The sequence below is a fragment of the Schistocerca gregaria genome, chromosome 4 (genome assembly GCF_023897955.1).
Source record: "Schistocerca gregaria isolate iqSchGreg1 chromosome 4, iqSchGreg1.2, whole genome shotgun sequence".
Classification (NCBI taxonomy): domain Eukaryota; kingdom Metazoa; phylum Arthropoda; class Insecta; order Orthoptera; family Acrididae; genus Schistocerca; species Schistocerca gregaria.
In genome coordinates this window covers 178,764,865-178,909,043 of record NC_064923.1, presented here as the reverse complement: position 1 = coordinate 178,909,043, position 144,179 = coordinate 178,764,865, and positions in this window count along the sequence as shown.

Genomic DNA, 144,179 nt, shown 5'->3' with positions numbered 1-144,179 from the left:
AGTGTGAAGTTATCCAACTGTGTAATTACGTAAACATCTGTCACTGATGAAGTAAAAAAAAAGTTTGTCTCTCTCAGTTAAATGATCAGATAGCTGTGTAATTTATATGTTATAGAAACATTGTACCGATGTGTAAAGTTGTATAAGTAAATACCATATTAGCTAGGGCTTCTTATGCTTGCCAAACACATGGTACACAAAGTAGGCGTGTACTTCCCTGAGGATTAATGTAATTATACCCTCAGGTGTTAAAGATTACAGCAATGGAAAGAAATCTATCACAGAAAATCTTTGTATCATTGTAATTCAAAAATCTTTAAAAATAAGTGTTTTATGTACAAAATTAATCACTCAAATACATGTACTGTAGCGCTAAACTGTGCGTCTTGTAACATAATCTCTGTCATTACTTAAGGGTAAAAAATGTGCTACGTGTAGTAATTATCGTTGTCCGTAAGCAGAGATTTGTAGAAGTCAATGTACTTACCTCGTAATAACCAAAAGTGAAATGCTATGCGTATAGATATCATAGTTATTACGTACCTGACCGTGATCAAGAATGTACTATACTATAACGTATTGTTGTGCTACGGAAAAGGCTGTGTCATTGTAGCAATACCACAAAGTTACTACTAAAACATATTTTACTTTCCAGAATAATACAGAAAAACTGTGCAGATATAAAATAGATACACCGCAAAAGTAACAAAGTAAATTGTCACTAATTAGTAGCGTCGTGATATAATCGTGTAGCTGTCACATAAACAAACCACTGTGTCATCTGGTATCTCTCAGAAAGTACTTTAAATCCAGAAAGTATTTTCAAGTAAACCAAAATGTTGCATTAAAATCTCATTAGCAGTACCGGTACATGTTCTAAGTAAGTAACCCTTATAGTCTTTACGTAATCGTGCAACTAACAAGCTCTTTGTACACACACAATAACACTGTGTCCTCTGTTCACTATAACAATGCATTTCTAATTACTTGTGTAAATACGTTCCCTAGGCTCTTGACTGGATAGTTAACATTAAAACATAGTTGCATGTTAATAGTTTCTAAGTATGACAAAGCGCACTAGTAACGTGAAATGAAAAATTTTATATCAAAGACTAAGTTAAAGAGCAGATTATCTCTCAATAAACGGTTTTCCATGTGAAATGTGGTGCAAAACTTTGCTGTTCATAGTACTTAGAGTTTCAACTTGGACGCAATTCTCATGCGTCGGTAAAGAATACTGCAATTTTTCTCAAGGTTAGCGTCTATGTTATTTTTCTCTGAGCCAGCTGTCGCACGTGGCTGCCTGTGGTGCGAGTCATTGTCTGTCTCTTTGTTGGCTGACGTCGTTATTAGGATTAGGAGACCTACAAATTCACCTTCACGAGAAGGCCCTGCCCTGTTTGAATCTCGCCAGTTCTGATGAAAGTCAGGTCAGTCGTTGTGGTTATATCGTCTGTCGTCATGTCGATAATTTCTGTAATTAATTTCTTGTCGGTCACGTGGTGGAAAACTTCTCCCTGAGTCGTAAGTGCGTGGAGGACCGTTGTGTCTGAAGTTATTCTGTCTCCCTATTTAATAATTGTTTTGGTTCCTATATTGTCTGTTTCTATGGTTGTCTCTGTCACATTCATTACTATGGAAATGCGATCTTTATCTGTAATTACTACTACTCTGCCAACAGTTGTCATACAGGTGGTGTCTGTTTTTCTCACGATTTGCGTTGTAAGAATAGCCTTGTCGTGTCCAGTTATTATTTCTTTCATCACGGAATTGTGACGCATGTGACCTGTAATTGTTGTGTTCCTGTTTTCGCGTCCCGCGATTGTCAGTGTCAATTTCCAATTCTTGTAATAGTCCCTGAAAAGCTTCAATGTCGTCCTTGCAACGTCCTGCCAAAATAATATGTTGTAAATGTTCAGGCAATTTGATTAAGCAAATGGGGATGCGTTCTGAGGGTTGTATGGGTTTGACAGGTACTGATCTTGTGCAACATGTCTTCAACATATTTCACAAGACAAAAATTCAGATTGTTCGAAATGTTTCATCATTATGATGCTATGTTTTACTCGGTCTTGTGTAGCTTGAGACCAATATGATGATAGGAAGGCATGATAAAAATCTCCTTCACTGTGACGATCGTGAATGACCGATCGCATTCTTAGAGCTGGTTCATTCTCTAAATAGTCACACATAAATTCTAATCTGTGCTCTAATGGCTAGTTGCGAGGAAAACAATGAGAGAATTGATGAAGCCACCCTTGTGGATTAATGTCATTGCCGGATTTCTTAAATGTTTTGAATTTACAAATAGTAATAAACAGTTTACAGTCAAAATCATCATGTCTGCGAGTCGCATGTCGGTCATTGTTACGTCGTTTCGGCGGTTCCATCTCAAAATTCGGTGTACGTTGCCAATTTCTTTCATAATTTCCGAAGTGTACGGTGTTATTATTTTGTGTCTGTTCCGTATTTCTATGTCCGTCTTCCAGCATTGGAGCGCGGGGTTCCTGTGAAATATGTAATTCTTGTATTACCTGTGTCAGCTGAACTTGTACTTCCCGGATTTCTCTTCGGTGTTGCGTATTAATTTGATTCTGATTTTTTTTTGATTTTCCTAATTTGTTCGTAGTCTTCTGTATCATTAAAGAATACTGGTCTTGTGTCATTCAGATTATCATCTACCTTCGTAGATAAATTATTTAACTGATCCGAAAGATCTACTACTTTCTCTGATAATGAACTAATTTCCACCATGTGTCATTCTGAAGCAATTTTCAGAGTATCTGCTCTGTCCTTTAAGTTTTCCCGAGTTTTTAAAAGTAGCGTAACCAAATCGGTAGATGCAACTGAGTCAATTTTAGCCCACAATGGCTCATGAATTTCATGAACAACAGTTTGCAGTTCTTTTATGACTGTTACGTGATTCCGTATTGCATTTTCATGCCGCAAAAAAAAGGTTGAAAATTTTTGTATTTTTATGTCATTAAAGACGTTTTGACATTTCGATTGGATGACATGTAACTCAGTAGTTAAATCATCACGTGTTTGGTCAAGCGTGGTATGTAACTTTTGAAGATTTTGTTCCATTGTGTCTAACTTTTGAAGATTTTACTGTGTTTGTCTCTGATTTTGTTCCAGCGTGTCTAACATTCGAAGATTTTCTTCCATTATGTCTAATTTTTTAAGCTTTTGTCCCATTTGTTGTATTAATTGTAATAACAATGCACTGGTGTCTGAAACATGTTACTCAGTGTTTTTCAGCAGTGAATTTGCACCTGCAACATTCCCATTTTCACAAGCCCAAATATGTCTTGATTTATTTTAGAAAACGGTGTGGCCCCAAAACCTGAGTCTACAGTATTTGCGAGATTGTGTCCTGTCATTTCCGATTATTCAGGCGAGCTGTTGCCGTCCGATCGATCAATAATGCTTTCCTGTTCGCTAATTGTTTCACTGTCCACACCATTGTTTGCAGCCCGCTTCATTTCCCTAAGAACAATTACCAAATTACTACTTTGAACATTAGTTAATTAATTACACGGTGGCAATAACACACTGCTTTGGTCTTCACTGTCGTTTCTCAGTTTACTTTGGAGCTTTGTATTAAGTTTTTCAAACGCCATTATTGTCACAATATTTCACATGATAACACAGAAAAACACAATTTGAAGAGCAAAATAAGAAAACACATTAACATAGCATTGAAAATAATGTATCGTTAATTGCAAGTGCAGCTGCGAAATATTGGTGCAAATCTACATGCATGCCACAACTGTTTTACTGTACAACAATGAAAAACAACAACTACAAAGGAAATCCTCTCTATAATTACGAGCTAGCAATAAACAATAGCTACACTAGTTACACAAACTACAAGAAAAAAATACAAGATTCCAGTGAGGTATCCTGGCAGCGTCGCCATATGGAACATCCCCTTAGAACAATTAATTAATTACTGTGCTGATAAACCCCTTACATTATTTGATTTTCAAACAGCTGAGCAGAACTGAATATACTCAGACATTTCGCTCTTTGCCTATTCTGATCAACACTAAACTGACACACAATATTTTTAATGCAACACAATCTGACTTTCAATAATCCCTACAAAAGAATGGCCCTGTCTAACATTAACCTATACCTTTCACAAATCACTTACCCCACAAAAATCTTCGTTACTCGAACTACTGCAATACAGCGAGTGCCACTACTGCCAGCTAAATAAAAGATTCAAACTACTGAAGGCACTAACTACTGATAAGCATAGTTAGAAAATGAAAGATTTTGATAGAGAACAAACAATGTATTTACCTTAATAGCGATCAAAAGTCATAATATATATAGCAGTTCATGACATCCAGTCTTACAAATTTACTGTCTCTGATGGACACACGCCCAGATCATCCACTCTCAAAACTACGCCATCTCTCTCCCCACATCCACCACTGCCGGTGGGTCACCTCCAACGGCGCAACGCTATTTGGTGTTAACAGCCAACTGCCCAACATGACAATAGTAAATTCCAACAATGCAAATCAGCCACAGATTACACACAGCACAGTCAGTGATTTTCATATAGAGCGCTATGTGACGTTACCAACATAAAAACCTAAACAGCCTACTTACACTATAAATAAACAAAATTTCTACCAACGGGCAGCCGAAAATAATCAGTAACTTCACTAACGACCTCTTCACAGCCATCTCCGACAGTTTGGTGTGTTGTTGAAACTTTTGTGAATGAGGTCCGTATGTTTTCGAAGAAGATAACATAACTATAGGATTTAATTCAAATCGTTGCTGTAGAGTTCTTCCTCCAACCTAAGTAAAATCAGTTTTTTTTGGGACCATGAAGAGGGAGAAGTCTAGCTCCAACAAGACGGAGTCACAGCTCAAACTTCTTGGCATTCTCCAGAAATTTTGTGACACATGTTTCGTGGACATCTTCTCTCTTAGAGAAATCGCCTGGTCCATGGTCGCCCGATTTATCACCTTGTGATATTTTGCTTTAAGGACACTAAAAGGCTCAGGTATGCAAACATAGCCCCAAAACCCTGGAAGTACTTAAGAGTAAATCACCCAAGAAGTGGCTGCCATGGACAACCACCGGGAATGGCTTCGTCAACGTGCCAACACTGGAGGACGCGATTTACAGGATATAAATTTAAAACCAACTAATCTAAAATGGGATGAATTTTTTGTTCACAAATGAAATTATTTTATCCATATCTGTTTTTCATTCTAACTTCTTATTGAAATACAAATGTCTTTTCTCCGGACCCTGCATCTTGATTCGAATGGTTTCTACTTGGTGGTCGAGAAATTACTGCTCAGGCTCTCACTCCCTTGTATGGCAACCCTGAGGTTATCCAGAGTGTAGATTACGGAGTGTGGCCCTGTAAGTGTCAACATCTACTCGGCATTCAACCAGCCAACAGGTACCGCTGGTAATTCCATTCGGTTTATTCCTGCCTCCTGGGCGAAGGTCCTCACGAGGTAGGCGTTGTTGCTCCTGCCTTATCGTCGCAATGTGAGTCAATGGTCCACATTTTCAATATCCAGAAACATTAAAGCCTTTCAAACTACCCTCAATAGGAATGAGAGACTTCGACAACTGGACAATACACCATCCCAAGAATAACCCAACTTGTTGCCGAAAGCGTGGGATTCTATGCCTGATACTTTACACTAGTCACATACACATTCATTTATGACGAGCATCTGGCGTTAGACTATTCCTAAACTCTTCGTTGATCCATTATGGATCGTGGGACAACGGTTGGTATGAACTTCTTGATGCAATAATTTACCAACAGCCGTATGTATTGTAGAAGTTTATAAAGAAGTTCATAAAATAAAATAAATTTCTACAATACATACGGCTGTTGCTAAATTATTGCATCAAGGAATTCCTAAAGTCGTCCTTGAAGGGCAACCGTTCACAATAATTCTGCTTAATTCCATGTGATTCCTTGCCCCACTTCTTCAAGTATCAGTGGCCTGTAATTATTTTAATAGATGCACAGAGGACACAGTGACCGTTTTCTGAATTGTTAATGCTTAGTTCGCTGCCATCATTAGTTAACGCTATTACTTTGGAATTAGTCGTTCGTAAAATAATGTCGACAAAAATCCGCTTGCGCTGCGGGTCTTTGGTCGCGCTTACAATGCTTATCGACCTTTGTATTCGAATGTCATGGTCAAGAAATAAATGTCATTTACATTCCTTAAGATTATTTTCCACGTTTCATAAGTCAGGATACTCTAGTGGCTGAAAGAATAATTATTGCTTGTTTGATTGTTTTCATTTTTTAACTCTTAATACAAGCGGAGGACTGGCTACCCGACGTTTAATTGTAATTGTGGGCTATTTGATATTGAAAAGTTTTTTTAGATAATCAGTAAATAATTATTCTACTGATTTTCTGATCATCTGTTAGGCTTTTCTGGCCTTTCCCCTGTCCCTTAACCTCTTCTGTTGACATCACCTGTAGGGTCCGTCTCCTATGTCAGGCTTTTCTGGCCTTTCCCCTGTCACTTGACCTCTTCTGGTGGCATCACCAGTAGGATCCGTCTCCGGTGCTGCCCCATCAGGAGACGAAAGATCTACCAGTAAGATATCTTTTATCTGCGACTAGGGACTTAGTAACAGGTAGGTACGTCAATTCTCTGTAATTCTCCTCCGTTTCTACATCGCCAATTTCCTTCACGCTACACGCTGATATTTGATAATTTTTTAATTTTATGTTCAGTACATCACAGGTTCTATGACGGTTACGTAGGACACACGTACGGTTACCAGGCTGTGTTCTTGAAAATAACTGGGACTCTGAAAATTACTAACATCTTATACGATGCAGTATGTAACACTACACTGTCACCATTTTTATAGCATTTCAACTTGAAGCTTTGATGAGATCAATAAAACTTGTATTCTCATACACTTAAAATACACAAAAAGCTTGGATACACAAATATGGTCACAAATATTTACAATCTGATTTGCATTCACAAAGAAACTTAAGATAATACTTCAGTATTTGAAAGTTTCTTTACATGTTAAACTTGAATTTGTTGCAATTTGCAGTTCAGCTTTAATGAGTTCAACAGAAATTCTGTTTCTCGCAATAGTGCACTTATTACTTAAAACTGAAACACTCCTTTGAAATTGGCATTAGTTGCTGGGATATTCATAAAAAGAAAAAGGGATAAAACTTCCTGGCAGATTAAAACTGTTTGCCGAACCTAGAATCGAACTCCGTGCCTTTGCTTTCGCAGGCAAGTACTCTACCGAGTGGGCTATCCAAACACGACTCAGCACCCCTCCCCACAGCTTCAATTCTGCCAGTACCTCGTCTCCTACCTTCCACAGTTCACAGAAGCTCTCCTGCGAACCTTGCAGAACTTTCTGGAAGGATGGATATTGCGGAGACATGGCTTAGTCACAGTCTGGGGAAGTTTCCAGAATTAAATTTTCACTCTTCAGCGAAGTGTCTGCTGATACGAAACTTTCTGGATTGCCCTCGAAAGGCCAAGGTCCCGAGTCAGAGTCTCGGTCCGACACACAGTAATAATCTACCACGAAGTTTCATGTCAGCGCACACTCCGCTGCAGAGTGAAAATTTCATTCTGGAAACATCCTCCAGGCTGTGGCTAAGCCACATCTCCGCAGTAGCCTTTCTGCCAGGAGTGGTGGTTCTGCAGGCTTCGCAGGAGAGCTTCCGTGAAGTCTGAAAAGTATGAGACAAGGTACCGGCAGAATTCAAGCTGTGAGGACGGGTCGTGAGTCGTGCTTGGATAACTCACGTCAGCCTTCATCGACGCAGCACTTCTGACGGTGGTTAGTCCCTGCTTCACGTGTGCCCGAGAAGTTTTTGCGTTAAGTGTGTAGCAGTGTGCCGCGGTAATGCGTAGAACGCATCATGGCGTTGTCGTTCCACAAATAGACACTGAAATGTAGTTTTGTTAACGAGTATGCTCGACGAAACGCTTACGAGATAGAATGTTAGTTACGGAACTAGATAAAAATGAAACCTGACGTTCTATCGGGAATACATTTATCTATAGTCAACAGCACGGTCTATGTCAACCTCACTAATGAAGATGGATGGGACTTCGTTTCTGTCATTTAGACGGAAATATCGGAGCGGTTACAGCGGAACACGCCGGCATGGGATTACGAACGATCCGCGTCCTTGAGCTTCCATTCGAAGTGCCACAACAATTGGTAAAAGCCTTGCGTCCTTACAGAACGGTTTGAAACTTATTTGTTATTTTTCTTACTGAAACTGCAGTAACTGAGATGGTGAAACTTTTGAATAAAGATTTTACTTAAACTGCTGAATTTTTTGCTTACACAATTTTTGTAAACTGCTGAGTGAAACTGAACGTACTTTCTCTTTGCTTGTCTTTATCGTTTCAACACTGACCTACAGAATTTACCCTGACAAATAGAACTCAAACTTTTCCTATTCATTAATTGCTCACAATAGTCAAGGATAACGCGATCTGGCTGTTTTAAAATTGATAACCTGACTTCAAATAATTAATACAAAATAATGGCCCTGAATTAGTAGAAATCCTAATAATAACCTAGACATTCCATAAGTCACTTAGCTCACAAATATCTTCATTACCCGAACTACAGCAATGCCTCAAGCACCAATACTGCCAGCTAAATAAAAGGTTCTAACTACTGAAGGCTCTGATAGGCAAAGGAAAGATTTTGTTGCAAAGCAAACATTGTATTTTTACCTTAATAATATGACATCCAGATCAAAACAAATACACTCCTGGAAATTGAAATAGGAACACCGTGAATTCATTGTGCCAGGAAGGGGAAACTTTATTGACACATTCCTGGGGCCAGATACATCACATGATCACATTGACAGCACCACAGGCACATAGACACAGGCAACAGAGCACTCACAATGTCGGCACTAGTACAGTGTATATCCACCTTTCGCAGCAATGCAGGCTGCTATTCTCCCATGGAGACGATTGTAGAGATGCTGGATGTAGTCCTGTGGAACGGCTTGTCATGCCATTTTCACCTGGCGCCTCAGTTGGACCAGCGTTCGTGCTCGACGTGCAGACCGCGTGAGACGACGCTTCATCCAGTCCCAAACATGCTCAATGGGGGACAGATCCGGAGATCTTGCTGGCCAGTGTAGTTGACCTACACCTTCTAGAGCACGTTGGGTGGCACGGGATACATGCGGATGTGAATTTTCCTGTTGGAACTGCAAGTTCCCTTGCCGGTCTAAGAATGGTAGAACGATGGGTTCGATGACGGTTTGGATGTACAGTACACTATTCAGTGTCCCCTCGACGATCACCAGAGGTGTACGGCCAGTGTAGGAGATCGCCCCCCACACCATGATGCCGGGTGTTGGCCTTTGTGCCTCGGTCGTATGCAGTCCTGATAGTGGCGCTCACCTGCATGGCGCCAAACACGCATACGACCATCATTGGCACCAAGGCAGAAGCGACTCTCATCGCTGAAGACGACACGTCTCCATTCGTCCCTCCATTCACGCCTGTCGCGACACCACTGGAGGCGGGCTGCACGATGTTGGGACGTGAGTGGAAGACGGCCTAACGGTGTGAGGGACCGTAGCCCAGCTTCATGGAGACGGTTGCGAATGGTCCTCGCCGATACCCCAGGAGCAACAGTGTCCCTACTTTGCTGGGAAGTGGCGGTGCGGTCCCCTACGGCACTGCGTAGGATCCTACGGTCTTGGCGTGCATCCGTGCGTCACTGCGGTCCGGTCCCAGGTCGACAGGCACGTGCACCTTCCGTCGACCACTGGTGACAACATCGATGTACTGTGGAGACCTCACGCCCCATGTGTTGAGCAATTCGGCGGTACGTCCACCCGGCCTCCCGCATGCCCACTATACGCCCTCGCTCAAAGTCCGGTAACTGCACATACCGTTCACGTCCACGCTGTCGCGGCATGCTACCAGTGTTAAAGACTGCGATGGAGCTCCGTATGCCACGGCAAACTGGCTGATACTGACAGCGGCGGTGCACAAATGCTGCGCAGCTAGCGCCATTCGACGGCCAACACCGCGGTTCCTGGTGTGTCCGCTGTGCCGTGCGTGTGATCATTGCTTATACAGCCCTCTCGCAGTGTCCGGAGCAAGTATGGTGGGTCTGACACACCGGTGTCATTGTGTTCTTTTTTCCAATTCCAGGAGTGTATATAATCGTTCGTAACACCCATTCCCAAAAATTTTAAATCATGAATAATATTCAATCTGCAAGTCGGACACGTCCAGATCGTCAGCTTTAACTAACACTTTAATAAACCTCTAACCTCCGTCAATGCTAACTACTCACTTCCAACCTCCATCCGTGCTGGCTGATCACTCCAGCTGCAATCACCGTGGAGCGATAACTACCAACTGCAAGTTCGACCAGCTACAGAGTCTCTTTCAGAGTGCACACAGTGCTGTCAGAGTTATTAATGCAGAGCGCTACATAGCCTACGTACAGGTTCTATCCCATGCAGCTGAAAAATGGAATGCTTTCAAAACGTATCGTGCCACCCTGACGTCAGATAAATAGGGATCGAACTACGAAACCAGGTTCTGTGATACCTGTACATTCGCAAGTTGTACGACAACCACGATCGTAGGGGGAAGGAGGGATACGTATGTTCTTAGTGTACCCAACGAAGGCTGATAACAGCTGCCGCGAGATGATCCACCATTAGCACCGCATCCTCGTGGAGAACCACGGAAGGGAAACATTGCGCCGTATCGCCTACAACACCACAGGTTACGCTAGAGGCCCCTTAGGATGTGCCACTTACGGACGTCAATAATTCGACGGCGCAGAATTCCAAAGTTTCCAACGAACACCAAGAGGCCATACTGACCTCTGACTCCGAGGCTTCTGCAACGGAAACAGCGATCAACAAAACGCCGGAAGAAGGTTCTCTTCACGGGGGAGAACGACCAACCAGATCCGGCAGGAGATGCTGATGCGTTTCTGGGCACAGAGCAGGCGACTATAGAGACAGAAGAACAGCCTAGCGCGGACGCAGGGGTGACCAAAGGGACTTTGACACGACCTTCTCATGACGACGCTCCAGAGACACTGGAGGAGTCCCATCGACCGCAACTGGATAATGGGGAGGCTACGGCGGCTACAAAGCACAACGATGTGACACTGGGGGACTGGTCACAAGACCCACCCCCGTGGGGAACAGATGACGCTGCAGGAGCTGCGCCCACACACTCTTCCGGTGTAAAACCGGAAGAGTGCACGCAATAACGGCAGACCACATGAGGAACAGGGGGGACGGTCAAAGAAAGCAGCCTGTGTACGGAAATCTTAGCGACTGCAATGTACCTGTCTTGGTTGATAGCCATGCAACAGGTATATGGGTTAGGGTCTGTTAACATAAGGAGCATTGAAACGCCTGCTCGGTGGCATGATTTAGACATAGCGGTATTGCAGAAAGTTCTGGTGCTTCCCCCCTCGGACGTTTACGATTACGATATTTACTGTCCCCCGTGTGACGAGAGAGGCGTTCGCACTGCGATAGTGTTGAAGAAAGGGATTCGTGCAGACGAAGCAGAGTATTTGCCTTCGCCCCGTGGTACGGCGATTACTATAGGTGGAATACATTTGATCACTATAGACGTACCGTTAGGCTCTGATAAAAGAAGGGATCGAGCAGATATTTACGCCCCTTAGGTTATATCATTGTTCTGGGGACGATATGATGTTTGCATTTTCGGCGGGGAAGGACCAACATCTTGACTACACTCCTAGCTAAGAACTTCGGTAGCTAGTCAGAGGGATGGATTTAGATATATGGGACCTGAAGCATCGCAACCAACTGGGACATACATTTTATACGAACCAATCCACAAGCCGTGCAGATTTATGTTTCAAGGGAGCTAGCGATGTCGACAGTGGACACAGACCATGAGGCACCGGAGATAAGCGCCGTCGGGCTGATCTAGCACTCGGATGGCTGGCCATGTAGTCTGCCGAGCGCTGTTGCCAGGCGGGATGCACTCGGCCCTTGTGAGGCAAACTGATGAGCTACTTCATTGAGGAATAGAAGATTCGGTCTGGTGAACTGACATGCGGCCGGGAGAGCGGTGTGCTGACCACGTGCCCATCCATATCTTCATCCAGTGATGCCCGTGTGGTGAGGATGACACGGCTGCCGATCGGTACCGTTGAGCCTTCATCGCCTGATGGGTCTTAGTTTTTTACCCTTGCTAGGCAGCAGGTATAAAGAGGGAGGAGTAACTGGAAGATGTAGATGTACGTCTCCGAACTGCTTGATGCAGAATGCGACGTATGATGGAGAACATACGGCGCGGTTGCCACCGTCGATAAAATACTTACGGTTCTGTCTTACAGGACGAGTGCGCGAAGCCAGCTTCACGGACGACGTAAATAGTTTATGGAAACGAGGTTTCTCGACTGCAGCGCACGACCTCCGACTTTTACTTTACCGCACTCGGAGGAACTGCCCTCTCAACCAGCTTCACCAAAACGTCAGGCAGGTGTCCACCGTGTCAAGGCGAAGTTAATAGAAGTTGTGACTCTAAGGGTGAGGGCTATGATGACAAGCGTGAGGTAGCAGGACTACCTGCCCAATGAACTTCCCTCGATGCATTATGTGATAAAAGGAAGAAGGAGACGAAGGACGTTGATTCATGAGATCAATCTCGACGATGGCCATCGTTTTTAAAAACTAAGGGACATATCACAGGCGTTCTCGGATCGTCTTAGCAGATTCTATGCGAACGGCGGAGAGGGCCAGAGGGAGCTGGGAACCGTCGTGGACGAGGCCCAAGACGCGCCGCGTGTGAACGGGGAAGCGGACGTGTTATCTGAAACTACGTGCGATGAGCTGGAGGAAGAGATTACACGAGGTCCCTCTAAGAAGTCACCAGGTCCTGATGGAACCAGTTGGAATTTTATCGTGCCTTTGTGACCAATATGACACCGATGTTATTATACATGTTTAATGAGCTTCTGCGGCAAGAAGTTGCAGTTCCCGTAGAAGTTGTGAAAGGGCTAATGATCCAGGTATCCCAGCCTCGTGGCGGAACACGACCTTGTGACTATGGCCCCCTGACCCTCCTTAATAGTGACTACAAGATTTTTGTGCGCATACTGGACAGTCGTATCAGAAAGTCGTTGCCGGATCGAATACATACCCATTAGACATGTGTTGTCTCCGTCAGTATTACCCACACAGCCTTGGGAGACTATTCTAACTCCGTCGCCCTCGTGGCTGCATGCTACCTCCCGGGGGCGCTGGTTGCTACTGATTTCGATCATGCCTTTGATCGGGTGCACCATGTGTACATCGCAGCGGTGATGAACAAAATGGGTGTCTCGTCTTTATTGACCACTGTAGTGATGTGGCTGCTGCACGGCGCCACATCAACGACGCTGATCAACAGAGGGGAGGACAGAGTATTTTAAGATTTTAAGACTTATCCTACATTCGACAACCTTACGTCGCAGGCTTTCGCTGCCAACTTACCCGGATCTTCTTGTTTCAAATGTCATTAAGATGTAGAGCATACGCATATGACATGGTGTTCCACGTCCGGAAAGAGTCGATCAGCACTGGTCTGGCTACAGACATATGGGATGGCAGCTGCCAGCGAGGTCAACTTCCGACAGTCACAATTCATGCATGTGGGGCGTGGACTATAAGGTAACGGAAGGACCGTTACCTGTGGTGCAATCCCTCCAATGTTCGGGTATCATTTTTCATAAGGAGACGGAAGGAACGGCTGCAGACAACTACCGGTGGCTGTTGCTCAGAGTTCGCACGTCGGTACGACCAAACGCCCTACCGTCATTCGAAATCCTGGACCGAGTGTTATGCGTCAACCATTATCTCGCTCCCATGATGTGCCACCTGAGACACTGTCTCCCCTTGACGCGCACGATGGCTATGGGGATTCAGGCGGCTTTTGGGTGTTATTTAAGCCTGGGACAGCACTTTAAGGGAGAGTACAACACTCTTATCCTTCCAGCGCGAGAAGGGGGCGTTGGTTTCATCAACGTACCCAGAAGGCGGGTGTCATGGTAAAACGGTGGCACAACAGGAATCACTTTCTTACGGGAACAATCATCGAAGAACTTGTACCAACATCGCATCTCCTCCCGATCAGTGTCGGCCATGCATGTTAGGACGTCAATGAAGTGCCTTGTCGGACACATGCAATTTTATAAGAACATACTACGGTTTTATGAATAATAATTTTTTTCTGTTTCTCCTACCTTTCTAAAAAAAAAGGAGGTACGGTTCCACTCCCTCTCAAAGCTTCATATTTGTAGCACCTAAAAAAAAGGAAAAGATCCCGAGTTCGGATCTCAGTCTGGTACACAGTTAGAATCTACCAGGAAGTTACACATCAGAGCACATCCGCTGCAGAGTGACAATCTCATTGTAAATAGAAGGCAGTTTTCCAAATTCCTTACACTAATTCCTTGGCATTTAGAATCACTATAACAGGTACCCACTTGTTACAAGTATTATCAACAAGACTAACTTTATCATTTAAATTTCTTTGATCCTACAGATCTCTGTATTGCATCAAATTCAAAATCTTTAAAACACAGAATTTAAGTTCTTTGGTCTGGCTAAGAGGAAGAAGATAATTAATCCTCTTATTCTTTGAAATGTTGACATGCTTTAGTAATTACGAATGTAATGTGCAATAGAAATCAGTGAAATTACTTTCTGTTGATTTTTTAACATTTATGTGTAACAAATTCAAAACACTCTCTGTCGCACACCTAAAAAGGTTATCATCCTTTCTCTGGCATATTTTCCCAAGAAGTGTGGTTACAGCAGTGTAAGTTTCTGTAATACTTAAATATGCAATTTTCTATGTACTTTGAACTCTTGAGAAGAATACTACCAATGTGGTAAGAAAAGTTAAAGTAGACCTTTCCAGTTTCATCATGTCCCATATCTTCAACTCCCAGTCGTTAGCTTAACCAACTTCATAATTTTTCGTTCCATGCTGCAGTTCTAGAACCAGATACCAACATAAATTAACATACATGCACATTTCAGTATATGTCTGTAAAACTAATTTAACGTCGGGAGTGACGCTAATGTGCTGCATAGTAGGTGCAGTAGTGCTTCGGCTCAAAGCTATGAAGCCAATGAACAATGAACAAAGATCAAAGATCTAACAGATCATTCGCTCAGAATACTTCAGTAATTGAAGTTGAATCAAAAAAATATTGTACTTCAACGACAAAATAAGGGATTAGAATAAAATACGTGAGAAATGCCGTTAATTATGTAATATGGTCAAAATATTAGAAAACCCATGAAATACTGGAGATCTCGCAACCTTACACGCATCTGATATTAATTTAGTTTTTGTGGAACATTCCCTGTTCGCTATAACGCTCTCATTTCTATTAGTCAAGTATTCATCGAACCAGTCAGTTATTTGCTGCGATAGTCCGTATGATAGTATTCTTGGTCGGTGGTCGGGATGCGGAGCAGTGTCAATAGCCTGTCAGTAACCCAGGTAGAGGGAGTCTTAACTGTTCTCCTGCATCTGCTGCTTGGATCTAGTTGTGTATCGAACAAAGTAAGCCACGTTTTACGTGAGTGACCTTTCTCTGAAACCATGGTGGTACTCTGAGGTAAGCTTTTCTTCCTCAAGGAAAGTCATAATGATTGAACTTAGAGTATGCTCTAGCATTCTCGAGAAGACGGATGCCAGCAATACTGGTAGCACTTCTGAACACACAAAAAATAAACAGGAGTGAATTGTGCTCTTGACCAGGAACGCAGACCTTTTTTCTTCGCAAGAGATAATCGATAAGCATGGTATAAGAAAGGGGCTAGCTCCATAGGGAAAGGTGACTGAAATTTCATCATAGACTGGTGCGTTGTTTGTTTTATGTAGTGTTAACTGTCTATCAATGAACGGGTGCTAAAATCGATATCATTCAACTGTTAAGCTGCGTGGTATTATCATTTCAATTTAAATTTTGTTGTTTCTATACTCTGTCTTCAGTTTTGACACCAGAGGAGTGTCTGATCGATCTTTCGCCAGAATATCACTGAGGCAATTGTTAGAGGCAACACGTAACATAATGTTCAGCAAAGTGTAATTCGAAATATATGTACTTTATGTCGCATTGTATTCAGTCGTCAGCTCTGCCACAGATCGTCACCTATCCTGTTATACAGCGCGCTCAATCCACCGACCTGCATGTTCTGTGATAAGGCGTGGACGTCCAACAACCAGTAACACACTCCTGGATCTATCGCCCTTCAACCTCTTTCCTTAGATACTGTCGACAGTGGCACGCGGAAAGCGAAAAACCATAGCCTTTCCGAGATGTTCGTTTCCAGGCTCTAGGCCGTAACAATCTGCCATTTTTCTGCTTACGTCGGTGGACATACCAATTTATGGGCCATTGCGTCGCTATACAGAGAGATTGTAAAAGTCATGTATCGTGTCAGAACTCCCTTTGCCCAGCATAGAACGAACGATTGCCGTGGCAATAGTCCGTAACTGCACATGTGTTGCAAGCGTAGGATTTTGCGCACGAACTGAAATCTCAATTATGTCCCATAAATGTTCGATGTGATTCATATTTAGTGATCTGCGTGGCCAAACCATCTGCTCGAATTGTCCATAGTGTTCCTCAAACCAATCCCAAACAACTGGGGCCCCGTGACATGGCGCCTTGTCATCCACAAAAATTCCATCGTCTTTTGGAAACATGGAGTTTAAGAAGAAATTGCCCCCAAATGGCCGAACACAAACGTTTCCTCTCAATTATCAGTTACGTTGAACCAGAGCATCCATTACATTCCACGTAAAGACAGCCCACACAATTATTGAGCCACCACCACCACCTTGGACTGTGCCTTGTTGACGGTTGCATGACTTCGTGGGATCTGCGATACACTCAAACCCTTCCATCAGCTCTTACCATCTGAATCACTGGCCACGTCACGGTTTATCAGTCGTCCAAGATCAAATCGATATCGTCGTGAGCCAAGGGAGGTGCTGCAGGCGATTTCGTGCTGTTAAGGGGACACGACCCTGAACGGTCGGCATTTTTAGCATTATCTTCACCGTCATAGTGCAACTGATCTATAAATTAGAGATAGCTCAAAATTCTTACACACAATTAGGGTCATTAGTCAAAACATTTCTCAAAAAATCATTGAGATAATTATCGAATTTTGGTACTACCAACAATATTTATAATAGTAGAAAAAACGGCACACTATTTCACTACGGTAACATTTTCTTTGGAAGCACCACAGCTTTGAAACAGAGTCAGAGTACAGACAACATTCCCATAAGCGTTCTATGCCTCCAGTTTTCTTCCCTGATGCTGATCTGTGAAAAAGACAATTAATTTATTTTACTGCAACAAAAATATTTAAAACTACAGCTCAAATATACTAACATCATCATCGTGTTATAGATTTTTGAGGAAATAGTGGGCAAGGGACGTAGAGAAAGTCATTGTAAGTATCTGCACCAGTTTATGTGAATCTGACTTCAGTCATTTAGGAGATTAGTGTACCTGAATGATGAAAATTCAGGTTTTCGGTAAATCGCAAAAGAAGGTTTACAGATCTATTAACATACCACTATGCTTGTTTAGAACATTCCAGCTGCATACTCCAGATTTCCGCCTGTTTCCTTATCCTCCATACTCTTTCTCCTCATTCTTATCATTACCCTTGACTCCTTGGTAGCAGCTGCTGCAGCTGTCTCTGCTTCGGTTACCCGCCGCTTATCAATTACAGCTACAGCTGAACCCATATTCCTTCCCATCTGGATGTTCAATGTCTTCATAACATTGATCCTTAAATTTGCACCATCATTGAATGTTATTATTGCATCCGTTACACCAATCTTCAGCACTGCCAGCCCAACAAGTACAGTTTTGGGTATTCTCTCCCATGTACAGTTGTTGAAGCTTTCATTCGCATTCAGAGAGAGACCATTTCCAAAGTTGATTTTTATTGGCCAGATCTCTATATTTGGGCTTAATTGCCTCCATTACAGTAAGTGGTAAGAATGCTTGTGGGTATATTGTGTGCCTGTAGCATTGCTCAACCAGTACTTGTACCACTAATCTTCCCCTCTAAGACACAAACCATGCTGTGGGCTTTCATCTGTTGACACTCTGTTTAACTATGTTGCCCAAACAGCTCGTCTCATGTTCTCCTAGGTTTCTCCTTATTGCTACTTCATAATATTGAGCCAAAGAATCAATTTTACGTTTTGTAAGACGGCCTGGACCACCTATGTGTTTCCCGTCTGACAGTTTTGTTTACACTGAAGTCTTTATAATTTTCTCAACCGAGCTCCCATTCTTTTTTGTACATGCCCAACACATTCAAACTTTTCTATCAGAGTGTCCACATACGGTCTGTCATTAACAACAGTAGTGTGTCCATTACAGTGTCCATCCACAAGGTAGCCTACACACCACACCACGCATGACCTCTAATCTTCTAAAAATGTTTAGAACTCTCTTCTGCCAAGAACCATCAAATGCTGCTACAATGTCTGTATTCTCAGACAAGGCTACTGCTTCTTCTGCTGCTCTTTTTATTGTATGTTCACTTTCATCACATAAAGCATTATTAATTAATTTATTGTATCTGTCAAGCCTCACTGGAGGTGAAGAAAATTCCATCACTGCACAAAAAGCCTGGGCAGCTCTTCTTCCCCTTCCAATATATCGCATTGTTTTAGCAAGCTGAATATTTACACTGTAATGTCGACTGTCAGTTACTGGCAATGTCATAGTATCACTGTGCATCTTACTCGATTACAGGCAATCACTAACCGACTTGAAAGACCCTTCCTTGCTGAAATGTCATCAGAAACGTCAATACTATCTTCACAATTGCAGTACTTACATTGTAAGGCGCTCTTCAAAAGTCTTGACAGCATATTTAGGTTCACAATAACATTTTCGTCGTTATTGCTGCTCACAATACTACTAGGCTTGTTCTTATTACACTCAGAAAGCGAAAGTTTATGCCTAGAAGCACTGTCTGATGACACAGTTTCTGCAAGCTGCTTTTGGAGCAACTAATGTGTATTATTCGGTTGTGTTTGGAACTGGTTGTCCCGAAATTTTCGATTGGGGCTAAATTTCTTTACTCTCTGCATTTGTAGCACAGGAAACACACACAGAAACAAAAGAACACACAACAGCTACAAAACCACACGCGTATGAAATTCGGAAATATTATTTTCTCAGACCTTTGTTTACATTTGAACCATAGATTTCTAGACATGCATGTACTTTGGTTCTTGGAGTCAGTGCCTTCTAGAATGCACCTGTGTTAACGATCCGTAACTAACGGCGGAAAAAACGATAGAACAAAATAAGACGTCACGTAATCTACAAATTGACAGGTGGCCGTGGCCCCTGTGAAACTTTAAGTTCAACCTCAGTTTTATAACGAACGGAAAATGATAATGCCTATCAACTAGACATTTTTTAAATCAGCATGAAATATCGTTTCTACAGACCAAGAAAATTTTTTGAATGTTTTGGCCATTTCCATGTCCCCTTAACAAAGGCTCTGACATCGGTCGTCTCCTGGTATAGCCCATTAACGCCTATGTCACCGTACTGTCCTAAAGGATATGTTCGCCGTACGTTCCACACTGATTTCTGTGATTGTTTCACACAGTACTGCTTGTCTGTCACCATTGATAACTCCACGCAAACGTCACCACTCTCGGTCGTTAAGCGAAGGCCGTCGGACACTGCATTGCGGTGAGAGATAATGCACGAAATTAGGTGTTCTCGGCACACTGTTGACTCTGTTTACCACGGAATATTTTATTCCCTAACGATTTCCGAACTACAATGTCCCATGAATGTAGCTCCATCTGCAATCCGCTTTCAAAATTTACTAATTCACGTCTTGCGGCCAGAATCACGTGGTAAAACATTTCACATGAATCACCTGAGTACGAATGAAAAGTTCGCCAATGCACTGCCCTTATATATCTTGTGTACGCGATACTACCGCCATCTGCATATGTGCAGATCGTTATCCCATGATTTTTGTCACGTCGGTGTAATGAATCTCCGTTCATACATGCGACGGATCTTCACGGTGTTGTGCTTAATTTTCGGCTTTTTTTGAGTTTATAACAGAACAGCGATTATTTACATTCACGTAGTGAGTTGTCAAAATCTGAACTGACTGATTAATACTTATATAACGCTAATAGTATAGAAAGAAATGTGAACAAACATTATAAAATTGCAGTTGGATTAGGAACTGCACATTTATTTTATGTCTGTATAATTAAGAATATAAAACAAACCATTTTATGAATAATATGCTCTTCCTTAGGGTATTATAGCCTATGATTACACAAAGTATAGAATTTTCTCAAAGAAATGAAGAAACCATTAGGCCCGACGGTGGCCAAGTTTGGCCTTGCGTTCCGTTTTGTGAACACCTTTATTACGAAGGAAAGTGCACAGTAGGCAGACCCAGTGGAGGGCGTCAGGACAGTATTGATAGGGGTGCATGTTGTTTTTGTGCGTGTGTAATTTTCACCCTATACAGGGGTGAAAATTATTTAAACTGACAAATTCTGGGAGTCTGCACAGGTCGCCAAAACAAACATTTTTCTCTTAGTTCATAAGGACCATGAGTAGCTTTTATTCCGGTTGTGGGCGTAGTCGCCCTTAGGACTCGCTTAATCGTCGAATCAAATTAATGTAACAAACGTCCTTCATGAGAAATTGTTAATCCATGTCACAGCGTGTGCACGGCCTGGGGCCGGGGGATTATCCACTCAGAGCACCGTTTTCGCAGTGGTACCTCGAACAGTGTCAAATTAAACCTACATTTACAGCCTTCGTGCTTACTACAGATGAACAACGTTCTGGAGTGACTGGGTCTCACCATCCACATTTCATATGTTGTGAATGAGATTCATCAACATGTCACATTTACTCTCGTTCATCAATTGCGGTTCTTCGTGAATATGTGGAAAGATGCCCTTTGTTTAATTACACCATACTCCTACCTGTGCCAGTAACTGACAGACATTATTGAAGTTTCCTCGATACATCTTTCCAAAGTTATTCGATGCCATGCGACTCGACACAAGACAGCGCGTGTTATTCCAACATGAATTGGTGAGTCGATGCTTCAACCAATGGTTTTCAGAAAAGTGATTTGGCAGTGTTGGTCCTCTACCATGGCCTACTCGATTTCCTTGTTTGACCCCTCCTGACCTTTTTGTGTGACGAGAGATGTGCAACTATGTTTATAAAACACCTGTACGATAGAAGAGGATCTGGTTGGCCCGATATTAGTGAGCCGTGCGCGGCTCATGTTCATGACGTTTGTTGCTTTTCAAAATTGTTCAAATGGCTCTCAGCACCATGGGAATTAACATCTCAGATCATCAGTCCCCTAGAACTTAGAACTACTTAAACCTAACTAACCTAAGGACATCACACACATCCATGCCCGAGGCAGGATTCGAACCTGCGACTGTAGCGGTCGCGCGGTTCCAGACTGAAGCGCCTAGAACCGCTCGGTCACCAGCGGCCGGCTGTTGCTTGTCATCTCGTGTTTACGGGACTGACGCCTCGTCCCTTATTCGATTTACTGGCGTCATTAAGTCGCTGGCTTGCCTGCCCGTGGGTGACAGAAGCAGCACTTATCGGTAAGAGCACTCTTGTATTATGTCTGGAGCGACGGCTAGTGTTTCCAGGTCGTCCGGTGTCGGCAGTTGAGTTGGGACGCAGCACCAGTGGGGTCCGGACAGTCATGACTCGCCCAATCGTTGCCGACATACATGACTTGAGTGGGGACGACCTTGGCTGGTCGTTCGGTCGGTCGTCTCATCGGACGACATGTATGTGGTCGTCGACCACTTCCGGGTTCTCTGTGTGTGTCGCCTTGTGATTCGTCCTTGTTGTTCCGAGTTGTCTGTGGAAGTGTTTCTGTGGAACCATGTGTAGCTTTTGGGTTTGACTAACCAGTTATTGTAACGCTGTCTGCGTGTTGGATGCAGTGGGTCTGTTGGGACAGAGCAGCGAGGGAGCCTCTGTGACGCGTGGTAAGGCCGAGACCGCTGGCGGCGGTCACACGAGGTGGGATTGTGAGGCGCTAGCTGCAAGAGCTACAAAATTTGTTGCCCACGGTCGTCCGGTGTGACCGAGCGGTTCTAGGCGCTTCTGTCTGGAACCGTGCGACCGATAAGGTCGCAGGTTCGAATCCTGCCTCGGGCATGGATGTGTGTGCTGTCCTTATGTTGGGTAGATTTAAGTAATTCTAAGTTCTATGGACTCAGCCTCGTAATGTCAGTTTAGGACCTATTTGACCGAATAGTAGCGGCTTCGGTCAAGAATACCATCATAACGACCGGGAGAGCGGTGTGCTGACCCCACGCCCCTCCTATCCGCATCCTCCACTGAGGATGACACGGGGTCGGATGGTCCCGGTAGGCCACTCCTGGCCTGAATACGGAGTGCTTTAAGTTCTAGGGGACTGATGACCTCAGATATTAAGTCATATAGTGCTCAGAGCCATTTTAACCATTCTTTGCCCACCGAATCTGGACACTGAAGTTGAGTGATCAGTTGACCTGTTATGAAACCTCAACTGCTGTGATGTCTCTTCGTTCATTGCCAGTTGTTGCTTTATGGGCCGTTCCGGTTAGCAGCAACATACAATGTGTTGGAGTCGGTGAACTTTTTTAGCTCTCTTTCTGTGTGATCTTTAACTATTCAGTTGGTTGTTACTTATCAGTGCAATGCACCAGCGGTATTTTCTGCCTTGTGGCCGTTAACCCCCAGTTACCTTCCCTGGTCGTTAGCTTGGTTTTCTGGCAGTGCGTTTTTCCTTGCCATGTTGACGCGGCCCAGCACTGCGCGTAGTTCGACAGCATTTCAGTTGTTTGTTTATATTTTTTCTTAAGAGTGGTTATTGTGCCTTGGCTGTTCCTAGACGACAATTTGGAAGACGTAGTGCTGCTGGTATCTTCGTCCTCAGCTGATACCTTCCAGTGTCGTGCTGCTGATTAGGCGGAAGCGAATTGATTTGTTTGTTGGTCGGTCCTTCAGCCCTCCCTTGGTCGGGTTGCCATCCGATTATTTAACCTTACTCTTGGCTGCCTGTCTCACCCCACCTTACGTTAGAGCTACCTCCTCAGGCTGGCCCTCAGAACACATTGTGATTTTCATTTTGGTCTGATGTACTCTGCAAGGCCTTCAGTCATTTATTAATTTAGTTTTTTTACATTTTAAATAAGGCCTTCAGATGACTTAAAATAAAAATTTGAAGAATGATTTGTTTAGTAACTAAAATATTGAAAGTTGTTCTATCTGAAATTCTTGTTATCCAGGGCCTAGGTCCTGCGTTGATCAATGTCCAGTGTGTGGCCGAGTTTTCACGTGAAATGTTTTTAAGATAAGGCCTGCAGCAGACTTAAATTAAAGTTTGAAAATTGATTTGTTTAGAACTATTTTCTAAAAAAGATTTGCTCTATCTGAAATTCTTGTTATCCAGGCCCTAAGCCCTGAGTTGTTCAATGTCTCGTGTGTGGCCTTCAGCCGACTATTTACGTGAAATATTTTTTTTAACTAAGGCCTTCAGCCGTGTGTATTCTTTAAAGAAATGTTTTATAACTTGTGTTCAGGCCTTCAGCCAGTCTTGTTTTTGGTGTGGTTTGGGGCCTTCAGTCAAGGAGGTATCGCATGTTTTCTTAACTAGGCCTTCAGCTGTATTGTTTTAATTTGATCCTTGTAAGTCAGTGTGTAATTAAGTGGTTCTTAGGAAAATAAAAGTTTGTGTGTTTTGTGCAACTAACAGAAACCTAACCTGATCCACTCTATCCTGCGAAACCATATTTCCATTAGCAACACCAGTAGGAATCAAGGACACTCCTGCCATCTTTGACCTTGTTAGACAGAACATGAACCACCAGCGGAATCTCTGTTTACAGTTCAATGGAGGTATTTTTGAACCCCTACTGTAACTGAAGTAATTGTGTTGTATTAATGTCCATGACTCTTGTTGATAAAATATTAAAACTCTTTTGTGTTACCTCTAATCCTCACAGGAAAACACAATAGAAAAGTTCTTTTCATCGTACCATGCAACCTCCTAGAGTTTCTTAGATTAATTAATTTTCATACAAAAAAGGTCCCGGCTTAAAACTCCTCACGGGATAATACTACATTAGATAAAAATATTAGTTTCGGTGTCCCGTGCAACCTCCCGGAGTTTATCGTTTTAATTAATTTTCATCCTGTATGGAACGAGGTATACGGTAAACAGATGAACCTTCAAGAGAAGCCTGCCAGCAGTATTCGAGTGAGGTCATGTTTTAGTGCACTCTGCTAGGCATTAAATATTTGTGCTAACATTGGCACAAATTATGGAAGGAGTCAATAATTGGAACATCTGCTTTAATGAGTCGTCTGAGGCAAATTGTAGCTGACGATGCGAGGCATTTCCGGGCTACAACATGGTGTTGCAAGAATTAAACCACTTCACTGCAACAATGTTTCTCAAAGGTACAAATTATGGAGTGTGGGCTATCTAATTAATATCGGAGACGTTAAGAATCTGTGGAGGAACTTTTCCAGCTTATTCGGAAGCACTGCTTTTGATAGGGCAGTTTTATTTCATTATTCATGTACAGGAAAACTGTGTTAAAATAAATCCTATTAAAAGTTCTTGTGGTTCAATATATCGATGGTAAATTTAAATCAGTTAACCATTTTGTTTAAAGCACCTCTTATTACTTTACGTAAAACTTATTTGAGTATCAGTATTCATTTTGTGGAAGGGTAAAAACTATGAATGCCATGTTTATGTGGTTTATTAAAGTAAGATAGTGGAGACACATAACTATGATGGGTCGTATTCTCAGTGTACTTGATTAAATTTCATTTGGTTAAATTAATTTAGTAAAAGATTCAAGATTAAACTAACTATAGTCTAAAGTTTATTGTTAACTTCCTTTTGCCTTTTCAAATTTTGTAAAGCACTCTTTGAAAAGGAAGTCGTTTAACATCTTGTTACTTTCATTCTGGTACAGTGCTGAATGCTGTCAGTGTATTTTACTGAGAAACATGAATTAGGAGTGAAGTGAAGTGTGTTCCTTTTCTTGTTACAACGACCCACTAGTTTGCCGACTAAACACTCCGGAAGGAATGCGTTGGCGTAATTAATATTCAGGCTGTCCCAAACACTGTTAACATTCAGTGATAATTCAGTCTTTTCCAAAATAAAAACTGTTAACATTATCGTGTTTAGTAGGAAGTAAGACTTTATAAGGTACGATAAATAGCCAAGGTTCTAGCAAGGTCACGCAGCTTAATAGTTGCGACCTCACTATATATAACATTACTTTATAACCCCAAACTAGATTTTGTCACAGAATTATTTGGAAGGAGAGGCACATAGCAAACAGTCGCAGTCCCATTAGTTTTTATTATTCTTATATATCTACATTTTGGCCATAAGTAGCCATCATAAATGCATTTGAGCGACAATCCAACAACCTCAAGGCGGTTAGTGTCACCACACGATCTCACTGGTATATAGGTATAATGAAACGGAGACTCATCACTTAGAGATAAGCAAGAGTAAAAAAAAACTAATGGGATTGTAACTGTTTCCTGCGTGCCTCTCCTTCCTTATAGTCTACAGTCACTGTGCACAACTGTCCCTTATGGAATCAAGTTTGGTTAACATATTTTTTTTTCATGGACGGTATCTAAAATCAAAAGAATAAAACATTATTCACTTGATGTCTGAATACAAACGTTTATTACTTAATAAGGCCAGCCTTATAGGCTTTATTTCGTTTTTGTCAAGGCTATGTATTAACTACCCATGACACTTCTGTATCTACCTCGATTTACACTCAACCCCTATACCATACTCAGTAGACAGCTCATTCCATTCAGCAGATCCTGTAGTTATTCTTCACTTCCACTGAATATAACAACGTCATCAGCAAATATTACCATTGATACCCTTTCACCTTGAAATTTTAATCCCATTCATGAAACTTTCTTTTATTTTCACCGTTGTTCCTTCGATGTTAAGATTGAACAATAGGGACGAAAGATTACATGTCTGTCTTTCACCATTTTTAAACCGAGCAAATCGTGCTTTGTCTTCCACTGTTATTGTCCCTCTTGGGTCATGTACATACTTTCTCTATAGGTTACAACTATTTTTCTTAGAATTTTTAAGAGGCTACCCGAATTTACCTTTTCGAATACTTCTTCAATGTCGACAAATTCTATGAACGTGACTTGAATTTTCTTCAGCCTTGCTTCCTTTATCAAACACAATGTCAGAAATGCCTCTCTGATGCCTTTCCCTTTCCTAAAGCCAAATGATCGTCATCTAACAGATTCTCAGTTTTCTCTTCCATTTAGATCATGTTTTTCAGGAAGTTTAATGGTATATCGCCTGTCTCCCACATCCTAGACCCTAACGTGTATATCCGTTTGTTGCCAATTCACCCCCCCCCCCCCCCCCACACCCATGATTTTAGAAATTCCGATGGGATATTATCAATACCTATTGTCGTATTTAATTTCAAGTATTCCAAAGCCTTTTTAAATTATATTTCTAATACTGTATCCCCTATATTTTCCCTGCCCACTCTTGTTTTTTCCTCTGTCACGTCATCAGTTATGTCAGCCCTATCATAGAGGCCTTTAGTGTATTACTTCCAACTATTCACTCTCTCCTCTGTATTTAACAGTGGAATTCCCATGGCACTCTTAATGTTGCTGCCTTGCTTTTATTTTCACTGGTAATTGTTCTGACTGTTCTCTAAGCTGAAGCAGTCCTTAGACTTTCAATCCTTTTTCGATTTCTTCACATTTTTCACGTAGCCATTTCAATTTAGGTTTGCAATTATTATTCCTATTTATTTCATTCCTAAGAGACTTGTATTTCTGTATTTCTTGACTTGCCGAACATTCTTGTACCTCCTTCATCGTCTGTCACCTGAAGTATTTCTTGTCTTATCCATGGATTCTGCGCAGTTACCATCACAGTACCTTCGTATCTTTTTAAAAATTCTGTCATTGCCCTTTACATTTGTCCATTCGTCTGCAACTGATGTGTCTACTGAGATATTAACTATCTCAGTATCTGTAACGTCAGAGAATTTCAAACGTATCTTTTTGTTTCTTAGTGCTTTCTTAACCTATTTATTTTGCAGTGATTCTACCTGACTAGTCTCTTAACCTTCAGCCTACTCTCAGTCATTACTACACTCCTGGAAACTGAAATAAGAACACCGTGAATTCATTGTCCCAGGAAGGGGAAACCTTATTGACACATTCCTGGGGTCAGATACATCACATGATCACACTGACAGAACCACAGGCACATAGACACAGGCAACAGAGCATGCACAATGTCGGCACTAGTACAGTGTATATCCACCTTTCGCAGCAATGCAGGCTGCTATTCCCCCATGGAGACGATCGTAGAGATGCTGGATGTAGTCCTGTGGAACGGCTTGCCATGCCATTTCCACCTGGCGCCTCAGTTGGACCAGCGTTCGTGCTGGACGTGCAGACCGCGTGAGACGACGCTTCATCCAGTCCCAAACATGCTCAATGGGGGACAGATCGGGACATCTTGCTGGCCAGGGTAGTTGACTTACACCTTCTAGAGCACGTTGGGTGGCACGGGATACATGCGGACGTGCATTGTCCTGTTGGAACAGCAAGTTCCCTTGCCGATCTAGGAATGGTAGAACGATGGGTTCGATGACAGTTTGTATGTACCGTGCACTATTCAGTGTCCCCTCGACGATCACCAGAGGTGTACGGCCAGTGTAGGAGATCGCTCCCCACACCATGATGCCGGGTGTTGGCCCTGTGTGCCTCGGTCGTATGCAGTCCTGATTGTGGCGCTCACCTGCACGGCGCCAAACACGCATACGACCATAATTGGCACCAAGGCAGAAGCGACTCTCATCGCTGAAGACGACACGTCTCCATTCGTCCCTCCATTCACGCCTGTCGCGACACCACTGGAGGCGGGCTCCACGATGTTGGGACGTGAGCGGAAGACGGCCTAACGGTGTGAGGGACCGTAGCCCAGCTTCATGGAGACGGTTGCGAATGGTCCTCGCCGATACCCCAGGAGCAACAGTGTCCCTACTTTGCTGGGAAGTGGCGGTGCGGTCCCCTACGGCACTGCGTAGGATCCTACGGTCTTGGCGTGCATCCGTGCGTCACTGCGGTCCGGTCCCAGGTCGACAGGCACGTGCACCTTCCGCCGACCACTGGTGACAACATCGATGTACTGTGGAGACCTCACGCCCCATGTGTTGAGCAATTCGGCGGTACGTCCACCCGGCCTCCCGCATGCCCACTATACGCCCTCGCTCAAAGTCCGGTAACTGCACATACGGTTCACGTCCACGCTGTCGCGGCATGCTACCAGTGTTAAAGACTGCGATGGAGCTCCGTATGCCACGGCAAACTGGCTGATACTGACAGCGGCGGTGCACAAATGCTGCGCAGCTAGCGCCATTCGACGGCCAACACTGCGGTTCCTGGTGTGTCCGCTGTGCCGTGCGTGTGATCATTGCTTGTACAGCCCTCTCGCAGTGTCCGGAGCAAGTATGGTGGGTCTGACACACCGGTGTCCATGTGTTCTTTTTTCCATTTCCAGGAGTGTATGTTGTGATCTGAATCTCTATTCACTCGTGGGTGCGCCTTACAATATAATATCTGATTTCGGGATCTGTCTGTCCACAGACACCATAAAAGAATGGAATCAGCATACAAAAGTGAGGAAGAATATCACAATGGATGTAGCAATGTCTATTCCGTATAAACTGAATCTTAATCTCAGTAGCAACCCACAGCTAGAGCATCGCGAACGACTGAAGTCTCATACCTATGTCCTGAATTACTCGATAAAGTTAAATCATAGATAAATGTTTCAGATTATAAGACCAAGAGCAATCTGCGAAAGATTATACTAATTTCAAACTATTAGCATAGGAACCATCTGCTCAAATAAAGAATCATTTTAAAAGTATTTCAACCGAACTTTCGGAAGATAAATAGTCTAGCAAAAATATACTGGAGGCAATTACACAATTCTTGTCTGATATACAGTCGCTTGAGATGACTCAGGCTGTATTTGAGCATGTTATTAAGCAATTTTCTTAAACAACAATTCGACAACTGATAAAGAAAAAAGTTGCAGGAACTGTTCAGCCCTCAGGGAAAGAAATGTTCTGCCAGTTAATCACAGTGGATGATTGATAAAGGTGCAGAGATTACCAAAAGCTTAGAAACTGAAAAAAGTGGCAGTACAACTGGCTAGTGCACTAGTAGGTTCTCCGCAAGGTGCTACCAAAGACGAATTTAATCACGACTTTAATGGAATAGAAACTGTCCTAACCAAGAACCTCTTTGAGTGGCTGGCTAGTGTCACTGCACAAACGAATTGTCAGCAGTGAAGTGCATAGTACAACGCCGTCAATTCCTAGAACAGATGACATGTAAACTGCCACAATTCAGTACAACAGGGCACACGGGACAACACAGAACAATTAAGTACATCCCTCCAGCATCCAGTTTGCACCATGGTGGCGGAAACTAACTTGTCATCAATCTTAATGGAAGAAATACCGTTGAAGCACAAAACATTTCATAGATCACATAACCCATCTTATTTATTAAAGCTTTTATAGGATTTATGCCAAAGACATTGACAGACTGGTAGGAAATTCACTTCATTACCACCGACATTCAGGGCAAAGGTGCACTCTCATCAACGGACATTATGGAAAGCTGCACTATTTATGAGCAATGTGGACAGGTATTCATGACAAAAGGTATGTGTAATTGCGTCCATGAATTACTCCAAAAGGAGGTCTTCAATCCTGAACAATACACAACAACCTAGATAGCTTGCGAAAGTATCTGGTCGATATCTAAAGAAAACGCGATTTTGGGCCAAAGTGATTTCAAATGAGGATGTCGTTAGAACATTCAAAGCAAAATTACCGCCCAGTATTCTTGAAAAGCTTTTTAATAATCCAGAAACCAATCTCGAAAGCTTTATGTCACTGTCAGACTGTATGTATTTAACACAGAAAGATTCTAATAGTTTAGGTGACAACGGTGGCGTGGTCATGCCAACGATCGCGGCCGAAACACCAACAGTTGTGGCAACGGCTCAGCGCTACAGACCTCTAAATGAAAACAGACTGCAAAATGCTCAGAATTTTTAGTATTTCCATAGGAGGCAGGAAACAACAGGTTTAGCTCAGGGACAACAATGGTCTTCAAAGAGAGCAACGTAAAAATCCATTCAGGATCCATTATGTATTATAAATAACTCAGGAACCCAGACAATAGAAAAACCTAGTACCACAGACCGGCTCTGAACTGGCAGCATCAGCAAAAGGAATCATGCGGTACATATTATGGAAGTGATGGAAGAAAGCCCCTCCATCCCAAATAGTTCGCCAAACTGAGCGTGACCTTATCATACTGCCTGATGCTGGTCACAGAAAGGAGTGTGGGCACCAACCCGAACTAATGAGATTATGTGTCTCATTGTAGTGATGGCGTTGATGTCAGAGATGTCCTATGCTATGACAATGAATTGTGTAAAGATCAGGGTGAAGAAATTGTTGAGGTGTTTGTTAGAGCAATAGTTGGTGGAATCCCTAGTACTATAGTAACTGAGACTGGTGTAATATTAATGTGGTGGCAAATAAGTTTTAAGATGATGCTTGAGACAACTAAAGTACCCACCCTGCATGTACAGAACTGTGCTAATTCTAACATTATTGGTGCTGGATCTCAAAGTATAAAACTACAGGCACAGATCAGAGCCGTGAGATGCATGCTTCTTATTGAAGCTTATACTGAACTACACTCCTGGAAATGGAAAAAAGAACACATTGACATCGGTGTGTCAGACCCACCATACTTGCTCCGGACACTGCGAGAGGGCTGTACAAGCAATGATCACACGCACGGCACAGCGGACACACAAGGAACCGCGGTGTTGGCCGTAGAATGGCGCTAGCTGCGCAGCATTTATGCACCGCCGCCGTCAGTGTCAGCCAGTTTGCCGTGGCATACGGAGCTCCATCGCAGTCTTTAACACTCGTAGCATGCCGCGACAGCGTGGACGTGAACCGTATGTGCAGTTGACGGACTTTGAGCGAGGGCGTATAGTGGGCATGCGGGTGGCCGGGTGGACGTACCGCCGAATTGCTCAACACGTGGGGCGTGAGGTCTCCACAGTACATCGATGTTGTCGCCAGTGGTCGGCGGAAGGTGCACGTGACCGTCGACCTGGGACCGGACCGCAGCGACGCACGGATGCACGTCAACACCGTAGGATACTACGCAGTGCCGTAGGGACCGCACCGCCACTTCCCAGCAAATTAGGGACACTGTTGCTCCTGGGGTACCGACGAGGACCATTCGCAACCGCCTCCATGAAGCTGGGCTACGGTCCCGCACACCTCTAGGCCGTCTTCCGCTCACGCCCCAACATCGTGCAGCCCGCCTCCAGTGGTGTCGCGACTGGCGTGAATGGAGGGACGAATGGAGACGTGTCGTCTTCAGCGATGAGAGTCGCTTCTGCCTTGGTGCCAATCATGGTCGTATGCGTGTTTGGCGCCATGCAGGTGAGCGCCACAATCAGGACTGCATACGACCGAGGCACATAGGGCCAACACCCGGCATCATGGTGTGGGGAGCGATCTCCTACACTGGCCGTACACCTCTGGTGATCGTTGAGGGGACACTGAATAGTGTACTGTACATCCAAACCGTCATCGAACCCATCGTTCTACCATTCCTAGACCGGCAAGAGAACTTGCTGTTCCAACAGGACAATGCACGTCCGCATGTATCCCGTGCCACCCAACGTGCTCTAGAAGGTGTAAGTCAACTACCCTGGCCAGCAAGATCTCCGGATCTGTCCCCCATTGAGCATGTTTGGGACTGGATGAAGCGTCGTCTCACGCGGTCTGCACGTCCAGCACGAACGCTGGTCCAACTGAGGTGCCAGGTGGAAATGGCATGGCAAGCCGTTCCACAGGACTACATCCAGCATCTCTACGATCGTCTCCATGGGAGAATAGCAGCCTGCATTGCTGCGAAAGGTGGATATACACTGTACTAGTGCCGACATTGTGCATGCTCTGTTGCCTGTGTCTATGTGCCTGTGGTTCTGTCAGTGTGATCATGTGACGTATCTGACCCCAGGAATGTGTCAATAAAGTTTCCCCTTCCTGGGACAATGAATTCACGGTGTTCTTATTTCAATTTCCAGGAGTGTATATCACGGGCATGGATATCTTGCGAGAGGTAACGCAAGAATAATTCTCCCAAGTGGAAAGTGTTACTTGATGGTTAAAATATTGTCTCACATTTATTGAACACTAAGGCCCGGCATTGCAGATTTGGTCAAGGTCTGAAAGTTAAAATGGTTAGAGCGAAGTAACTGCACATCCACAAAAACAAGTCTCATGCCTCATGTTCCTACGTCACTCTACCCTGCCGAAGTGAAAAACGACTGTGCGATTATTTATAGGAAAACCATGGAACGTGATTGTCTGAACGACGAACAATGAGCGAAACTGATCAAATATTGTTAAAATACGTACAGATTTCTCTGGCAAACAAGGAATAATAAACGGTTATCAGTACCAAATGGAAAACCATACATACCATCGATGTGCAAAGAGGGAGATGGTTAAACGAGTTATTCAAAAACTTTTGCGACAGGGAATTATTGAAACATTTTTGTCACCATACAGCAGCCCACTCTTAGCGATACCTGAACCAGGAGGACACGTCCGTTTAGTTCCAGATACTGGAGTTCCAAACAAAATCATTGTTACAGTAAGGATCAGGCCTAAGTTACTAGAAGAGGAAATTCCATGGTGTGCAGTACTTAATAAGTAAAAATTTCCGATATACCTATCGACATGTGCCACTTTCATGAAGCTCACCTGCACTAGGAAAGAGCATTCAAAATTATTAGAAAGGGCACTGACAAAATTTTGGGATCCAGCGGTAACTTTTATTTTTGAGAAATCTAAATTAAGGAAGGATAATAACAAATTTTTAGCAGACCTCATTTCACCAGTGGTCATGGTATCTGATCTGGAAAATATTAAGGTAATCGTAAGTTTCGTCCTATCACCAAGAAACACTGAAAGGCACTTTTAGAGATAGCTCCGACATTTAGGCATTTTGTTTCTAATCAGCTATTAAATACCAGTGCAGTACTAAATTTATTGTGTAAGACTACAGCTATGTCAGCTACCCTGTGATCATATTAAACATCTTTTAGTTTAATCAAAAATTCTGTACCAACCATACATAATCAAAGACTTCCGTGTTAATACCGATTCATCCTATTCTGGCATTGGTGCACTTTTGTTTCAGGTTGAAAACAACCATAATATCGCAATTAATATTTTTTTTAAGATTTATGTGCAGAGTGTGGAACTGGAAGCTGTAGGCATAGTGTGGGCATTCAAAAAATTCCATTATGTCTTTGGGTAACATGTAAACGCATACAGTTTCTTACTAGGTTGTAAACTACCTCATCCAACATGCACAATAGTTACTGTCTCTATAGGAACACGATTTTCAGAACTTACACGCAAATGGCATAGGTAATATGATTGTGTATGCGCTATTACTTCACCACAGTTCTCAGAGCAACTTGACCGAGGTAGGTAGGTGGTTAGTGTTTAACGTCCCGTCGACAACGAGGTCATTACAGACGGAGCGCAAGCTCGGGTTAGGAAAGGATTGGGAAGGAAATCGGCCGTGCCCTTTCAAAGGAACCGTCCCGGTATTTGCCTGAAACGATTTTAGAGAAATCACGGAAAACCTAAATCAGGATGGTTGGAGACGGGATTGAACCGTCGTCCTTCTGAATGCGAGTCCAGTGTGCTAACCACCGCGCCACCTCTCTCGGTACTTGACCGAGAGTCAGACTGCATTATTAGTGACGGGACCAACATATAGACAGTTTCATTTAAAGATGTGTCACAGGGTGGAGGTATTTGCAAGATGCAGAGCCAAAATGGAAAAAGGTGAATTAGCTTCTGTCCCTGCAAGTACCTCATAAATTACCACAATAATATAAGATTCAGAGTAATGTCTTGCTTCATATGGGTACTGCAGATTCTAGTACGTGGTACGTGTGCATGCCATCTACATATCGACATGTACTCATCTGGTATATGCATTATTCGTGGGGACACTGAGCGTCGAGGAATGCAAAGTCAGTTACTACTGCATTGGTAGGTGCCAGAATTATTACAAGCCTGTGTTAGATTGCAAAATGCCCAAGCTTTGAATTAATATAATAAAATAAAATTACACCCCATTTTACCCACAAAATCACGTGACAATTTATCAGTTGTCATATGAGAACCATTGTTCCAAGCTAGAAGGCACATGAATGTTGTTGCTCTTTGTGATTTTGTCGCAACTTTGCTTGGTTATATGCCACTAAAACTGGAACAGTCACTCCGGTAATAAAAAGGATAGTGAGTAATATGCGATTTGAGGCTTTCCCGGCGTAAATGATGCTTCCAAGATTCTCCGGTGTACTGCGGGACGCAATCGTCAAAGGTCCACGATATTTCGGCGAACAACTGTTCCGCCATCGTCAGGGGTCTGTGGTGCGCTCCCTGTATACATACCTGCGGATCCAGAGTTCTGGCGTCGCACGTTCCGCGCCGTGAGAGGGTGTGCGGCTGCGGGTGTCGGATGGGGACCCTTAGTTGTCTGCCGGCCGCGGTCCGCGTCGCATGTCGCGTGACTGGTTCCCATGTCTTACATAGTTGGAAATCTGTGCCCGTGTTTATTAAATTATCCGTCATACGTATTTCAATACCTTCTTTACAAAAGGGGTCCCAAAATTTCATCGTGTTGGTCGAGACTCTCGTTTGCTGATAATTCATTGAATGTCCATTCTCAATCCAGTGTTCTGCTATTGTAGACTCAATGGGCTGCAGTAAGTGGTTGTGGCACTGGCGCTTCATTTCAGCGATCATCAATACTGTGGACTGTATGAGCAATACAGATTTTTCCGCATTTTTGAGATCCAGATCGTCTTTGACTGACCCTAATTATGCTCGGTTTTTGGCTGCAGTGCAAAATACTGGCGTTATTTTATGTTTTCGTAGTAGTCTGCTAATTTTGCATGATACACTCCTGGAAATTGAAATAAGAACACCGTGAATTCATTGTCCCAGGAAGGGGAAATTTTATTGACACATTCCTGGGGTCAGATACATCACATGATCACACTGACAGAACCACAGGCACATAGACACAGGCAACAGAGCATACACATTGTCGGCACTAGTACAGTGTATATCCACCTTTCGCAGCAATGCAGGCTGCTACTCTCCCATGGAGACGATCGTAGAGATGCTGGATGTAGTCCTGTGGAACGGCTTGCGATGCCATTTCCTCCTGGCGCCTCAGTTGGACCAGCGTTCGTGCTGGACGTGCAGACCACATGAGGCGACGCTTCATCCAGTCCAAAACATGCTCAATGGGGGACAGATCCGGAGATCTTGCTGGCCAGGGTAGTTGACTTACACCTTCTAGAGCACGTTGTGTGGCACGGGATACATGCGGACGTGCATTGTCCTGTTGGAACAGCAAGTTCCCTTGCCGGTCTAGGAATGGTAGAACGATGGGTTCGATGACGGTTTGGATGTACCGTGCACTGTTCAGTGTCCCCTCGACGATCACCAGAGGTGTACGGCCAGTGTAGGAGATCGCTCCCCACACCATGATGCCGGGTGTTGGCCCTGTGTGCCTCGGTCGTATGCAGTCCTGATTGTGGCGCTCACCTGCACGGCGCCAAACATGCATACGACCATCATTGGCACCAAGGCAGAAGCGACTCTCATGGCTGAAGACGACACGTCTCCATTCGTCCCTCCATCCACGCCTGACGCGACACCACTGGAGGCGGGCTGCACGATGTTGGGGCGTGAGCGGAAAACGGCCTAACGGTGTGCATGACCGTAGCCCAGCTTCATGGAGACGGTTGCGAATGGTCCTCGCCGATACCCCAGGAGCAACAGTGTCCCTAATTTGCTGGGAAGTGGCAGTGCGGTCCCCTACGGCACTGCGTAAGATCCTACGGTGTTGGCGTACATCCATGCGTCGCTGCGGTCCGGTCCCAGGTCGACGTGCACGTGCACCTTCCGCCGACCACTCGCGACAACATCGATGTACTGTGGAGACCTCACGCCCCACGTGTTGAGCAATTCGGCGGTACGTCCACCCGGACTCCCGCATACCCACTATACGCCCTCGCTCAAAGTCCGTCAACTGCACATACGGTTCACGTCCACGCTGTCGCGGCATGCTACCAGTGTTACAGACTGCGATGGAGCTACGTATGCCACGGCAAACTGCCTGACACTGACGGCGGCGGTGCACAAATGCTGAATGCTGCGCAGCTAGCGCCATTCGACGGCCAACACCACGGTTCCTGGTGTGTCCGCTGTGCCGTGCGTGTGATCATTGCTTGTACAGCCCTCTCGCAGTGTCTGGAGCAAGTATGGTGGGTCTGACACACCGGTGTCAATGTGTTCTTTTTTCCATTTCCAGGAGTGTATTAGCGCTGTGCTGGAATATGGATTCACTTTCATTGCCCGCGACTTTACTCTAATTAATCATTCCGTTCATGTTAGCGGAATCACTTACTATTTGCTTTATATCGGATATAATGCTAATGATAGCCATTTTTCGAAAGATATAACACTATGTTTATCATTCTACATTTCACAAAAATTGTAATCTAAAGGCCGAATACTGAAACATAAGTGCCAAGCAATAAGTTCTCAACATTACAAACGCGCACCATACAACGTTCTGGCAACGAATCGTTGTGCCATTACTGAATCCTAAGCAAACGAGAGAAAACTTTTTACTGATGTCAGCTGCACAGCAAAAGACGTCTACAACTGTTTGATGGATCCACAACTGCTTTCTCTTAGTAATGTTGTGAGAGAAGTAAAAAGTTCAGAGTCATTTATAATACCTCATTTGGTTGGTTTGTGGCTACTTTCATGTTCCTGACCTTTCCATCACTATTAATTTTTAAGAGTGTGTCTTTGTTACGTCCGTTTTGTTATATGATTTTACATATCAGTATAGCTTTTTACATCACATACGAAAAAAAGAAAACAATTATCAATCATGACTGCGTTTTCATAACTAATTAAACTATCGCAGTTGCGGCACCCGTGTCAATGGTCGCCATTTGTAGTGCAGCAGCGATTTATGTGTGGAAAAAGATAAACGCAGAATTGTTTCTGGAATGTTCCACTACCGAATAACAGCACAAGTGACGGGTGGTAGGAAATTTCTCTAGGTGTTTACGACAAATATTTAGTTCCATGCCAGGTATAAAGAACTTTTGTTGCTGAGCAAGCCAGCGTAATATTTTGTCATAAATACTTTGCGACTAGGTTAAGATAAACACCTACAGATACTTCTTTTAATTATAGTTTTCTGTTCTTATATCGGAATTCGCCTTCAAGTAGTACATTTCGTAGAATTGGAAAATGCATTGAAATAAATATCCTTTTGAACGTTGTTTCATGTATCTCACAAGTTACTCTCGACTCTGAAGGAATAAGTCTTAGCCTGCCGCTGGTGGCCGAGCGGTTCTAGGCGCTTCAGTCTGGAACCGCGCGACCGCTACGGTCGCAGGTTCGAATCCTGCCTCGGGCATGGATGTGTGTGATGTCCTTAGGTTAGTTAGGTTTAAGTAGTTGTATGTTGTAGGGGATTGATGACCTGAGATGTTAAGTCCCATAGTGCTCAGAGCCATTTGAACCATTTGAATAAGTCTTACTTGAACCACAGAAGTAGGAAAAGGTGCTACAGAAAAATTAAAATCATCCAACTCGACTATTTCCACAGATGTTGCCCCCTTTGCATTCGGAGGTGTACATGCGAATTATATGATGAAAAGGCAAATGTATTGCTTGACTTTTAGTGTACCAAGAAGAATTCTCAACTATTACTCTTCTAATATGCAAGATGCAGTACATACATATAGCTCAGCCAAAGTGGAAGTGTGGTGTTGTTGTGATGTTAATCCACAGACAGCCACTGCGTCGTGAAAATTACGAACCAATTGTGGAGGGCTGACACTCCTAAACACTTTAGCGAGGATGTGATTACTGAAGTTACAACCCAGCCACTTGTATCGGTAAGCAATAACGATAACTACAGAATATGTAACTGTCGTCTCGTGTAATCCTATTTGCGTAACTAGTTTCAAAGTTTCATCTGACGACTGTGTAGCAGCATGATAACAATGCCGTACAGAGACGCTTATTCCGTGCTTGTAGTGAACCCTTATGTAAACAGAATCATATCAGTGGATTGTGCAGTAGCTTACGATCTGAGAGAGGCAGTTAAAGATTTGCAATAATGCAATAGGTCTTTGCCCGTAAGCAGGCTCAAGAACTAAAGAAAAAAACAAAAGGTCCCTATGCACATGAGTGAACCACATTAATATTTTGTAAATAACTAGTCATTGTCATGATATGGTTGTGTTAATAAGAACTTTATTTCAAGGCAGCCAAGAATAATTTTACTTTTATATGACACTGGAACTGCCCACAAGATGTTTAATGTTCACTCTTGATGAGGTCTCTATCAACTCCCTGAGAAGATACGCAATTCCGATCTGATGTTTCCGACTGTCGGCTGCCCCACCTGTTTCGATGGTAGCGTTCCTGTCGATTCATCGAGGGTCTTGAAGTCGACGACCGACCTGATTTTTCATCGTCAGTCCATCGAACTTCAGGACACGACATGGCACACATTCGTGTCAACGATAGTCTCTTTGTTAAAGACATTAAATGAAATTGCGACTAAATTTTCTTTGCTAAACGAGAAAGACAATACTGAATTCATTCTTTAATTCATATTTAAAACTGAATATAACGTAAGAACATAAATTTTCAAACACATAAACTTCGTGAGTGGCAGTACCCTGTACAGTATGGTACCAAGCAGCAACGGTACTGAAGGTAATAAATTCTGCAGAGGGTACAAACTGCTGATCCGGCCATCGGCTTCGCTCTTGACGTCTCTGATGCTAGACGGAAGTATAGTGTGACACCAAGATACACTACTGGCCATTAAAATTGCTACACCACGAAGATGACGTGGTACAGACGCGAAATTTAACCGACAGGAAGAAGATGCTGTGATATGCAAATGATTAGCTTTTCAGAACATTCACACAAAGTTGGAGCCGGTGGAGACACCTACAACGTGCTGACATGAGGAACGTTTCTAACCAATTTCTCTTACACAAACAGCTTTTGACAGGCGTTGCCTGGTGAAACGTTGTTGTGATCCCTCGTGTAAGGAGGAGAAATGTGTACCATCACGTTCTGGACTTTGATAAGGTCGGATTGTAGCCTATGGCAATTGCAATTTATTGTATCGCGACAATGCTGCTCGCGTTGCTCGAGATCCCATGACTGTTAGGAGAATATGGAATCGGTGGGTTTAGGAGGGTAATATGAAACGCCATGCTGGATCCCAATGGCCTCGTATCACTAGCACTCGAGATGACAGGCATCTTATCCGAATGGCTGTAACGGATCGAGCACCCACGTCTGAGCAACGGATGGGGACGTTTGCGAGACAACAACCATCTGCACGAACAGTTCGACGACGTTTGCATTAGCATGGACTATCAGCTCGGAGACCATGGCTGCGGTTACCCTTGACGGTTAATCAAAGACACGAGCGCCTGCAATGGTGTACTCAACGACGAACCTGTGTGCACGAATGGCAAAACGTAATTTTTTCGGATGAATCCAGGTTGTGTTTCCAGCATCATTATGGTCGCATCCGTGTTTGGCGACATCACGGTGAACGCACATTGGAAGCGTGTATTCGTCATCGCCATACTGGCGTATCACCCGGCGTGATGGTATGGGGTACCATTGGGTACAGGTCTCGGTGACCTCTTGTTCGCATTTACGGCACTTTGAACAATGGACGTTACATTTCTGATGTGTTACGACCCGTGGCTCTACACTTCGTTCGATCCCTGCGAAATCTTAATTTCAGCAGGATAATGCACGACCGCATGATGCAGGTCCTGTACAGGCCATTCTGGATACATCAAATTTTCGAATGCTGCCTTGGTCAGCACATTCTCCAGATCCCTCACCAACTGAAAACGTCTGGTCAATGGTCGCTGAGCAACTGGCTCGTCACAATACGCCAGCCACTACTCTTGACCAACTGTGGTATCGCGTTGAGGCTGCATGGGCGGCTGTACCAGTACACACCATCCGAGCTCTGTTTGACTCAATGCCCAGGCATATTAAGGCCGTTATTACGGCCAGAGGTGGTGGTTCTGGGTACTGATTTCTCAGGATCTATGCCCCCAAATTGCGTGAAAATGTAATCACATGTCAGTTCTAGTATAATATATTTGCCCAGTGAATAACCGTTTATGATCTGGATTTATTCTTGGTGTATCAGTTTTAATGTCCAGTAGTGAATCTCTCCGTGTCGCTACTTGAAAGATTGCTATCTGCGATTTTGGTGGGTGGCAGTGCACTGGCAACTGTGCGACGAGTAACAGCCGAGAACGTCTTGCTAGCGTGGAATATAAGGCGCCGCTTGACGTCCCATGTGTGGAATTTGTCACATGCGAGAACTTGTTGACGTTGAATGACGCTGGCATTCACGGTGGGGCCGAAGACCGCTTATCAGCGTATAGCGCGAGCAGTACGCGGTTACTCTTGAAAGGGAAACTTCCCATTGCAACACTCTCGAATTTAGAGGTAAGATAGCTCAGTGGATAGTCCGTCAAAAACTACACACAGATCAAGCATGAAAACAGGAAGAAGGTGTACTGACTAGCTCTGTGGCACGTCGTCTCACACATAGAATGCCATGTAGGCGAGATAGGCGGGAATAAAGCGGACATGTGACACTGGCGCTCCATGCTAAAGTAATCTGACAAGAAGATTCCACGACAAACACTGTCGGATGATCTCTTCCAGAAGTTAACATGATAAGAATTGCTTGCGTTCGGGGCCTGGGTTCACCTTGTACTCTAATGACAACAAGCGACCTCCTGTTCCCATCGTCTGTCGACATTGCGAACTAGCGCAGCATCACTCCACGAGATGTGTGTGGATAGCGTAAGGTTAGTTAGTATCATCATTTTGTATGATAAACCATAATCATGTGGAATGAATCGTTTTACATCAACATCGCACATTAATTTGTAAACATGGCTCAGTGCTCAACATTTATATGTTCTTTATAAAACCATATAAATGTGTAAGTTAGTAATCCCTACCCACTACCTTTTGAACATTACAATAACAGAAATTCCTTTACACAACAAAAGCAGTTGTCAACAAGAAACTTTTTGAGTTTATATTAAATTTCTACTTTGCTGTCTGTCACACATCTTATATCCCTGGGTAAGTGATCAGACATTTTACTTGCTGCATTGGGCACCCCTTTTTGTGCAAAAGATGTTGTTAATGTAAGGTAGTGAATGTCATTTTCATTCCAGTATTGTAAATATGTACATCATTGTTCCTTTTGAATTGAAGTGGATTATTCACAGCAAACTTCATGAGAAAATAAATATACCATGAAGCATTACTCAGAATGCCCAAGTCATGAAACAGACGTTTGGAAGATGATTATGGGTGAGCATCACATATTATCGGAACAGTGCGTTTTTGAGCTATGAAGACTTTCTTTCTTAAAGATGAGTTACACAAGAACATTAGTCCATATGAAAATATTGAATGAAATTACGCAAAATAGGTCAATTTACTGATTTGTCTCTCCCAAGGTCAGCAGTGTTCTAAGTGCAAACGTGGCAGAACTAGGTTCTTTAAACAGTTTCACAATGACTTTTCTCCAGTTTAAATTTTCATCAATATCGAAACCTAAAAATTTTGATGTTTTGACCCTGTTCACCATTTCCCCTCCATGTGTTACACTTATAATTGGTGTAGTAACCCTAGACGTCCAGAAATGAATATACAGTGTCTCTCTAAAATTGAGAGTGAGACAACTCACAAAACACCTGACAATGATACTTTTAACAACTTTGTTTACTATTTCTTTAGTCTCTGCGTGTATGCTTGGACTGATTACAATATTAGTATAATCTGCAAAGTGAACTATTCTGCATGTCGTATATTAGACAAAAAAATGTTTACATATATGAGGAACAACAGTGGACTTCAGACTGAATCTTGGAGAACCTAGACAGAAATACGTTCTCAGATTGTATTGGCTGAATTACGAAATATAAATTAGTTGTGTTTAGGTGTGCTGAAGATAGCAGCTGAAGTAGGTGGCCCTGTGCGGTGTATATATCTACAATACCAACGTGTGTAGTGAACATGCAATGACTGTTTAGTGCATTGGGAATGACCACAGACAGACTGAATCGTTGGCAACCACAACTGAACGCACTCATCGATGACGTGAGGGAGCACAATGCATTGGATGAGGAGTGAATAGACAAATATCTAAGTGTAGCCGGCCGAGGTGGCCGACCAGTCGTAGGCGCTACAGTCACAGGTTCGCATCCTGCCTCGGGCATAGGTGTGTGTGACGTGTGGCTTATGAGCAACCCCTCGACCATGGGATCCAAGTTTTCTCACCTCCCGCCTATCTGTCGTAGTACTTGGAGTGGATACTTATGCAGTTAGGAATTCCTGTGTGATGGTCTGGATAGACGTCTGCCTATTACACATTACGACCCTCTTCAACTGTCGGCGGCCTCTGTCAGTCAACTGACGGGGTCGGCCTGTATGCTTTTTTGCTGTGCGTGTCCCTTCAAGTTTCATATCAGCGTACACTCCGCTGCAGAGAGAAATTACGCTTTTGAGTTAGTGTTACGTTTGAATGACTGTGCATGCAGATTGAAGGGCACTAAGAGCAAGATGAGTTGGATGACGTGGTAACAGAAGAAACAGGAGTCGATAGAGAAGGGATAGGAGATCCAGTATTAAAATCAGAATTTAAGAGAGCTTTCGAAGTCTTAAGATTAAATAAAATTTGAGGAACAGACGACATTCTAACAGAATTTCTAAAAATGTTGGGAGCAATGGCAACAAACCTGATGATTCACGTTGGTGTGTAGAATGTATGAGTCTGGCGCCATACCATTTCACTTTTGGAAAAACTGACTTTCGGAAGACTGTAAGAGCTGACAAATGCGAGAACTATCGTGCAATCAGCTTAACAGCTCATACGTCCAAGTTGCTCACAAGGATAACATACAGAAGAATGGGGAAGAAAACTGAAGTGATTAGATGACAATCAATTTGGCTTTAGAAAAAGTAAAGGCGCCAGAGAGGCACTTCTGACGTTCCGGTTGATAATGGAAACAAGACTAAAGAAAAATGGAGTCACGTTCATAGGATTTGTAGATTTTTATGTCAAATAATGCAAGATGTTGAAATTCTGAGAAAAAATGAGTAGGCTTTTGGGGAGGACGGTGATACACGCATAATACACACATGCGCCAAGGCGGGGCAGTAAAAGTCGAAGATTAATAACGAAGTACTCTGATTAAAAAGGGTTGTAAGACAGGGATGTAGTCTTTCACTTATTCTGTTCAATCTGTACATCGAAGAAGTAATGATGGAAATAAAATAATAGTTCAAGAGTGGAATTAAAATTCAAGGCGGAAGGATATCAGTGAAAGGATTCGATGATGACACTGCTATCCTCAGCGTAAGTGAAGAGGAATTTCAGGATCTGCTGAATGGAATAAACAGTCTAATGGGAGCAGAATATGGATTCAGAGTAAATCGACGGGAGACGAAAGTAATGAGAAGTAGAAGAGATGCGAACTGCGAGATATTTAACATTAGGATTGGTCATCGCGAAGTAGATGAAGTCAAGGAATTCCACCATCTCAGCAGTAAAGTAAATGATGATGGACAGAGCAGGGACGACACAAAAAGCAGACTAACCCTATCAAAAAGGGTATTCCTTATGTGTGGGTGCGTGCGTTTGCGCATGCATACATGCCATGATATTCACAGTGTATACGTCACACCAGGAGGAGAAGATTAGTATTTAATGTCTCATCGGCAATGAGGTCATTGGAGAAGAAGCAGAAACTCGGATTAGGGAAGGATGGGGAAAGAAATCAGTAGTGCCCTGCGAAACGAACCTTCCTGGCATTTGTCTGAGGGATTTAGGAAAATCACAGAAAACCTAAACCGGAGACTAGACGTGGGTTCGAACCGTCATCTTCCTGAATGTGAGTCCAGTATGTTAACCACTGCGCCAGCTTGCTCACTTTCAACGCAGGGAATAGTGCTAGGGTGATAGTGTTGTGATCCTGTAGTACTCGGTCATCGTCATGAGATGACGGGATGATCTTTTGCTGCGACGCAGTATGTACCACATATGCTCACGATTCAAAATTAATGTGGCACCCCAGATTTGGAGCATCATGTGCACCAGCACGGAGACATATTTAGTAATCTTCAGCTGTGACTGCATGTTACACACCAACAGCTCACATCAGAGTGGAGAAATGTAAAGTCCACAGCTGGCAACCCTACCTCGTCCTTCATCAAACTGGTAACTTCTTTGTTTTTACGTGTTATACACTACAGTTTATTGGCTTTGTGTACGGATGTGTCAAATGGATTGTGATGGCATCTTATCACGTCACATAGATCACAATACTTTAACAAATAAATGAAACTGTGAGTGTCCTTATAAAACAACTTTGGATTTTCAATATGAGTTTTGCAGTCTCTTAATGGAAATGGTACATGTGCAATTTTGATAGGTCCAATAGACCCATTCCAAAATAAATCGTTTCAGCAGTTCTATGTCAACCTTTCCCATCTTTGAAGATGGTAGCATGTTGCACACCAGTAAACCACCTCAGAGTATGCATACATTTCAGAGCGGAGACTTGCAAACTACACAACTGGCAACCTCTTTCCCTCGTCCTTCTTTAAACTGATAACTGAAATCTGACTTTGAAATCCATAGTCACCCCCCACCCCACCCCCCACCACCCACCACCTTAGAACGCTTATCCCCATGGATGAGCAATTTAATACCACGACGGCTTCTAATGTTTTCCGCAATCGTACCGCAAACTGAGTTCTTCATTAATTTGTAGAATTCATGCTCAAACTGGCACATGACGGAAGCCCTATGTTCCGTATTCCTGTCAGTATACTTCTTCAACCAGGGACTGGTCGAAGGCAATAACACGGTGAACATGACCCAGTTTCAACTCTAACTTGAGATACTGATTGAGGCTTCTGTAAGTTATGATATACCATTTTTATCCTCCTGTGATGTCATCAGGTCGATGTCCCTATGTATATGGCTTAGAATCAGAGTCCAGAGATGAGAAATAATTTCGTTATCTGTCGACGTTTGTATGAGGCAGCCATTGTAAATACAGCAATACGTAATGATTATGGTCATGCAAAGTGTTTTGGTTGGCAGGAGAGCCAACCGTATGGTTAAAGGAGGCCGAAATGCACGCGTCACAGCTCACGCAGGCTGGCGTGAGGTCTGGAACATGACAAGGGAATTAGAATTGAGAAAAACGGACGTAGCTGCTGGAATACTTAACTTTAATCCATTCATGGAGAACTTCGCTCTTTATGGTACATGATTCACGATATCAATAGTATGGATACTGGCGCCTTGCTAGGTCGTAGCAAATAACGTAGCTCAAGGCTATGCTAAATATCGTCTCGGCAAATGAGACCGTAGAAGTCAGTGAACCGTCGCTAGCAAAGTCGGCTGTACAACTGGGGCGAGTGCTAGGAAGTCTCTCTAGACCTGCCGTGTGGCGGCGCTCGGTCTGCAATCACTGATAGTGGTGACACGCGGGTCCGACGTATACTACCGGACCGCGGCCGATTTAAAGGCTACCACATAGCAAGTGTGGTGTCTGGCGGTGACACCACACAAAGACTCCTTGATTAATCAAACGGATCGAAAACTAGACAAACATCAGTCCCCTTGTACACCTTAATGTAGTTCTTTAAGATGGAGTTATTAAATCCTGCCAAACACGTATTGTGTGCTCGCATTATGTACTCGTTATGGAGTCGCCTGTAAGTATAATGTTCAACGTAAATACTATTTCGGATAATATGGTTTCATAGAGTTTCCCAGTGGAATACAGATATTAATATTCGCGCCGACGCATGACGCTGAACTGAGTCAGTTCAGCGTCGTGGGTCGGCGCACCTTGCTCCATGGAAGTCCACCTGCCCTTCTGGAGTCTGAATGTGACCACTTTCATGTTTATCGGTTAGTGCTGTATTAATAGTACTATGCCATGAGCTTCATTTCTGACCATTGGCTTTCTTAGTTACATTCAGCATTCACCATACACATTATTTCTGTGCGCATTTTCAATACTTTCGGTAAATATTTGCTACATTTAGATGGTTTTAGGAATATTAGATCCAATAAGCCAATTGTTTCTGCAAATTCTCTTTCTTCAATTCTTTTGTGTGCTTGGTTAAATTGATAGTTTTATAACCCAACACATATGGGTTTCCTATACTGATTCCATATTTCCTATCATTGATGATTAATTAAATCGTCAATTGTATATTCTTCTCTGTAAACGCCACGTCTCATATTGGTTGTTTGGGTGAGCTGATCAAGAGATCCTGCAGCAGGCCAAAACAATTTTCTGAGTGACTAATCTCAGTCCAACTGTCCTGCTGTTAGCAATCGTAATTTTTGTCGAAGATCATTATGTATCTCAATAACTTCGTGTTTTTCAACATATTGTTATACATTAAACAGACTTCGTGGTAGTATAAACTTATAAATGCTCATGGTAGTTCCTTTTTCATTGTGTGGCATGCATGTTCCAGTGCCCAGTCCTTCTCAATTCCCCTTTCAGTGACTTCACAATGTTCTCGCACTTTGTGTTCACTCTTGTAGTATGGTTTTGAGGCTTTTTTGATTGCTGTTCTTTACACTGTGGTATTTGAGGCCCTCATTGATGGCTAAAATTTCCATGGTATAGTTGCTGAGATTCCTATTAATCATTACTAATCATATCAGTTTGTGCATCCAAGTATGGGCAAATATAGTCACATCATCATCAAGTTTTATATTTTTGCAAAACAAATTGCTTTACACCATAGTTAAAGAGTTTCATCTTGATCAACCTCATGACGTCGGTGGGTACTCAGTACAAAATGCATCAGGGAATAATAGCAAGTACCAATGTCCTTACCAAATACTTTACCAAAACTGAAAGTACAGTAGGCAATGTCTATCACAGCCATTAAAACTTCCAAGGCCTCCAATAGTCTCTATATCTTCACAGGCAGCAGTAGCAACAGCAAGGCCTCCATCACCATGATTATATTTACGATATTGAAAAGCGCAAAGTTCAGAATAATGCCAATAAAAACCCAAGGACCATCGTAAACAGCATGGGAACCAATAAATTTTACCTTCACTTTATTCTACATCTTGGCTCCGGTAGTGATACACAGTTCTGTGTTGTTCACAGTCGAGCTACGATTCACAGAGATGTACAGCGTTGCCTCACACAGAGTGCTTCCCAGAATACCCCTAAGAGCCACAACACCCAGAAGCACTTCTCAGCATTTGTGCAAGATAATACTAGCTGTTACCCGCTGCTTCGCTCACATATAAGTAGTTTTATTATGATGAGTAATGGTACGTAACTAGACATTTTACTAGATGTCTGTGTTGTAGAGATGTATGCATGAAATATGTATGTAGTGCCGGTAGGTAAGTACTTAATCAATGTGTTTCTATTATTTTGCCGTATGTGTATTTCTGAAAAATACTTCTCTTTATTACACTTGTGCAGGAGCAGAGCATTTACGGACTTCTCTGATTCATTTTCAACGGACGTGGGATTTTGCCACCAGGGAAACACATACCAACAGTTTCTCCCTCCCTTTTTAACGCGTTAAGATACCTAGTTTTTATTCATCCACCTACGATGAGACAGGCGAAATTCTCTCAGACTACAAGAAGAATATAATAATTCCCAACCCAAAGCAAGCAGGTGTTGACAGATGTGAAAATTACCGAACTATCAGTTTAATAAGTCACAGCTGCAAAATACTAACGCGAATTCTTTACAGACGAATGGAAAAACTGGTAGAAGCCGACCTCGGGGAAGATCAGTTTGGATTCCGTAGAAAAGTTGGAACACGTGAGGCAATACTGACCCTACGACTTATCTTAGAAGAAAGATTAAGGAAAGACAAACCTACGTTTCTAGCATTTGTAGACTTGGAGAAAACTTTTGACAATGTTGACTGGGATACTCTCTTTCAAATTCTCAAGGTGGCAGGGGTAAAATACAGGAAGCGAAAGGCTATATATACAATTGGTACAGAGACCAGATGGCAGTTATTAGGGAAGCAGTGGTTGGGAAGGTAGTGAGACAAGGTTGTAGCCTCCCCCGATGCTATTCAATCTGTGTATTGAGCAAGCAGGAAAGGAAATAAAAGAAAAGTTCGGAGTAGGCATTAAAATCCATGGAGAAGAAATAAAAACTTGGAGGTTCACCAGTGACATTCTAATTCTGTCAGAGACAGCAAAGGACTGGGAAGAGCAGTTGAACGGAATGGACAGTGTCTTGAAAGAAGGGTATAAGATCAACATCAACAAAAGCAAAACGAGGATAATGGAATGTAGTCGAATTATGTCTGGTGATGCTGAGGGTATTAGATTAGGAAATGAGACGCTTAAAGTACTAAATGAGTTTTCCTATTAGGGGCGCAAGATAACTGATGATGGTCGAAGTAGAAAGGATATAAATTGTAGAATGGCAATGGCAAGGAAAGCGTTTCTGGAGAAAAGAAATTTGTTAACATCAAATGTAGATTTAAGTGTCAGGAAGTCTTTTCTGAAAGTATTTTTATGGAGTGTAGCCATGTATGGACGTGAAACGTGGACGATAGATAGTTTAGACAAAAAGAGAATATCAGCTATCGAAATGTGGTGCTACAGAAGAATGATGAAGATTAGATGGGTAGGTCACATAACTGTTGAGGAGGTATTGAATAGAATTGGGGAGAAGAAGAGTTTGTGGCACAACTTGACTAGAAGGAGGGATCGGTTGGTAGGACATGTTCTGAGGCATCGAGGGATCACCAATTTAGTACTGGAGGGCAGCGTGGAGGGTATAAATCGTAGAGGGAGACCAAGAGATGAATACACTAAGCAGATTCAGAAGGTTGTAGGCTGCAGTAGGTACTGGGAGACGAAGAACCTTGCACAGGATAGGGTAGCATGGAGAGCTGCATCAAACCAGTCTCAGGCCTAAAGACCACAACAACAACAACGATGACTAATCTATGATTAACATAGTTAACAGGCCATAATCAAATGCGGCCTCACCAAAAGCCCCCCACGTTCCATATGTGAACGCAGAACATTGTTTATCGGGCAGCATTTAAATGACGCCGTCACCGTGAGCCTTAAAGCGCCTGGAAAGCTGTAAGAGACGCCCTAAGCTCAGCATCTAAAATGTGAGCGGGTTGTGAATGCTATAATGTGTCTGTAGCTCTTAACGCCACCTAACGTTCGGCATCCAAGTTCCGGAGGGCATGACACTGCTTTGAGGCTGATCGGATTCGAATACCTTTCACAGCTCGAGCTCTGTTGCAACTACAACACTAAATCAAATGGTTCAAATGGCTCTGAGCACTATAGGACTTGACTGCTGTGGTCAACAGTGCCTTAGAACTTAGAACTACTTAAACCTAACTAACCTAAGGACATCACACACATCCATGCCTGAGGCAGGATTCGAAACTGCGACCGTAACGGTGGCGCGGTTCCAGACTGTAGCGCCTAGAACCGCTCAGCCACTAAGGCCGGCAACACTACATCAGGCCGGTTTACTAAATCGGGTCTGCGAGGCTTACAGTAAGAGTTTTAAATATGATTCTTGATTTTATGGTCAGATTTCATTGTTGTACTTCACCAAAAGTGTCCTGCTAGGCCAGGTAGTGCATGAACTCAGTATCGTAAGCCACGCGCACAGTCACACGGAATTTACATTGTCTCGGAATAACCTATAGACACTAAGAGTCTACGGCCATCGCCTCAGCGTCGTCTCCATACCATATTTAAAACTGTTAATAATACTCAAAAGGATACAACTTTCTAAGGTGGCCTATGGGCTTCCTCAGGGTTCAAGATATTTCTGTATCATACCATAGGGATCGGATCAGCAGTAAAGTCATGAAAACTTAACAGATTCAGTTAGTTTCGCAAATAATAATACGGGTATTAGTACAGAAGTAGGGATTAAATACGATGAGAATTGAATAAGCGTTGAGTTGATTACGTTAAATCATATTCCGTAGAACATATCAACGGATAAAAGGCTTCTCACTTATACGATATGTGGAAGAGTAAATAGCTTTTTCAAAGAGTAAATATTTTTAATTAAATTTAATTAATATCCTTCAAACCAATAAATATCATTAACTACTCTCTTCATCAGCCAATCGGTTGAGCGGTTTAGTCATGAAAACGTAACAGACAGAGTTACTTTCGCATTTATTATATAATTACCGAAGTACGGACTGGCATGAACTAAATCAGTTAAGGATTGTATAAGCATTGTATTCTATCTGTCGCCCACGGCTGCGCCTGTGAAACAGTAAAATGAAAAGTAGCGTGCTTGCCTGGCAGACCCCGGTTCGAATTTTCGTTAGCTTGGTGCAATAACACTACTGGCCATTAAAACTGCTACACCAAGACGAAATGCAGATGATAAACGAGTATTCATTGGACAAATATACTAGAACCGACATGTTATTACATTTTCACACAGTTTGAGTGCATAGATCCTGAGAAATCAGTATCCAGAACAACCACCTCTGGCCGTAATAATGCCCTTGATACGCCTGGGCATTGAGTCAAACAGAGTTTGGATGGCGTGTACAGGTACAGCTGCCCATGCAGCTTCAACACGATACCACAGTTCATCAAGAGTAGTGACTGGCGTATAGTGACGAGCCAGTTGCTCGGCCACCATTGACCAGACGTTTTCAGTTGGTGAGAGATCTGGAGAATGTGCTGGCCAGAGCAGCAGCAGAACATTTTCTATATCCAGAAAGGCCCGTACAGGACCTGCAACATGCCGTCGTGCTTTACTCTGCTGAAATGTAGAGTTTCGCAGGGATCGAATGAAGGGTAGAGCCACGGGTCATAACACATTTGAAATGTAACGTCCACTGTTCAAAGTGCGGTAAATGCGAACAAGAGGAGATCGAGACGTGTAACCAATGGCACCCCTTACCATGACGCCGGGTGATACGCCAGTATGGGGATGACAAATACACGCTTCCAATGTGCGTTCACCGCGATGTCGACAAACACGGATGCGACCATCATGATGCTGTAAACAGAACATGGATTCATCCGAAAAAATGACTGCTTGCCATTCGTGCACCCAGGTTCGTCGTTGAGTACACCATCACAGGCGCTCCTGTCTGTGATGCATCGTCAAGGGTAACGGCAGCCATGGTCTCCGAGCTGATAGTCCATGCTGCTGCAAACGTCGTCGAACTGTTCGTGCAGATGGTTGCTGTCTTGCGAACGTCCCCGTCTGTTGACTCAGGGATCGAGCCGTGGCTGCATGATCCGTTACAGCCATGCGGGTAAGATGCCTGTCATCTCGACTGCTAGTGATACGAGGCCGTTGGGATCCAGCACGGCGTTGCGTATTATCCTCCTGAACCCACCGATCCCATGTTCTGCTAACAGTCATTGGATCTCTACCAACGTGAGCAGCAATGTCGCCATACGATAAACCGCAATCGCGATAGGCTACATTCCGACGTATATCAAAGTCTGAAATGTGATCGTACACAATTTTCTCCTCCTTACATGAGGCATCACAACAACGTTTCACCAGGCAACGCCAGTCAACTGCTGTTTGTGTATGAGAAATCGGTTGGAAACTTTCCTTATGTCAGCACGTTGTAGGTGTCGCCACCGGCGCTAAACTTGTGTGAATGCTCTGAAAAGCTAAACATTTGCATATGACAGCATCTTCTTCCTGTCGGTTAAATTTCGCGTCTGTACCACGTCATCTTCGTGGTGTAGCAATTTTAATGGCCAGTAGTGTATTTCTCGGTGAGTTGCATGTTTATGATGATAAAATCATAACGATGGCAACCCACAAATACAGAAGCAAGCAGGGAGAAAATACGACATATGTGACAACTGAACCACGGAACCCTTGATCTTCAATCTGTTCACATATATTTAAAATGAACAGAGAAGTTGTAAAAGATGCATGGTCTCATATGCTAAAATGTGGCGGGTTGGTGATTGATATTAGTGTGAAAGTATGCATGAAACACGTAGAAGATTGTGTAAACACTGTATTCATTATGTTGTATCGTATTATATAGAACAAAGCAATCAATAAAAGATTTTTGACAAATATGGTAAATTAGCGTTCAAGGTATCTCCATACCAGATATTTTCGAAGTAGGTTCAGTGGCTTCTCATCGTCCGTACGGCTCTTCCCGCCGGAGGTTCGAGTCCTCCCTCGGGCATGGGTGTGTGTGTTGTTCAAACATAAGTTAGTTTAAGTTAGATTAAGTAGTGTGTAGGCTTAGGGACCGATAACCCCAGTAGTTTGGTCCCATAAGACCTTACCACAAATTTCCCCCATTTTCAGTGATTTTGTCGTGTAATCCTAAGAGAGTTACTTTCCCACTTATAATATTAGCATGGATAAAGTCAACTCACGAAGAAGATTCACATTTTCACTAACACCAGACCTTTTACACCACACATAAATAGCTTCACCTTTATACATCTTACGACGAGCACGGGTCCTCAACTCAAAAGGCATCGTAGAATAAGAACAAAAAGTACCAATGCCCTTACTACGTAGTTCACTGACACTGAAAGTACGTTAGGCACTTGACGTCAGGGTTATTAAAATTTTCAAGGCCAGCAGTAGTCTCAATACCTCAACGGCGAGCAATAACTACAAGCCACCCATTACCATGACTGTATTTATCATCGTCGAAAAGCGCAAAGTTTAGAATACCACAAATAAAAGCACAAGAACCGTTATTGACAGCATGGGGACCAATTCCCTTTTTCCTTCGCTTTATTGTTCTCCTTGCCCCAGTAGCGATTTTAGTGTTATCAATGACCTTTTAAACAGTGCCGCGTGAGTGGCGACTCCCCCTGAAACGACTCATCCCATGTGTAAAATGAGTATCTGCTAGAAGACGTATATTTTCTCTGGTGTTTCAGTAGATACTAGGAGTTTCGTTTCTGCAGTATGTAACTGGAGTCAGCACCGACAAATAATGGTCATCACGTTTTTCATGTGACGCCCTTCGTCGATGGAAAGTAGCACTTTGTATCCCATTACAAGCGCGACTTCGATAGGGCGTTCTCAAATCAGTCTAGTGCAGCATTAGTTTCCTCGGTTTATATTAACAGGGACAGCATAACGTTAAGAATAGCCAGCAGTCCAGGAACTACCTAGCAGATCAGCTGCATGACAGTAGCAGTCAACATAGGCCGGAGCACGGCCGTAACTGCCTGAGTACTGGTTCATCGTGTTCTACTGGCCCTGTTAACACACACCGATGAACCAAATATCGCACTAGACTGATTTTGGACCACTATATCGAATGGACACGTAAAATTCTACTTTCTTCATCATGTTGTTTGTAACGGGGATCAAACTGACGTTTCCCGTCACCGCTGGGCATCGGCTTAAAGATGTGATGAGCAGGTTTCATTTATTTATTTTTTTTTTTTTTTTTTGACGTACTCTATATGTTCAGAGACAGCGGAGAAAATGCGCCTGGCGACACACGCTGTATATGTGTTGATTTCGTTTTCCATATCCAAAACACCATCGGTCAACTTCTCAAGTTCCTCTACGTTGTTCCGTATATTCCCGACACTCTTTTCATGCACGTATTTCACATATTTACCCCGTTTGTATACATCTGCCGGTACGCTCATTATTTCAGCACTGAGGGCTTCACACATTCGTACGTGTTCCTATCTCATATGATCATATTTGTCTATGATGTGCACCGTACTGACACACTCACTGGTACACAATGTTTTAAAAGATTAATGTGTTTTACAATCGTCTAATCTTGTTTGAAAGCAATAATAAGGTCTGTATTCTCCCTCACCAATTGCTTTGGAATACCAGAATACAGTTATCTCAAATACGTCAATCTCGTATGCTGGCGAAAGATGAAATATTGTAGCATTTCATTAGCATTTTGGTGGTGACATCACCAATAGTGTATACTGTTTTTGGCTCACTGTCACAGGTAACGGAAAATCGCTGCTTTTGCTGAGTGTTCCATCTATAACATCATCCACACCCAAAAGTATCACCTGCAGTAGGTATTATGCAGGCAGAAATAATATTTTCGAAAATATGTAGACGCTAGTAATGTCTAACAGTTTCAGAGAAGGGGAAAGCGATCGTATATAATTTGATAAAATGTAAGAAATCAATCTCCAGACACCTTTTAATTACCTAAATTACATACATACATAAAAATTAAAAGTTTCAGTTCTCAATGCAACTATCCTGAGACTTAATATAAACATTCTGTGAGGATGGCTGCACTGACAACTGAAATTAGTCGAGTCATCATAGCTTAATATTTATATGTCATGACCCAGGCAATTAAAAAGTGTTTGCTAAAAGATTTTTTTACATGTTAGCAAGTAAAGGAGACATTTTCAAAGGGAATGCCATCTGGATGCATTAATGATCACGTAGTAACAATTATCATGCAACAGTCTCATTGCCTGTCTATTTTCCAGCATATAGATTCTGGGAATAGTGTTCCCTTCTTCTTTTGATTTTCTGAACTACTGCAAGACAAATTTGTTACTATGAAATCCTTGTGACTGGGGTGTTTCATTCATCAGCCATTATATTCTCTATATGTTTATATTAGCAGACATGGGTTTTCTAGCGAAAGAAAGAGAACCCACCTTTTAATTGCCTAAATCATGTACATATACGAAAATTAAAAGTTTCAGTTCTCAGTACAACTATCCTAATATGAACTTAAACTTTTTAATGATAAATTATTACCTAACACTGGGTATATAAACCTCCTTATATGTTAATGGAGCTCTGTGCGTACATCAGCCAAGGTCGTTTCATACTTAGTACCGTGTTTTGGTGCACAACATTCTTCAAAAAGCTGAGTAATAATTTCTCCTGTAGACTGAATATTCTGGAGTGCAACGTCAATCAGATCCTTCGACAGCTTCTGGTAGAAGCTATTTACGTATGTGGGCTAGCTACTGCGAACATTCAGTACTTGTTGCATGGTGTAACTAGCATAATTAGATTCTTAAATGAATGTTCCTGTATGTGGGTGCATTCCATCTTATATGTCTTTAAAGTTCTTGGAAAATCACCACTGTAAGTTGTACGATCATCCAGTATCAATGAGATCGTTTCAGAATTTCTGATAAATTTGCTACTGTTTGCACAGATTTTGTGCATAAATCGAACCACTCTTTCACAGATAACGTCACTTCCGTAGCACTATATCGAGGTTTTTCGAAAAACACAACTCCATGAAACAGATGAATCAAAATCATCCTCACAATAACTTTTTAGTATCACTGATGTTCAAGTTAATATTTGCTTCAAACAGTATTATTTTAACTTTCGATGATCGATCATCTCGTGGCTTTGTCAGTGGATGTTCACTTACGTCACTTGCGATAACCAATATACACACACATTCGAGCATTAACATCCTATTCCTATGACCAATACTTAAATGTCATCTTTTTGTATAGTTGCAGTGAAGGGTGTGAAACTGAAGTTCATATCACGTACCCCTTTCAAGAGCTCTTATGTAACTGGCAATGGTTCTTGGTAATAACTCACACATATACAGTTTGATTGCTGTAGTCTATGCCTTGGCAAAATATGTTCTTAATAGAGCTTCATCAGTTCGGTGGGGCCAAGCTTTTTTTTATAAATCTTTTCTTTTGGCTGCATTACTATATTGTTTCAGCTGTGTTGGGCACACGTCTACATTTACCTCCTTGTCCTGTCATTACAGTTTCCATTAGATACGTTCAAAAAGTCGACTATTTCCTTATCAAAATTTGATAGTACTGTTTCAGAAATTTTTGTTTCCTTAACTTCTTCGCCGTCACATATTCAACAGCTCAAATGTCATTTGGGTTCTTGCGTGCATTGCACAACAGTATTTTTTCGGTTTATGATAGTAATTTCTCTAACAGTGGGCAGTCGTCGTTAATATTGACATCATTCGCCTCATGGAATATCTTCTGTTCGATATAGTTCGCTTTCTGTTGTCCTTCGACAAGTCACAATACCTGCCAGAACGTAGTACTCAAGGCCCCTCTGGTTCCACGCTAAGCCGTAATAGCTGCTTGACAACGACAATACTATGTTTCTTGATGGATGTGTTTGCATATTTGAGATAGACAGCCTTGGTGAAATGATTGTTTTGAATGAACAAATATTGTTGCCGTCTTGATTTGACACTGTTAAGAAAATTTTTTGATAATAATGTATGTGGTTTCAGTGTAAAACCCTTGAATATCTATCATGACGTTGTTAGTCATGTTTTAATTGCATTTAGATCTTTGAATATCTTCCTTGTGTGTTACCACGTGCAGTAATATTTCGCATCCTTGTAGTTCCGTTAACTAGATTTAAAATGCTGTTTACGCGACCGAAGACCAAGTTCTTCCTACCATGCGCGACTATAGTAGTGGGAAACTCTCCGTAACTACCGCACTGATACGGAGGTGTACAGCGGCTGCTAGATTGTGTTATCGTCAAAGGCTGTTAAAACGTTTGTTGCACTTCCTCTACCGCGTAGGTGCTTGGTGACGTTTTTCTTCCAACTGTGCACGGCTACAGTAACGAGAAATTCTCTCCATAATTACCGCACCGATACAGATGCCCGTAGGGCCTCTAGAATGCCACAGTCAAAGGCGAATGCATCTGTGCTCTATGCCCTATGTAACAGACGAAGAGTTTATTTCTCTCTCTCACTCTGTCTCGCTGGTACAGGAGCACACTTCTGGTGACTGACATGTGTCGAGGGTCACGAAGAATGTTGTGGCACACGTATGAGGCGAGGCAGCAGCACACTGTCTGCAGGTGTCCGGTGTGTCCAGTGCGGCGTCAGTGCCCTTGCTTAACTCAACAGCGAATTTGTCTATACTTTTATAGAGAAGGAGATATGGCTGAATAAAACTAGGCAGTAACCTTGTTCAGGGTGTTTTGCAGATACGTGAGGAGTGAATGCAACACTGCAGTACATATTATTTTGGCATTCTGGAGAAAGTCAGCCTTTATAACAGAGTGGTCAGCATGGATGGCTACAATTTGGAGGACCCATATTCGATTCCCCTTACTTCCAAGAATTTTTCCTTAGTGGGAGGACTGGTAGAGATTCAGCCTCGTGATGCCAGGGCAGGAGCCACTTAAACGAGCATTAAAGGCTCCACGGTCTGGAAAGTCTGTAAAAGTGGCTGGGACAGCGGTGTGCTATCCACATGCCCCTCCTTACGATATCCGCATGATGCTGCAAGGCAGACTATCACAGAACAACTAATAGATACCCCTTGGGCCTTCACTGTATGGGTGTAGTGCTGACATTTCAGAGAAAACTGGCGGATAGTAATTAAGAGAAGTCTGAGAAGTAGATGGAAGAGTGGTGTGTTGACTACATGCTCCTCCATACCACATCTGGATGACAGCACAAGGCAGAGGATGACACAGCACTTGGTAGACATCCCTTGGGCCTTTACAACCTGCGTGAGGAATTCATAATTTGAGACTAGTGGGGGACAGTAATGCGCTGTAGTACATTTCATTACACATTCAGTTTTGCACAGAAGGGGGAGAAGGACTGGGACATACATTTCATTACCCTCTTTCACGGTAACAACTACTATTCCCACTCCTGCTCCTGAAGATGGAAATGCCAGAAACCTCAGCATATAATTACTGAAAGTTCTTGGAGGCTTCTGAAGACCATGGTGTTATTTTAGTTCGTCACAGTACTCTCAGAAATATTACTAAAATGACTGCTTTGCTTGTTGACGAGTAAATTTACACTGGTATTCCTTAAATTATTGTGACATCGGTGGCTTCATATTGCCCTCTGATGCGGAGTATGATGGGGATCGTTATGCCACCCTCCCAGCTATGCCACCGGATTTACACGTCGTTTGCCAGTAAGTTTTGTGTGCCACGAAACATGCTTGGCGTTCCGAACGCCTGCAATGCAAATCCTTGCGTGTACGATCAGGTAGGCTTCAAAATCATTGGAACTCGGATAAAAGGAATCCATCCCACTAATGTATAGCAAACGATACGTGCAGCCTTCATCGTTGTCACTGGCAGGAGCTAAACTGTATAGTGGCGGATGCTGTTTCACATGTATAAGGCCTGTCCTTGGGGAAACGGTATTACTTTGGCTCATTAATACGTACTCCAGGCTTAAGATGTATTCCTTAACACCAGACAAATGTTGATAAAATCGTCTCAGAGAAATTGGAAGTTCAGTAGCTTGGGAGTGAGCGCTTCTGCTAACCATAATCTGCTGTGACAGCCCGACGATTCTGGAAGCCTGACAGAAAACATGGACCTAGACGACTCCAGGTACGCGGCGCTGCTGAAAGCTGCGAGCGATGTTATAGCAGCCTCGGCGCTATGCTTGGGCCGCGCCCTCCCCGAGAGCCTAACGGCGCCCGTGGCCGCGGTATAAAGCTAGCAGCGCAGGACTTTTGATCTCAGTCTTGTCCTGACTACACTCTCGTATTGTTCGTTACACTCATTGCCGATTGGTACCTGATACTGCTACGTCTAGTCTCTCGATTTGGTTCAGCCTACGAACTTTTCAGTCTGCCCTGTTATCTCCATTGTGTGTTCATCACTATTGTTGTCTTTCCGTGTCTTTAGTCAACTCGCCTTCGACGCTCTCGGCTGATCATCCAGTATCTCCTGATCGTATCCCACTCCTGCTACTATTTATAACGTGGCTGTAGTGGTTCAGATTCAGTGGCTACTGTTACGGTGCTCGCTTATTTCCAAGTCCGTATCGATCGTAATGCTGAGTTTTGACTCAGATGGTGCTTTGGCGTTAGGCGATTGTTTCCGTGTGTCATCGCTGGCCGAGGTTTAGCTGGAGGCGTGTGAGGAGGGAGGAGGTGGCTGCCTTGGCGTGTAGACAGTTCGGCTCGGCTGGGGTTCTTTGCGTCTGGACGCCGAGTGGGGCCCGATGGGAAGACGGGCCGTTGTTTTACGGTTAATAGTGTGGATAGCGGCGTGGTGTGCCGTTTAACTTGATTCGCAAGGGGAGCAAAATTTCGCCTGTTGTAGTTTGTCGAGCCTGAGTTTGAAATACCTTTCACGTGGAGCGGGATGTCATTTCGTCCTCCTGTCTCTCCGTCGCTGGGATTGCTATCTTCGTTTACCGTCCCATGGATGTATATCGATGGGCTACACTGCTCTCCGTATTCTAATAGACGCTGGTGATGGAAGTGTTTCGTTCAGCGGCACGTTAGTCTGGGTGCTTTATGTTTGATCTTCAGGTGCATAGTCTTCGAGTGGCACTCCTTAGAGTTTGCCTTGCGCAGTTAGATTGGAGTTTATTTTGTCTTGTGGTGCTTCCTCTTTCCGTCAGCGAAGGTTAAGCTTAATTCGGCACTCCGTACGCCGCTTGGCACCTCAGCAGGCGGGTCGGAGCCACCTTCGGGACTAAACGGAAGCCTTTGGACTGAGAGGTCTTGTGTTTTGCGTAGTGTTCATAAATTTTTGTTTTGGTATTAAGTTGGCTGAGGTTTCTTATGGATTTTCCGGGATCTGGTCTGTTGTCCGGCCCGGACTAGGTCTCGTTATTTTAAAAGTCAGTTCTTGTTTTGGCTTAGAACGATTTAGGTTTATGCCTGGTGGTTCCGCCGGGTCGCTGTGGTTGTGATGCATTTTGTATGGGGCTGTGTGCTCGGAGCCGTGGAGTACCATTTGTGTGAACGGTTTTACTGGGGAGTACTCATAGGGCCATTCTTGGTCCTCTGCTGTATATTATTTTAAAGTTACATTATCACTTAAATGATTTAATTCTTTTTGAGTTAATTGCAACTTGGGTACTGAGAAATTATACTGTTAATTACCGGAATACACTAAGCTCATAGTCTATGATGTGATTTTCTTAAATTATTGTATTTTTATGTCACGTTATTGGTTTTGTTAATTTGCTGATTACTGGTGTACTGTTACAAGTAATAAAATGTTTCAGGTAGCTATTACTTGGGTGGAACGCGCGGAACCGCTACAGAGAGACTAGTTGCGTGCTTTACGTGTCCGTTGTCGGCGCGGCCTGATGTCCGTTGTTTGTTTTGGTGCACCTGATGTAAGTGTTGTGTTGCCTGCTCCCTTGCGGACCCGTCGTGTTCTTCTCATAAATATTTCCTTCAAGGCATTTCAGTTAATTTTATGCTAGTTTTTTTATTCCTTACATTGGTAAAATTGTTCGGCCTTCACTATGCACACTATTTGTCATAGTGGAGTTGATGTGCCGTTGTAATTTATTAAACTCCATTGTGTGCCCTTTGTGATACATATTGATTATTGACTGAGTATGGCAATTATAATGTCTCATATATCATGATGTGCATGTGTAATGGTGCAATAAATGGATGATTGGTATTTCTGTTTTGGCACCCTTCATGCCTCCTTTCTTGTCCCTATTGGTACACTATCCTTGTGTTGGCAGACCATATCAGTTACTTGCATAGCAATTTTATGCTACGGAGTTAGCTCTATCAGCAACGTTAGGCTTTTTGCGAGAGCAGAGACATGCACAGTTAAGCTGTTAAGCATCTGTTACGAAACTGGTGCAATTTCCAGTTTAATCGACTGTCTCAGTGGCGGTGCCCATGGAAGTGCGAACTTCCCTTGAGGTTAGCTTCTGGTATTCAACGTTAATGTCGAAAGTAAAGTGCTCCAGTATTTTGCATGGCTGCTACGAAGAGATGGATAGCACCTTAAGGCGTCTGTGGCCTCATCTGCGTGACTGTGGCGGTGTTTTCCTTCAGTGCTTGGATGTTTCTGAGGCGAGTTCAGCAGAGGATGGTGGCGTCGACGTAGCAATTGCGGCGTAGAAAAAATCCAGGGTGTTAGTGACGCCTTGTTCTGCTCCCACTGTGTGCAGTCCATAAGGACATTCCCATGATGTATCATTGTGAAGTAACGTATCTCGATAAAACTCGGATTATACATGGAAAGAACTGCTAGCGTTTAGTACATAAGAATTACCCTATGAAGTAAACAGGTATGACACTTTCATTCAAAGACATTAATTACACTAAAGTCGCCGCTATTTGTGGTTGCTTCCTGGACATTACGAAATAGAGGACATAGGTCTTAATAGGGCGTGCGATCACAACGGATGACAATGCATGCTCTTTAACGTGCTTCCTTGCTGGCCACAAGGTTGCTAAGGAGCCGTTGTGGTAGGATGTTCCATTCCTCCACAACTGTTTGATGGTCGTCGACGCACGTTTACGTGTTGCAGGACGTTTCCCAAGTGCATCCCACACACGCTCGATTAGCCACGCCCTAACACTTGGACTACCGAAACGATCATGTCCGACACTGTTCATGGATGCATTGCGTCATCGAATTACTCGCTGTATAAACATACATCCAAGATCTATACTGAGACTAAATCGGTTTTCATCTGAGAAGAACACGTTGCCCCTACACCGCGATGGTCCAGTTCCTGTTCTCTAGGCACCATCGCAAACGGTGCCACCTATGTGCGGACGTCAGCAGAACACAATGTGTTGGTCGTCGAACAAAGAGACCTCCCTGATGTAGTATCTGTTCTATTGTACAGTGTGAGACTTTGTGCCTTGTTGTCTTATTAAAAGTGTGTGCAGTAGCACTCGCTATTTGGCGTGGGTTCATCCTTGCCTGTTACACATTAGAGTGGTCATCCACTATTGTATTTGACCATTGTCTCTCATTTGCGCAGCTGTGGTTGGGAACGCTCCCCATCCACGAAGAGATAATTTGTGAGAAATACCGAACTCCTGTCTACACTAGTCACACTTCGCCGTCCTTCCAGTTCCCCGGTGATTCTAACGTGAGTGAGGGCTCCAGCTCATGTTTCAAAAAATGGTTCAAATGGCTCTGAGCACTATGGGACTTAACCTCCGGGGTCATCAGTCCCCTAGAACTTAGAACTACTTAAACCTATCTAACCTAAGGACATCACACACATCCATGCCCAAGGCAGGATTAGAAACTGCGACCGTAGCAGTCGCGCGGTTCCAGACTGTAGCGCCTAGAACCGTTCGGCCATTCCGGCCGGCGGTCCATGTTTCAAATTATGAACACAACCACAGTGCGCCGTAACTGCCGCTCGATTGACAGACATTGTCTGTTCCGGTCCTTCAGCTGTTTCGTGTTGTGGGTCCAGGCCCAATGGCGCTGCACTTACGTTGACCTCAGCGCATGTGTCGTCTAGCTTTCTGGGCACAGCTGGGAGACCTCTGGCAATATTCTCCCGCACTTTCAATCATTTACACTGAGTTGTTAATATATTATGTTACTTTATCTATCTGGTCCTTGAGTTTTGGCGAACAGTCCATGCAGGCGAGGTACACGACAATTTCATAAGGAGCAACCACCTCGTTAGCTTAACCACGCGTCCTTCCTCGCCGCAGAGTGCGCTTGTCGACTTCGAACCAAATGCGAGAGGGTAATCACAACTTGCGTAGTTGATAACACCCTTGACATTCACTGTGTGATCAAAAGTATCTAGATTCCCCAAAAACATACGTTTTTCACACCACGTGCACACTAGGTGCTGCTACCTACTGCCAGGTACTCCATATCAGCGATGTTAGTAGTCATTAGACATCGTAAGAGAGCAGAATGGGGCGCACCGCGGAACTCACGGACTTCGAACTGGCACAGGTGATTGGGTGTCACTTGTCTTATACGTCTGTACACGAGATATTGACACTTCGAACTGGCACAGGTGATTGGGTGTCACTTGTCTTATACGTCTGTACACGAGATATTGACACTCCTAAATATCCCTAGGTCCGCTGTTTCTGATGTGACAGTGAAGTGGAAACGTGAAGGGACACGTACAGCACAAAAGTGTACAGGCCGACCTCGTCTGTTGTCTGACAGAGACCGCCGACAGTTGAAGAGGGTCGTAATGTGCAATAGGCAGACGTCTATCCAGACCACCACACAGGAATTCCAAACTGCATAAGGATCCTCTGCAAATACTATGACAGTTAGGTGGAAGGTGAGAAAACTTGGATTTCATCGTCGCAGGGTGCGGGTATGGCGAATGCCCGGTGAACGTCCTCTGGCAGCGTGTGTAGTGCCAACTGTAAAATTCGGAGGAAGTGGTGTTATGGTGTGGTAGCATTTTTCATGGAGGGGAGCGTTCACCCCGTATTGTTTTGTGTGGCACTATCACAGCACCGGCCTACATTGATGTTTTAAGCACGTTCTTGCTTTCCACTGTTGAAGAATAATTCGTGAATGGCGATTGTATCTTTCAACACGATCGAGCACCTGTTCAACCTGTTCACATTGCACGGCCTGTGGCGGAGTGTTTACTGTAGAATAACGTCTCTATAATGGCCTGGATGGAGCCCTGACCTGAATCCTATAGAACACCTTTGCAATAATTTTGGAACACCGACTTCGTGCCGGACCTCACCGACCGACAACGATACCATTCGAAAGAAATTTTCCAGCAACTGATTGAACGTATGCCTGCGAGAGTGGAAGCTGTTATCAAGGTTAAGGGTGGGCCAACACCACATTGAATTCCAGCATTGTCGATGGAGAGAGCCACGAACTTGTAAGTCATTCTCAGCCAGGTGTGCGGATACTTTTGATCACATAGTGTACTTGTATGACACGGAACAGTACGGTGCTACCAGAATGATGTCCTGCAACTTGTAGCGTTTTGCTGAAGCAACTTCAGCTCTTCAGTTTTTCTGAGAGCACTTTGTGAACTGCGAGACCTGTCAGGTGGAGAAGCTTTCTGTTTTCCGAATTGTTAGTTGCAATAGCCAGGAATAGTGGAATCTCCTGCGTGGTCCTCCGCGATTTGAGATCTTTGCGACCGTCCTTACAGAGAAGTCCAGAGTTTAAAGTTAGTCCATTATGTGACCAGTGTACTAGTGAAGCGTACTCGTCGGGAAACAAGTTATTATAGTAAGATGGTTTTGTTTCCGACGCTTTCTGTGTCACTTACCGATAATGATCCACGGTGATATCTTCAGAAGCTATCTGACGGCCGTTTTTACCTTGAACACAACGGGCGTACAGCATCGGAGAAGTTGATGAAACTGCCTGCAGTTATCGTAAAATTTAAGAACTAGCTGTGGAGGTGGTGGACCAGATTTTGGCGCTGCGGAAGTGCGTCGTGAGCCTTCTTGGAGAAATGCTTTAGCAGCTTCTGCTCGGGAGTTATTGATAACTGTGATCGTCAAACACTTCGTATGCACGGGATAAAGCCGTCGGCGTAGAGTGTTCGTGTCTTCCTTGCTGTTTATCCCTCGGCGAGTTTTATATGTTTCCGGGGGTAGCCGAGGCTCTTCTTTTGTTTCTCTATGACCACTGCAGTGTCCCTTTCCAGAGCTCGGTTCGATTTTAGTGGAGTGGCCGACATCAGGCCGCACCACCGGCGATCCTAACTACCCCGTGCTTGCGCTAGCCTCTGCACATTCAGTATCCCTATTCGAATGATGCTTATGATTCTCCATCCCACTTGTATACTTGCCATGCTGCGTTACGGGCCCGTAGCGCCACCAGGCGACTTTCAGTCTCACTGTAGGCAGTGGCCAAATGTTTCCACTCGTCATTGTTAGCTGTAAACGACTACTAATTGGGTCAAACACATTTATTCCTTTATAACCTGTTTGTCTTTGGAGATAATTTGTCTTGAAACAGCTTATGTGTGCGAGTCCATCTCTCATGGTGGTACTTTCGAAATGATCGCGTCTGTTGGAAGTAGGTTGAAAACATTCCGTCCATATGTTTTTGGGAAGACTAATTGTTTGAGGCGTTTGCTAGTCACTTTTTTCCACGTTACTGCCAGTAGGGTTTTCATAGTTTTACCAGTCGGCACTAGTGAGGTTAATGGCACCACATATTTCACTCACATGTTCCGATATTTTTATAATCATGGGTTTGCGTTACAACTGAGGTACCCATTCAAGACTCACGAGCCGTCCTCACAGCTTTACTTCAGCAAGTATCTGATCTCTTACCTTCCAAAGTTAGAGAAGTTCTCCTACGAAATTTTGGGAGATTATCACTCTTGGAATGAAGAAAATTTCGTTGTGTACGCACCCCCAGGGCTGTGGCTAAGTCATGTCTCCGCATTATCCTTTCTTTCAGAAATGCTAGTCCCGTAAGTTTCACAGTAGAACTTCTGTGAAGTTTAGAAGATAGGAGATGAAGTGGAAGATAGGTAATGAGTTACTGCCGGAAGTAAAACTGTGAAGACGGGGCTCGAGTCGTACTTGGTTAGCTCATTTGCGGTGTATCCGACATTCGATGTGACTGGCACCTCGCGACACTTCCCGGCAAGTCAGCGGAAGACGCGTTTGATGTAGTGTGCGCTTCACGTTCCACCTACATGTCTTTCTTTGTTTCTCTTTTATTTCTGCTCTTTCTTTCCAATGATTGTGGGCCTTGGCCCGTTAGGACTTTTGCGACCCAAGCCAACTTTACCCCCCTACCTCCTGACATTCGTTGAGCCACTTACTTATTAAAAAAAATAAAAATTGATAGAATTCTTGATTGCGAAAGGCAAAACCCTCAGTTCGAGTCTCGGTCTGGCACAGTTTTAATCTGATAGGAAGTCTTATATCAGTGTACACTCATCTGCAGAGAGAAAATTGCGTTCTTGAGTTTGTGTTACGTTTGAATGACTGTAGTACCGGTTTACATTGAAGGCCGCTGAGAGAAGAATGAGTTGCATGACGTGGTAGAAGAAGAAACGTGAGTCGACAGAAAGAGATAGGGGATCCAGTATTAAAATCAGAATTTTAAAGAGCTTTGGAAGACTTAAGATGAAATAAAATAGAAGGGACAGACGACACTCTAAACGAATTTCTAAAATTGTTGGGAGAAGTGGCAACAGACCGGCTATTCACGTTGGCGCGTAGAATGTATGCGTGTTGCGATATATGATTTCACTTTTGGAAAAATTGAGATTCGGAAGACTGTAAGAGCTGACAAGTGCGATAATTATCGTGCAGTCAGCTTAACAGTTCATACGTCCAAGCTGCTGACAAGAATAATATACAGAAGAATGTGAAATGAAACCGAACTGTTAACTGACGATCTACTTGGCTTTAGAAAAGGAAAGGCAAGAGAGGCACTTCTGACGTTCCGGTTGATAATGGAAACAAGACTAAAGAAAAATGGAGTCACGTTCATAGGATTTGTAGATATTTATTTCAAATAATGCAAGATGTTGAAATTCTGAGAAAAAATGGGTAGGCTTTTGGGGAGGACGGTGATACACGCATAATACACACATGCGCCAAGGCGGGGCAGTAAAAGTCGAAGATTAATAACGAAGTACTCTGATTAAAAAGGGTTGTAAGACAGGGATGTAGTCTTCCTCTCATTCTGTTCAATCTGTACATCGAAGAAGCAATGATGGAAATGAAAGAAAAGTTCAAGAGTGCAATTAAAATTCAAGGTGGAATGGTATCAGTGAAAGGATTCTATGATGAGACTGCTATCCTCAGCGTAAGTGAAGAGGAATTTCAGGATCTGCTGAATGGAATAAACAGTCTAATGGGAGCAGAATATGGATTGAGAGTAAATCGAAGGAAGGCGAAAGTAATGAGAAGTAGAAGAGATTCAAACTTCGAGATACTTAACATTAGGATTGGTCATCGCGTAGCAGATGAAGTCAAGGAATTCTGCTATCTCAGCAGCAAAGTAACTGTTGACAGACAGAGCCGGGAGGGGACCAATGTCTTCAGATGTTAAGTCCCATACTGCTCAGAACCATTTGAATAGAGCAGGGACGACATAAAAAGCAGACTAGCATTATCAGAAAGGGATTCCTGGCCAAAACGAGTCTGCTGGTATCAAACATAGGCCTTAAGTTGAGGAAGAAATATCAGGAAATGTACGTGTGGGACACAGCATTGAATGACAGTGAAACATGGACTGTGAGAAAACCGGAACGGGAGAGAATCGAAGCACCTGATATGTGGTGCTTAAATGAATGTAAAAATGGGACTGATCAGGTAAATATCGGGGAGGTTCTGCGCAGAATCATTGATTAAAGAAATATATTTAAAAAGGACGATAGGCCGCCTGTAAGACATCATGAATATTAGTTGGAGCTATTGAAGACAGAAACTGTAAAAATACGGCAAATAACGGATGACGTAGGTAACAACTGCTAATCTGAGATGAAGAGATTAGCACAGGAGAGGAATTCGTCGCGGACAGCATCAAAGCAGTCGGAAGACTAACGACTTGAATAAAAAAAAAAAAAGATCTACCTCTGTGCCTGAAAGTAATGTCTGGTAAAAATACCAGAATATTAAGTAAGTCCACAGGGTGCTGCTACTCTTGCCCGTAGTAGTTCACAGTCGGATACATTTTTGGGCCCAGATAGACCCATCTCTATGTTGCTGCAAACTTTTCTCGTGCTGGAGAGTCTATCATCCCGATGAATATTCCACGTATTGGCGAAAATGTCCCTACTCTCTACTTAGGGTTTCAGGCACCTGTTAGTTCCTAGTATGAAGTGGGGATATATCTATTTGCTGCACCTAGTCAGATACCCGAATGGCTGTTTTAGGTGTTTGGTGCAAACCTGAACTATCATGACTTTACCTATTTTAACTCACAACTTTCACTATTTGCTTCTCCCTCTCTTCTCTCTGTCTCTGTCTCCCTCTCTCTCTCTCTCTCTCTCTCTCTCTCTCTCTCTCTCTCTCTCTCTCTCTCTCTCTCTCCGTCTCTCTCTCTCTCTCTCTCTCTCTCTCTCTCTCTCTCTCTCACACACACACACACGAACGAGCAAATAATCAAGTAATTTATACCGTCAAGTGAAAAATACAAGAGTCTATATGTAAAAATAATACAGCAGAAATACGTAGATGCGTGAAAACTAGACTAATGAGCAGCTTTGAAATCCATAAAAACCTCTAAATAAAAGCTTAGGGTTGTGTCTGGATATTACACATGGAAATATACGTATTATCTAACTCGCTCGAACAGCCTCTTAATTTCTTCCCACATGAGCTACTTCTGACCTCTTATCAAAACCTTCTTGTGTCACTCTATCAGTAAAGAGACAGAAGCCATTTCGTAGGTGAGTCGTGGTGGGCTGACTGATATGCGGTGTGCTGTTGGTGATTAGTCACGCATCACCTACTGTATTTGAAAGCTGCTCGTCACTAACCATGCATGTTTACAAAGTTGCACAGGTCTCTGTCTCACTAGAGAGATGACATCTCGCAGGGGAATGATATGCGTCCTCTGATGCTATGTTCTGTTCATTTACATAAAGTCTCATTTGACTTTGTAGCCATCACAGTGAAAAGAACCTCGCGTTTTTATAAGAAAATCCGAGGGAGATGTGGCAGTGGTTAGCACAATGAACTCGCTATCGGCCGAATGACGGTTCAAACTCACGTGTTGCCAACCAGATTTGGTTTTTTTGTGATTCCCCTAAATCGCTTCAGGCAAATGCAGGGATGGCTCCCGTAAATGAGCACGGCAAATTTCATTCTCAGTCCTTCCCTACACCGAGCTTGTGCTCCGTCCTAATGATCTCGTTGTCGATGGGACGTTAAACACTAATCTCCTCCTCCTCCTCCTGTTGTAAGAAAATAGAGTACTCCATATTATATAACTTATTACTATCTTCACTGGGCAGATTTATTGTATTATTATTAAGAAACTAGGTGAATTGTAGAAGATAAAAAACGTCTTAGAGTGACGCTGCCTCAATTTGTACACAGCGTGTAGGTTTGCATCCAACTTCCCTAAAATTTCTTGTGCGAAAACGGAAGGAGGAAACCCACGTAGAATCTGAGAAACTGGCAGAATAACCTGCCATTGCTTTGAAACTCCGTCGTATACTGTTCTGTGTTGTCATTAAATTAATGCGAAATACTTTTCAAATTACATTACATTAATTTTTAAATTTTGTCAAAATTATCAACTTCCATTTGAAGTTAGATCATACTCACAGCACAAGGTAAAGCAAGATACAAACTGCTGCAGTTCACATGTAAATTCACCTGAAAAACATCCAAAGAAAAGTGAGAAAGGCGATTACAGGTACCCCTTCGGTGGTGCAAGAGAAGCTCAAGCTGATACTTGATTCATATTGTAGGGATGTCGAGTAGAGACACATCTATGTTGTCCGAATGGTATTGTGGAACCTGTAGAGCATAGCGAAAAATTGCTTGCCCTTTACTCACATAATGGGCAAGTTCTGATGGTCACGTTTTTGAAAGAGGAATCGGTTACGAAGCTTCATGGGTAGTAGCAGATTGTCCGTCATTCGCCCATTATTTGCAGGGCAAATAGACGAAGTAGATTCATAACGCACACGGAAATTCTGGACATACCCGACTGCAAGAACTATTCCGAAACTTCACGTCGTCTATGGTGAAGAGACAAACAGTCTTGGAAATATGTAGAAGCTGACAATCGTTAAAAACGGATACTTTCAAACTTTCTCCCCGTAACAATGCAAAAAAGCAATTCCATCGAAGATGAAACGTTGAATTCTAAAGAAGAGATACATATTAATCTCACTATTAAATTACACAAAGGAAAGAGAATAGCGATGATTTCAAAAACTAAAATTCTGGGCATCAAATATGATAAACATACATTCACCATCCAGGATAGTATTTTCTAGTAAATACCTTTAAGAGACAATGTTATCGAAAATGATGTTGTCCGTATGTGTTATCAGTATTTCGACATCTACTGGGAAAAAACCACACTGTCCAGCTGCCAACGCAAAAAAATGTATTTTTTACGCCTTTTGCGACTTGTCTTCCCAATTACAACTGCCTATAAATTATCCGGGATGTTTATAGCCTATATTCATACATTAAAAGTCGTATTTTATAGAGGACGTAGCTTTTATAAGTTTTCTGGCCGATACAGCCCTCGACTCCAAACACGTGACGCACCACATACACTCCTGGAAATTGAAATAAGAACACCGTGAATTCATTGTCCCAGGAAGGGGAAACTTTATTGACACATTCCTGGGGTCAGATACATTACATGATCACACTGACAGATCCACAGGCACATAGACACAGGCGACAGAGCATGCACAATGTCGGCACTAGTACAGTGTATATCCACCTTTCGCAGCAATGCAGGCTGCTATTCTCCCATGGAGACGATCGTAGAGATGCTGGATGTAGTCCTGTGGAACAGCTTGCCATGCCATTTCCACCTGGCGCCTCAGTTGGACCAGCTTTCGTGTTGGACGTGCAAACGGCGTGAGACGACGCTTCACGCAGTCCCAAACATGCTCAATGGGGGACAGATCCGGAGATCTTGCTGGCCAGGGTAGTTGACTTACACCTTCTAGAGCACGTTGGGTGGCACGGGATACATGCGGACGTGCATTGTCCTGTTGGAATAGCAAGTTCCCTTGCCGGTCTAGGAATGGTAGAACGATGGGTTCGATGACGGTTTGGATGTACCGTGCACTACTCAGTGTCCCCTCGACGATCACCAGAGGTGTACGGCCAGTGTAGGAGATCGCTCCCCACACCATGATGCCGGGTGTTGGCCCTGTGTGCCTCGGTCGTATGCAGTCCTGATTGTGGCGCTCACCTGCACGGCGCCAAACACGCATACGACCATCATTGGCACCAAGGCAGAAGCGACTCTCATCGCTGAAGACGACACGTCTCCATTCGTCCCTCCATTCACGCCTGTCGCGACACCACTGGAGGCGAGCTGCACGATGTTGGGGCGTGAGCGGAAGACGGCCTAACGGTGTGCGGGACCGTAGCCCAGCTTCATGGAGACGGTTTCGAATGGTCCTCGCCGATACCCCAGGAGCAACAGTGTCCCTAATTTGCTGGGAAGTGGCGGTGCGGTCCCATACGGCACTGCGTAGGATCCTACGGTCTTGGCGTGCATCCGTGGGTCGCTGCGGTCCGGTCCCAGGTCGACGGGCACGTGCACCTTCCGCCGACCACTGGCGACAACATCGATGTACTGTGGAGACCTCACGCCCCACTAGTTGAGCAATTCGGCGGTACGTCCACCCGGCCTCCTGCATGCCCACTATACGCCCTCGCTCAAAGTCCATCAACTGCACATACGGTTCACGTCCACGCTGTCGCGGCATGCTACCAGTGTTAAAGACTGCGATGGAGCTCCGTATGCCACTGCGAACTGGCTGACACTGACGGCGGCGGTGCACAAATGCTGCGCAGCTAGCGCCATTCGACGGCCAACACCGCGGTTCCTGGTGTGTCCGCTGTGCCGTGCGTGTGATCATTGCTTGTACAGCCCTCTGGCAGTGTCCGGAGCAAGTATGGTGGGTCTGACACACCGCTGTCAATGTGTTCTTTTTTCCATTTCCAAGAGTGTATATCGGCCATCTTAAATCTTCTTACCCGCAGGCGTGTTGTGTATTGCGTAATGGTGGAATGTTACATAGATAGCTGAGAGGGCAACCTCTCACATGACAAGGGGGTGGTGTCACGTGTTAATGGAAGTTGATGTCCTTTCTGGGAAGTAAAACGCAGGTCATGCGGTGACGCTGCTGGTAAAACGATCGGTGAACCGAGTACCTAGTCGACAGCCAGTGTGCACCAGAGAACTGGGCCGTAATACGGTAGCAGCCAGCGAGTCCATAGCCTCGCTATTGCAGATTGAGATTGTGCTAAATGAGCAATAGAAGGTTTTGTTCCGATCTGTACGAAACTTTGTAGCAATCTATAGCTATTTTTAAAATGTAACGATCGACAGTAAAGGCTAGATATTGTGTATGTATTACGAGAAAAACTGGCCGCGGTGGCCGTGCGGCTTTAGGCGCTCCAGTCCGGAGCCGCGCTGTTGCTACGGTCGCAGGTTCGAATCCTGCTTCGGGCATGGGTGTGTGTGATGTACTTAGGTTAGTTAGGTTTAAGTAGTTCTAAGTTCTAGGGGACTGATGACCACAGCAGTTGAGTCCCATAGTGCTCAGAGCCATTTTTTATTACGAGAAAAGACGATGGTTTTGATGTTAATGTCCGCTGTAAGTGATTTGCTGTTTGATATTTTACTCTGTTGAACTCCAGGATCCTAAGACTGGATTGGAAAGTTCGTTTACTCTGTGCAAAGCAGTCACTTTTAAAAAGTGATGACTTTTACTCAGCAGTTGTAATACTCCTGTTTTCACTCCACAGGTTATGAGTAGTGAGACAAAGTTATTAATTTTGCGCCGGATGACTGTAGTGAGATAACAGTTATTAGGGGAAATTATTCAGTTGCCATCATGTTCATGTGGCATCTATGATGGCCAATAAATTGTACTCAGTGTTCCTAGCTAGTTCTCTTTGGGTAACTGTTCGAAAGACCACATTCTACCAAGAACAGTACGCGCGTAAAGGATATAAGACGTGCTCCACACTGGTGACCCTACAGGCCATAATACGACTTGCTATAACCTGATGGTTCAAATGGCTCCGAGAACTATGGGACTTAACATCTTAGGTCATCAGTCCCATAGAACTTAGACCCACTTAAACCTAACTAACCTAAGGACATCACAGACATCCATGCCAGAGGTAGGAATCGAATCTGCGGCCGTAGCAGTCGCGCGGTTCCTGACTGAAGCGCCTAGAACCGCTCGTTCACCGCTGTGGGCCCTCCACACCCCGGTGCGCGTTTGCAGCTCCTGTTCGGGGTCCACGACTGCTGGCGGCGAGGGGCAGTCTGACTTGAGGTACTTCCAACAGCCGCAACAGCAGCATAAGCGAGTCGTAGTCGGCGCCGTAACGCTGCAGGCGAGAGAGATCATCAGAGTTCCCTCGCAGGTTGTCTCATTTTGTACCGTCTCGTAACAGTCCCAGACGCTGGCGGGCTTTGCGTCCTGCGACGGTAAACTGCATGGCTCGGCAGAACGCGGTCTGCCGGTAGGGCTTCTGGCCTTGAGCCACAAAACACAGGCCCCACTGTTAAAATCCTCGTTATCGTACCGTGGCGATCGTAGAGAGCGCGGCTTTGACGCAGCGGCAACTGGACTGAGGGTCCTGCCTGCACCGAGTTGCCTCAGAGCACAAGATCCGCCGCCAGTAAGAGCTGCCTTGCACACCTGCTGGCGCATTCGACAGCCGTGTATTGGCAGCTGCGGGGAGGCACGTCTTACCGCACTACACGCGCAAGCTGCTAATGAGTTTTCGGTCGCTTTCACCTCTGCGGCCAGCAGCTCCTACTTGGGTGGCGTCCCAGCTATCCGCTACGGACTGAGCAGCACGGGCAGGCCGCAATCAAGTCAGGTCAGGCTTCAAAGGCATCTTTTCGGTCAACTGGAATAGGCAGCCACCGAGAGGCGCAGGTCGTGTGACAGTTCGCCCCTCTAAGGCTACGGACAGCCCTGGATCTACGATATTTGCGAACCGGGACAAGAACTTGATAGTGGCGCCCCAGTCCCATTCAAGCGTTTGATATAGGACGTCAAAAATGTAAAAAAGAATCGATTTTTCAAAAATATTTTCATTTTGTAGTGCACATCTTTCTGAAGGGTTTGATATATAAAACATACGAGGTGTTCAAAAAGTCTCCCCGCAGTGCCGTATGGTTGTTAGCCGCGCGTGCCGTATGATTGTTCGCTTGCTTGGGTTACTTCCCTTCAAGTGCACTTTCGAACATCCCACTGTTTCATTTATCTCATCAAGCCTCAGTAGTATCGATGGTGTGTGTCGTTACGTTTTAACGTGAACGTTTAAATTTAGTTCCTTTCTTCGTTTCTTTCGTTTTTGTTACTGTTAAAATGCTAACCATTGAAGAATGTGTGTTTTTAGTCGAACAAGTGTTCAAAACTGGCGGCAAATAGACAGTTTCAGTTCGTCAAGATTTAACTCAGTTTTCCAGGAGACAACACTCCCGCATCGTGATACTGTACGAGATTTGATTAACAAATTTCGAAGTACGGCTTCAGTGACAGATGCACCGAGAAGTGGTCGTCTTTAGAACTTTTCCCGTACAAAGGGACAGTTGTGCAACAACTGAAAATCACTGATCATAGCAATAACTGCATTATTGTCTATTGTTCATAAATTTCGTTCAACAAAATGCAATGGATACTCTTAATGAAACATTTTGCACTCATGAGGCGTGGTTTGATTTACCCGGGTACATGAGTTCGCAAAGTTCTCGTATGTGCAGTTCTGCAAATCCATTGTGTATTCTTAAGGAACCACGTTATTCTGTGAAAATAGAAGTTTGGATTGCAATTTCTAGAAGTCGGATTGTGGGTCCCATATTTTTCAACTAAACAATAAGAGAACTTGTGTTAAGTGAAATACTGAAAGGTTATTTTCAACAAGATGGTGCAACCGCGCATACAGCTCGCGATTCAATGTCACTGCTAGCTGATATTTTTGGTGATCGCATAATTTCACACGGACTTTGGCGTCTACGATCGCTTGATCTAACTCCGCCTGACTCTCTCTTCTGGGGTGCAGCGAAAGCAACTATCTTTAAAAACCGTCCAAAACTCGTCGACGAATTGGAAACTACAGTATCCACTTTCACTGCTTCTGTTACAGAGGAAATGTTACACCTTGTGTTTGTAAACATGATCATACCAATTGAACTGTGTAGTCAACAACAGGGCGGACACGTTCAACATTTAATGTGATAATTTATAAGTAAAAATAAATGTCGAATAAATTAATAACTTGTATTTCACTGTGTTCATTTTCGTATATTCACTGCTGCAAACGACACGAGAGGCTAACAATCATACGTCACTGTAGAGAGACTTTTTAAACACCCCGTATATGTTCGAGGAAATGTAAGACAAGTTATTTGGATTAAAGTGTGCCAAAGTACAGCGCCACGCCTCTTCACAACGTCGCACGTCACTGTATTTGGCTCTGTGGAATTCAAACGAGTATGTTTTGTAATGGAAACCGTCAAGCCAATATTCGGGGTAGTGAAAACAGGAATGTCCTGAGGTGCCTCTCCTACTCCCAATTAGCTGGTTTAACACCATGACCCATTTGAAAAAAACTCACATTTAATACTGGGTAGGATTATTTCCGACCGGGAGAATAAGAACGCTTCAGAAAATTTGCACTCTTTATTGCCTTTTAAGCTGATAACTTTCTCTTTTTTGTGACATAAAATTAAATATAGGAAACATAAAACCAGTACAGACAAGAAACAACCAAGACAGTACACATTCCTTCAAATCTTAGGTCCCAGCATTTTCTTATCTCTAATTCTGCTACAGTTTTACACAGAGTGTTTTCTCTTATGCTATTGCCTCATCGAAGTTCGTCAAACGTTTTCCTACATGAAAACTAAATATGTCACTGTCTAATACTGAAAAATCTGTTAATATGTGCAGTACCCAACATGGGTGTGGTTTATCGGTTTGCTAGATAAAACGAAAAGGGACTTTCTAATATCGTAGCAGCTGTAAAACACGCCAAATGAGTGAGACTGTTTTGGCCCAAATGGTTATTATTATCTACCTCATTTACATACAGAATATAATTCACAAAGTTCCAAAATCAAGTGCCCATTAGGCCTATTACAAGCAAAAAGATTTATGTACTTTTAATACATCGTGGGAGCAGACAATGATCAACGTTATTACCGACAGTTACTATTAAAATCAGTCTTGATCACAAATGTATTTATTCTGGTAACCGGTTTCGCCAACGCCTGTGGTCATGTTCAGACCAAAATGCTGTATGAGTAGGAAATTTCATTCACATGCAAGAATCACCAGTTCAGTTATCCCCCGTTTATTCACCGGTTAGGCGTTATTACGTGTTCGTACAACGACTTTTCCACGCTATTCCGAGAAAGAACTTAAGTGGCTGCTAATCGGGGACTGTACAACTGGCCTACAGTAGTGTGGCGATCTGGCAAAAATTTTCTATCAAACTTTCGTTTTCTTGGATACACCGAGAAGATAATACCTAATCTTTCTTACCTGTTAGCTTTATTTCCACTTTGGTAGTGTGAATCCATGGATTTCGCTAATAATTATAGCAACGATTATCACTCGAATACCTAAACAACCACATAAACAAACAGTTATGGGTATTCACTCTTTCGGGTTTATTCAGGTCATTCTTGTCCGCGGGATAGATTTTTATTGCTTGATGTGATGGCGATTCCTCTGGCGGACACATCACGCATTCAAAAAACAACTTATGATTCGTTCAGAAATAAACTTTGAAAGTTTTGAAAAATGTTCAAAAGCCACCAGGGATGCGTTTTCGAAATCATACGAATAATTGAAAGACCAACGTGCGCTGGTACATTGTGAAACAAGGTTTTTTTTTCTTCAAGAATTTGAATTTGGCACTCACTGAAATTGGTGCCCGGGACAGCCTGGGCAGATATTGCGGTTTCTCTCTCCCCCCCCCCCCCCCCCCTCGGCCACCTGCAGCCCCAAGATCCAGGCCTGGCTACGCACACACTTGCGTTTTTTGAAGCTCAACGCTGAGCGTCGAAAGGGACCAGAGTTACAGGCAGGCTGGAGGGGATCCGTAGTGGCCACACACAGAGTTTTTCTCTGCCATCTTCAGACGAGAAGATGTATCCTCTAGGTCAGATTCTGGTCAGAGAGAACGATGCCCATTTCCCAGCGTCAACTGACGCTGCCCACATTGCGTTCCCACGCAAACTCAATGGAATCCATGCAGTGTGTACAACACATAGAGTACAATGTGTGTAGTGAAGTGTTAAGTTGCAGTTGTTTCGGTGTGCGCGACGGATAAAATGAAACTTAATTACTACTGATGTTCAAGCTCGACGTTTTTTACACGACATTCAAACGCGAACTATCAGAACAGACAGAAAAGAAGACATGATTAGATAGTTGTGACATCCAATGTTACTTGTGAAGACGAGCTGGGTAAAGAAGAGAAAGAAGCCTTAGGTAAGTGTGTTAAAAGCACTTAACAATGGTAATGTAAAAAGATAAAAATACTGGAACTTAATATTTAAATTTTGTCAAGGATATCAGGTAAATTACATCTGTTACGCTACGTAAATACAATAAGAATGCTTTATCAACTTATCGAATATTAGAGGTGTCTTGATAAGCCAGCAGTCTTCTTTTATTCAGCAATGTTTGTATCTCGGTTGTGGCAGGGTTCAGAACCTGCAGTAGAACAGAAATATTCAGCAAACTCATTTCTTATGTGTGTCCCTTTCACGATCCCCTAGGTCGCGATGCTGGCCGTAGGACACGATACCGAATCCTCAGAGTTGTATCCACTGATTTCCCTCACAAAGTTGTGCAGTACACAAGTGACCTTAAGAATCGCACTAAATGCATTATTTGGAACGAAAATTATTGTAAGAAAGAATAATTTAAATCATCGATACATATAGCTAATCCAGTAAGAATCTTTATTGAAAAACCTAGTTAAAAAGATAGTAGGCTGTTTTCTTAGTGGCTAAGATCGAGAGATCAAAATAATGGGGGGTTGAGGGTTCAACAATCCCCCCCCCCTTCTCGAAATGTTAAAAAAAAGGAGACGAAGTGATCTTATAGGCTGTTTCCGTGGTTTCCTATTCATTCTACGCGAATGCCAGGATGGCATAATACTGACGTTTCGTACTCTATTACTAGCCTACTTCATTACAAAGTCCATGTGTTGAAAATATATGTATATCGCAAAGCAGATTAAAAATTTTACTCTGGAAAATTACAGTTTTCCCTTTCTACCACAGGACATCTGGGAATATGGCTTTTGATCTAACAGAAAGCACGCAAGATGCCGGCAACCGCACTGAATAACAGTATGTAAACACGCCGATACCTGCAATACAACATACTACATCCAAAGCCTGCTCGCAAAACACAAAGGGAGAAAGAAAATCCGTTTCCGATATGTAAACATGCGAGTATGAAATAAGTTTCTCGGGGGTTCTGCAAACGAATTTGCAACAACCACAGTCAAAGGAACCTAGAACTGATGATCCAGATTGAATGTTCTTATTTAAGAACTTCAGCCCAGGTGAAGAGATGAATTTTCAATTGAAAAATTTAGTAGTCCTATACACACGCATAGATATAGATATCCATAATTACGTCTGTATGTGGCCGACGACTATTATACACAGATTTGTCAAAAGTAAAACTACATACAGATAAAAAGCATCTTACCGATATAGGTGTGAACATGACCATCTGCGCAAGGTTCTTCCATGTTTTCTTTAAACAAACCTGTGTATAATGTACTATACAGTCTTCATCATAAAGGCGACATGGCACGAGTGATAGACTCATAATGGAACACGATTTATAACCAAGAATTGTTTGAAGTTCAGGAGATAACAGTTTCATCTCTATCTTGAACACGATGGTGAAAATTTAAGAACTATACTTACTGTATGTAGAAGAATAGTGAGTCTATATGGTGATAATAATGAGTATTGCGGAGTTAAGTCTTATTATAGTAAGTATGTGAGTATCAAAGAATCTCTGAGAGAAAACTTATGTTGCTTTTGTGGTTGTTGTGGTATTCAGTTCAGAGATTGTTTTGATGCAGTTCTCCATGCTACTCTATCCTGTGTAAGCTTCTTCATTCCGAGTAACGTCACAAACCTACATCCTTCTCAGTTTACTTATTGTATTCATCTCTTGGTCTCCCTCCACGCGTCCCCCTAATACTAAATTTGTGATCCCTTGGTGCCTCCCTTCTTCCAGTCAACTGAGCCACAAATTCCTTCCCAGTTCTATTTAGTGCCTCATTAGTTACGTGATCTATCCAACTAATGTTAAGTATTCTTCTGTGGCACCACACATCGAAAGCTTCTACTGTCATCTTGTCTAAACAGTTTATCGTCCGTGTTTCACTTCTATTCATTGCTTCACACCATACAAATATTTCCAGACAAGACTTCCTGACATTTAAATCTATACTGATGTTAACAGATTTCTCTTCATCAGCCACACTTTCCTTGCCACAACCAGTCTACATTTCATACTCTCTCTACTTCGACCATCATCAGTTATTTTGCTCCTCAAGCAGTAAAACTCATCTACTACTTTAAGTGTCTCATTTCATAATGTAATTGCCTTGGCGTCACCTGATTTAACTCGACAACATTCCATTACCCTCGTGTTGCTTTTGTTTATGTTGATCTAATGCCCACGTTTCAAGACGCTGACCATTCCGTTCAACTGTTCTTCCAGGTCTTTTGCAGTCTGTGACAGAATTACAATGTCATCGGCATACCTCAAAGTGTTTATATCTTCTCCATTGATTTTCATTCCTACCCATAAATTTTCTTTTTCTTCCCTTACTGCTTGCTAAGTATACAGATTGAACAACATCTGGAATAGACTACAATCCTGTCTCACTTCCTTTTCAACCACTTCTTCCGTTTCATGCCCCTTGACTCATAACTGCCATCTGGTTTCTGTTTAATTTTTAAATACCCTTTAGCTTCGTGTATTTTACCACAGTCACCTTCAGAATTTAAAAGAGAATATCCCAGTTAGCATTGTCAAAACCATTCTCTAAATCTACATATGAAGACAGTAACTGTTCTCGAAAGAATAGAATACTGTTGATGACCGTGAAGCTTTTTCCCTAGAATAAATGATGTTATAGACATTTTCCCATCCACTCATTATTCGCGCACGCTTTGGCGATTCCCGTAAGAGTTTGGGTAACTTGTGCTTATTCGCACCTTCGTCTGTGCGAATGCCCACAGGTTGCCCAAACTCTTACGGGAATCGCCAAAGCGTGCGCGAGTAATGAGTGGATGGGCAAATGTCTATAAAGTACATTACATACGTAGAATTGTGGACAGTTGGGAATGTGAGTCTCACGGGAAGCGTGTCAGGGATAAGTCCGTGTAGTCGGGCTGTTCATCTGTGTCCTCGGTGGCTCAGATGGTTAGAGGGTCTACCATATAAGCAGGAGATCCCGGGTTCGACTCCCGGTCGGGGCACAAATTTTCAGCTGTCCACATTGAGGTATATCAACAACACCTGTCGGCAGCTGAGGGTTTCAGTTAGTTATCTTTCTCCAAGTCTACAAATGCTAGAAATATAGGTTTACCTTTCCTTAACCAGTCTTCTAAGATACGTCGTAGGTTCAGTATTGCCTCGCGTGTTGCAACATTTATACGGAATCCAAATTGATCTTCGCCGAGGTTGACTTCTACCTGTTTTTCCGCTCTTCTATAATGCATTTGTGTTAGTATTTCGGAGCCGTGACTTATTAAACTGATAGTTCGGTAATTATCACACCTGTCAACACGTGCTTTTTTGTAATTGGAATTATTATATTCTACTTGAAATCTGAGGGTATTTCGCCTGTTTCATACATCTTGCTCACTGATGGTAGACTTTTGTCATGGCTGGCTCTCCCCAGGCTATCAGTAGTTCTAGTGGAATGTTGGCTATTCCTCGGGACTTGTTTCGACTTGGGTCTTTCAGTGCTCTGTCAAATCCTCCACCCACTATGGTATCTCCGATTTCATCTTCAGCTGCGTCCTCTTCCATAATATTGCCCTCGAGTATATCGCCCTTGTATAGACTCTCTACCACCTTCCTGCTTCCCCTTCCTTGTTTGGGACAGGTTTTCTATCTGACCTCTTCATATTTCTCCAAAGGTGTCTTTAATTTTTCTGTAGGCAGTATCTATCTTACACCTCTATATGCCTCTACATCCTTACATTTAGCCATCCCTGCTTAGCGATATTGCACTTTCTGTTGATCTCATTTTTGAGACATTTGTATTCATTTTGGCTCCTTCATGTACTGTATTTTTATATTTTATCCTTTCATCAATTACATTCAGTATCTCTTCTGTTATCAAAGGCTATTTACTACCCCTCGTCTTTTTTGCCTACTTGATGTGCTGCCCTCACTATTTCATCTCTCAAATCTACCCATTTTTGTTCTACTGGATTTCTTTCCCCTATTCTTGTCAATCGTTCCCTAATGTTCTCTCTGAAACTATCAACAACCTCTATTTTTTTTCATTTTATCCAAGTCCCATCTTCTAAGTTTCTTACCATTTTTGCCGTTTCTTCAGTTTCTACAGTTAATAACCAATAAACTGTGGCAGAGTCCACATCTACCCCTGGAAATATCTTACAATTTAAAACCTGGTTCCTAAATCTGTGTCTTAACGTTATATAGTCTACCTGAAATCTTCCAGTGTCTCCAGTCCTCTCCCACGTATACAACCTTCTTTCATGATTCTTAAACCACGTTTTAGCTCTGATTAAGTTATCCTTTGTGCAGAATTCTACCAGGCAGTTTCCTCTTTCATTCCTTACATCCAGCCCCTATTCACCTTCTAATTTTCCTTCTCTACCTTTCCCTATTTTGTAATTCCTGTCCCCATTACTATTAAATTTTCGTCTACCTTAGCTATCTGAATAATTTCTTTTATCATTTCCTTTATTATTTCTTCAATCCCTTCATCATCTGCAGAGTTAGGTGGCACGTGAACTTTTACTACTGTGCTACGCATGGGTTTCGTGTCTATTTTAGCTACAGTAATGCGCTCAGTATGCTGTTCGTAGTGGCTTATCCGCGTTCCTATTTCTTTACTCATTAATGAACCTACTCCTACATTACCCCTGTTTGATTTTGTACATGTAATCCTGTATTCAGCTGGTGATACGTCTTGTTCCACCTACCAACGAACTTCATTAGTTGCCACTACATGTCACTTTAACCCACGCATTTCCCTTTTAAATTTTCTAACCTACCTGCCCTTGTTCTGACATTCCACGCTCCGATCCGTAGAGCACCAGTTTTCTTTCTTCTGCTAACGACGGCCTCCTGAATAGTTCCCGACCGGAGATCCTAATGAGGCACTATTATTTTACCTTCGTAATATTTTACCCAAGAGGATGCCATCATCATTTAACCATTCAGTACAACTTAGTTTCCTCGGGAAAAATTACGGCGTTAGTTTACCTTGTTTTCACCTGATCACAGTACCAGGACATCATGGCCGTTTTAGTTGATGTTAGAAGGCCAGATCAGTCAATCATCCAGACTGTTGCCAGTGCAAGTATTGAAAAGCCTGCTGCCCTCTTCAAGAACAACATGTTTGTCTGGCCTTTCAACAGATACCCCTCCGTTCTGGCTGCACTTACAGGACAGCTAGTATCGCTGAGGCATGCAAGCCTCCCCACCAACGACAAGGTCCATGGTACACGGGAGAGAGGGTGGGGGGGGGGAGGGAGAACCTTATCTGATGAGTGTGTATTAGATATGTTATTAGCCTCATTTCTGTCTGGGAGGAGAATTAAGTCTGTTTGGAGTGGACTGAAGAGTGTATAGACACACATTCTGAGCCGTGTATGTTCTGTGTATTCACTTGTTAGGAAAAGAACGGGCAACAGAGAAGATGAAAGAGTCCTAGTGCATAAATTCTCTTGGCGCTGGAGGAAATTATGGTGTATTGTATTGAGGGTAACAAAAAATCATTATCGATACAATGTGCCTCAAATTAACACTTCTTCGAACTTGATAAAGGCACATAATTCATTTAATGCTATAGGTGGAATTTTGATGGTTATACTTATTTTTATTAATTAACTACGCGCCTAAGTCTTATAGCGTATTTATTTAGTGGTTGTTTAAACCTGAAGGAGACGTTTTGAACTACACGACGAAAGGAATGAGAAGTTCCTTCCGCTGTCAAGAATCACATGTTATGATTAATAACGATTGCTGGAGTTACAACTGTACTGGGTTAGGAGAAACACTATGAGGGTACTGTTAGTACGGTAAGGTTAAATGTTTAATAACTCAGTGGGACTGTTGTGGGAGGGAATAATTATCTAGTTAAACATGCAGTACGAGTTACTCTTAACCTGCATCAATATTGATCAGTATGTAAAAGCACTAATGAATACTGATTGAACCATACAATTAACTTCCTATAGCAAAGTAAGTAAACTAACAGGTAAGTGGGATGACGTTTTCTCTGGCGATTATACCTAATAGGACTTGATTCAAATTTTATAAAACCCAATACACAGAGAACTACGTTCTTAATTACTTCATATTATTTTTCTATTGAATGGAAATATTAATAGAAGCATCGGACAATCAAGGTTGACTCATAGCGTGTAAGGAAGCAGTTCCCAAACTCTTACATTGGCAATGAATTAACTCAAGGACCCGAAATATCGTAATTATTCAGAAATAAGTTACTAATTATTAAGATAAGAAGGTAGCGAGAATAACTCTCATGTAAAATCATGAATCAATTACTTAAGCTAATGAAAATCATTGCGCAGAGCCCCTGATAAAATTACTGATGGTGATCCCTTTTCCATTGTTATGTGGATCTAACTCATGGTGGTCCATATTGAGTTAAATGTGCAAGGGCCATTTTTTTTTTTTACTGTGGCGTAATGTTACGAATCATTTGATTAAGCTAATGCTATTGTGGAGAGACTTGAAAATGTTACTTGTGGTTGTGCCTTTACCATTTTTATGTGTATCTAATTGATAGTGGTCTCTGTGATTGTTAAATCTGGGAATGCCAATTTCCAACTGTGTCATAAGTAGTGACGCTTACAAGTATGTAGCTATGACAGTGTATTTGACTAGAGTTATGTGGATTAAATCAGTAAAATGAATACGAAAGGGAAGATGGATAAACTAGCCAAAATAATTAAGTTTTGTTACTGTGATGTAAACATACCTCTATGTAGTAAACTAATAACTTACAATGTAAGAAATTGTGAATGTTGCAAAAAGTATACTATGACCTGTAAGGCACGTGTTTCTGGACACTTACATCGAATAAACGAGCAAAGTTATATAAGTAAACTAAATGGTACTCTGTTTTTCATGTAATAAGGTTTGGACTAGTATGTAAGGGACGTATTAGGCCATACCTACACCGTGATTTAGTTATAATAAAGTCTCGTGTGATTCATGAGTTAAAAAAGACTAATCGTGGTTCCATGGATGGAATCAGAGAAGAAGACAGTGATTTACGATTTATTATTTCTAACGTAATTTATTAGTATTCTGATGAACAGGTCAGTATTGTTGATCCATATAGATGGAGGCAGTAACGACACATTTTCACCGAGGTGTCACCTCGTCTAGTTTCCGAGGTGTGTGACGGACTGCTAATGCTGGCGGTCTTAAATTATCTAATTGGGATATCGCGCTGTGTAGGCACGTTACACAGACAATTGAGAAGATAACCGCCCTCTAGAGAATGGACATTTTCCATGTGTTAATAGAAGCTCCTGTATGTTGCAGAAAGTATAATGTAAGCTATAGGGCGCAGCTGCTGGTGAAATGACCAGCAAACAGAAGCGCGCAGCCGATAGCCAGGAGAGAATGAGGTATTCGCTGGAGAGTCCGGAACATCTCCTGATTGAAATTACGAAAAAGGTTAAAAGGGAAGTACTGTACGATTTGTACGTGAATTTGTAATGATCTGTATCGCACCAAGCAAAATACAGTAGTTAATCTTGAACGCAACAGTTGACTATGAAACTAGTCAGACATTGCGAGGAATTACGGTAGTGTTGATATTAATTTCTGCTAAAATTGAATTGTTATTCGATTCTTCATGTTTTGCTCTGATGAACAGTAGTGATGTTCTACAACTGATTTTGAAATTTCGCTTGATTACAGTCAGTCTGGGTAGATGACAAATTATTTTTTCGCAAATTATAGTTCACTTCTTTTGTGTGTGGGGTTATGACTGAGCCTTCGACATACCCATGTGGATGTCTGAAAGATCTTACCGACAGTCAGACTGTTCCCCATTGAAAATGTGAGTTTAAATACAGATGTCATTCAATGGATAATGTAATGAATTTACTTTATGAAACATGAGTGGCTTTAGACTATGTGAAACATGTGTATTATAACTCAAAATGTGAAGTTTAATCACAGTACGGAATTAAACTATGGTCACTGTAAATCCATATTGATTACAGTTTGTTGTGGACGTAAAAGTTAAAATACAATTTCAGAGTGAAGTGTATATGGTAGAGTCTAGTCACCATTTGTGGGGAATTAATAAGTTCTTGATTGTCACACAGTGATTGCTGATTGATAGTCAGAGAGGAAGAAAGAACCATGTATGTATCCACTACCTAGATTGAGCATTTGTTGAGTTCAAGATTGTTAATAAACATACTTCACTTCCAAATATAAAATGCCATAATGTCAATCTGAAATCTCCTCGTACATCCTGTCATTCGATTTGCTTACGATCCAGTTGCTCATCATCGTTAGAGTTATTGGTACCTACAAGTGTCAGCTGAAAATTCTAAGACATCTGGTCTGGACCAAACGCTGCTGTCCCTCAGAGCCCGCAGAGGTCCCTGAATTTTGTAATCTTTCTTTTTGTTTGTGAGCCTTGGGCACGATTTTGAGAAGCAATCACAATTATCTTTCCGAATGCTAAACAATTAGGTACGTTCTACTAATGCAAAAATCTCCCTTCTGTAGATGACATAATGAATTAGCCGTGTAGGTTTTGAGTGCTGGAGTTCAGAAAGTAGCAGCTCCAGACAGCCAACATCCTTCCAGACTTTATTTATGATATCCAATGGTAGCTGTTCTTACTGTTTCTAAACAGCGTCGACAATAAGGCAATAAACTTGATGCCTAAATGACGGCTGCTTGTCCCACTGAAAAAGGCCAGATGGCCTACCATCTCATTCCACTTCAGGCACCATATCTTTGCACTACATCGGGTCTATTTTTTCCCAGAATACTGGCTTCCTGTGGAGGCCAGGACCTAGTATTGTCCGGCACCGCCACTGTCTACTCTTGGCACATCTCTCTGGTGCTAGAAGGCTGCCCACATTAAAAACATGATACAGTGACGTGACTCTGTCATTTAGGACCCAAAACAGACGGCCCTTCTTTGGTGGAGTTTATCCCACATGCAATACACCCGAACCATATGTCACGTCTCCTCTTTCCCCAGACGGTGTTGGTCCTTTGAAGAAGCAATCGGCGCCTCTCATTGACCAGGCACCGATTATCTCCTCTGGTCCGCGGGTCTCTGCATACCTTGCCCTCAGTGAAGGTCCCGACTACATTCAAACAGACGTCCATAAATTGAATTTAATATGGAAACACAATAATTCAATGCAGGTGGCACTCAAGTTTAAATCATGCTTGTACTTTAATTTCTAACTTGCGCTTAATTTAGATGGTCTGGATTTCTTAGATTATTGGAGTTTAATAGTGCAACATGACAGTTTTTTCCAAATCTGTCATGCAAGTGAGTCATTCTTAGAAAGTGGTGATTTTTTTTACTCAATAATTGCAGTAAACGCTTTCGTCCTCGCGTTTCTGAGAGGTCTGGCAAAGTTATGAGTTAATTCAGGGCTGGATGTCTATAGTGAGATGGCAGTTATTATGTGGATAACTATTCAGTATTCACATTCGATTGGCATTTCCCTAGGTCGGCAACTTGTACTCAGTGGGCCAACTGGTCGAAAAACCACATTCTCACAAGAACAGTAATGGCCAGGATTATGTAAGAAGTCCGCCGCCAACACTACAGCTATAGCGTGTGCACCCAAAAGTTCGCAAATATTTTGTTGAATACACTCCAATCCTGCTGTGATCCCGATATACATGTTCAGAAATGTCTTTCTCAAATTAAGTATTATGTTTGGTAGTAACACTTGGCTTTTGATGGGGAATTCTCTTTTAGCATCCATTTAAAACTAAGCATGCACTAGCCATAACTGAAAATCGAGTGCTCTTACAGGCACTAGCCGTAACATAAAGTTTTCTTCAGTTCAAATTGGGGACCTAATCCATTTAAAACTAGCTGCGTAATATGTCATCCTTGCTGCGACTGCCTTATCCTGTTTTATTTCCTGGGTTGTAGAATTCCTTCACTTCTCCTATTGACGGTTTGCAGTTTTTATTTATGGCTAATCTCATATCCGCTACTACTTATTCCTTTCGCATTTCTTTTGTTGATATTATTTTCTCAATCAGTACTTCGTTCAGTTAATATTTCTTGAACACACCCCTAAACCTTTTTTATGTGTCCTTTATTGCTTTTTAGAAATACAAATTGAAAAGTGAAATGCCTTCATTGCTTTTTAGAAAAATAGATTGGAAAATGGAGGAGAAAGACTGCTTCCATTCCATATGACCTTCGTAGGTAAGGGTTTTTGTGTGTATTTTCTCATCTACATCCTTAGTTGGACAGAACTGATAACAGATATAGATGTTTAATGAATCATTATGCAATTACCCCTTTTCTATCACTCCATGGCATATGTGTTACAGGGCAAATCAGAATGTAGCCTCAAAAGGTTGGTGCGGGAATAAAATACGGATTACTGGTAACACGAAAATGTTAGAATTTTCCTGTCAACGATAAAATCTAACAAGGATTCTCAGATAAAGAACCCATTGTAAAGAAATGGCTGATGTCACATATTTAAAGTATCTATATGCCATACAAAATGGTGCAATCCTTGTGAAATTAGCAAGAACAAACTGTTTAGTAAATGAATGTTGCTTGGCTACGCACTAGTGTGTACGAAAACATAAAGAAGCATTTGTATAATATGGTATTGCATATAAAATGATTTAGAATGACCAGTAATCTTATTTGCAGGAAGGGTATTGGAAGAGCTCAGAAAACAAATAATGTTTTTTTCTGTTAAGTGCATTTCTATTTTAATGTAGGTGTACTGAACACTGTGACTGTAATGAAAGCAGACTTGGAGACTATTAGAATTCAGATGTAGTTTGCTATTGGAAAATATCTCAAGCACATGTTATGCCTATTCTCATCCAAATATATTATACAATATATGTTCCAAGCCAACACATGTCATGTTCATTGAACTTGTGGTTCAATATATAGTACGAATACATACAAGTCAAACATCTGTCTGGCATATTAAAGTTCAATGCCCTATACGTATCGATCGAGCTTATATAGGGCATATTAATTTCACAAATAATTGGTACAACCGTGGTCTAGGGGTAGCGTGTTTGTTTGAGTCCCTGGTCAAGGGAACGAACGTAGCCACTGCTTAATTTTTTATTACAAATAAATCAGTAATGGTGGCCGAAGTGTTCTGGCGTAAGAAGTCACCCTCGCTCTTCCAACGGTCTCATCAAGAGAAGCAGACAAACGTTCAGGACACTCTCTTGCTCTTGGGATGGGGAACTGCCCCTAACAGGAAGAAGAATCAGCCATGTTAAGCGCCATAAGGATGCAGAAAGCAAAGGAGACCAATGCATTAAAGGCACAAGCCGTATATCTGCAGGACGCTTTGCTTGTAATTGAAAAAGTGTCAGGATGGTCTCACCACTGCCAGCAGATTACGTCAGGTTCCACATTCGAATCTCCCACATGGAACTGCCAAGGGTGAGGTGACCAAGAGAAAAAAATGGGACGAAACAACGAAATGGTAACACCATGCAGCGATGTCTTACTTTATCCAAAACTTCTTCTGTCTTTATTTGTAGGCAACTTTTTTTTATTCCAGTCTTTGATTACAATATCAATTCTTTAACGATGACCGGCTTCAGTCAGTAATGACCATCCTCAGATCTTTTATACACCATGTCCTAAAGTGATAAGGCCGTAATGGCAATGTCGAAACATATAAATGTACTCAGTACAGCATCGTCACATAGATCTAAAATGTAGAATAGGCCACATCGTCGATACAGTCATTTTTGCAACTGGCTTGAATAGCCAGCAAACAGACGTAGTGTACATGACTTAATTCATAGTACGGGCGTAATGTGAAGACTTCGTGCAGCACAGCAGCGGATTAACTGTGCTGCACACATACCACCAGTACTTTTTTTCTGAAAAATGTTGGAGGGTACTCTGACAAAGGATATAATGCAGCGAAAATTACTTATTACTGAAGCATAGGATATCACCATACCACCCGTCTGCTGTTAGCCATGAGGACATCAACGTGCCGAACAAAAAAAAAAAAAAAGTTATCGGACTCTTTAGTTGGCTCCAGCTCAAATGAAGCAGGCGATACCAAGAAACACTAAAACATACAAGAGAATATGGTATCGAACGCTCCAGTTTACATCACCTAAAATCAAGTATGCGATTCCCGTCAACTACTGAACAATAAAAGAAAATGTTATCGTACACTTCAATTGACCTTTAATACACCTCAGATGAAACATGTGAGTCCAATCAACCCTCCAGTCAATGACATCACTTTTACCACCAAAAACTGTACTGGTATAATTCGTATTGCAATTACCAATACCAAAAAATGAAATAAAAAATTTACGCCCGTGAATTAAATCTTTTGCACTCTTCCAAGTTCTCAACATCTTAAAAAATTACTTTGTCGATGAAAAAGTTTAAGGGTACGCATCCCCCAGAAAGACAGCACTGCACACCACTATCCTTTGTGTCGCTTGTCTATCGTATAAGATAGCTTGTGATGTGTCCATGCTGAGGTGTCTTACTGAGCACAGTGGATAAAATCAGAGATGGAACGTTACTCGTCTCGAGAGCTGGCAGACATGCATTTAATGTACGAGTTTAGTGCGCGCACAGCAGCACAGATAACTTTTTCTCAACAGCCGTCGGCCTAATTAGAAGAAGTTTATCTCCGTGGATACCATCTTACGGAAGACCAGGTCGTTCAAGCCTCAGTGAGCCGGCGAAAGTTCCCGCCAAAGGCAAGTACGAACGTCAGACTTTAAGGAAATGGTTTTGGATGGTGCGGCCACTACCGAGCAATAAGCACCCGTCAACGTGCCTAGAAACGCACTCTTCGACGGATGCAGTGTGGAGAGTGCTGTTGGAACAGATAATTACTATCATATCATAACGAACACGTGCAAACAGTGGGACCAACGGATTTTGAAGCCTGTGTTCACTTCTGTCAATGGATTATCGACCACAGTGCTGTAGTGCCGAACGTTGTACAGTTTGTACTGTTCACAGGTGAGGCCTCATTCAGCTGTGATGGTGTTTTCAACAGCCACAACAGCCATGTTTTGAGTGAGGACAATCCCCAGGTCGTTGGTCCCCTGTCATCGTAGGGGCGGGAATTGTTCTGCATCACCTAATAAGACCTTATTTCGCGCCTCCTGGTTTGACTGGTCAACATTACTTTCTGTTTCTGTGAGATATGGCGCTACAGTTGTTGGAGACTGTACTCCTTGTTGTCCGCTGAAGAATGTTGCTACAACAGCATGGAGCACATGCCCACTTGTCGATATCCACGAGCACGTAACCAACAGGCACTTTAATTGCTGGAGTGGAAGGTGAGGTGCTGTCCCAAGGAGAGCACGATCGCCGGATCTCATACATCTGTAGTGTTTCCTCTAGGTTTATGTCAAGATGTTGGTGTATGAAACCCCAAAGAAATGGATGAAGGCCTGCTTGCTAGAGTCCAAGCTGTCTGATTCCTGCTACAACAGAGATCAGGAGTCTTTGAGAGAGTGCGGCAGAACTACCTGTGCCGCTGCCCAATGCACTAAACCGTTACACGCGCTACGTTGTTATGCGGTGTATGCTGTGCATGTCCTTAAGACAACAGATACGCATTTCCGACCATTGGCCCCGCATCTCAATATAATCGGTTGTGGATCACCTATGACCTGCTTCAGTGTGACCTAAAATGTCTGAGACACTCTTTATAATGAACACGAAGATACCTGGTATATGGACGACCATGGGGCAAATTCAGGAGGTCTTTTTTTTCTTCGATTCATGAGTCTTTGGACTGGTTTGATGCGGCCCGCCACAATTTCCGCTCCTGCGCCGACCTCTTCAACTCGGAATAGCGCTTGCAGCCTGCCGGCCGTAGTAGCCGAGCGGTTCTACGCGCTACAGTCTGGAACCGCGCGACCGCTACGTTCGTAGGTTCGAATCCTGCCTCGGGCATGGATGTGTGTGATGTCCTTAGGTTAGTTAGGTTCAAGTAGTTCTACGTTCTAGGGGACTGATGACCGCAGAAGTTGAGTCCCATAGCGCTCAGAGCCATTTGAACTATTGAACTTGCAGCCTGCGACCTCAATTGTTTGCTGAATGTATTCCAGCCTCTGTTTTCCTCAACAGCTTTTATCCTCTACAGCTCTCTCTACCACCATGAAAATTTTTCCTTGACGTCTTAACAGATTACCTGTTATTCTGTCCCTTTTCCTTGTCAGTATTTTTCATATAATCCTAGCCTCACAGATTCTCCGCGAAACCTCCTTATTCCTGATCATGTAAGTCCACCTAATATACAAAATTCTTCTGTAGCCCCACATGTCAAATGTTTCGACTTTCGTCTCTTCCAGTTTCCCCACAGTCCGTGTTTCACTACCGTACAATGCTATGTTCCAAACGTACCTTCTCAGAAATTTGTTCCTGAAATTAAGTAATAGGCTTCTCTTGGGCAGAAACACCCTTTTAGCAGTAATAGCCTGGTTTTTATACCCCCCCCCCCCCCCCTTGCCCCGTCCGTCACGGTTTATTTTGCTCCTTACGCAGCAGAATATCTTAACTTCATGTACATCGTGCTAACTAGTACTGGTGATCGGTTTCTCTCTGTCCTTTCACCTTTTTTCGATTTACTCTAAGTCCATATTCCGTACTCTTCATTCCTGTGACGGTCGATTCCGGCGCCAGCGGCCTCCGCAATGACTGAGAGCGTGCTTCGGGATCGGTCGCGTTCGTGTTGCTGGCAGCGTGCGTGCAGAACGACCCGAAGAGGGGACGAAGCATTCTCGCTGCGACAGAGACGGTGATGAAGAGTGCCTGCAGTCTTTGCCTTCGTGGTCTATTGGACTGGTCGGGGCACATGGTCGGTCAACCGGAGGTTCTAAGGCTTTCTTATATCGAGTGGGCATTCGGAACTTTATGAAGGGGACGGTAGAACTGATGCATACCGGCATTCGCCGAATTGTGGGCTCTGAGCGACGTTAAACAGCCACATAAAAAAGGTGAAGTGGGTCGAGATGGGCGTTTGCAAACTGTTCTCCTATGTGGACTCATGCTGCCGTTACAGCTTGTGAAAGCGCATTATAACGTACGTGAGCTTTGTTGTAATACGACGTCTGTCTGTGAGAGTGGAAGTAGTAGTGTTGGTTGAGAGCTCGGAGACAGAAGATGTGTCGCGCTGCCCTCACTTTGGTGATGGCACATCTTACCACATTCAAGGCATGATTTCTTTTATATAGCCAGGGGACCTTTAGTTGGCTGAACTACTCTATATTGTTTCCAGTGTAATGGAGAGTTCTGACACACTCCTTACAACATTTACCGCTCACCCGACTGACTGACTAGGTTGTAGTGAATGACTGAATGACGCTACTTTTATTGAGTCCTCGTCGTTTTGGATGCACATGCTTGTCTTCACAAGAACCATATTACATTACGTCGAATACCGTGTATCCTGTTATTCATTTGATATTGCTGAAAAAGGCGCCATTCGCATTTTGTAAGGAGGGCGGTATATGTTAACATATGATCTATCTCTTTAAAGTAGCAATGGAAAACCTGTGGTCATGTTAATATGATTCATTCTGAAATGCAGGACGGTAAACTCAGCGCGTAAAGTTAAAACTTTCTTGTTAATTGCTGGCGACATCTGTGCGATTACCGTCTGCCATGTTAGTTAATGTGATTTGTTTATTATGCAAAGATTATCTGTGGTCTCTTTAAAATTGTTTAGTCTAAACGCAGGGAGGTGAACCGAGCACATAATGTGAAAGTTGTTTTGGTTGATTCCAAGTTTGTTTATGTAATGCTGGTTCATTAGCTGCTGTCTTAATATTAGTTGTTTCTTAAAGGTAAAAGGGTTAGTTTGAGTTCGGTTGTTTCGTGGAGGAGACCAGACAGCGAGGTCATAGATCTCATCGGATTAGGGAAGGACAGGGAAGGAAGTCGGCCGTGAACTTTCAAAGGAACCATCCCGGCATTTGCCTGGAGCGATTTAGGGAAATCAAGGAAAACCTAAATCAGGATGGCCGGACGCGGGATTAAAAAGGTAAAAGGGGAATGGAAGTTTAAATTCGAATTTTCCCTGCTCATTGATCTTAAAACTTGTAACTAAAAAAGCATTGTGTGGTGAAATTCTTCTACCGACCCTCTTGTAAGGCTAACTGCCGGTTCATCTACAGAATTTCCTTTTTGAAATATTTGTGTGTAACAAAAGCATGAAACTTGGCTGACTGGAATTTCGTTATGTATGCCTGTAAGCCCCATCATCACCACTCCTTTACTACGTCGCATTTCCGTACAGCAGATCCTGTAGTTCTTGACCTTCACTGAGGATGGCAATGTCGTCACCGTATCTTATCATAGATATCCTTTCATCTTTACTTTTGATCCCAGTTCGGAATCTTTCTTTTATTTCCAGTACTGCCTCTTCGATACAAATATTGAACAGTAGGAACAAAAGACTACATCCCTGCCTTACACCCTTTTTAATCCAAGCACATCGTTCTTGGTCTCCGACTCTTATTTTTGTCTCATAGTTCGTGTATGTCTTGTATGTTACTCGTCTATCCTTTTAGCTTACCCCAATTTTTTTCTCAAAATTTCGAACTTCTTGCACTATTTGACAGTGTCAAACTTTTTTTCCTATGTTGACGAATCCTACGAATTTGTCTTGATTTTTCTTTAGTCTTGCTTCAGTTATCATACGCAATGTCATAATTGCCTATTTGTTGCCTTTAGTTTTCCAAAACACCAAACTGTTTCATTTCCATTCATTTGCTTAGGGAAGTATAAATATCTGGGAAACCGCTCTAGCAGTAAAAGCTGAAATGGGGGCAGGATAAAACAAGAATGAATTTAGCTTACACACTACGAACATCCACAATAAGAAGAATCTTTCGAGCATTGCAAATTGGATCCATCAGCAGTCAGTGGACCGTGTGAAGCCTTATGCATAGCTGAACGACTGAAACCGGATAGATGGTAATGACTAAAATAAACGAATTGACTTGGTCCTCTGGTACCCAAAACGAACAAAAGAGCAGGTAAGTGAGGATGCAGAGTGCACCCACTCTTCCACCGTTGGATGGCTCCCGCCTCCAACCCACGCAACCCCACCGCACACGATCGCAACGTCGCGTCGGCTGTGGCTGCGGCTGCAGCGGCAGGTCGGTGCGCGGCGGATGCGATTTCCTTTTATGACGTGTGCGATCAATCCCCGCCCACAGGCCGGTCGCGGCCGACCGCTGATTACAAACGCCCGATCGCCGCCCGCCGCCCGGGGGGCCCTCGCCGGCGAATGGCGCTGCGGTTTGTTTGATTTTCAGTGTCAGCGCCACTCGTTCCACAAATTTTCAATTTTCGGCTAATGGGCTGTAAACATCAAGCAACCTCATTACCCAAACAATAAATTGCTTTCACTTTTGTGACCGTTAATACGTCGTCGCAACAAATCGCTGCAATGACAAACAACAATTAAGCGGGACAATGCTGGAACGTAAGTACCTGCGGACGTCACGCTCGCAGCTGCCTGCTGTCTTTCACGAAGACAACCACAGCCTTCGATAAAGGGTGTTATTCACTCTGCGTAATATGTCTCCGTAAACTCACAAGTAGTCTTTACAAAATATTGATAGCCTACAGCAAAATGTCATTGGTAAAATAACACAGTCACTTTTGAGTCTTCATCAGTCATTTTTCTGCGGCATCAAACCACGTTAATTCTACATTATTTCTATATTGGATTGCCCCTCATATTCTGTGGAAAACGGTTATGATATAGTGAACAATTTATTTAGTGTATTTATCCGTTGATTACATCGATCAAAACTTTACGATGCAGGTTGTGTCTATTGGTCCATTTTGCTCAGAGCTCTCTATAATATTTATTTACGTTTATAAATTTATGGCATTTACAGTTTCTGACTAATGCACTCATTCGCTCCAGCCGTTCAAATTGTACAGCGAAGAAGCAATCATAGAAACAAAAGAAAAGTTCAAGGGTGGGAATAAAATTCAGTCTAAAATGACATCAATGATAAGGTGCGCTGATAACACTGCTGTCCTCGGTGAAAGTTAAGAAAATTACAGGATCTGTGAATGTAGTGGACTGTGTCATTAGTACAGAGTAAAGAAAGAGGAGAGTAATGAGTAGCAGAAATAAGATTAACCAGGAAGTAGACGAAATGAAGGAAATATGCAAGATTGAAAGCAAAAAACACATGGCGGACGAAGCGATGGAGGCATGAAAAGCAGATAAGCAAAGCAAAGAGGGCATTCCTAGCCAAGAAAAGTCTGGTAGTGTCAAACATCGGTCTCAGTCTGAGGAAGAAATTTCTAAGAATGTATGTCTGTAGCACAGCGTTGTGTGGTTGCCTATCAGGGACTGTGAAAACACCTGAACAGAAGAGAATCCAAGGTTTCTAGAGCTGGTGTTATAGACGGGCGTTGAAAATTGCATGGACTGATATGATAAGGAACGAGGTTTTGTGCAGTATCGGTGAAGAGAGCAACGTATGGAAGAAACTGACAAACCTTGGAAGAGGATTATACGATATGTGCTAAGACATCATGGAATAATTTGTATGGTTGTACAAGAAGCTACAGAGAGCAAAATCTGTGTGGGAGACTGGAATACAACCAACGGATAACTGAGGGTGTTGGGTGTTAAGCGTTACACTCGCATGAAGGTGTTGGTGCAAGAAGAATTCGTGGTTTGCCACAACACACAAGCCAGAAAACCGATGACAGGAATACTGGATAGTTATAATCTTTCAAAATTGTTTCAATTTTATAGATTGTGCGACGAAGTGGAAAGGTCAGTAAAATGTTTTCCCAGATATTTTACAACTAGTTTGACATTTAATAAATGTGATTCGGAGTTTTAAAATCCATTTACGTGACAAAGTACGTTTCACTGGTAGAGTGAAGAGATCAAAATGAACTACGCTCTTGGGAAGAAATTGTAACGGTGATCAAATGCCTTGTTGTACTGGGAAATATGTTCCACATACAGTAGCGAAGTCGGAAGTGACAACCCTGTAACCTCAGTGTCGGAATCGGGTGTTTCCACAGTGAGGTATATACTGAGAATCTCACGCATCAAAACACCCAGCAGGAAAAAGTAAAAATATTCCTAGCTCATGAGTACGAAAGTTTATTTAAAGAACATCGACAATCAAAAACCGTCATTTAGAGTAAAAAACACACGTGTAGCTGTTACTTTATTTAAAAAGCGCGACCTGTTTAGTAACGTTAGCTACATCATCCCGCCCCCATGAACCAAGGACCTTGCCGTTGATGGGGAGGCTTGCGTGCCTCAGCGATACAGATGGCCGTACCGTGGGTGCAACCACAACGGAGGGGTATCTGTCGAGAGGCCAGACAAACGTGTGGTTCCTGAAGAGGGGCAGCAGCCTTTTCAGTAGGTGCAGGGGCAACAGTCTGGATGATTGACTGATCTGGCCTTGTAACAATAACCAAAACAGCCTTGCTGTGCTGGTACTGCGAACGGCTGAAAGCAAGGGGAAACTACAGCCGTAATTTTTCCCGAGGGCATGCAGCTTTACTGTATGGTTAAATGATGATGGCATCCTCTTGGATAAAATAGTCCCCCATTCGGGTCTCCGGGCGGGGACTACTCAAGAGGACGTCGTTATCAGGAGAGAGAAAACAGGCGTTCTATGTATCGGAGCGTGGAATGTCAGATCCCTTAATCGAGCAGGTAGGTTAGAAAATTTAAAAAGGGAAATGGATAGGTTAAAGTTAGATATAGTGGGAATTAGTGAAGTTCGGTGGCAGGAGGAACAAGACTTTTCGTCAGGTGAATACAGGGTTATAAACACAAAATCAAGTAGGGGTAAGGCAGGAGTCGGTTTAATAATGAATAAAAAATAGGAGTGCGTTTAAGCTACAACAAACAGCATAGTGTACGCATTATTGTGGCCAAGATAGACACGAAGCCCATGCCTACTACAGTAGTACAAGTTTATATGCCAACTGGCTCTGCAGATGATGAAGAAATTGAAGAAATGTGTGATGAGATAGAAGAAATTATTCAGGTAGTAAAGGAAGACGAAAATTTAATAGTCATGGGTGACTGGAATTCGAGAGTAGGAAAAGGAAGAGAAGGAAACATAGTGGGTGAATATGGATTGGAGGAGAGAAATGAAAGAGGAAGCCGTCTGGTAGAATTTTGCACAGAGCATCACTTAATCACAGCTAACACTTTGTTCAAGAAACATAAAAGAAGGTTGTATACATGGAAGAATCCTGGAGATACTAGAAGGCATCAGATAGATTATATAATTGTAAGAGAGAGATTTAGGAACCAGGTTTTAAATTGTAAGACATTTCCAGGGGCAGATGTGGTCTCTGACTACAATCTATTGGTTACGAACTCTAGATTAAAACTGAAGAAAGTGCAAAAAGGTGGGAATTTAAGAAGATGGGACCTGGATAAACTGAAAGATCCAGAAGTTGTACAGAGTTTCAGGGAGAGCATAAGGGAACAATTGACAGGAATGGGGGAAATAAATACAGTAGAGAGGAATGGGTAGCTCTGAGGGATGAAGTAGTGAAGTCGGCAGAGGATCAAGTAGCTAAAAAGACAAGGGCTAGTAGCAATCCTTGGGTAACAGAAGAAATATTGAATTTAGTTGATGAAAGGAGAAAGTATAAAAACGCAGTAAATGAAATAGGCAAAAAGGAATACAAACGTCTCAAAAATGAGATTTACAGCAAGTGCAAAATGGGTAAGCAGGGATGGCTAGAGGACAAATGTAAGGATGTAGAGGCTTATCTCACTAGGGGTAAGATAGATACTGCCTGCACGAAAATTAAAGAGACCTTTGGAGAAAAGAGAACCGCTTGTATGAACACCAAGAGCTCAGATGGAAACTCAGTTCTAAGCAAAGAATGGAAAGCAGAAAGGAGTATGTAGAGGGTCTATACAAGGGGGATGTAATTGAGGACAATATTATGGGAATTGAAGAGGATGTAGATGAGGATGAAATGGGAGACACGATACTGCGTGAAGAGATTGACAGAACACTGAAAGACTTGAGTCGAAACAAGGCCACAGGAGTAGACAACATTCCATTACAACTACTAACAGCCTTGGGAGAGCCAGTCCTGACACAACTCTACCATCTGGTGAGAAATATGTTTGAGACAGGTGAAATGCCCTCAGACTTCAAGATGAATATAACAATTCTAATCCCAAACAAAGCTGATGTTGACAGATGTGAAAATTACCGAACTATCAGTTTAATAAGTCACTGCTGCAAAATACTAACGCCAATTCTTTACAGACGAATGGAAAAACTGGTAGAAGCCGACCTCGGGGAAGATCAGTTTGGATTCCGCAGAGATGTTGGAACACGCGAGGCAGTACTGACCCTACGACTTATCAGAAGCTATATTAAGGAAAGGCAAACCTAAGTTTCTAGCATTTGTAGACTTAGAGAAAGCTTTTGACAATGTTGACTGGAATACTCTCTTTCAAATTCTAAAGATGGCATTGGTAAAATACAGGGAGTGAAAGGCTATTTACAATTTGTACAGAAACCAGATGGCAGTCATAAGAGTCGAGGGGCATGAAAGCGAACAGTGGTTGGTAAGGGAGTGAGACCGGGTTGTAGCCTGTCCCCAATGTTATTCAATCTGTATATTGAGCAAGCAGTAAAGGAAACAAAAGAAAAATTCGGAGTAGGTATTAAAATCCATGGAGAAGAAATAAAAATGTTGAGGTTCGCCGATGACATTGTAATTCTGTCAGAGACAGCAAAGGACTTGCAACAGCAGTTGAACGAAATGGACAGTGTCTTGAAAAGAGGATATAAGATTAACATCACCAAAAGCAAAACAAGGATAATGGAATGTAGTTTAATTAAGTCGGCTGATCCTGAGGGAATTACGTTAGAAAATGAGACACTTAAAGTAGTAAAGGAGTTTTGCTATTTGGGGAGGAAAATAACTGATGATGGTCGAAGTAGAGAGGATATAAAATGTAGACTGGCAATGGCAAGGAAAGCGTTTCTGAAGAAGAGAAATTTGTTAAAATCGAGTATTGATTTAAGTGTAAGGAAGTCGTTTCTGAAAGTATTTTTATGGAGTGTAGCCAAGTATGGACGATAGATAGTTTAGACAAAAAGAGAATAGCAGCTATCGAAATGTGATGCTACAGAAGAATGCTGAAGATTAGATGGGTAGGTCACATAACTATTGGGGAGGTATTGAATAGAATTGAGGAGAAGAGGAGTTTGTGGCACAACTTGACTAGAAGAAGGTATCGGTTGGTAGGTCATGTTCTGAGGTATGAAGGGATCACAAATTTGGCATTGGAGGGCAGCTCGGAGGGTAAAAATCGTAGAGAGAGACCAAGAGAAGAATTCAGATTCAGAAGGATGTGTGCTGCAGTAGGTACTCTGAGATGAAGAAGCTTGCACAGGATAGAGTAGCATGGAGAGCTGCATCAAACCAGTCTCAGGACTGAAGACAACAACAACAAGAACAATCATCAGGTGAATTCACTTACAAATGATACTGGAGTACAACCGATATCAAATTTTCCCTCTGATGCCTAGAAAATCGTGATTATGACGTGATTTTTAGAGTGGAGTGAAATTCTAGGAATCGGGGGAAAGTTTAATTTTAGTTATAATCCAGTATCATACTGTAACTAACGCCACCTGATGATATAACTAACTTCATGAAAACGATCGTGCTTTTTAAATAAAGTTATAATTCAGTGGTAGCTGTGTTTTTTGTTTCACACTCGGAGCTCAGCTGGCAAAATCATTCGTCGTCCTGCAGTGGACTGGTCCAGTCTCCTGGCCGACCTTTGAACGAATTTATGAGAAGACCAGACTTCCTACAGGCAAGAAGCACCGTGTATTTGCAGCTGCTGGTCAGCCAGCCCCGTAACGGTTCTGAGTGTGAATAGGACTGCTGGATGAGCAGCTGCCTTCATCTTAGGTGTGGCTGCCACGGAGGACGCACAGTATGCAACACAATAGTCGATGCGACGCAGGAGCACTGCGCATTGGTGAAGATCATTGAAATGTAGTTGAAGTTACGGTACTTGTTCACACCGGGACAACAGCGATTTTTATTTATTTAATCGTATCGCTAGGGTCCCCATCCGGGCAGACCGTTCGCCAGATGCCGGTCTTTGAATTTGACGCCACTTCGGCGATCTGCAGACGATGGATGATGAAAGGATGATGATGACAGCACAACACCCAGTCCCCTGGCGGAGAAAATTCCCCGACCAAGCCGGGAATCGAACCCTGACACAAAGGATTGACAATCCGTCACGCTGACGATTCAGCTACCGGGAGCGGACAACTACAGCGATAAAACGCCAACATGTCGCGTAGCAAGCGTGGGTTTTATTTGAGATTGAGCGACACGGTTCGTAACCACAGATTAGTTGGTTGGCCGTAGCGAGAGGGAGACTTTGACCTGGCTAAGAAGTTACCGTCTCTGGTGTAAATGTGCAAAAATGTTGCAAGGTAATTGAAGTACTCTCCAGAAACGCTTAACTATCTGACCTTTATGCAAAATATACAGCATGAATTCTTAACTGCTGTTGCTGAGACATTTACAATGAGCGACCAAGTCTGATATAGACAACTGCCGTTCCGTCTGTTCTTCGAATGCGACCTTCACGACTAACTCAGAGTCCCATAGCTGCTGCCTGTCTGTTCATCAGCTCCGGACACTAACTCCGCAACGGTGCCTGCCTCTCCCTGCAGCACCCCGCGTCAGACCGTCGTCTCGCCTCCTGACTGCCCTTGACTACTTTCTTCACCGCTTCACCCATTCGGAGCGTCTTGCTGCCGAGTCTTGTATCCTTTTCCCCTTCGACCCCTTCCGGCTGTTGCCATGACGTAATGTCGAGGGTTATTTGCCTCCTTACTGGCTGTCATTGTGCACTGTTCTCCAGTAGTTCTTCAGAGGTTGGGTGGAGGGCCAGAGACGCCACTCTTAATATTGTCACACACTGTTGGCTTCTCATGAGGTAGTGCTGTCCCCACTAGAAGGCCCTCTCTCCTTCTCCCTCTCATTTTGCCTTTACTGGACAAACCTCAACACTCAGCACTATATAAAGATCACGAAGGATGATGTAATTCCCGAGTCCTCTCTTCAGCGCTTTACCAGCTCTAAAGCACCTGATCTCAGTGCGAAGCCGAGGTTTAGTAATGGCAACCCACCATTCCGTAACTGAGCGATTACGTTCCTGATCAAGTCCCACCCGACCCGACACTGGAGCGATGATACCATTTCGAGAGAGGTCCGCCAGATGTAAAATATTTATCTCTCAAATAGAGCGAGTAGGATGTACCTGCTGCAGCACATCCTTAAGAGTTACTGAAGCAGCACAGTGGTTAATGAAGCTAAAACGAATAACATCAATTTTAAAAATATAAGCGGTCCATTCGACTACTAGAAGTATCTGTAAAATATGTGAACGGCATTAATGTGGAATATCTGCAGATCCAAGTATCCTGCGGACTCAATAATGCCACCATATCAATAAGTTCAAGACAATAGTTGTAACTGGGAGTCTGATCCACAGGACACAAGACGCAGTTAAAAATTTCCCCCATCAAAATTTTCCGCTTGTTTTTTCGAAGTAAATGAATTGCATCTTCCTTATGAAAATGCGAACGGTCATACGTACGACAAGATCTCGATGGAACGTAAAGAAGAATTAAGAAGCGATCGTAAAAACTACACTCTATACACCAAAGATTGTCCAACGTTTCAAAGTTTGTCAACGGAGTACCCTCCATATAAAGCACAGCCATGCCAGTAGAACATTCCCATGCTACACTAAAAGAAACAGAATGCCAAGGGAGACAAAATACATCAAATAACATTTCTTGAAATCACGCGACATCAACCTGGGAAATACAATAGACGAAACACAGTCAGACGTAATGGAGAGCTTATCATATTAACATTCAGGGTAACACTTATAAGGAATGAAAGAAAACCTAGAATATAATCTAGGAATCAAGTCCTGAAATCCACAACGCCGGCAGATGGTGGAGAAGAAGGCACCGGATTTAAATACTCCCCACCTGAAGTTGCAGATTCTGTGCTTCGCTTTCTTCGGTGCGGCGGTGCACCCTCAGGTTGGAAATACTGTTTCACATCATTTCGTAACAACATAACTTCTTCAGGTGAAAGAGGAGTCGGTTCATCAAGGCCCACAGAGGAGGAGGAGAAGGAGAAGGAGGGGGCGTCCCCACTTCACTCAGATGAATGTGATAAACACAAGGGGAGCGATGAACAGCATCATCAGATGAAGAATAGACAATGTAGCGTCTGAGTCTGCCGGGATCATCTAACTACCCGGAAGAGAATCCGTATTAACCTGCTGCTCCACCATGTCAGAATGACGAGAGAATGTTTTGGCACTAGCATGAAGAAAAGGTAGAACAGCAATCTACCTTTCCATTAAAACATCGGAACCCACCGTAGCAACGTTTCTTCTGGTGGAGGAGAGAACGCAAATACAGCATTCATTTCATCATATGCAGAGCCAGCCTCGTCATCACTAGCGAAACACGAAATGATTGAAATGGCTCTGAGCACTATGAGACTTAATATCTATGGTCATCAGTCGCCTAGAACTTAGAACTACTTAAACCTAACTAACCTAAGGACATCACAGACATCCGTGCCTTAGACAGAATTCGAACCTGCGACCGTAGCGGTCGCGCAGTTCCAGACTGAAGCGCATAGAACAGCACGGCCACACCGGCCAGCCGGCAAACCAAGAACCACAATTAACGTCAATATTCTAAGCATCATCACTAGCAGAAGCACCCTCCGGCATCACCTTCTCGGAGAGGCGAGATTAGAGAGGGGTGACTTCTCAATGTTCACCATTCTCAGTCTGCCGGCCTCTTAACGGCAGTAGGGTTTGCTGATAGGGTAGGGGAGTCGCGTAGGGTAGTGGGCGATGTCTCCCCAATGGCCTCTGAGACTGGAGAAATACTGACAGCAGATTGCGAAGACACTAAATCAGGTAATGTCAAAGGATGACGCTTTCCATGGGACGACTTTAACACCGTAATGAAAATGGAATGATCGTGTGGCATTGTTCACCGGGAGGCCGCCTTATTGCAAGTCCTTTTTAGTTGATGCCACTTCGGCGACTTGCGAGTCAATGATGATGAAATGATGATGAAGGACACACAACACTCAGCCACTTCGAAGCAGAGAAAAAACCCTGAGCCCGCCGGGAATCAAACACGGGACCCCATGAGCAGGAAGCGAGAACGCTACTGCAATACCATGAGCTGCGGACTTCACAACCCTAAAACGACGGGAACAGTAGGATCTGAAATAGTCACTTTCAGTACAAAGTAAACAGGTTCCGTCTTGCGGTGCGTGTGGTAAATGAGTCCGGTAATCACAAATGTTCCGGTGTGAAGGAATATTCTTTTGAACACACACTTTTACAGTTCGGACACCACTGAAACATTGCAAGCGATGTTGAACAGATCGACGTTCACGCGGGATATGCTGAACAATATGAAATGGAAATAACGCCGCCTTACGAAATGGATCATCCATTTCGGGTGAAACCCGATCGCCGCAATTGCAAGGACTGGACCAATGGAACCATCTCGTTGTGTAAACATTACCTGAGAAACAACTCGAGAGAGAAGTCTGTCTACTTCTAAGAGGTCTTCTATCTTCTAAAAAATGCATACAAATCAGAATCAAAATAAGCAGTATCCCGTAAGGTCCGGACTTTATGAACCTTACATGACCTTGATCCATAACAACAGCCGACCGCGGTGGCCGCGCGGTTCTAGCGCTGCAGTCCGGAACCGCGGGACTGCTACGGTCGCAGGTTCGAATCCTGCCTCGGGCATGGATGTGTATGATGTCCTTAGGTTAGTTAGGTTTAAGTAGTTCTGAGTTCTAGGGGACTTATGACCTAAGATGTTGAGTCCCATAGTGCTCAGAGCCATTTGAACCATTTTGAACCATAACAACAGTTTGATACAGAGATCTTCGGAAAACAGTAATTATATTATATCAACAAAAGGCAATTGAAGTTAATCACATGTACCGAAAACTAACAAAACAATATCTACCAATATATGGACAGGGGCATGAATAAACAAGTTAAAGAGAAACGCATTTTAGAGACGAATCGAGCAGGCGGTTAATGGCATCGAAAACCCCATTTAACAAGAGAACGGCGAGCTTCAGTGCAGAAAGGCGAGCGGTCTACCCGACGGGAGGCCCCCGGCACACGCCATTATTATTATTATTATTATTATTATTATAGTGCTGAAAAGGATAAGGCCAGAACAATACATTATTTCTTTTAACGTATATACGGCCGGGACCAAGAGTAAACGGCTGCAGGGCATTAACAGGGCTAGGCTGCGACCCAGCAAGAAAAATAAAATTCACCTCTAGCGAGACGGTGAGTGGCTGATGCCATACTGGGCGACGCAAATGTTTAGTCCATTTGCGTGCTGATGGTAAGCTAAGTTTGCACTCATTAATACACTCATTGTGCAGATACAGAAGGTCGGAACATGACAATCTACCTCATTAGATGTAACTGGAATCGTATCGACCAACCAATCGTGTATTTCTAAAGAAATTGGTTGAACATGACACGTACTCTTGTCAAAACTGAAACAAACGGTACCCCGATGAGGGATATTCTTGGAAGATTCGACACACGTTAAGGCGCAGGCAGATAATGCCGCAAACTAACAACAAACTCTGATAGGCAATAATGATGCTACACTGGCCTTATACACTCACAAGACTGAGTTCACACAAGTTCTACATACTTGGCGCTGCGGAACACGAGGAAATGACAACAAACTACTCACTCGACACGCAAGATTGAACCATCAAAGCGCATCGGCTATCCTAGCACGCTTCAATGACACACCCAAACTTTCATATCTTGGTGTCTACTACCCACATTACTCTCACAATTATGTGATTCCCGCACAGGGAGAGATGAATTTAGGTCTCTTGTCAGATTTCCTTAAATTGTGGCATGAAATACACTGGTACAGTGTGTGTATTTGACACTATCTGTAAAGTTCGATAAAATGTTGCACATTAGACAAGCCCAAGGAAAGTTAGCAATCTCAGTGTAAGCGACACTGAGTAAAGGACACGTAACTACTTTCATAGAATAAAAGAGTCAAGACTGAGTAACAACCCGTTAGTACATCAACATTAAAAAATAAAATAAAAAAGTAGATACACCAAACCAAAATTAATGGAAAATTTACGACCAAATGGCACAACCATTTCTCATCACGCAAGTTACAATTAACTAGCGAACGAATGACAACTTAAGGCATGATATTGATAATATTTAAAAAAACTGTTTTGTGCCATCCAAGTAGTGTGTACAGAAGGTAAAATATTATATACATCATACTGGAAGAAATTTTGAATTACCTTTTAAGGAGTACTCATATAAGAAGAAACGAATGTGCCTCATATTCAAAGTTCATAGGTGTACATCACCAGCTTTAAAATTTGTGATATGTAATTTAAATGCGAAAATTAACCGAAAGATGCGGGTTGCTCAGCAAGCAACTGGATGAGGCAAGGAAACAAGAAAACATATAATGCAACAGACAGGGGTACACAACATAATTACGACCCTATAGATATTGAATCTTGGGTGAGCCGTACGGATAGCGAGGAGAACTGATTACACAAAGGGAAAGGAAAGTAGTTGATGGTCTCCAAGAGACAGAGAACGACAGGGACAACGATCTCATTAATGTGCGTTTAGGACATCAGAGATCGGGCATGAGCAACACGCACGCGTGTGAATGAAGAGCAAGATGTATGAGAAGCCTAGAGGAAGATTCTGTTCTGCAGTGAATGTGCAGTGGCTGATCTGACCCGTCTCTTTGCCTACGTCGCTACCGAATACCTGTGCAAGAGGCAGTAGCAGCCAACTAATTAGAATCCTGATGATGGAGAAAATTTTCACCGTCAATGTTTTAACTGGTAGGACAGGTGAGGTGGTGGTGTAAGACCACTACACAACACAGTGTAAATCACTATCCACGATTAAATTTCGAAACATAGCTTCAGTTTCCCTATCAGTGCACGTGACGCTGTGCTTCCGTTGGTAGGATGTGGACATTAAAACCGGCAGTCTCCTTGTTTCTTTTCGAGATGAGTAAGACGTGTGCCAGCACCGGGTTCCTCCTCTCGCTTGTCTCTCCGCCTTAAAAGACAAAACATTACAGCCCCCTTGCGGGGAAGGTCCGGCCACCTTGGTGCAGGTCTTATTACATTCAGAGGCACATTGGGCCACGTGCGCGCCGGATGGGGATGAAATGACGACTAAGACAAAGCAACACCCATTCCCTGAGCGGAGAAAATCCCCGACCCAAGCGGGAATTGAACCCGAGCCCGGAGGACGGCAATCCGTCACGCTGACAACTCAGCTGTCGGGGAAGGGGACAATTTATACACATCAATTACAGTCACATGCACTTGAAACACAAAAATTCCACTTTTCAATTAGGCGCCTGAACAACACCTACGGGTCTCATAAACAAGAACGGCCCACGACTATTATTTATTCGTGAAACACAAAAATTCCACTTTTCAATTAGGCGCCTGAACAACACCTACGGGTCTCATAAACAAGAACGGCCCACGACTATTATTTCTTCGTTATTATGTGTACTTTGGGTTTCTGTAATACTTTTAATTTTATAAATCAGTAGACAGCAGCTAGAGGCAATCAGCAATGATGATCAAGGCGATCGTTTCAGCATAGTGACTGAAATAAGTAATCAGTTATCCGGTTTTCCGTTGATGTTGTTATACGAGTCTTGTAAAATCAAAGTAGTAATGACTGAAACGAAGTGCCAAATGCCGATGTCACAGAGTTCATATGAAGCTGCAGATAGTATCGAAAAACTGCTAATATTCTTATTCCAACGGTATACACATTCTTAACAAGAAGTTGAAGGATTCATTTAGAAAAGCAACCTACGTAATGCTGTTCGTCCTGGTTGTTTCAGAATTATCTGCTAGCCATGCTAGATGTTCACCATTTACAACAGTCAAGCATGGCAGAAGAAGCTTTTCCCATCGAATATTGCCGATCAAAGGTAATGTCGTTCTATGAGAAATAAATTTGACACAAACATTTTTGAAAAGAATTGTATATGTTTGTCTCGAAAAGAGTGACAACGCAAAATGTAATACACTACCGTATATGTCAGGAAGGAGATACGTATTGCATCTTTTGTCACTAGGCTCAAAACGTCTGTCAAACTCTAGGGAAAGTAACATCGGTGTCGTCACGAAGTGTGGGAAAGTCGAAGTATACTTTTCCATGGGATTTTATTTTATTTGGATCCTTCAGAAATACAAAAGCCGGTAAAATGTACATATTTTCGTAAATATAAACAAACGTTATTGTTAGTTATCAGTAGTTAACCAATAATTCGTGTATCTTTTTCTGTGATATTCTTCACGCCATGCCAATTAATGATGTTAGCATTAGACTACTGTGTACTGAACGATTATGCAGGAAATGCACTACCACGTAACGAAATGCTATGATGAATCATCGCCCGAAATGATATCTAGTAACAGAGCAGTTGTTACTTGTGGAATTCGTTTCATCAAAAACTTGTTGGCCTATACTCCGCATTCTATTTTCATTAGTGGGGAGGGGGGGAGGGGGAATTTTAAGAGGCACCGGGGCTAGGTTATTAGCACAAAGTTTTTGTATAACTATAAGACAACTATAAAATTATTTTGAAAATAAATTCATACTTTCCATTATAAAAGTATTTACTGAATGCAATATTAAAAATAAGTATCGATGAAATTAACAGCATGTGCAACCTGAGTCGATTAACAATCGTTACTCCACAATATCAGTGAAGTGATTAAACAATAATAATTTTAATTACCTGTGTAAGTCAATCACTTGTTGCAAAAGAATAATACTTTTGATTCATTATTTTTGCGTAACCAATCGACTGGTGGCTTGGATTGGTTATAACAAATGGATGTAATAACAAATGGTGGATTAATATAGCAGACAGAGACTGACAGACGTAAAAACCGCATGTAGAGAATTAAATTATCAATTTATACACAAGTCAAATCTGGCCACTAAAATCATGAGAGTTGCTCAAGCAAAACATTAAAAGACTTTCAGTTACAGCAGAGTATAAACAAAGATATTTATGGTTATGTGCTTTAAACGCCATTCTGCTTTGGCACTCTTGAATTCAAAATTACTTAAAAGCATCAAACAATAGTTACATTAAAATAGGAGTCCACAGCTGAAGTAATAATTAAAGGGAAACACAATATTCAACCACCATCATGCACCTCGGGGGAATATGAGTACGCATTATCAAGCAGAATAAGTGTTTCTGGTCAATATAAACAGGAGGTGGCCACCATGGCAGACAGCAATACTTGAAGTTCAATGCCAGTCTCCGGTGAGACCCAAAAGGAAAACATTTAACATAAGATTCTGACCAAATTAGTTTTCCTCTGTGATGGTCCGCGAATAAAAGGGATTATAGCTGTAGGTATTGTGTGCCATTGTTAATACAGTCTGGCTGACTTCCTGCTACAGACGCTTCTCGAAGTTAACAGCCCAGTCAGGGTATGAGGAATCGTACCATAAAGGAAGGCTCGAAGTAGAAACCTCTGGGTCAACCTCTACAGGGAGCGATGTGACAGAGTAGCGCACCTAACCCGTGGGTGGAGACAATGTGCTCACTTCCCCCATCACACGGCAGCCCCAGCTAGCACGACCGCTCCTTTCAAGGCAACATTTATGGCCCCGTTACACAGGCGGACCAGTCGGACGACTCATCCACAGAGCGAGTCCGCCCCGACCTATGTGGATGCTGGGCTCCCGGTCGCGTCCATGGTCCAGGTGCCTCGGATCGACTGGCCAACCTCTATCAGCTAACCACGACCGCTACTTCCCAGCATACAAACCGACAGTGGAGGCAGGTATGGTCCTACAAACAGTCGCAGGTGTCCACGCAAAGTAGGACAGGTATGCAGGCGGGTCAGCGCACCAGTCGGGCTGCGAAAGGATGCCTTTACACTGGACAATGGGTTCGATCCATTCCGATGAGACGTCGGCACTCAGACCAAGGCAGGAAGCTGCGAGACAAAAAAACTCGTGGGGTACAATGGGGTCTCGTACAGTACAGCTGACACAAACCAGTGGGATGGGCCCAGTCGCGCCGTCTACCTGTGAAAACGTTAAAACGTGTTTGTTTCGTCATCAGTATTTGGTCCGTCTTTGGAAAGTGCTGTGCTAGCGATACAGGAAAATTTCTCGTGAAAATGGATAAAAGTGCCGTAATAGAGCTGGTTCGAAGTAACTGAGCAATTTGAGATCAGCGAGACCTGTGATACCACAACCATGATCTCAAACCTGCTCTCTGCAACCAAATGTACTAGGTATGTACACGCTAAGACAAAAAACGATGCACCACGAAGGAAGGAAGGAATAATCCGATTGGGACCGAAATTGGTACGTGTAATGCATATGTACAGACAAACAAATGATTACAATTTCAGAACAATTTGTTCATACATTCAGGAGAAAAAGCTACAGAAACTGAGCAAGCCAATGACGCGTTGGTCCAGCTGTGACCCTCATGTAAGCAGTTATTCGGCAAGGCATTGATTGATAGAGTTGTTGGATGTCCTCCTGAAGGTTATTGTGCCTCATTCTGTCCTACTGGCAGATCGTCAAAATCCCGACTTGATTGAAGGGTCCTGGCCATAATGCCCAAATATTATCAATTAGGGAAAGACCAGGCGACCTCGCTGCTCAAACTATGGTTTGGCAAAAACGAAGACAAGCAGTAGAAACTCTCGCCGTCTGGGAGGGTATTACTTTGCTGAAATGAAAGCGTAGGATGGCTTGCCAACAAAGCGGAGCGCCGAATATCTACGTATTGCTGTGCAATAGGAATTTTACGAGTTAAGTGATGTGTCTCATTTCGAACTGACCCCGATGAACAGTGAAGACATGTCTCGAGACCTCCTGTACAGAGGTGAGATACCAGCCTGTCATCTACTGTACGGCCCGACAGCGTAGAGTGAGAGTGTGGAGCGCCACTTCATTCCACAGCAGGCCCCCTTTGATTGGGATCTGCGGCATCTTTACAGCAAAGCGGTATGTCGACGATATTCTACGCGCCGTTCTGTTGCCCAACATGGCAATCCATCTTGGGCTTACGTTTCAGTTAGATATTGCCCACCTGCACACGACGAGATTTCTACTTCTCGTCTTCGTGCTTGCCAAACCCTACCTTGACCGGCAAGGTCGCCGTGTCTCTCCACAATTGATAATGTTTGGGCATTATGACCAGGACCGTCCAATCAAGTAGGGATTTTGATGATCTCACGCTCCATCTGGACGGAATATGGTACCATATCCCTCATAAGGATATCCAACATTTCTGTCAGCGCCAAGCCGAATAATTGCTTGCAGATGGTCCAGAGTGGGCTAACGCGTTATTGACTTTCTCTGTTTGTGTAGATCTTACTCTTGAATAAATAAACCAGTTTTCCTGAAGTGCTCATAATTTCTTTGTCTCTTCATGTACATTACATCATCTGATTTCCGTCCCATTCTGTCAATTACTTCCTGGTGTGTGGTTTTTCTTTCGTTTCGTTTTGTGTTGGTGTTTATTTACCCTTTATTGCATACAACAGCACATTTAAAATAGCTATATTTCAATTTATACTTGTAGCTCAATAGAATCTTCTCCGGTGATTGGAAATTGATAACAATGATTAAAATTAAGTCTGGATATTAACACACTGGTTTTCCAATGAAACTAAGCTTTCTGACCACTGAAATAACACTTGAGTGCTTCCCTCACATCTTGCGAGGCATGCATTGATCGACTGAACACTCTATGGCTTTTCGAGAAGTGGTTTTCCTTACTGCGTTCCTTGAAAGTCGTCGGCATTGCTGATGTTGGTAAACCTCCTTCTCAATGAACGTGTATGTTGTGTAGTAAACAGATGCACTTCTCTGTCTTCTCAGTTTTATGGCTCCATAAGAAGTCGTAATACTAAATGCACGTTCGACAGTCCTGCTTGGTCTTGAAAGACGATAATTGTATATTTTCTCCTCATCTGACAGCTGTGGCTTAGAAAACAGTTTCAGAAGATGCACATTCAGCGGTTAGCCGACATCACCAAGTAATACAAAAGGCATGTCAACTGCACTACCTGGAAAGCTAGCAAGTAATGGCAACGCCTTCCACTGTTTTCAATAAACTCTAAGAGAGTGGAAGCCGAAAAAGTGCATTTGTCGGTTTGTATCCCATATCCCCCATCGTCGATTAAAGTAAAATTACAGTTGTTATCTGCGACGAGTTACAAAACAACAGAAAATTGGTTTTGTAAAGGCATACTTTTACTATTAGTAAAACACTTAATATTAAAATGCTTCCCATCTGTACTCCCCATTGAATTTGGGAATCTCTTTATAGAGATTAGTCAGTTTCTCTCTATCTCTTATCGTCTAGTATTACTAGATGCTCAGCAGAAAGCTTCTCCTAAACGCCATAACCTGGCTGCCAGATTAATCACATTGGAGGTCGGACGTAATAGACGTGATTACGCAAGTCGTAGTGTGTGAGGTACTCAGGACATATTTCATTTATATCGTTTTTTTCTGATGGTAGTGAGGCACAAATTTATCGTCCAATTTCAAAAAGTGGTATAAATTGTTTCTGTGATTCCATTGATTAACACTTAACTCTTTCCAGCCAAAATTTATGTTGCGTTAGAAAAAAAAATATTAACAGTTTTTGGTTTGTTAATTCTTCTAGCAATAGATTAGACATGATTTAAATTTTTAATTAGGGCAACTTTTAATGGGTCCATCTGGACCTAATGGGCATACGGGTCAGGAATCTCAATACAGTCAATAATATTCATAACATAATTTTAAAAGCTTGGAACACGTACTTTAATACTTTTTATTCACTAATCTGGAAAAATAAATATAACCAATTCAAACAATGGACCCCACTGGAAGGAAATTACAACGTTCACTTAGTATGAACTTTTAGAAAACAGTTGTTTTTATGAGGGATACACAACTACACGTCAAATTATGCACAATCTGGATCTTTGGTATTCTTACGCACATGAAAGTGTGAAAGTGTGCAATTTGATCGAGAGGTGCAGGATAGGGAGCACGCATCCTTGGAGATTGCACAAGTTCCACAGGCAAAGCAGTATTCGGTAGTTCCTTCTTCAGTTATTCTTCATGCTCTTCCCACGTTATTTTCAATCAACTCATCATCTGAATTCCCTATAAGAGACATAAAGATTCATCAGAATCTTCATAATCCTTTCTATTGATAATTTAGACACCAGCAAAGCAAAATAATGTTGGCCTATTTACACAGTAATGTCTTCTTACATGATGTCAGTTGTGGACATACCGCTAGATACTAATGTTCCCACTGAATGCACATTTTTTAAAGGCCACTTATACTGAAAGTAATACATGTTATTCTCTGTAAAAGTACGGTTTCTCAAATAGCATTTGTTGTTGTTGTGATCTTCAGTCCTGAGACTGGTTTGATGCAGCTCTCCATGTAACTCTATCCTCTGCAAGCTTCTTCATCTCCCAGTACCTACTGCAACCTACATCCTTCTGAATCTGCTTAGTGTATTTATCTCTTGGTCTACCTCTAAGATTTTTACCCTCCACGCTGCCCTCCAATGCTACATTGGTGATCCCTTGATGCCTCAGAACATGTCCTACCAACCGATCCCTCCTTCTAGTCAAGTTGTGCCACAAACTCCTCTTCTCCCCAATTCTATTCAATACCTCCTTATTAGTTACGTCATCTACCCATCTAATCTTCAGCATTCTTCTGTAGCACCACATTTCTATAGCTTCTATTCTGTTCTTGTCCAAACTATTTATCATCCATGTTTCACTTCCATACATGGCTACACTCCATACAAATACTTTCAGAAACAATTTCCTGACACTTAAATCTATACTCAATGTTAACAAATTTCTCCTCTTCAGAAACGCTTTCCTTGCTATTGATAGTCAACATTTGATATGCTCTCTACTTCTACCATCATCAGTTATTTTGCTCCCCAAATAGCAAAACTCTTTTACTACTTTAAGTGTCTCATTTCCTAATTCCCTCAGCATCACACGACTTAATTAGACTACATTCCATTATTCTAGTTTTGCATTTGTTGATGTTCATCTTATATCCTCCCTCAAGACACTGTCCATTCCGTGCAACTGCTCTTCCAAGTCCTTTGCTGTCTCTGAAAGAAATACAATATCATCGGCTAACTTCAAAGTTTTTATTTTTTCTCCATGGATTTTAATATCTACTCCGAATTTTTCTTTTGTTTCCTTTATTGCTTGCTCAATATACAGATTGAATAACATCGGGGAGAGGCTACAACCCTGTCTCACTCCTTTCCCAACCACTGCTTTCCTTTCATGCCCCTCGACTCTAATAACTGCCATCTGGTTTCTGTACAAATTGTAAATACCCTTTCGCTCCCTGTCTTTTACCCCTGCCACCTTCAGAATTTGAAAAAGAGTATTCCAGTAAACATTGTCAAAAGCTTTCCTTAAGTCAACAAATGCTAGAAATGTAGGTTTGCCTTTCCTTAATCTTTTTTGTAAGATAAGTCGTAAAGTCAGTATTGCCACACGTGTACCAACATTTCTACGGAATCCAAACTGACCTTCCCCGAGGTCGGCTTCTACAAGTTTTTCCATTCGTGTGTAAAGAATTCGCTTTAGTATTTTGCAGCTGTGACATATTAAACTGATAGTTCGGTAGTTTTCACATATGTCAACACCTGCTTTCTTTGGGATTGGAACCGGCCGCGGTGGCCGAGAGGTTCTAGGCGCTTCAGTCGGGAACCGCGTGACTGCTACGGTCGCAGGTTTGAATCCTGCCTCCGGCATGGATGTGTGTGATGTCCTTAGGTTACTTAGGTTTAAGTAGTTCAAATTTCTAGGGGAGTGATGAGCTCCGATGTTAAGTCGCGTAGTGCTCAGAGCCATTTTCTTTGGGATTGGTGTTATTATATTCTTCTTGAAATCTGCGGGTATTTCGCCTGTCTCATAGATCTTGCTCACGAGATGGTAGAGTTTTGTCAGGACTGGCTCTCTCAAGGCTGTCAGTAGTTCTAACGGAATTTTGTCTACTCCCAGGGCCTTGTTTCGACTCAGGTCTTTCAGTGATCTGTCAAACTCTTCACGCAGTATCGTATCTCCCATATAGCATTTAGTAGACTCCAATTAAATACTTGTAAAAAAAAAGTTGAGCTGGGCGGGGTTAAATGTAGAGTAATCATGTACACGTAGGTGGAAATGTAGGTTAACATTTTAACAACCAATGTAAAGAAAGAGATGGTTGAACATATACATGGTACACAATTCGTTGGGTACACCTGCTTTTTTTCGTTGATAAGCTGTGGGTTCGTTCCAGGTGAGAAGCGACGTCACGTGCGGGACAGTGAAGACCTGAGTGGGCGAGAGTCGCCACCCCGCTGCGCAGTCTTGGAGCGTTATAAAGCGGTAGAGATAGCGGGGTCACAGATTTCCGCAAACACACGCGGCCCGAACCGCCGCCCGGCGGGAGAAATATGTTGCGCGACCGCAGAATCCAATCTGCGACGGGCATTTGTATGAAAATGAGGGCGGACAGCGACCGCGCATCCTGCTGACGCACACGGCTGCTGTGCGTGCACGCACGTGCGTCGCCGCGTACACGGGCCACCGCGGGGCCGGGACGGACTATTAAACCGCGGTGCCATGTTTCGTCGTATCGATTCCGTGTTTGGTGACATATGGTCGCAGCGCATTATTGCCGCTAAATGAACCCGGCGGTCGCGCCGCAAACAGCCGGGCGCTCGCACCGGTCTGCCCTCACCAGTCACCCGGCTACGGAACCAGCCGCGCTGCGACAGCAGCGGCGGCGAGCCCACTGTAGCGCGCTGGGGGAGACGTGCGTGAGCCGTCCTCACACGGGGCGAGTTAGCTAACGTTGACGCTGAGCTATACGAGTTTTCTGGCGTACATCTATATGGATAGTCTGCAAATCAAATTTAAGTGCCTGGCAGAGGTTTCATCGAACCACCTTCACAGTAACTCTCTGTTATTCCAGTCTTGACCAGCGCCCGGCAAAAACGAACACCTAATACCTTTCCGTGCGAGCTCTGATTTCTCTTCTTATGATGATCGTTTGGCGCTATGTAAAGATTTTCTCAGATCATCCAATGTGTGGTTCGAAGCCAATGAGTTAGCTATTACCTATGAAAGCCGGCAGGTGTGGCCGAGCGGTTCTAGGCGCTACTGTCTGGAACAGCGCGACCGCTACGGTCGCAGGTTCGAATCCTGCCTCGATCATGGGTGTGTGTCATGTCCTTAGATTAGTTATGTTTAAGTAGTTCTAAGTTCTAGGGGACTGATGACCTAAGAAGTTAAGTCCCATAGTGCTCAGAGCCATTTTTTAACTATCAAAAGACTGTAAATATATCCTTCAGCTTATTCGATGCTGATATTGAGTACACTTCTACCAAACTTCTTGGCATATACTTAGATACGAAATGAACCTGGCAGATTCACATACACAACATATCTCGAAAGCGTTCGCGAATTATATATCTACTAAAAAAATTACGCACCTGTGTTTCTGAGAGCCTGTTGATTAATTCCTATTATGCATTCTTTCATTGTCATATTAGCTATGGTATTCTTCTATGGGGTAATCCTCCATGGTGTAGGAAAATTTTTATTTGGCAGAAGAAAGCCATCAGGAGCATCTCTGGGATTACCAAAAATAACATATCATGTAGGTCAAACTTCAGAGAATTACAGATAACGACAGTCCCTGCTCTTTTTATATACAGCTGCATTTTATACATAAAAGAAAACTTTAACAGTTACAACCTTAGGCAGTCCGGTCATAATCATAACACTCGTCAAACATTTAAGATAGACATACCAACAACTAGACTCAAGAAAGCACAATACAGTTATGAATACATGGGAATAAGGCTTTTCAACACATTACCTGTGCAGGCACATTGTGTCTCTCTTAATATATTTAAAAGTAAGACTAAAAAATGGCAGAAAGACAAAGCTTTTTACAGTGTTAATGAATTTGAAAACTCTTCAAAAATAGACCTGACTTACGAAACAACTTGCAACTCTGTTTGTACCTCTTCTTAAGCTTTTCTTTGCCTCTGTAGTTCCACATTTAACTGTCAAACATGTGGAGAAATCCTTCTGTATGAAATGTATTCTTTTATTATGCACATTCTTTACAATGTACACTTTAGTTATGTGGGATACCTTTATGTATGAAATGTATTTCTTTATTATGTATGTTCTTTTAAAATGTATACTTTAGCTTTGTGTGATACCTCATAATAGTTATGTTTCTTAATATGTAAATTGTACATTACTCATGACGACATCGATTCCATTTAAATGCTTAACGACGGATAAATATATAAATAAAAATAAATAAATAGATGTAGGTTGGCGTCAGCAAAATATTTTCGTTTGCGGAGGAGAACGTTGGTGATTGAAATTTCGCGAGCAGAAAAACACCTTCGTTTAAATGATGTCCAGCGCAAATTCGTTATTATCTCAGTGACACACTCTCCCTTATTTTCCGATAATACAGAACAAGCTGGTTTTCTTTGAACTTACTCGATGTAACCTTGCAATGACCCCACACCATCCAGCAGTACTCCATAAGAGGAGTTCGCAGCTCGTGGTCTCGCGGTCGCGTTCTCGCTTCCCGAGCACGGGGTCCCGGGTGCTATTCCCGGCGGGGTCACGGATTTTCACCTGTCTCGAGATGACCGGGTGCTGGGTGTTTATGTTGTCTTCATCATTGTTCATGAATGTGGCGAGTTTGCACTGAGCAATGGTTGGGAATTCGTACGGGCCCTGATAACCGCGCTGTTGTGCGCCCCATAAACCAATCATCATCATCATCCAAAAGAGGACGAACAGGCGTAGTGTGAGCAATCTCTTTAGTAAATCCGTTAGGTCTTCGAACTACTCAGCCAATAAAACGCAGGCTTTGGTTTGCCTCGCCCACAACTGTTTCTATGTGTTCTTTCCAATTTACGCCTTTCGTAACTGTAATTTCTAGGTATATAGTTCAATTTACGGCCTTTAGATTTGACTGATTCATCGTGTAACCGAAGTTTAACGGATTCTTTTTAGCACTCATGTGGATGACCTCACACTTTTCATTATTTGGGGTCAATTGACTATTTTCGCAGCATTCAGTAACTTTTCTAAATCGTTTAGCAATTTGTTTTGATCTTCTGATGACTTTACTCATCCATAAACCATAGCATCATCTGCAAAAAACTTAATACGACTGCTCAGACTGTCTCCTAAATCGTTTATATAGATAAGGGGCAGCAGATGATGTTTAACACTACCTTCGGGGACGTTAGACGTCGCTTCAGTTCTAGTCAATGACTTTCTGTTAATTATCACCAACTATGGATAGTCTGATAGGAAGTCACGAATCCGGTCACATGACTGAGACGGTATACCATAAGCCCGCAATTTCGCTACAAGCAGCTTGTACAGTATCGAAAGCCTTTTGGAAATCTAGAAATCCTGACTGAATCTGAAATCCCTCGTCAATAGCATTCAACACTTCGTGTGAGTAAAGATCTAGCTGTGCTTCACAAGAACGATATTTTCTGTTATTCCACGTCGAGGAGTCATTGCCTCGCATTTGACACAAAATAAGTTCTGTGATATTTTCAGAACGCCTACGACAGTTTCAACCAAAAAGAGGCAAGAACGCTGTCTGCCTCACAAGCAGGACTTGAGAGACGCCAAACTTTTATCCGTCGTTTTCAGTTGAAGCCCATATTTAGTGAGTAGTTCTCCATTGTAACTTATACTCCATGTGTACGGGGGTGAATCACATGAAACTAGCACAGCAAGTATTTCAATAATGGAAGGTATCATTGATATACGGATTTCACAGTCTGGAAAAGTAGGTATGATCCCGCCTTCTTTAACCCCTAGTTAGGTACGTGGTCTTTTTGAAATTAAAATTTTTCGAACTTGCCCTGAACATCTCTCATGCTTCATATAAAATCATGAATTCCCGTTTGAAAGTACAGAAAATTAAATAAGAGGATAATAAATGCCAATAACCTAGAGCACTATATGCAAAATTTCAAGGGGCTTTATTGTAACGAACGTCCCTTTTGTTTCACAAGTACTATATATAAACTCAATGCACGTATTGTTACAGTCTTTAGGTCTAGGAGTCTTTAACGTTTTGGAGTTTATTGGCATCTGGGATCTTTGTGTTTGAGATTTGTGAGCTTAATATTAAAGGGAATAATTTTCAAACGTGAAGTGTTAAATTAACCCTGTTGTGTTTTGAAGAAATTAATTCTGTGTACATGTGATACGCTAATCAAAAATACCAATTCATTTTGAAATACGAATCGGCCGTCTAGTAACTGTTAATGAGCATCTTTTGAAGCAACCACTAAACAATGCAGCTAGCCGATAGTATTAATTTGAATGTAAACTTATTAACGAAAGAGACTTTAAAAGGTTTGTGTAACCCCTGTAAGCCCGAAGAAGCTGACATTATCAAGTACTGACTGCAATAATGGACGGTGTTGTATCGCCTCGCTTTGAAGTATCTTGACGAGGTGAAGAATACTGGCTCGGCGTAGAAGAAGTATATTATACTTTCGTAAATCGTGGAAGTGCCAGTAGGCAGCAATAGGAGGCGTCAAACTATGCAGCCCATACACAGGGTATTAGGATTTACAAATGTGTATTTATTTTTAAAAAAGGCACTAATATTACAAAGGAACAGTGTCAATTGAGAGTACCACGATAAAAATAGACTAAATTAGAACATCAGTGGTGTTTGTTACACTACTCTAGCGCAAATAGTTTACAAGATACCGTCATCTGAATAGTGTAACATCGGCAGTTATTTGTTCCATGCTGCAGCGCAAAAAAAATGTGATTTTCATGTGGGTGCGTATGTGCAGCCCTACACAGATGTTTAAAGGTCACCGCAGGTGTCGTGTTGTGAAATGGGACATTGCCTAGGTCAAACGAAAGACAAAGAAAGGTGACTGCACTACCTCTGTAGGGCCTGACACGAAAAGAATCAAAGCTTCTTTAAAGCCTCTTCTCAAAATGACCACCACAAGCGTCGACAAAAGCTTGCAGTCTACCATGCAGCGATTGCTGCACACGCTCTGGCATTTCAGTGGTGAATGCAGCGTAAGCAGTAATATTACACCATTTCATTACACCTGTCATAGTTTGAAGAGGTTGAAGGGGGTCATGTCTACCGCGGTATATTTCGGCGTACACGGAAATACCGACTTCGAACCACGTCCTACTATCACACAATGGGCGCAAGGTAATCGCAATACACATGCAACACAATATAAACCAACATAACATCGCCGTCTAGCGTCTTAGGAATAGGATGATAGAAACAGCTGTCGATGTTTTCACTGTTGACAGTGCGATAACTAGTAAACTACTTGCACTAGCTTCCTGCAACAAACACCAATGGAATTCTGTCAGTAGGCATCCTCTCCGGCAACAAAGGTGACTTTGTACCCTGACGGTCCATGACCACGAGTGATTGCCACGATCGCCAGTGGAGCTACCTGCTGCGAAGACAGACCTTATCAACCTTGAATGCGATGGTCTGATGCCGTGTGGATGACGGAATCGGACATTATTTCCATCTGAAGTTTATTTCTCGCTAGCATACCGAAAAACACTGGAGATTTTAGACAGTTCCAGGAGAAAAATAAAGTGCGGGTGGAAACATATTTCCGATACCGTTAGCCACAGAGGCAATAGTGCATTGCATTCATAGGAAGTGAGGCCTTTCTACGCAGGAGCTAGCTCTATCTTCTCCACTCTCGACCTAGACAGAACTTGCGATCAATGGTAACAAACATCACTATGAGACGTTCCGTTTAGGGTCCGTCAGCGTACCAAAAAAAATTAATTCAATGTGTGTGAGTACTTAAAGAGGGTAGGACGTCAAACGGGCCGACTTGGAGCAGGAGAGTCACCACAGGACATTTTAATCTCCACTGTCTATACTTTTACAAATAAATTCATAAAAACTTTGTCAGCATGACCAAGAAGGATTCAGAATTCACACTCATAAATTGGAAGTTCGAAAACATAACGAAATGATTTTTGTTAGATATGAAATATCATTTTTTCACTTACTAATGTCAGTATTTGTTGATATAGGCACACTTTTCTTCATAAGTAAGAAAGATTCTTCGATGAATTTTGCACAGCATACAAACCGTGCTTAAAGGTGTATGAAACTCTAGAATTTTCCAAATCTTTAAAAAACTGTGGGAAAAATTGAAGTACTTAACAATAAAATTAGTGTTTTTTCTAAATATGAAGTTTAAAATACAACAGCTCATTCGTTTTTTAATAAATTAAATAGATTCTAGAATTTCATACACCTGTAAGTATGGTATATATGCTGTGCAAAATTCATCGAAGAATCTCTTCAACTTATGAAGAGACGTGTATCTATAGGAACAAATGCAGCTATTAGTAAGAGAAAAAATGATGAAATTTCACACGTAAAAAAATTTTGTTAGGTTTTCCAACATCCACTGCAATGCGTGTGAATCTTGAATCCTTCCTGGTGATGCTGACAGTGTTATGAATTTATATGTAAAAAACCGGAAACAGAAGAGAATCGAAGCATTTGAGATGTGGTGCTATAGACGAATGTTGAAAATTAGGTGGATTGATAAGGTAAGGAATGAGGAGATTCTACGCAGAATCGAAGGAATATGTGGAAAACACTAATAAGGAGAAGGGACAGGATGATAGGACATCTGCTAAGACATGAGGGAATGACTTCCATGGTACTAGAGAGAGCTGTAGAGGGCAAAAACGGTAGTGGAAGACAGAGATTGGAATACCTCAAGCAAATAATTGAGGACGTAGTTTGCAAGTGCTACTCTGAGATGAAGAGGTTAGCACAGGAAAGGTATTCGTGGCGGGCCGCATCAAACCAGTCAGTAGACTGGTGACAAAAAAAAAAAAGTAAAAGTATAGACACTGGAAATTAAATTGTCATGTGATGTCTCTCCTGCTCCAAGTCGACCCGTTTGACGTCCTACCCCTTTAGGGCACCAAACTGCAGAGGTCATCGGTCCCTAGACTTACACACTACTTAAACTAACCTATACTAAGAACACGCACACCCATGCCCGAGGGAGGACTCTAACCTCCGGCGGGAGGGGCCGCGCAGTCCGTGACATGGCGCCTCAAACCGCGCGGCCACTCCGCGCGCCTGTCAGGGTAGAAGTTCACGATTCCTGCCGAAGGGATAGCCTAGTGGCGAGCGCAGGTGGGTGTAACTTGGACTCTCTGTAAAGTTGGGAAGGGTTTCTGTCCTCTATTTCATCCTCAAGACACGTTTACAGCCCCTCGAATTTTTTTCGCAGCATTTCTGGGCCACCCTGTGCCTTAAAACTGAATTTAAAACAATCATGGCAGCAATAACATATTTATTGGCAGTTGTGACCGGCTTCCGTCAAAATAGGAGATCCTTAGAACATATTATACCATCATGGCAGGCGGTGGCGTGGAACGAAGCAGGTACCGTGAATCCACGAACGTCAAATGAAATGTTCCACGAGAAATGTTTTCAAAATGTACTATAAATACGTGCTGTTTCTAAGCTCGTTCATTGAGCATCCGTCGAAAACGCGTCATTATGGCTATGATTTGCAGTACTAAAATGATGGGAAACGTCCTATTGGTGGTTAAACAATATTCATATTTGTGTATTTTCTTGTTTTCAGTCGCTTGTTATCAAAGTAAGTCGATTTAAGGCAATGTTACGTTGAAGATTCACTAAAAAAAATCCGTCTTGGTATGGTTTATTACACTCCTGGAATTTGAAATAAGAACATCGTGAATTCATTGTCCCAGGAAGGGGAAACTTTATTGACGCTTCATCCAGTCCGAAACATGCGCAATGGGGGACAGATCCGAAGATCCTGCTGGCCAGGGTAGTTGACTTACACCTTCTAGATCACGTTCGGTGGCACGGGATACACGCGGACGTGCATTGTCCTGTTGGAACAGCAAGTTCCCTTGCCGGTCTAGGAATGGTAGAACGATGGGTTCGATGACGGTTTGGATGTACCGTGCACTATTCAGTGTCCCCTCGACGATCACCAGAGGTGTACGGCCAGTGTAGGAGATCGCTCCCCACACCATGATGCCGGGTGTTGGCCCTGTGTGCCTCGGTCGTATGCAGTCCTGATTGTGGCGCTCACCTGCACGGCGCCAAACACGCATACGACCATCATTGGCACCAAGGCAGAAGCGACTCTCATCGCTGAAGACGACACGTCTCCATTCGTCCCTCCATTCACGCCTGTCGCGACACCACTGGAGGCGGGCTGCACGATGTTGGGGCCTGAGCGGAAGACGGCCTAACGGTGTGCGGGACCGTAGCCCAGCTTCATGGAGACGGTTGCGAATGGTTCTCGCCGATACCCCAGGAGCAACAGTGTCCCTAATTTGCTGGGAAGTGGCGGTGCGGTCCCCTACGGCACTGCGTAGGATCCTACGGTCTTGGCGTGCATCCGTGCGTCGCTGCGGTCCGGTCCTAGGTCGACGGGCACGTGCACCTTCCGCCGACCACTGGCGACAACATCGATGTACTGTGGAGACCTCACGCCCCACGTGTTGAGCAATTCGGCGGTACGTCCACCCGGCCTCCCACATGCCCACTATACGCCCTCGCTCAAAGTCCGTATGCCACGGCAAACTGGCTGACACTGACGGCGGTGGTTCCTGGTGTGTCCGCTGTGCCGTGCGTGTGATCATTGCTTGTACAGCCCTCTCGCAGTGTCCGGAGCAAGTATGGTGGGTCTGACACACCGGTGTCAATGTGTTCTTTTTTCCATTTCCAGGAGTGTATAATGAAATGTTAATTCACATCATATCAAAGACTTAAGCCATCATAAGATGGCAACATAAAATACACTCGCTTCTCACGGTGGTTTCATCGAAGATGGAGATGTGGATTTACGGAACTATGTGCAGCAGGTTCGCTCTTGCTATATCCACTTGTCTTCTCAACTCTCTTTGTTTGTGTATGCCATCTTCACCCGATGTCAATAACTGTGGTATATTGAGCCTCGTTTGTTTGTATGGCTCGAATTGTCGGGTATACAGATGTGTGCGGCGACAGTCGGCAGTCTAACAGCGCATCGAGGGAACTTCTCGCTCCGTGACACAGGCGACGTTACAACTCAGCCGCACCACATTTAGATGGCACATTGTTTTATGCGCAGCTTGTGTGGTATCTTCCCCTGAAAGTTTGAAGGATTGTTGCTCCCAAAACTAAAAGTGATAGGAATGTAATTAAAATGATGTATACACCGCTTGTGTTACTGATTCCAGTGCATGATAGAAACAACTATTGTTCCATTTAAAACACTGTATGTTTTTGCTGTATCTCTTTGGATAATGAGAATTACTCGAGTCCTACCGCGCTACCGAGGCAGCCGCCGAGCAACAGTACCGCACAACCTCAAAGGCATCGACATGCATGACATCCACTACTAACAAGCCTACCCTTGCGTGACCAATTGCAGGCAGCAAGACACCCGCTACTGCTCTTACCACCCGACGTATCACAGAGGCTATTTTCCCTTGGCTCTTGCTTTGGCACTTTTTTCCCCTCTGCCCCTCAAACCGCTACCCTTCGTTCGACTCCGACCCAATCTTTCTCCAGATGAACGCCTATTAATAGTTAACCTTAACCAGACGTACGCAAACATCCCAGTACCCACATCCTGCGACACCTCTCTCTACTGAAAACTAACCCTTATGCAGAGATGGCAATAGACCTTTTGAGTTGGCCACCATGCCGATGTGGGCGTGGAGGGGTTCCACCTCTATTAAAACAAAACTTTGGATAATAACTCAAAAAACTATGTTCTTAGCTCCGCAGACAGTGTAACCTTTCTTGTGGTGACCTACCGCAATAAATATTTTCGTCGCCTATTACATCGTAACTTACAGAGGCAAACATATTTAGTGATACACCCTGTATGTGCACTCTCTCTCTCAGGTGTGTGAGTTTGAGCGATTTTGTGAAGTCTTGTAAGTTGACGCCCATACTGACTGGCCATTGAACTTCCCTTCTTATATTATAACATGTTCATGGATATCGGGCGGCCACGGTGGCCAAGCGGTTTTAGGCGCTTCAGTCCGCAACCGCGCGAGTGCTACGGTCGCAGGTTCGAATCCTGCCTCGGGCATGGATGTGTGTGATGTTAGGTTAGGTTTACGTAGTTATAGGGTCTAGGGGACTGATGACCTCAGATGTTGAGTCCCATAGTGCTCAGAGCCATTTGAACCATGGATATTGAAGTTTTTGCTTGTGTGTATTGCAGACAGAACAGAGCCCCTAGTGTGAGGGCAAGGGACAGAACGTTGATGTTAATAGACTAAGTAGGCATTTGACGCGCGCCCAGTTACGTAAACATAACTGTATGGTTAGCGAGCCAGATAAAGCCGACATCGCTTGCCGGACAGCGCTAGAGTCGCAAATCGCATTAACCAGCACGTCCCATGTGAAGCAGGCTGCGTCTCTCAGAAGGCTGTAATTCCCGTCGATGTATTTCCCGTCCGAGTATACACCAATGTAAACTGCCTCGTCCCGTGTGAGGACGGCTTTGCAATACAACGGTCAAGCCAACAGGGTGCCCCACGGGACCCTCGATTCCTCACTTGCCGTTAGTGATCAGCATCTTCATCACCTGTACACCACAAGCCAGCTATGTGGCGGAGGGTACTTCATGTAACACTATGTTTTCTCTCATTTATTATCTACCATATATGTTGACATAGAGAGAGCATTGGACAAAGTATAATGTATCGACTTAAGAATGACGCCTTCCTAAGGGGCTGTCTACTTCCAATGAATGTATGTGCAGACCAGATGTGGCTTCAATTCAGAGACATAATATAGGAGCAACCGAGGTATTTATACCGAATATATTAACGGAAGGTCTCCCATGGTACACAAAACAAGTCAGAACTCTCTTGCAGAGGAGAAGAAAAGAAAAAAGAACGCCCAATTTAAAAGATAACAATATCCCCAAGATTACCGATGTGGCACTGAAGCTTGTCCGTTGACTCCGAGGTAAGGTGCTTTTAACAGACTGCAGAACGAAACTCATACTGGAAATCTGGCAGAATATCGAAATACATGTCATATGTAAGTTAAAGGAGCAGCAATATACAATTAATGGTCGTACAACAGATGACAGGGCACAGATGACAGCAGAATCCGAAACACAAACAGTTCGCTACAGGAGTAGCTTAGAAGTAGGTATCCTAGGTGTACCGATGTGGTTTAAATCACGTAATAAAAGCAAGTCTTCTGGCGAAGGTAATATACTAGTTAGCTTCCTTTCAGAGTGTGCTGATACAATAGCCGCATATTTAGCAATTATATACAAGCGCTGGCTCAAACACAGATCCGTAACTAACGATGGAAAATTAACGGAGGCAGACCAATACACAAAAAAGGGAAGGAGAGTAGTCAATGAATTACAGACCCGTATCGCTGACAGCGATTTCCTGTCGGATCTTAGAACGTATATGAGCTGTGAGTGTCTTGTGTTCCCACCATCATGTCCGAGCGGGGTGGCGCAGTGATTAGCACACTGGACTCGCATTCGTGAGGACGACGGTTCAATCCCGTCTCCGGCCATCCTGATTTAGGTTTTCCGTGATTTCCCTAAATCGTTTCAGGCAAATTCCGGGATGGTTCCTTCGAAAGGGCACGGCCGATTTCCTTCCCAATCCCTCCCTAACTCGAGCTTGCGCTCCGTCTCTAATGACCTCGTTGTCGACGGGACGTTAAACACTAACCACCACCACCACCATCATGTGTTTGACACCCTGTTTCTAACGTACTTCCACCTCATTGCGCTAATTTACATTACTTGTGTCAGTGAGTTGCTGCGTTGCCTGACCGTGAACGGCATTAGCAGCGCTATCGATATATCCCCTCTCGTAGTGTCTTTGCTCGGCTGCTATTACTTCCCGGTCGTTGTCTGCCGTAGGGAGTTCAATTCGGCCGGTCGGTTGGAACGCGTCTAGAGCGCAGTCCGGACCTGCCAGCGGAGAGTCGCAATGCGGCGCTAGTGCAGTCGGGTTGGAGTAGCAGCGAGGTCTGCGTCGACGTGGTTCGCCCGGCCATTGCAGCCACGCATCACCTGAGCCGGGCCACGGTCTTGGTGGATCGTCGGTCGGTCGTCCTACAGGACGACGCGTTTGGGCTCGCCGATCGTTCGCGAGTCGGCTCTGTGTGTATGTGTGTGCATCTACTCCGATTTGTCTTCGTGCGTGCTTAGTTACTGTTGTGTATCGTTCAGGTCTTTGTCCAAGTGTTGGTCAGGTTGTGTGTGTAGTTCGCGTTATTTCCTTTGACAAATGATTTTAAATGTTGTTGGTGTACTGTCTCTGAGAGGTCGGTCATCTCATCGGGCGACTTGTAACTGGTTCTCCGAGCGCTTCTGGGACCCTTCAATTACCATCTTGTGGGACTTGGGCCGGTCCTTTCCTGCTGCAGGGATGGCGTTTAGCAAGTGGGCGTGTTTCCTCTGCAAGGTTGGGTCCGAGCCAGTATTTCCGCCGTCGCGTATCTGGAAGTGAGTGGGAGGCGCACCAGCAGCGCAGTCGTTACGGAGCAGCAGTCGCGGACGGACCAGCAGGCAGTCGGTCGGTTGTTGCGGACCAGGGAGGACATCTCCGTACGGTGCAGTCGCCTGGGTCCGGTGCCGGGCCCTGCGCAGTGTCGCAGCGTGTATGGAGCTGTCCGATCGCTACGAGCTTCGTGGTTCACCGACCCACGACGTCGAAGTTGAGTGTAGTTTGACAGCTAATCATACTCCGCTATTTAAGTTCTCATGTGCTGATTGATGGGAAGCAAACCGAAGCGTCGGTCGTTCCGTGGTTGTCCCCTGGTTGGGTTCCGAAGGATCAAGTGTAGTTGGGCTCACCAGTTGTCACCTAAGTGAACGAGGGCAGACCGACCTCACTGGAGGCCTTCTAATTGCCACCGGCGTTTGATTATCTGTTGTCAGCTATTTTAAATTTTAGGCTTATGGTTATTGTTGATTTCTCAAAATTTTGCAAAATCAATTTTAAATTTACTTTTCAAGCTTAAACACTGTGCCTTTAAAGATTATGGTAATACGTTTTGGAAATTTTGAAGTTTGATTGTGGAACTCAGCCATTTGTATTGCACTTTGCGTATGTTGTTTTTTAATTATATTATTGCTATCTTAATTGAATTTTTGATTTTTTAAGATTTCTTGTTGGCCTTATGTCTTTAAATGTCTATGGAAATATATTCTAAAATTTTGGAATTTAATTGTGGCTCTTAGCCATTTGTATTGCACCTTGCATATGTTGTTTCCTGAATTACTTTATTTCTATCTTAATTGGATTTGTCTTGTTAAGATTTCTTTTGGGAGGCTTTCAGCCGTGAAAGAATTGCAAAATTACAATAAATGATAATTAGAAGCAGAAACTGACTCCAACCCTTGGCGCTTCCCACAATCCTATTACCTGTTTTGCCTAGCGGGTTTAGCAGGCGTCTCAGTATAGTGTGTTTGAACATTATGAGGTACCTCGACACGTAATCAGCACGGATTCAGAAAATATCGTTCTTGAGAAACACAACTGGCTCGTTTTTCCTTCGAAGTAGCGAGTGATCACGGCAGAGCATCTCAAATAGATTCCATACTTCTCTATTTCCCGAAGGCTTTTGACACCATTCTTCACAAGAGACTTCTAATCAATTTGCGTGCTTATGGAGTATCGGTCCACTTTTGCGGATGAATTCGTGAAATCACGTTAGGAAGAGACTGAGCAAGATGTGATCTCTGGCGTTCCCCAAGGAAATATTGTACGATTTCTGCTATTCCAAATCTATATTTATTTGCAGATGATGCTGCCATTTACTGTCTAGTAACGTCATTAGAATATCGAAACCAACTCCATTTATACACGTTATCTGTTATGTACTAGAAGTGCGCAGTTGACTCTGAATAATGAAGAGTATGAGGTTATCCATGTGAGCAGTAAAAAAATACTTGCAATTTCTGCTACATAAAAAATGACATAACTCTAAATGCCGTCATTCGACTAAATACCTTCCACTCACAACTACCAATAACAAAATTGGAACGATCACATATATAACGTGGTGGGAAGTAGAACAAAAGCGTGTGCTTTATTGGCAGAATATTTAGAAGATGCAAGGCTACTATAGAGTCAGCTTACATTACACATGTCAGTCCTCTGTTGGAGTATTGGTATGCAGCGTAGGATCGTTATCAGACAGAACTGGCAGGAAAATTCCAAGACGTCCAGGTAAGGGCAACATGTTTTGAATTATCTCGAAATGTGGGACAGTGTTAGGGATTCGATTGACGAATGTGTAAGACTGGCTCTGAGCACTATGGAACTCAACTGCTGTGGTCATCAGTCCCCTAGAACTTAGAACTACTTAAGCCTAACTAACCTAAGGCCATCACACACATCCATGCCCGAGGCAGGATTCGAACCTGCGACCGTAGCAGTCGCACGGTTCCGGACTGCGCGCCTAGAACCGCGAGACCACCGCGGCCGGCGATTGTGTAAGACAATCAATAAAACAACAAAGTTGCGGGGAGACCTTTTCACGAAATTACGGTGACCAACAGTTCCCTCTGAATGCGTAAATATTTCATTGGCGCCAGCATACATAGGGAGAAATGATGATTGTAATAACATAAGAGAAATTGTAGGTCACACCAAAAGATTTAAGGAATTCACTTTACTCACACGCTGTTATAGAGTGAAACGACAGATAAATAGTCTGAATGTGGTTCAAAGATCCCTCTGCCAGGACTAAATCATAGAGAGAAAGAGAGAGAGAGAGAGAGAGAGAGAGAGAGAGAGAGAGAGAGAGAGTAAGAGAGCAAGAAGAATGAAAGAGGGAGAAAAAGAGATAGGTAAAAAGATAGAAAATACACAGTTTTCAGAATGCCATTTATATGCATCTAGGTATTGTAGAAGAGACTTAGTAGGTAAAAATGTAATATGATTCTCATGTCCTGAAGTGAGTTGTTCGGGTGTAAAGTAAATTTCAAGATCGGATTACTTTCATAGCTCCCGCTTCACGGTACGCTTAGAAACTGAGAAGAGGACGTTCTCGTCAGTTCCGGTTGTAAATATGACATCACATACCATTTTAGTCCAACGACAACAACGATGTCGACGACGACTACTACTATGAAAAAAATAGTGCGTTCGTTTCTAGGAGTGTGGACTGTACTGCCGCACGGAGGAGCTGCGCTTCCGACTTTGGAGAAGGCGTCCTCCTGCACGTAGAAGAGAGTCTGACGACGAGACTTGATAATTTTTCCGTTCTATCGTGGCAGGCTATTACACTAACCATTTGAAAGTATTTCAGAAGAAAAACAATCTCGGTTGCGAAATTACTTTAAGTCAATGATGCGTTTCACCCATTTGGGACGTCAACAGATTGTCTACAAAAATAAGAAACCAATAAATTATATACAAATGGAGCCAAATGGCTTGACACTTTCTTTTGCACGGCTACGCAGACCACTTGAACTAAAAGTAATAAAAACTTACGTAAACTGATCCGTCATAAAACCACATATAATATAAAATAGATACATCCCATCCGTCATGAAACATCTAAACCATGAAGTGGATCTACTGAAAGGTGAGAAACTATCAGAATAACACCGAGAGAGTGCAAATATGTACTGGAAAAATTTTGCGCGGTTATCGTATTTTACCTTCAGCACATCGGACGGCTCCGCCGTGGCAATAGAAGATAGGGCTACCCTTGTGAAACTGCGCGCCTGGGTACTTCTTGTCGCTCTATACGGTGCACCTCTATCCCAACGTTTGTGTGCGTGAGCCAATACAGACACTGTGCGGTTTTGTAAGCGTAGCTCTATTTTGTACTGCCACGCCGGAACCGGTTGGTGTGCTCAAGATAACATACGATAACTGTGCAAAATTTTTCCGTCACATATTTGTACTTTCTCGGTGTTATTCTAGTTGTTTCTCTCCTTTTGCTAGCTCCGCTTCATGGTATAGATGTTTCATGAAGGATGGTGCACGTATGCAGCTAGTTTTACGTAAGTTTTTACTACTTTTAGGTCACTGACTTTGAATAATTTCGCAACCGAGACTGTTGTTGTTCTGGAAGAGCACTCGAACCATTGCCCTTGCTAGGAGTTGCTGTAGATCACAAAAGTTAAGATTTCATTGTCACCGTTCTGTACGTATCATGAACCGAGACATTTAAATGTGGTCGGATCTTCAAACTTACGAGTATTTAATAAATAGGCGGGACATTTCCGGATACGTGAAAACTAACTTTCGTGTCTTTACCATTCATAAATCCAAACTGATTTTTTGTCCAACAAACTCAGTTTTTATTTCCATTCTTTCTTATATTAGATTCGTCACTACCTTAGAAGTATGAGGTGTGCTGACTGAGCGATGGTTCTCGCATTTACCTGCCGTTGATGTCTTCGAGATTGTTTGGGTTTACTCTCCTGAAAGTCCAATGGTGTGTCTCTTGTCTCGCAGATTTTAGTCACTAACTAGAGTAATCATTTGCTTACCACTTCTCTCATTTTAAAAATTCCGAAGGAAAGTTATTTATGCCAGGGCCTGAGTTTTGATAGCAAGCCTTCCGCGTCTCTTCCAAGTTCTGACTCTAATACGAAATTCTCTACGTCCTTTATATGGATCACAATCATTCTTTTATCACCTCAGCTACCACATCAGATATCACGTCAGCTTCCATCTACTCTCTCTCTCTCTCTTCTGCCTTTCTGTAGTGTAATTACTGTTATGCTCCTAACGTCGACGGCCATGCTATCATGTCAGAGACGCTTATTTTTACTTTTTTACGCTGAATCAGAAGCTGAAATCACTCTAAGACGAATCCCTTGCTTTACCACGTGGTTTACCGTGATGTATCTGCGACCACTTCACAGTTCACCATCGAGCTTTGGTCCCGTTTAAGCTTCCAGTTTTTAATATATCCGAAAGTTGTTCTAAAGCTACCCTTCTGCACAGTGAAAATTTATTCCAAAAACGGAATAAGAGTAAAATAGTAAGTCATCTTCCACAATGTCCTCCGAACCAGTGGTAGTAAAGCAGTATGAAGTGCAAAATTCTCTGTGACCTTTGTAAAATAGGAGAATATCTGATTGTAACTTCGCCGTGTAGCGTGTACAGATAGTTGATTAAAGATCGTTGCATTCAATGTTCAAAAACTTGGATGTGAGTACAGGAAGTTTCAGAACATAGTCCAGTGATTTTTTGCTTGTTGCTTTTGAATGTGGTAGTACAGTACCACATCGAATCTCCCTTTAGGAGAGTAAGGAAGCTAATTGTTCCCATGCACGCACTTTAACTCTCATATCCTTCCTCTGTCAATAGGCTTTTAAATCGAAACGAATTAAATTCCTACGACCAAAAGCCAGATGATCGTCATATACACTGGCTGACAGAGAAAAATGATGCACTCGAAAGAGATGGTTGGATATCGATGTAAAGTCGTGTACGTATCGGCTGTTATGCAAATGGTGAGTGTTGTTAATCTGACGGGTAGCACTGTCAGCAGAGTGCAGTACTGTTGCAAGTGTTCAGTGTTCGCACCAGACTTGTTACGGTTCATAAGCGGCGTGAGCAGTGTCAGATGTTGGGTGGTCATTGTGAAGGCAGAGAGATGTCGTATACTCGTGTAAGACAGTGTTAATAGTACCAGAAAGTGTTTGAAAAGGGCCTCATAGTTAGTCTCCAGTTTTCACGCTGGTCCAGTCGTAGTCCAGTCGTATAGTATCCAGATCTGTGGGCCATTTTGTTGTGAGAACGGCCTGATGTTGGACATGAGAATACGGAATACTCTTCATGAGGGCTCCAGTCTACTTCATCTGACCACAACCAGGGAAGATCACCATGCTGTGTAACAAGCACATGAAAACCTCTTCACACCAGCGTCTGCCTTCCGAAAATAAGGACTTCGTGTAACATTCTGCATCGTCCTGCACCACTGATCGGAGCTTAGCATCACACGGACTAGTGAATAATCGTCGTATATTTAGGCTGCCTTGAATACAACATAAACTGCTGCATTTGGAGTGTTGCTGCGACCGAGAAGCATGGACTGCTGTTGAAGGACCTGGCACTGTGTTCAGCGATGAATTGCATTTCTCCAATATGAGTCGGCGATGAATTGCATTTCTGCAGTATCGTGTATGACCTTGCCAGCGAGTATAGTGGCGGCCTGGGGAGATGTTGCATTCTTCAAATGTTGTGGAGAGACACAGCGGTGTTATGATTTATTTTTATTTATTTATTTATTTATTGTTCCGTTGGACCAAATTAAGAAGAAGTCTGCATGGTCATGGAACGAGTCAATACATGAAATTATAACATCATAGTAGAAACAGATAAAATGAAATATAAGAAACGTATTCAGGCGACAATTCGTAAGTTTAAATAAAGAAAATCAACAATGTAACACTGGAATTGGCTTTTCAGATCTTCCAGGACCTCCTCGACAGAATAGAAAGAGTGAGCCATGAGCAAACTCTTCAGTTTAGACTGAAAAGTGTCTGGGCTACTGCTAAGATTTTTGAGTTCTTGTGGTAGCTTATTGAAAATTGATGCAGCAGAATAGTGCACTCCTTTCTCCACAAGAGTCAAGGAAGTGCATTCCACATGCAGGTTTGATTTCTGCCTAGTATTAACTGAGTGAAAGCTGCTAACTCTTGGGAATAAGCTAATATTGCTAACAACAAACGACATTAAAGAAAAGAGGTTCTCGAACTTACACCACATATAGCTAACTCGAACAGCCCGTTTTTGAGCAAAAAAATACCCTTTTTGAGTCAGAAGAATTACCCCAAAAAATAATACCATATGACATAAGCTGATGAAAATGTGCGAAGTAGGCTACTTTTCGTGTTGAACTGTCACTTACTTCAGATACTGTTCTAATGGTAAATAAAGCGGCATTTGGTTTCTGAACAACATCATGAATATGGGCTTTCCACAACAGCTTACTATCTATCCGAACGCCTAGGAACTTTAACTGTTCCCTCTCGCTTATAATATGTCCATTCTGCCTGATCAAAATATCGGTTCTTGTTGAATTGTGAGTTAGAAACCGTAAAAACTGAGTCTTACTGTGATTTAGCATCAAACTATTTTCCACAACCCACGAACTTATTTCATGAATTACATTCTTTGATAATGTTTCAATATTGATCACAAGATCCTTCACTGCAAAGCTGGTGTCATCAGCAAACAGAAATATTTTTGAATCACCTGTAATACTAGAAAGCATATCATTTATATAAATACGAAACAGCAGTGGCCCCAGCACCGACCCATGGGGAACGACGCACTGAACAGTGCCCCATTGGGACTGAACAAGGGCTACCACTCTCAATATTGCGGAGAATTACCTTCTGCTTTCTGTTCTTGAAGTAAGACGCGAACCAATTGTAAGCTACTCCCCTTACTCCATAATGGTCCAATTTCTGCAGTAATATTTTGTGGTCAACACAGTCAAAAGCCTTCGTTAAATCAAAGAAAACACCTAGCGTTCACAACCTTTTATTTAATCCGTCAAAAACCTCACAGAGAAAAGAGAATATAGCATTTTCAGATGTTAAACCATTTCTAAAACCAAACTGTACATTTGACAGCAAATTATGAGAATTTAAGTGCTCCAGTAACCTTGTATATACAACCTTCTCGATAACTTTAGCAAACACCGATGGCATAGAAATAGGTCTATAATTGTCAACATTATCCCTGTCTCCCTATTTATAAAGTGGATTCACTACCGAGTACTTTAATCGGTCAGGGAACCGACCACTCCTAAAGGAAACGTTACAGATATGGCTAAGTACTGGGCTCACATACATAGAACAATACTTCAGTGTTTACTTAGATACCCCGTCATATCCATGAGAGTTCTTGGTATTTAGTGATTTAATTATTAACTCAATCTCACTCTTGTCAGTATCATGGAGGAGCAATTCAGGTAACAGTTTCGGAACACTTTTTTCTACAAGCACTATATGATGTGGAGAGCCATCGAGTAGGGCCTCATTTTACACCTAGTAGTTGTGGCTGAGGCAACTCTCGCAACTCAACAGACATCGCACACATCCTAGATCCTTAAATATGACCTCTATGGTGGCAGCGTTCTACTGCCATTTTTCAACTGGGTGACGCTTGTCCATACATATTACGTATTTCTATGAAGTGGCTGCATGTTGTTGAGTTACCACAGTGCCCAACAAGATCCACTAATCTGGGACCAGATCGAACGTGAACTCTGTTCCAGTACGAGTATCCAGGCTATCAAGGTCCAGTTACAACAGTTGTGAGCTACCTTCAGTCAAGAGGGGTACATTGACTTGGTGAAACCCCTCCCAATCGCATCAATGCGTGGTCCAGACTAGACGGGTTGCAAAGTCATACTAATAAGTGGGTTAATACTACCGAATTGTTTATACATTTAATTCGGCAGAAATAAAATTACTCTCAGCCATGAACTTTTATGACCGTTCTCCCCCCCCCCCCCCCCCCCATCCTCCCTCCAATCCTTCTGAGTGCGTCACTGCCTTCGTCAGCCAGTGTACTTCGTCACAAACTTACCACTAGTGTATACATGAGAGTTACCCACTCTCATCTATACCCTATGATATGATGTATTCCTGTTTGTCATGGCCAATCTAACCACCTCTTATGACACCTTTCAAACATTTCGAAGTCTAACCATATGTACTCCTTCTAGCTATGCTGCCTCTTTTCTTCTTCTTGGCTTAATTATTGATTTCTCACCGACGGAATGTTAATAAGTCATCAACCTCTGTCTTGGAAAGAGGAAGGAAGCAGAGAGCTAAGGGCATGAAATCCTGTCGAAATACACAAACACACACACACACACACACACACACACACACACACACACACACACACACACACACAGGGTGAGTCACGTAAGGCGAAATACACTTATTCCGCGAACTGTTACAAGATAGCTGTATGGTGTGGCAGGTGGCAGTTAACGCTAAATAACGAAAAGTGTGAGGTGATCCACATGAGTTCCAAAAGAAATCCGTTGGAATCCGATTACTCGATAAATAGTACAATTCTCAAGGCTGTCAATTCGACTAAGTACCTGGGTGTTAAAATTACGAACAACTTCAGTTGGAAAAACAACATAGAAAATATTCTGGGAAAGGCGAGCCAAAGGTTGCGTTTCATTGGTAGGACACTTAGAAGATGCAAATAATCCACTAAAGAGACAGCTTACACTACTCTCGTTCGTACTCTGTTAGAATATTGCTGCGCGGTGTGGGTTCCTTACCAGGTGGGATTGACGGAGGACATTGATAGTGTGCAAAAAAGGGCAGCTCGTTTTGTATTATCACGTAATAGGGGAGGGAGTGTGACAGACATGATACGCGACTTCGGATGGAAGTCATTGAAGCAAAGACGTTTTTCGTCGCGGCGAGATCTATTTACGAAATTTCAGTCACCAACTTTCTCTTCCGCATGCGAAAATATTTGGTTGAGCCCAGCCTACATAGGTAGGAATGATCATCAAAACAAAATAAGAGAAATCAGAGCTCGGGCAGAAAGGTTTATGTGTTCGTTTTTCCCGCGCTCTGTGTGGAATGGTAGAGAGATAGTATGATTGTGGTTCGATGAACCCTCTGCCAAGCACTTAAATGTGAATTTCAAAGTAATCATGTAGATGTAGATGTAGATGTAGATCGAAATGCGGCTTTCGGCAAATGTTAGAGCTTCGAGGGGCACGTGTTTGTTGTTTCGTTAATGTTTTTAGGGTTAGGATCAACAGAGATAATGAAGTAAGTAGGTTTTCTTAAATGGAACCGTACACTTTTTATAACAGCTTTCGATAGCTCTCGAGAAGAGAATCACAGTGATGTAGCGTTTATTCAAAATGGTTCAAATGGCTCTGAGCACTATGGGACTTAACTTCTTAGGTCATCAGTCCCCTAGAACTTAGAACTACTTAAACCTAACTAACCTAAGGACATCATACACAACCATGCCCGAGGCAGGATTCGAACCTGCGACCGTAGAGGTCGCGTGGTTCCAGACTGTAGCGCCTAGAACCGCTCGGTCACCCCGGCCGGCTAGCGTTTGTTAATGTTGACATTGAAACCTGTCGTAAGAAAGTTCGACATAAATAGAAAAGTTAGATATAAATAGAAAATCGCATTTTGTAGCTAGAAAATGTACATAATATATTTTTTTTAAATACACACATTAAGTACAATGTGCGTCAACAATGTACTGTTAGAAGGAGCAAACTCTCGAATTTTACATGGTACTCGCTAGGTAGCACCTCTGTGCGCCCACTTCAATTCCAGTGAAAATGGTGCTGGGACAACAGAAAACGTTTTGTGTTCTACGTTTTACGCAGTGCGGGTCAGTAACAACTATTCAGCGTGACTTTGTACAAGGAATTATGTGGATCCTCCTACAGCACAGAGTATTAGACGATGGCATGAAGAATTACTCGAAACAGGGTGTTTGTGTGAAGGCAAATCACCGGCCATCCCCGAGTGACACAGACGTCGAACGCATCCGCCATAGTTTCACAAGGAGTCCACAGAAATCCGTTCGCCGTGCAGATCGACAGCTCAACATGCCCCCGGTGTTTGAGTGTATGAAACCATTCAAAATCGAGCTACTGCAAGCTATTTGTGAAGATGAAAATAACAGCGTGTGGATATCTGTAATTTCGTTATTGACAAGATGAAAGACGACAATTTCCTTCCACAGTGTTTAGTGACGAGGCAACATTCCATTTAAATGGAGAGGGGAATGTGAGAATAAAGGCGGCGGAACAACACCATGAAGTTGTATAACATGAGTGGGACTCTTCAAAATGTAATGTGTTTTGTGCAGCTTCACTGGTCCATTTTCCTTTGCCGAGAACACTGTTACAGGAAGCACATATATCGACCTGTTTGAGAACTTCCTTTTCCCCCAGTTGCAGACTGATTCGAAAGACTTCATTTACCAACCACACTGAAATCTGGAAGTGCGGGAATTTTTAAATCCATTGATTACTGAATGATGGATCGGTCGCACTGGACCAAATGACTCAGTGTTACAGTACTGCCCTCCAAGGTCATCGGACCTGACTGTGTATGATTATTTCTTGTGGGAGTTTATAAAAGTCTATATTTATGTGCCTCCGTTAGCAACAACAATGAATCAACTGAGACATCGCAAACAGGAGTTGTGGAAGTTGTAACTCAAGACACGGTCGCTGCAGTGGGGGAATAATTTAAGTACCGCGTTGACAAACGCCGCGCATCTTGAGGGGGGCGAATTGAACACCTATGAGAAGATATGAAAAAAATATTTTTAGAGTTATCCGTTCATCGAAAAGAAAAACTCCTGTAAATATTTGTTAGCATCAGAAATATACACGTGCCGAATCGGATACACCCTGTATTTATAGCGCAGCTCTTAGGTAATACATCTGCAATCAATATTTTTAACTGCAGCCGTGTTCACAGTCTCTAGGCAATCATATTAACCTCACCGGTTGGAATGAGTACACAACCAACATTTTTTGGTTTCTCAACAATTAAACTGACTGCAGTAGTCGTTAACTGTCTTTTCATTTGGCCGTGGCTGCACACATAGCATTGAACGTGAAACACTGCATAACAAAACTACTGTAGCGTGCTGGCCCTCACAAAAGTTCTGTTTAATGAAACTAACATCGGGTGCCCTCGGATAATTAAACATGCCCACGCCAGAACGCATGCATTAAACATAAAGGGACGGCTTCATAGCGCACACGCGCTCAGTCAGAGTGTGCCCAACAACTGCCACTGTTCCTGTCTTTCTGTTTGAACTGTTTTGTTCCGAAAACTAATTACCTCTACTTTTATCCGCCTTCTATTTTCGATAGACATATTTCAATTTCTCCCGCTGAGATGTTTTTATAAATTAATTATTTTTCATTACATGTTCTTCTTCTAGTAGCTATACCCTGCATGTCGGTGATCAAAATAGCTATATTAACTTTTCTTGTTCGATGAAGTCCCTCTCTCGAATGGGAAGATCATATCATTAAATTTGCGAACGAAGATGTTTTCCATGTTTATCTTCTTCCTCATCTATTTTCACACATATCTTTCCTTGAACAGTATTTTACAGCAGTTTATACCTAATCCCATTTCTCATTACACGGACGATATATTGGTGTCTCCTGCAGTTTGCTGTGTTCTGGTTTGTTTACCATCCTTCATTTCTCACAGAATGTATTCGTTAGTAATACGTTTACCACTAACGTTTAAATGAGAGTTTGATATGTCTTTCTTGTTTGTCGTCATTAAGTTGATATTACTTTTGTTGCTTCCAATATCACAGCGCTCACTACTTTCGTTGGTTCTACATCTACATTTACATCAACATGGTTACTCTGCAATTCACACTTAAATGCCTGGCTGAGGGTTCACCAAACCATTTTCATACTACTTCTCTTCCATTCCACTCTCTATTGGCGGGGGAAAAGGAACACCTCAATCTTTCCGTTCGAGCTCTGATTTATCTTATTTTATTATGATGATCATTTCTCCCTACGTAGGTGGGTGTCAACAAAATATTATCGCATTCGGAAGAGGAAGTTGGTGATTGAAATTACATAAACAGAAAGAAGACCAGCTTTGTTTCAGTGACTGCCACGCCAACTCGTGTATCATATCAGTGACCCTCTCACCCCTATTGAACGATAACACGAAACGAGCTGCCCTTCATTGCACTTCTTCGATGTTCTCCGTCAATCATAGCTGCTAAGGATCCCATACCCAGCAGCAATATTCCAGCAGAGGCAGGACAAGTGTAATGTAGACTGTCTCTTTACTGGGTTTGTCGCATCTTCTAAGTGTTCTGCCAAGAAAGAGCAGTCTTTGTATCGCCTTCCCCAAGATATTATCTATGTGGTCTTTCCAATTTAAGTTGCTCGGAATTCTAATTCCTAGGTATTTAGTCGAATTGACAGCCCTTAGACTTGAGCAATTTATCGTATACACAAAATTTATCGGATTTCTATTAGTACCCATGTGGATGACCCTGCACTTTTGCTTGTTTAGTGCCAATCCGGATACAGGATGCCTAGGACGGCACTGAGATAACAAAAATAATTGGATCCCTCCTAATATCGTGTCGTACCTCCTGTTGCCACGTGTAGTGGAGAAGCTCGACCTGGTGTGGACTCAATGACTCTTTGGAAGAACCCTGCCGAAATACTTAGCCATACTGTCTCTATAACCGTCCATAAATGCGAAAATATTAGCGATGCAGAATTCTTCGCAAGAACCGACCTCTCGAGTATTTTCATAAATGTTCGATGCCATTCATATCGGGTGATATGGGTGGCCAAACCATTCGCTCGAACTGTCCAGAATATTCTTCAGTCGCGAACAATTGCGGTCCAGTGGCATGGCGTATTGGCATTGTTGATGGTCTCCAAGTAGCCGAACATAACCATTTCCAGTCAACGATCAGTACAGCTGGAACAGTGGACCCAGTCCATTCCATGTAAACTAGAGTCCTACATGAAAGAGTACGCGAGCACAAAAAACGAGATGGGGCGAGCACACACTGACTGGATAGGCTTCCCGCACTAGTTCTTGTGACCGAGCATAGAAGCCGTGACCGAATACACAGCACGTAACTTCAAACACACTACACGTGTCATTATCCGTGTGAGACTGCAGCCAGTATGGGCTTCTCATTTGTGGTGTGTCTCTCTCTGTAATCATGCAGCGCGAGGAAGCCAGTGCAGTAAAACGTAAGATTGAAACCAATGTTTACACACTGAAGGAACGAGAAGGTCTAAAAAGTCAACTATGGAGTACATTTCTGTTGGTTGTAGACGAAAACAGTGCGTGTACTGGGTACGTATCGTGCACAAACTGCTCCACATAATTGTGTTTCCAGTCGGGAACCACTCCATTAAAGAAACACAGTTGCAGGAAACCTTCAAGAATACCGGTAGTAATAAAAAATAGAATTTCAGCAAAGTGTGTTCCAATGTGTGCTAAAGATATGAGACCTTTTAATGCTGTTTCCGGTGAAGGTTTCAGAGAACTAGGCCAAGAATTAATACACATAGGTGCGCATTATGGAGAAGTTAACGTGGCAGATGTCATGCCACATCCCTCTACTAAAAGCAGACATATCAGAGAGCAAGCTGATGCAATGTGAAGCAGCATAATGCCTTCTGTTATTGCGGAAGTTATTAATAAAACAAGTGCTGCGACAGTTAATGTATCGACTGAATCGCATAATCAGGTGCGGCCACGTGGGATTAGCCGAGCGGTCTTAGGCGCTGCAGTCATCTACTGTGCGGCTGATCCCGGCGGAGGTTCGAGTCCTCCCTCGGGCATGGGTGTATGTGTTTGTCTTTAGGATAATTTAGGTTAAGTAGTGTGTGATCTTAGGGACTGATGACCTTAGCAGTTAAGTCCCATACCATTTCACACACATTTGAACATTTTTGAACCAGGTGCGCTATTTGACTCTTACAACACATCGCATTAACACGGATTGGTCTCTTGTGAACAATGTTTTATTTACAACAAAATTCCCTTGGGTTAGGAAGACGGGAGTAAATATAAATTGAAAAGAGGATGGCTGATTGGGACATTTCGCCGCACATGTTGCACAGTTCTGTTTGGTCTCCGACCAGGTTGCCAATGTAATAAAGGTTTTGGAAAATCACGAAAGGATTATTTGTGCTGCTCATTGTATAAACACAGCACTTAGCCATACTTTCGATGAAGACAACTCTTGTTTAATCAGTCCCCGAACATCGCATCAGCAATAAATACTGAAAATGCATTGTAAGGTACATTAAGAAAAGTGGCCTCTGCTCGTCTTTGAAATCATCGTTGAAACAAGAGGTCTGCACACGCTGGAACAGCTTGTGTACTATGCTGGAATACTTACGCTCAGTATAAAGAAGTTGCTGCTATGCTGACGGAAAAGGACTCCACTTACAGATTGCAAGGATATGATAATGAGCTTGGTGGAAAAATTGCGCATTTTCTGACACCAAAAGAAGCCACAGATGAATTAGAAGGCGAAGAAGAACCGACAATCCAGTTAGTTCTTACTTGCTTTCACAAACTGCAACAAATTTGCAGTGTCAATGACACTGACTGTCAGGTGAGTAATTACTGCAGTTAAAGCACTGTTTCATTATGTTACGCGATAGATTTATAGTTAACCAGTGTAGTTGATGTGTACTAACATATGTATTTTTAGCAGCAGGTAAAAGGATTAAAAATCGAGCCTTGACTTACGTTTGTGAGAAGACTGTGATCACTTCCAGACATAAAATTGCTACGTCTTCTATCCGCGAGTGTATTGAAATATCATTTTAGTTTCCAAGTGCTTTATGAATTTAGCTGTGTCACGTACTTGTTCTTGGAAACGTTACTGTTATTTTAAAGGAGAGAGACAGAGATTAATAAATTGTGTGTGTGTGTGTGTGTGTGTGTGTGTGTGTGTGTGTGTGTATGTATGTATATATATGTGTGTGTGTGTGTGTGTGTGTGAGAGAGAGAGAGAGAGAGAGAGAGAGAGAGAGAGAGAGAGAGATGCTTTGGATTTGTACAATACAGCGAAGCGAGCCGGGGCGAGGCGAGGCGACGTGAGTTGTCAGCGGTGACCGATCATGCTCGGTTATCCGCGTGTCCGGAATCCGGACATCAGACATGGGGCGAGTACGTGACCAAGCAGAGTCGTGTGGGGCCGGACAAGGGCGGCTCGGTCCCACCGTCAACAGACGAGCCGTGACCGGTCAAACATTGAGCGTTGCAACACTCTAATGTAAACACAGCCCACATCGTTATGTAGCCACTACCAGCTTTCACAGTGCATTTTGGCCATCCCCCTCATGTAGTCACTAAATGAAAGTATATTCAAACATATCTCTTACAGTTTGTTTAGGATGCTACTCGGACGAAACGACACTGTAGAAACGACACTTTGAGACACTGAAAGCCTAACTCGTGGGCGGAACACGAAGGGCAGGAAAACTCACGTACATCTTCTGACTCGTTCTCATCTCTTCTTTTAGCTAGTTTCCATACCCAATTAGCCCCTGCAGCCATTGTAGGAGTCTACCTCACAAGCCAATGAGCACAGCGTTGTTGGTCACACGTACAATGGAAAAGGTCACCTAGACGAACCGGTGACAGGGGACGATTTCTGTAGATATTTTTAGTAATCAGTAACAATTACTTTTTAGTCTTAGTCGAAGCCAACAACACAGTGTGAATGATTTTATCTGTATAATTTTATCGTTGTCAGATACTTCGATCGAAGACACACTAATTTATTTGTATTGTTAAATGCTTATGATATCCTAAATTAGTCTGTCGAAAATATTTCCTTCCTGTTAATTGTCCGCAAACACTGCAATGAACTGTAATTTCTTTGGAACCAATATGCTGATGCAAGAGTAGAAAATATGAAATCTGATACATGAAGATAGGCCCAGAAGAGAGACTGGGCTGTTGCCATTGAAACTTAAACTTTATTGAGAATGTTTGTGCAAAGAAGCACTTGTAAGTGTCGAAGAAGGAATCGTCTGGAATAAAGAGAAGCTGAACAGTATCTGCTATTCTGATGGCACTGTAATATTTGCATGCGGCTGCAGTGAGGTGATGGAAATATTGGGGCAGGGACTTGTACCTGTACGGATGATAGTAGTGTTGCATACACAGTATATAAACGAGCTGTCATTTGTACTCAGCTCATTCATTTCAAGAGGTTTCCCACCTTATTATGAGCGCACGACGGGAAGTAACAGATATTGACCGCGAAGGGATAGTTGGAGCTAGACGCTGGGACATTTAATTTCGAAAATCGTTGGGGAATTCAGTATTGCGAGATCCGCAGTGTTAAGAGCGTGCCGAGAATGCTCAATTTCAGGCATTATCGTTCACCACAGAGAACACAGTGGCCTTCATTTAACGACCGGGAGCAGCGGCGTTTGAGTAGAGTGGTCAGTGCTAGCAGACAAGCAACGCTGCGAGAGAAAGCCTCAGAAATCAATGTGGGACGTACGACGAACATACCCGTTAGTATAGCGCGTCAAGCGGCTATATCAGCAGACTACCGACACTAGAGCCTTTGCTGAAAGCACGACATCGCCTGCACCGCCACTCTGGGCACTGCAGCCTTGTACGGAAGTGAAACGCAAAAACAGAATATAGGTTTTTGAAATACAGTGCTACAGTAGAATGCTGCAAACCATAAAGATTTTACCTGATTTATGTTGAGGAAGTACTGAATCGAATAGAAGCGAAAAAACACACCTGCGTCACAAAATGAGTAAAAAGAGGGAGAGATTGATAAAAGCACATCTTAAGGTATCAAGGATTTGTCAGTTTAATTTGATATTGGAGGGATCTGTGGTGGTGACAACTCCAAGAAAGAGATCGATATTTGACCACTGTAAGCATTTAGTAGTCACAACATATTAATCAGGGTTCAAATAGCGTG